This window comes from Macrotis lagotis, chromosome 1 (assembly GCF_037893015.1).
Source record: "Macrotis lagotis isolate mMagLag1 chromosome 1, bilby.v1.9.chrom.fasta, whole genome shotgun sequence".
NCBI classification, from domain to species: domain Eukaryota; kingdom Metazoa; phylum Chordata; class Mammalia; order Peramelemorphia; family Peramelidae; genus Macrotis; species Macrotis lagotis.
In genome coordinates, this window is record NC_133658.1 from 141,863,453 (window position 1) to 142,007,631 (window position 144,179).

At 36.2% G+C, this 144,179-nt stretch overlaps 1 protein-coding gene across 2 annotated transcripts; it reads left to right on the top strand.

The window, feature by feature from the left end:
• Window positions 1-9,403: 9,403 nt before the first annotated feature.
• IDO2 (indoleamine 2,3-dioxygenase 2) lies at window positions 9,404-89,419 on the top strand. 2 transcript variants are annotated; one of them, XM_074208988.1, is made up of 10 exons: window positions 9,404-9,652; window positions 24,081-24,176; window positions 29,497-29,616; window positions 32,666-32,784; window positions 42,214-42,228; window positions 43,249-43,348; window positions 53,195-53,312; window positions 63,486-63,537; window positions 70,240-70,388; window positions 76,751-84,268. In XM_074208988.1, exons 1-10 carry the CDS (start codon window positions 9,518-9,520, stop codon window positions 77,104-77,106), a joined length of 1,260 nt encoding a protein of 419 aa, XP_074065089.1. In that variant the 5' UTR covers window positions 9,404-9,517; the 3' UTR covers window positions 77,107-84,268. The 2 variants fall into 2 exon arrangements, with proteins under 2 accessions (XP_074065089.1, XP_074065090.1); XM_074208989.1 differs by having other exon boundaries at window positions 9,559-11,887; window positions 76,751-89,419.
• The last annotated feature ends 54,760 nt before the right edge of the window (window positions 89,420-144,179 follow it).

Below are 144,179 nucleotides of genomic sequence, written 5' to 3' on the forward strand. Positions count from 1 at the left end.
ATAATTAAAGAGAATGAACCTAAAGGATATAGGTTTGAGTCTTGTCCCTCAATTGAGGAATTCCAATATCACATCACTATGATTGTGATAAAAAGATCTGAAAAAAAGCAGGAGTGTCAATTTTAACTTAAGCATCTCATTACACTCTTACTGGCTTTAATTACAAGGTGCTAAGCACCTTGTTTAATGATGGCATCATAAAGTTGCAAGGACCTGAGGTAGTGTATCTTATTGCTTACAATTATTTGTAAAGTTCTCAGAGAGACTTCCAGAGCTTCCCAGTACTTAGAGATCTCCAAGATATTTTCAGTTAATTAGATCAGGATGCTTCACTTGACAAGGGGTTACATGTGGGGTGGGGGGGATAAAGTGAGAGAAGTAGAAGTGGGAGAGACATAGGACCTTGGTTCACTTAACAATGTGTGAAGTACCTTGAGTGGGAGATGGGGAAGTAAAGTAGGAAAGAAAACAGGCCAGGAGAGGCACAAATACTTCAAGAAATGATATGGCTTTGGTGGATACTTTGGTTTGTGAAGAGGACTGTGTACTTGAAAGATACTTGAAAAGGTGGTAAGGTAAAAATTGATTATAATTATAATTTGATGCAATTTAAGGCAATGCTGTTTATCAAACTATCAAGTAATCAGTCTGTGATGATATCTTGATAACAATAAGAGCTTGTCAAGCAATCAAGAACTGTTATTAATGATACCTGACTAATAATATTAGAGTACCAAGGGAAGGGGCACAAAGATTTATAATTTTAGGGGGGCGGAGCCAAGATGTCAGTGCAAAGGCAGCATTTCCTGGTAATTCTTTCCCCCAGAAACTCCAAAAAATAAGCAAAAGATGTCTCTAGCCAAAATTTAGAGAGGCAGAACCCACAGAAAGACTGAGTGACACATTTTCCCAGTCCAAGATAACTTAGAAGTTATGCAGGAAAGGTGTGTTTCACCAGGACTGGGGGTTGGAAAAAAAACCGGATGCAGTGCAATGCAGCCCAGTCTACCCCAGCCCAGAGATCACTGGCAACAACTTGAAGGGGCGGGGAGAGAACTCTGCTCTACCAGAATGAGTGTGGAGTGAGGAGCACCGGCCACAGAATCTGCAGCAAGAATCTGGAGAAAGCAGCCTGAACCTGGCCGAGATGATAAGGGAAGTCTGCAGAGATTTCTCTGCTCTCCCTGGGGTAGGATTCTGCTGTTTGCCTACACTCAGCTCCAGCTTCCAGTTTGGGCTTCCATACTAAGATAGCAGGATCCTCCTTATAGACACAGGGCAGAGGGAAGGACAGGGGCCATCTATATATCAAAACACAGGCAAGAGAGCATAAGACCTTGAAGGAATAAAGGTCCCAGTGGGGTGTCCCCCCCCAAAAAAAAACCCAAACCTTGGAAGTGCTGTAGAATATTTGTGGGCTGAGGAAATGAGTAAACAATAGAAAAAGAAGAATCTGATCATAGAGAATTACTTTAGTCCCATGGAAGTTCAAAACACATACTCAGATGATGACAAAATCGAAGCTTCCATATCCAAAAACCTCCAAGAGAAATAGAAAATGAGCCCGGACTATAGATGAGAGCAATTATGGGAGGAGGTGGAGGAAAAATTAGAAGGAGAAATGAGAGCAATTTAGAAAAATCATGAAAACCAAAACAAAAGCTTGGTGAAAGATATACAAAAAAATATTGAAGAAAATAATATGTTAAAAACCAGTTTAGGCCTAATGGAAAAAGAAAAACAAAAGGCAAATGAGGAGAAGAATACCTTAAAAAGCAGAATTGGCCAGCTGGAAAAGGAGATAAAAAAGATAAAAAAAGATAAAAAATAACTCCTTCAAATGCAGAATGGAACTAAAGGAAGCTGATGACTTTGCAACAAATCAGGAAGAAATAAAACTCTTCCAAAAAACCCCAAAATTAGAAGAAAATGTGAAAAATCTCATTGGAAAAACAATCGGCCTCGAAAACAGATCCAGAAGAAATAATTTTAAAATTATTGAAATCCACAATCAGGAGAAGAATCTAGAGATCATTTTTCAAGAAATAATACAGGGGCGGCTAGGTGGTGCAGTGTAGTACCTGAGTTCAAATGTGACCTCAGACATTTAATAATTACCTAGCTGTGTGGCCTTGGACAAACATTTAACCCCATTGCCTTACAAAAAAAATTACTAATACAGCAAAATTGCCCTGATATCCTAGAAGTAGAGGATAAAATAGAAATCATGAGAATTCAGGAGTCACCTCCTGAAAGAGATCCCCCCCAAAAAACTTCCAGGAATATTATAGTTAAATTCCCAAACTCCCAAATCAAAGAGAAAATTCTAAAAGGTGCCAGAAACAAACAATTCAACTCGAGGCTCCATAATCAGGATTACACAGGATCTGCCAGCATCTACATTAAGGGCTCATAGGGATTGGAATATGATATTCTGGAAGGCAAAAGATCTTAGTTTACAACTGAGAATCAACTATCAAGCAGAACTGAACATCCTCTTTCAGGGGGAAATATGGACTTTGAATGAAACAGGGGACTTTCAAACTTTCCTATTGAAACAACCAGAGCTGAACAGAAAGTTTGATCTCCAAGTACAGGATTCTGGTGAACCATAGAGAGAGTGGAAGAGAAGGACTAACTATGAGGAATTTAATGATAATGAACTGTTTGTATTGTTGCATGGGAAGAAGATATTGATAACTCATATGAACTTTCTCATTTATAATAGCTGTTAGAAGGAGCATATATAGACAGGACATAGGAAGGTGCAGAATATAATGATATGATATGGTAAAGGGATGGAGTCAATGGGTGGTAAAGTTCTGGGAGAAAGGAAAAGGAGATGAAGAAGAAGCTGAGAAATTTCACGTAAGAGTCAAGAAAAAGCTTTTTCAATGTAGTGGAAAAGGGGAAGGCAAAGGGGAATGAGTGAGCCTTCATTCTCATCAGAAATGGCTTGGAGAGAAAATAACATACACACTTAGGGATGAGAAATCTATCTTACCCTAGAGAAAAATGAGAAGAAAGGGATAAGATAAAGGGGAATAGGTGATAGGAGAGAGAGAAGATCGAGGGAGAGGGTACTCAGATTCAACACACTTTTGGACAGGGCCAGGATGAAAGGAGAGAGAGAATAGAATAAATGAGAGTGGGGAGGAGTAGAGTGGAGTAAAATACAGCTAGTAATAATAACTGAGAGAAAAATATTGAGGCAACTTCTCTGGTGGACTATGATAAAGAATGGAACTCACCCCAGAGACAGAGCCATTGAAATCTGAACACAAACTGAAGTACAATTTTTTTTCTCTTTCCTCTTGAGGTTTCTCATCTTCTTGGGGGGGGGGGGGGGGGGGGGTTATGTTTACTCTTTTAACACATTTAATTTACATCATTGTATAGCATGGAAACAATGTAGAGACTATCAGACAGCTTTCTGTTGGGGGGGAAGGGAGGAGGCAATTGTAAAATTCAAAACCTTACAAAAATGATAGGTACATATTACTATTGTATATAATTAGAAAAGAAAATGTTAAAAAAAGATTTATAATTTTATTGCTCAGGTGTTTTACTTTTGTCAAATCTAATTCCTTCCAAGGAGCAAGTACACAGTTGGAGGGGACTTTTTGGTAACAAGTTTTCCCCTATATTTTAATTCTTCATCAATTTATAGGTAGGAAAACATCTCAATAGGACATACGCTGAATGTCCTTCCTTAACAACCTTCACTCTGCAATGGGGTAAAACCAAAGACACCTCATAACTGCCTTTTCTCTGGTCAGTCTGAAAACAGGGCAGGCTCACGCCAGGGCTACTGCGAAACATCACATGGGATCAGCTTAGCTGACTCCCCACAAAACTCAACCTTTTTCCATTTTCCAGTAAAAGGTTAACACAGAAGGAGGGCTAGAAGTCCAAAAATTTTTCTGTTTCTAAAAATCTAGGTTCTAAAAAAAGGTTGTGCTTCTCACCTAAGGAACTCCATCCAATTTCCCAGTCTGGACAGTCTCCTAGCTGGCTCACTATAATGTAGCCACTGCCTACTTGAGTTCAGTTCTGCTTATGAGGAATCAGTATTCAGACTCAGGAAAACAAGGGTAGAAATAAAACAAAAATTTATTGAAAATTTTACAAGACATAGGAAGGGCTAGGGGAGAGAGAGAGAGAGAGAGAGAGAGAGAGAGAGAGAGAGAGAGAGAGAGAGAGAGAGAGAGAGAGAGATAAAAGAACAGCCAAGCAGTGTTGACTGGGCCACAGATCAGAAATGACTGGCAGCCCTGAGCTCTAGTCCAACCCAGGTTTTTATGCCTTACCTCTTATCCAGAGGGCAAGAGGTGAGCTCCCTTTCTCTTATTTGACCAGGAATTAGGTAGAGGGTAATGCCTAAGGAGATCAGGATACAAATTTTACAGTAAACAGTGAATCAATGGTACATCAAGAATGGGGGGGGGGGTTCTCCACCCAAGCAGTTTACAATTGTTTCTGTTACCATTATAATTCTCTACTTCCAGTCAATTTATATCTCCACCCAATTTCAACATTCACAATTCTCTTCATCTTACCCCTTACCTTAATTAGAAATGTTTTTATATTCTAGTGAAAAAAAAAAGGTACAAATCTAGTTAAAATGTTTCTCTCACTAGGTACTTGACTGGAAATATAACAAAATGTAATGTTTATTGAATTAAATTGAACTGAAAAAAAAGCTTAAAATTGATTATATTGAATTAGATTCTAAAAGGAGGGACAGAGTTGTAGGAGTATAGATTATTAGCCTGCTTAGTAGTTCTCAATTTTTCTATTAGTCATAGATCAATGTTTAAATGGGATGGGATTTCAGGGTTCACTTAATCCCTGATAAACTACCCAAAGGCCAAATTTAACCAATCAATGTCTTTTTTGCACATCCACTATCCCTAGGAGAGAAGTTCTAAAAATAATGCGACAACCCCAAAGCTTTTAGGTAGTCATGCAGAGAGGGTATATATGGGGGAGTGATACAGAGACATATGTCTTCACAGAACTTATACTGAGTATATACATCAGGGAGTATATACAGAGGGAGCATACAGTATACAGTATACAAAAAAATACAAGGCAATTTTGAAAGAGAGGGCATTAAGAGTTAGGGCAAACTGAGGAAGAGGAGCCCAGGAAAGGCATCATGTAGAAGACTGAGTTGAGTCTTAAAAAAACAAAGAATTTCAAGAAGTGAAGTTGAGAGCAATAGTGTAAAAAATATTGGACATCTAAAAGTCTAATCCTAGCTCTGACAATATCTACCTGGAGAATACTCTCTGGGCCTCAATTTACTAATGTATAAAATAAGGAAGGTAGTTTAGCTAATTATTAATGGCATTTCCATTTCTGCTGCTGAGAATGTAACCTCCCCACTATTACAAAAACAAAATATACTCTGGGAGTATATATAAGGAGATTACCTTAGAAGAATTAGGATGAGTAGTGACATGACTTATAGGTTCCTAGATCTACATAGAACTGGTAGGGGTCTTTTATAGATCTTCAACCCTAACCTGTCATTTTATAGAAGAAACAAATGAGACCCAAAGGGAATGAGTAACTCCCAAGGTTACACAGAGTTGTTGCTCAGTCAAGTTTGATTCTTTATGACCTGTATGGATTTTCTTAGCAAAGATAATGGAGTGTTTTGCCATTTCCTTCACCAGTTCAATTTGCAAATGAGGAATTGAGGTAAACAGAGTTAAGTGACTACTCCAGGGTCAGATTTGAACTTAGGAAGAGGAATCCTCTTGATACAGGAGAAAATGTAGGCAGTTAAAAGTTTCAGGGTTCTGGCAATCACGAAATAATTCATTTCAAAGACTGACTCTGACCCAGAAGAATTCATGGACAAAAGGATTTATTTAACTTGTTGGGGTTAGCAGGAGCTAAATGATAGTTAAGAGTAAAGGCAGTCAGAAGCTACTTATCCTCTAGGGGATCAGTATCAGTAACAATGTCCAAAAGATCTGTCTCCATGAAAGGATAAGTAGTGAGAAAAGTTATAGGAGGATGAGAGGCTACCTGGGGGATCACATTTCCTCGGGAACAGGTTAATTCCACAAAGGAAGATGAAAAACTCAAGTAAGTAGAGTATGAATTTTTAAAGAGGCATAGGTAGGTAATGGTTAGTATAGGGAATTATCCATAGGTAGACAATGGAAGGGTGGCTAGCTCAGAGAGTAGAAATGAAGTAATGAGAGATACTGAGTAACAGAGTTGCTAGCCAAAGATTACCATCCTAATACAATGCTGTCTGATAAGTTGTTATCTCTTCTGGGATTTAAATAAGGGTAAAACAAGGTTTCTGACTTACTAATCATTTATCTTTCTGAGTTTTTAATTAACATAGAGAGAGATACCCACTGCTCTTGACTTCTTACCTAATGGCAAAAGTGACTATGAGGTGAAGACTGAATATTGTTTAAAAGGAAATCAGTCATTTCACCAGGAATATAGTTTGAGAAATCCTAGGAGTCTTTCTGCCAAGTTGAGAGACATTGGAAATGAGGAAAAAAAATTGGGAGAGGGAAGAGTGAGACTCCAATGTGTCTAAAATTTCAGTCCATTGACTGTTGACTCCTATAAGGAAATAAAAGGTAAGACTGAACTTTGTTTAAGACTTGAAATACTGCATTGTCTTTAGGGGTACATATGGAGGGTGATTAATATTTCTCAACTGGAAAATCCTCACCAGGACACAATCCAGAGGTTCCTCATTCAGTTTAGATGTCCCTTTTGGGGCATGCCCTGGGTTCTAGTTCATGCTTGATCAGCATCCATAATGTGTTGAGAGTTCCAGAGCCACCCATATGTCTTCTAGCTTATCCCAAAGACCCCATGCTAAGTTGGGGTGTTTACCTATTAGGATCAGAATAGCTTTTTGGGACAATAAAGAATAAGAGAAAATGTTAAAGGTCTTGGTAGATGTTCCTCTTCTTTCTCTTCTTGAGAGAAGTCTGGGGGAAGCTCTGGGAAACTTTGCTGTTAATATACTCAATATTTATTCATTCTCTCCTATTCCTATTACTCAAAGATATACTTAATAGAAATTAATAATGGAAAGCTGTCTGAATTTGTAGTTAGAAGACCTAAGTCTGATGCAGGGAATTGTGGACATAGAAGATAGTATGATTAGAAACAAATTTTGTGGAAGTAAAAAAATTGTTTGTACAAAGTGACTCCATTCCAGGATGGGAGTAGCCTTGGCTTGCTCCTCTTCCCTCCAGTTTCCAGTTTCCAGATACCTGACCTTAGTCACTGATGGGTCAAGCTTACACTGGCATGACAGGAAATAACATATTGGACTTAGAGGTCATGTACCTTGGCCAGGAAGAACGAGTACATAGCTTGCCCATTGGAGAATCTCTGAGCCAGGTGCTATGCCACTCCTTAGTTCAAGCCACTCCAGATGGTGCTTTTAAGTCTGGAAGAGAAGCACTGGCTCTTCTCACTCTTCTTGACCCTACCTTCACCTTGAAAAGATCTCTCTCTCTCTCTCTCTCTCTCTCTCTCTCTCTCTCTCACACACACACACACACACACACACACACACACAAACACACACACACTTTCACTCAAACCTCATCTAACCTCTAGGAGAAAAGATTTTTAAATTGTACTTTTTGTAAGCCTTCTATAATAAATCCTGAGGAGTTTTAAATCCCAGGCATGTGAATTCATTGACTATTCAGGATCTCTCAGTCTTTAATTGGTGACCCCCAAATTCATCCACAGAAATTCCTACTTAACTCAACTGCTTCCTAGCTAGCTGACCCTATGTAGTAGAGGAATATCGGACAGAGAAATAAGTTCTTTAATTAATCTGTTCCCTTTGCCCTGACCATGTATCTTACATTAACACTGACCCCAATTCCATTGTCCAAGCTACTTTTAGTAAAGGACCTTGCCCTTCACTGGCAAGGACTCACAATAATTCCTGGTCCTCAGGTTGAGGACAAACCCCTATCAGCAAAACAATAGATGCCCTAGCCTGAAAGGATTTAAGTCTTTGAGCTACTGTCCTTCAACATCTTTGCTTTTTGAGCTACACTCCTCATCTACATATCCTCATTACCTCATCTCTACTGTCCCATCAATGTAAACCTAATTGCCTCATCTTCTTGCCCCTTTCAAAGCTCAGTCATTCCTCAGTTGCTATGCTTGTCTTCCTTTGGGAAGCAAGCTTGCTCTTGGGGAATTTGATGCTCCAGATAAACTCAGGCTTCTATACCCGCCTCTTTATATTATTTATTCTTTGATGACAGTGACCGCAGTAGCTCTTGCTGTTGCAGCTAGTAATCATTTTCCCTTAGCTTCTGCTAACCTTAGCAATACTTAAAATAAACCTTTTTTGACTCTAAGTTCTTCTGGGTCAGAGTCTATCTTTTAAGTGAATTCTTTCATGTTGGTTTGAATCCCTGAAACATTCAACTGGCCACTTTTACTGGCAAATACTTGGACAAATGATTTTCAGTGTCTCTGTTTCTTCTTCTGTGAAATGAGGGGGCAGGGCTACTTTCACCTCTTAGATCAAGGATCCTATGAATGACATTATTAGGGTTCAAATTTTCTAAATCACCACTGAGTCTAAAATGGTGATGCTTGATAGCCATAATCAGGTCCCTGGGAAGACCTGACACAGCATAAACTCTAGTGATATTTGACAATGAGAAAGAGGTCAGCAAGTGAATTTTCTAAGTAACACTGAGGTCATATTGTATAATGAAAAAGTGCTTTACTCAAAGTCCAGGGGCCTCTCTTCAAGTCCTTCTTCCCATAGTAGTTATGTTACCGCATGTGAGTCTCTTCTTTTTGGGACTCAAATTTTTTATCTGTAAAAATGGAAATAATAATATGAGAATGGAGGAAAGAACTTTGTAGACAGTCACATGCAATGGAAATGAGAACTGTGAATGAAGCTATCCTGATAGGGTTCCTTAGTCAAGATTCTCCAGGGTCATATGATCCTACATGTTGGAGGGACCTCAGAGATCATCAATGCCTTTTATTCTACAGAGGAGACAAATGAGGCCCAGAAAAAAGAGAAGAGATTTGACCAAGAGCCCACATATTTTAAGTGACTAAGTAGAAATTCCAACTCACACCTACAGATTCCAAATCCATGACTTACTCATAAATTACAGTAAGAGAAAATGCTTTAATACTTAGTGCTAGTTGAAGGGGGAAAAAAGAGTTTGTATTCTTTGCTTGTTGGTGAGGGGGTAGGTCTGGGTGTTATTTGTTTATTTTGAATGTGTGTGTGTGTGTGTGTGTGTGTGTGTGTGTGTGTGTGTGTGTGTATGTGTGTGTTTTATCAGTAACCTTGAATTGTTTACTTTACCAATGGGATCAGAGAGTCCAGAACCTGATCCCAGGACAATGTTCTCCCAAATTCTTGGGAAATGACTGCATTAGCCAAGCAAGGTTTTTTATTTACAACTGCGTTGGTCTAGGCACTTAAGGGAACAAAAGAAAGGTTTCATATTTTGGGGTTTCCATGGACAGATTTGATGTGACCAGGACAGTGGGAGACATGGAATCTCAGAGCATGAAGCTGAAAAAATCCCTGTCATTCAGTCTTGAAAGGTTTCATATTTCTGAAGATTACGGCTTTCTCTTTCCAGATCCCCTGGTAAGGATGCTTTCTTTTAACCACAATTCACTGTTCTATATCAGGGACCCTCCTTACCAATAACCCTGTGAAAGTGAGAGAATGCAAGTATTATGTTCATTGGGCAGATTAGTAAACTCTGGCAACTTATAGTGACTGTCCACTGTTACTCAGATAGGCAGTGTCAGAGATGAAATTTGAACCCTCATCTCTGAACTCTCAGTTCTACTACCAGGGGACTGTCCACCTGTGCTAGAAAATTATGGGTAAAAACTATGACTCAAGAGTCTTGAGTTAATGCCTTAGCTTAAATAAACTTTTCAAGTCTATCTTAAATAGGGTGCAGTTAGATTCACAGAATTTTCAACCAAGAAGGGAGAAGATAGTAAAACAGTTGAAAAAACTCTGGCTAAGCAAGTAAAGAATTCTGAATTCTAGTCTCAGTTGTTCATAATTCATTATTTTAACCATATTTTTCCTCTTTAACTATAGAAAGAATGGTTATCATTTTAGAGTATAAAGTATTTTTAATGTTAATTTTTGAGGATCCCAAATAATTTATTAAATGTACTATTACTATTCAGGAATGACAAAAAGCTATTATGAGTTCAGTAATGTTCTAAAATAATTTTTTATTTTGTTTTTCAATCCTATGAGCATACATTTTAAAGCCTTCATTAGAAAGATGTGTGGAATAATCTTTTTTTCAGGTGACAGAAGACATGGTTGCTTTATTGAAAGAAGTATGATGTAGTTGCTAAATGGCACCTCAGATACTTAAAAGCTATATGACTATGGACAAGCCATTAAAGTTGGAATGCCAGTTCCCTCAGAAGTAAAATGTAGATAATAAAAATTGGAGCATTTTCAGTCTCAAATGAGAGAATATGTAAAATACCTTGCAGACCTTAATAGAAATAGTTGCCATTTCTTTTTGGGTTTTTTTTGTACCACTTTTGGTGCTACAACGGCCACCATGACCAAAATGAGTCATGAATGAAATAACTCTTGAGCATATAAATTGATGGATCCCTTGCAGTAACTGCTTAATTTTATCAAGGATCCAGAATTCCAAAGAGAGAAATAGTGCTCTAGCGATACAGATTAGGTTAACATATCTGAGCTAAAAAATTAGTGGAGATGATAGCATGAAAAACAAAATGTGATTGTTAAGGAGAAAAATCTGTAGTAAATGGAGAACTCAAAATATTCTTTTGGTTTATCAAAGGACAATGAATTATTATTTTGCTTGTTCCCCTGAATGGAGATGTGAAAAAGTTTACTGAGGACAATATATGAACCTGTTTCTATTTTAACAAGGGTCACAGGTTATTTAGCTTTTGGTTCATACATCAAAAATCATGTGATTGAATATATGTTGACCATTTTCTCTACTCATGTTCATATTCACCTCTCCATACTCTGGTAGAGAGGGTATATAATTTACTGGAAAACCTCCTGGGTTCCCCAAACCAAAGAACCAAGGTTTTGTTGTTTACTAACTGTATGACTTTGAACAAGTCACTTAGCTTTTGTGGAACTCAAGTCACTTCACTTTTGTGGAACTCTCTTAAGTAAGGGGGTTATACTCAGGAGTTTCTAAATTGTGCTCTGTGAACTTAAAAAATGAATAACTGTATTTCAACATAATTGGTTTCCTTTGTAATCCTGTGTATTTTATTGTATGCATTTAAAAGCATGACTCTGAGACAGGCTTCATAAGCTTCACTAGCCTGACTGTCAGAGGGGATCATTATGAAGAAGAGAGAAGAAACCCCTTGACCAGATAATTTCTAAAATTCCTTTCAGTTCGTTTTCAGTCATTTCAGTCATGTCTAAGTCTTCCTGATCCTATTTGGGGTTTTCTTGGCAAAGGTAATGAAGTGGTTTGCCACTTTCTTCTCTAGTTAATTTTATAGAGGACACTGAGATAAACAGGCTATGTGTCCAAGGTCACATAGTTAATAAGTATTTGAGACTGGATTTGAACTCAGGGAAATGAGTCTTTCTGACTCAGACCTAGCATTCTCTTCACTATTTAGCTCTATATCATGTTTTAACTCTTTTTAAAAATTAATTAATTTTTGAATTTTACAATCCCCCCAAATCTCTCTATATCCTTAATATAAAATGATTTGTACAACTTATTGTATCTGAAAGATAAAAATCATCCCTTTGGAGCCAATCTTTTGGTGATGATCCTTGAGGGAAAGATACATGGACAAATACCATACAGAGGTCAACTGTTTTCTCTTGGTAAGTTATGTGATCTGTATTCATACTTTTGGAGGACCTATAGGGAAACAAAGAATTTTAAGTATAGTGGGTGAGTGATGCTGCTATTCCAAAATAACCTATTCCAGCTGATGTGAGAGAGATGTGGGAGGCATTTTGCCCCATATGAAGTCCCAGGTCCCACATTGGCTGAAATTCTTCTTTTTAAGATCATGTGAATTCAGAGTGAATTCAGAATTATCAGAAGGAGCATTCATTCTGAATTTGAGTTTGCTTCACTTTCTCAGCTGTGGATTTTGGGAAAATCTTTTGAACCCCTACTATACAATGGGTTCATTAATACTAACCCTATCTACTTGTAGAGATCAAATGAGGTAAAAATTTGTAAATACTACGTTCTATGTAAATTTAAGCATTATTAACATCAAAATGCTAGTCAAAGTATAAGGAAAAAAGGAAACAAGCATTTATTAGGCACCTATGGTGTACAGGACCTGTATTAAGCATTTCACAGTACTCTAATCTCTAATTTTATCCTCACAATAAATCTGGGAGGTTAGGTGCTATCATTATTTTTATTCAACAGCTGAGGAAACTGAGGCAAACAGAGCTTGTGACATACCATGAGACACATAACTGATAAGAGCCTGAGGTCAAATTTGAATTTAGCTCTTTCTCACTTAGTGTTCTACTCACTGTGCCAACCTAACTGGCTCTGCCATCCTTATCTAGCACTCCCAAATAAAAAATGCACACAGTACATCCTTTACTTTTAATTCTACATTAATAACAATAACAAATCAAATCCTGGTTTATAGCATTTGCTAATTTTAGAAATTTAAATACTTAAATGAAAATTAATAATGATATCACTGGTACTTGCTGCCTCCAGCAGGCTCCTGTTACTAACATGCCTCAGTTTTCCTATTTACAACATGAGGACAATAAACATAGACCCAATATCCTCATTCCTGTTTCTCCTTATTACTATAGAAACTCAATTGGATGAGGATGGAGGATGAGGAAGTTTTTTTTAATTTAAGCTTTTATATTCTCTAGGGCCTCACATTGCACATTCTTTATATAGGTGGTATTTTAACATTATTGAATGGACTCAAATACAACAAACTGTTAAGTGCCTACTGCCCAGCTAAGGGGCTAATGGATGGGATGAGCTAGATTTGCTTCAGGAAGATGTGAGTTCAAATTCTACTTCAGAGGTATATATATATATATATATTAGTTGTGTGGTCCCTGGGCAAGTCACCATTCTCTGTCTCTTAAGTAAGGATAATAATAGCACTTCTCTTCAGAGGTTATTATGAGAATAAAGTGATATGACATATTTTGAAAAACTTAGTTTTCTTTCAATACTGGTCATCAGCATGTACAAGACATGCTATGGGGGTAACAGAAAGAGACACAATACAAAGCTTGCTCTGTGGACAATCTAATATTGGGAGGTGGTAGAGGAGGGATAGGGTGAGGAGGGAACTTAGACTAGTTGATACTGAAAAAGGGGTGAATGGGACAAGAGCAAAGGAGAATTCCAACTTTGAATTATATGAGGGACCATTTTGATTCAAGGGAGTGAGGGGGAGGAGAAAGACAGAATCAATTTCATGAAGATGACGATTGAGTTTGGTCCTTTATCATCAAAGAAAGAAAATTCAACAGGTTGACTTTCCTTCCAAGAGAATGTAACTTCCTTAAGAGTGACAACCTTTTGTTTTTCATCTTTATTTCTTCAGTGCCTGGGACAATTTGGTGGCAGAATAGGTAGAATACAGTACTTGGAGTTCAATATGGTTTCAGACACTCATCAGCTATGTGATCCTAGGCAAGTCATATCACCCTGTTTATTTCAGTTCTTCATGTGTAAAATGAAAAAGAGAAGGAAATAGCAAACTATTAAAGTATCCTTGCCAAGAAAACTCCAGATGAGGTCACTAAAGAATCTGGTCATGGAATAACAAAATCCTCATTGTCCAACACAATGCCTGGTATATTGTATTTTAATAAATGCTTTTTTTAAAAAAAAATAAATGCTTCTTTGATGAGTATAGGGGAAACCTAGGCCAAGATGAAAATGAAACCAAGAAAGAACAAACCTAGGGGAGATTTTAGAGAAAACTGGATGGAACCATTTTCAAAGGGATCTTAATGTAATTGTTTGGCAATTCAAGGAGTGGCAATTATTAAATTTTAATTTCTCTTTCTCTTTCTGAATAGAGGAACTAAATTGAGGGAAGTGGTCATAGTTATCTTGTTTGCTTAAGAACTTTACTAACTAGGTCACATATTTTCTTTTGGCTTTTGGCAACACTTCTTAAGAAGACCATTTTATTTATTTACTTAAAAATTTAAAAATATTCAGGATAGTACAAAAATCTTAGATTAAAGTTTAAAACTTTTGGGATACCTCATATATAGAAATGATACTGATTCCAGCAGATAGAAATCAGATAAACAGACCACATGAGAAGTAGAATCCTGTTTCACTGCTTCTCCTCCCCTGTCGGCTAGAACAATAAGAAGCAATCTTTATTTAGCCCATCTGAGTAATTATGACTGACCCCTATTTATTTCCTTAGTTTATTTAAATGACATCTTCTGGGAATAGGCAAAAAGTAGAGAAAAGAAACTTAAGTTGTTGGCCAAAGATCAGGGCTACTCTGCTAAGTGTTTGCCTTAAAGGTCAGTGGGAAGTAGGAGATTTGGAATATTCCTTGGATTCTCTGTGAAGCAAGAATTTTTTTGGCTATATAACCACTTGCCCCCACTCCCCTCCAAAAGCTTTAGTGGATGAAATATTATTGATTTGACACAGACCTATCCCTTGGCATATAAGAATGTCTATCAACAGAAGTATTGAAAAGTTAATTGCCTACGTGATATTGTTTCTGGAACACTTGTGGAAAATCATGGATTTGCCTTTTAGTAAATATGAAACCTTGGCCAAATAACTTGATCTCTAGTTCTTAGTCTCTGATGAGGTAAGTGAATTATTGATCTCTAACTGACACTGACATTCTACTTATAATTTTGTAACAACCCCTTCACTAACCTATCACAATACATAAACTTTTACCTTTGGAGAATTGTCCCCATTTTTAGATACTGAAACTCTGAGAGTCCTCAGTGAAAGCAACAATAATAATTCTAATTTCCATTTCTCCAACAGTTTAAGTTTTACAAGCCAATTTTTTCACCATGATCCTCTGAGGTAGAGAGAAAAGGTATAACTGCCCATTTTATAGATGAGGAAATACATTCAGAAGAGAAATCACTTAGGGTTACACAGTTGTTCTAAAATGGAATTCATTATGTCTTTCAAGTCTTTCCCACTTCTAACTATAGAGGGTTTTTTCCCCATTCATTCAGACTAGCAACTTAGATGTCATTCCCAACTTCTCATTTTCCCTTATATAATGTGTTGCTAAGAACTGTCAATTCTACCTTCATAACACCTCTTGGATATGAACTCCTATCCTCTGATCTTGACATTTCTCAGCTGACTGCACACTTTGAGACCTCTCTGATTTCTCTATCATGCCCCAGGAAGCTCATTATTGGGACAACCCCACCATCCATGAACAATTCCATTAGCATCCTCATCAATCACTCTCTGTCCCTTGTTTTGATAGGTGGAATTATGACCTGTCAAATCTCCACTTAAGGAGGGAGTTCAACTTTGTTTTTCATCTGGTTTCACTATTTTGAGACTTTTTTACTTCATCATATACCACCTTACCTTGATCCCTTCTTTTTTATTACTGTCTTCCCCCCATTATAGTCTAAGTTCCTTGTGGGTATTGATTGTCTTCCTTTTTTGATATTTGAATGTCAAAATTTGAATACCTAGCTCAGTATTTGCCAAATTATAGATTCTTAATCAATGTTTATTAACTGTCTGCCAGGCTACCATCCTGGTGTAGACTCTCATCCAAGCTTGGATCATCTCTCCTCACTGAAGTCTATTCTCCATCTATTGGTTAAATTGATTTACAAAATGTTCAGGTTAGACCATATTACTCCTCATTCAACTCAAATTCCATTAACTTCCTATACATTGAGGATCAAATAAAAGACATCTATTCGGCATTCAAAGCCCTTCATACCCAGCTCCCTATCCCCCAAACTTTTCAGTCCTATTACATCTTGTTCCTCTGTCTCCACCTCATACTTTGCAATCCAGTGAAGTTAACTTCCCTATTGTATCTCACACAGACATTTAATCTCCCAATTCTGAGTGTTTTTTACTTGTGCTGGCTTACCCAGCTTCCTTCATGTCCCAGCTAAAATTCCACATTCTATTTTTTTTGCAAGGCAAATGGGGTTAAGTGGCTTGCCCAAGGCCACACAGCTAGGTAATTATTAAATGTCTGAGACCGGATTTGAACCCAGGTATTCCTGACTCCAAGCTGGTGCTTTACCCACTATGCCACCTAGCTGCCCCTAAAATTCCACATTTTGCAGGAAACTTTTCCCAATTCCTTTTAATTTTTTTTTACCTTTCTTCTGTTGATTATCTCTATTATGTTGATTAGATATTTGCATGTTCATTTTTCTACTAATTCTCTTAGAGAGCAGGAAGTGTCTTTTTTGCTTTTCTTTTCAGATCTTTCATAGTGCCTAATACATAGTAGGACCTTAATAAATACTTGTAGATTGACTGACTATTCATCTTAAAAACAAATAACTTGTAAAAATGGAAATGAGGCTAGTCTGAAATGAAATTCTGGACTATTGTCAAGAATCCAAATCAAGTTTATTGACTTACAGTTTGCAGTTTCTTTTTTATTTTGAACAATTTAGGTATTCATTTGTCCTTTTCCAGTTTTTTTTTTTGGAATCTTTCCCTTCTCCATGTTCTTCCAGAGATCAGTGAGAGTGATTTAACATTTACTTCCATCAGTTTTCTTTTCCTTTCCCAGGATTTGGGACTTAAATGTTCATAGTGACTTTAAAATGTTCATGGGCAAAATCCTTTCCCACCAAGTATCTACTGATCTTAAGTAGTAGAACCTTATCATAAATTTTCCCCCTGTTATTTTCACTTTGAAAATCATTTTTCTTATCAGAAAAAACAAATCAGAAATAATATCAGGGCAAAGCAATTTTGATTTCTTTCTATAGTCATTTATTCTGAGAAGCAGTCCTAACCCTTTTTTAACTTTCTTTTTCTCAGACTATAACTTAAGTATGCATATATAAATAAACCCACACTCATGTATGAGTGTGTGAGGAATGTAGGATGTTTTGTTTTCACAGAATGTACGAGGAAATTGGTAGTGGCTATTGGGCCAATTTGAAGGAATCTGAAAGTAATAGAAAATGGGAGACAAAGGAATTGATCTCAACCAATCACAGAATGGGGAGAGGTTTCCCAACTTGATCAGAGGTCTGTTGCAATTAATCCTGAGTTGACCTAGGGTTCCTGGCCTCTGCAAAAATACTTGCTTAATGAAGCCCATACATATTACTATGCTCTCCCATTGTGATGATTGAGGCTCATCATATTGATTAGCTTGTAACTCTGACAATGCAAACCAGTGATTGGCTTAGAGAAAGTCTTTTAAACTGTATATCAAACTGGACATTGTCACAATTTTCCTGCTAGGGAAAATGATCCTTTTCTGCAGAAAAGTTAATTAATGAAAAGCTATTTAAATCACTCCAGACTAAGTTTTTATAATTATGAGCCAATTATAATAGTAATGTGTAATAGTGTGGAAAAAAAGGAAAAAAGACAAACAAAAATGGTTCATAAGAAATCGATACTCAAGATAAGCAGGGAAATTGTAAAAGAATACTGAGCAGCAGGTGATATATTAATCTCATTGATGACACCCTTTATAAAACTTCTCTTGCATAATTTTTCTTTGTTGATATTGTAAACTTAGTCATACTTCTTATTTGATTCTTCTTTGACTTTTGTATAATAAAGAAAATAGGAAAGTTATCTTGAGATTGAGGAAAGGCAAATGCTGTCTCTATTCAGAAAGGACGATAAGAACAGAATTTAGTAGCTATAGACCAGTAAGCTTGACTTTGATTTCTAGTAGTTTACTAGAATTTTCTGGTTCTTTGGAATCTCTCCCTTCTCCATGTTTTTCCAGAGATCAATGATAGTGATTCAACATTGACTTTCATCACTTTTTTTCATTTCCCTGGATTTGGAACTTAAATGCTCATGGTGCTTTAAGATGCTCATGGGCAAAGTCCTTTGTGGGGTAAAGTTACTCTAAAAGAAATTCTCATACTGGGTTTGAGCAAAAGTAAGTCTTTATTTCTCTGTCTCTCTCTATCTCTCTTTCTCCCTCTCTCTTTCTCTCTCTCTCTCTCTCTCTCTCTCTCTCTCTCTCTCTCTCTCTCTCACACACACACACACACACACACACACACACACACACACACACACACACAAAGACAAATACTCTGTCTTTGTGTCTCTCTCTGTGTGTCTGTCTTCGGCTCCAAGATGGTGAAAGTCAGAGAGCCATGCTGAAGCAGAGCAAAGCAGGTTTATATAGATCCCAAATGCAGTTCCACCACCATAGCTCCTTTCCCCTTTATTCCATTGATTGGGTTTTTAGAGATAATCTATCAGTGTAAATCTACCCTAACAACAGATGTAAAGAAAGGAATGTAATATTTTCACATTATGTATCTTATCAGATGGTGTGGTAACCTAGAGGTCCTAATGACCTTCATAACTGTTTTGACTAAAAGTAGGATTCTCATGATCAGGGTCTCAGTTAGCAAAACAGTCTTATTGTAAAACAGGGTGCCTGGGTCCCATGGAATGCTAGGTTTTTCTCAACATAAACATTTTTTTAACCCTGAGAGGACTTCACCAGAAACTATCTTACTCAAGGTTATTCTATAATTTGATCATTTCTTTTCTTTATTTTTTTGGCAAGGCAATGGAATTAAGTAACTTGTCAAAGGTCACACAGCTAGGTAATTATGAAGTGTCTGAGGTCACATTTGAACTCAGGTCCTCCTGTCTCCAAGGCTAGTGTTCTATTCACTGCACCATCTAGATGCCCCTGATCATTCCTTTTTAATGGGTTAATGAAGCTAGTACATAGGAGAATGCTATGGATACTGTTTACTTAGATTTTAGCAAAGCTAAAATTCTTGTGGAGCAGTTGGAGAGATGGATTAGGTGATAATATAATTAGATAAATTCTGAAATTCTCAACTAAAATCCACAGATATCATTGGAAAAGGTTGAGCAATCACATCCATCTGTCAATCTCTCAAGATGTGAGGATATAGTTTAACTGGGAAGGTTGACTTGAGTTCATTAAGAACAGCAAAAGTTCTCTGTTCTTATTTCCTTACTTATGTTTAAATTTCCTGATATTCATTTTTGTTGTCATTTCCAATATAAAATTTATTTTTCTTGGTAAAGAAGCCAGAATGATAGTATGTTTCCTCTTTCATTAGATATCATCATTCTATCTGCCCCAAGCAGAATATCTGTCTATTCTTTTTCCTTTTTCCTGTAATTCTAATTTTAATATATTTTAAATTTTTGTTTATTTTGTTTTTAATTTATGAAATAAAGAAAATTTATGGAACAAAACAAAAAATAGTATAATAAAAATGATGATTGCACATGAAACTGCAAATCTATTATGGGCAACTTGCTATTCCTTTTAAGTGTATAATAAAGTTAACATACAAATTTTCCTTTCTTTTCTCCCCATACTCTAGAGTGATCTGATGCCTGTGATTAGATGCAAATAGTATACATGTAAAATTATTCTATGCATTCTTCATTTGCCAAGATATCTGTGCAGATATCTTCATGTGTCCTATATAGTTTATTTGGGTATTTATAATAGTCAAAATGACTTATTTTCTCAACATGATTCTTAAAACAATATTGATTTTACTGTATACGATATTCTCTTGTCTTTACTCATTTCACTTCATTATGTCATGCAAATCTTTCTTTGTTTTTCTAAGATCTTATCTAAGGGCTTATAATTTCACATTGCATAGTAGTATTTCATCACAAGCATATACCACAAATTGTTCAGTCATTCTTCAACTAATGGGCATCCCTTCAATTTCTAGTTCTTTCCCAATACAAAGAGAATTGTTTATAAACATTTTAGAACATATAGGTTCTTTTCCCTTTTCCCTAATCATCTTTGGATATTGACTTAACTGGGTTATAGGATATAAGCAACTAAATAAAATTTTGGGCATAATTGCAGATTCCTCTCCAAAATGGTTGGATGAGTTCAACAATTGCACCAACAATAAATTTAGTGTCCCAATTTTTCCTTATCATTTCCAACTTTCCCCTTCAATCATTTTAGCCAATCTGACAGGTATAAATTAACCTCAATTTTATTTTGACTTACAATTTTATAATAAATTATGATTTATAGAATTTTATATGATTATAAATTATTTTGACTTTTTCACTGGAAAATTACCTGTTCATGTCAATTTGTCAATTGGGGAATGACTCATATTCTTAGAAATTTGACAAAGTTCTTTAAATATTTGAGATACAAGACCTTTATTTGGGAAATTATCTATAAATTTACTCCCCCCCCCCTCCAATTTTCTGCTTTCCTTCTGATATTGGCTAAATATGTTTATTTTTACAAAACCTTTTAAATTTAATGAAATCAAAATGATCTATTTTCTGCCCAGCTTTGCTCTCTCTTACTTATTTACAAATTGTTCATCTATCCACAAGTCTGCTAAATAATATGTTCCATGTTTTTCTAATTTTATTGTAATCACTCTCCCTTTTTTGGTTATTTATCCTTATCTTGATAATTGGTGTAGAATATTAATCTATGTTCTTATGTCATAATGCTTTCCAGTTTTCCCAGAAATTTTTTTTGCCAAATCATGAATTCTTATCATTTATTTTCTCATTTCTTATAGTACAATAATATTCTTTCACATTCATATACCAACACATATTCAACCATTTCCTAACTGAAGAGCACCCTTTCCTTATTTCCTTATCTTTCCTTATTTATTTTTTGGTTTATAAACCTAACTGTGGCATAAGTGGATCAAGGGCAAAACAATGTTTAGTATTTTTTTTTGTATAATTTCAAATTGCTTTCCAGAATGGTTGGATTCATTCATGGGTTCACCTAACATGTTTTCCCTCAACCTTTCCAACATTTATCATTTTTCTTACATTGCCATTCTTTTTTTGGGGGGGGGTTATGGGTTTAATTGACTTGTCTAAGGTCACATAGCTAGTAAGTCTCAAGTGTCTGAGGCTGCAGTTGAACTCAGGTCCTCCTGACTCCAGGATTGCTCTATCCACTGAGCCACCTGGCTGCCCCTTTTACATGGTCATTTTTTCAATTTGATGGATCTCAGAATTACTCTAATTATTATTTCTCTAATTAGTAATGATTTGGAGCATTTAAAAAATGAATAGCTGTAATTAGCCTAGGTTTTTTTCCCCTTGATAATTGACTGTTCATATTCTTAGATCCTTTATCATTTGAAAAATGGTTCTATTCTTATATATTTGAATCAGATTCTCAAACATATATTGGAAATGACTTTTATCAGAGAAACTTACTGCAAAGATTTTTCTTGATGATATTTTTCTTTCTAATTCACTTTATTGGTTTTTTATATAATCATAATTAATATACTTATATTTGTGTTTTTCTTTACCTCTCACCTTTTCATGAGCATTTCTTCTATGTATAGATCTGATAGATATTTTTGTGTCTTTCTTTCTAATTTATTATGTGTCCTCTTATACCTAGGTCATAAAACCATGTGAAACTTATCTTAGTATTGGCATAAAGTGTGGGTCTAAATCCAATTTCTTCAATACTGTTGATTGAAGTTCTTAGCAATTCTTTTTCAAATACTGAGTGCTTATCCTAGTAACTAGGATCTTTATGCTTATTAAATACTAGGACAATAGGGCATCTGCTTCTATAGTTATTATAAATAGATTACAATACTGTAAATATTGCAAATCAGTTTCTTCCTGTCAAAATTTATTGGTATTATATAGAAATGTTCATGATTTGTACAATTGTATTTTATATCCTGAAAATGTGTTGAGGAGGCAGCCATATGGTTTAGTGGATACAGCACCAGGTCTGGAGTCAGAAAAACCTAAATTCAAATCTGACCTCAGGCACATCTTAGCTGGGTGACCTTGGGCAAATCACTTAACCTTATTTGCCTCAATTGACTTATTTGTAAAATGAGCTAGAGAAGGAAATAGCAAACTATTCCAGTATCTATGTCACAAAAAACCCAAAATGGGGACACAAAGAGTATGTTACAGGACTAAAAATGACTGAATAATAATAAAAACAATTTCCCTATAGTTATAGTTTCAATTAATTTTTAGTTGACTCTTTAGTCATATATATAGGTTCATTAAATATGACTTAGTTCAATATACTTGTTCCTTCAATTTCTTTTTCTTTCTTTCAATTTCTCTCAATTTCTTTATTTATTGCTATAGTCAGAATTTCTAGAACTCATTTCAAATAGAAATAGTTTATAAATTGTTTAGGTCTTGATTTTACTGAAAAATATTCTAGTTTGTTTCCAATATGTATTAAGGGTAACCTTTTTTTAAGACATACTTTTTATCGCTTTAATAAAAGGATAATTTATTTCTCTTTTTCTAGTGTTTTAAACATGAGTGGGTATTATTTTGTCAAAAGATTTTTTTCTTCATTTGTTGACATAATCATGATTTTTGACTTTATTATAAATATGGTTAAATTAATAATTTTTATCTTATCAAAAGTGAAGTTTTTAAAGCACAGGTCTAACCCCATTGCTCTCCTGATATGTATCTATATGCATGTATCTATAAAAACATGTATATATGCATGTCTGTATATGTATATGTATATGTATATGTATATGTATATATATATATATGTACATATATATATTCTCCATTAGCTTCCTTTAGCATCTAGAATATAAATTCCTTTGATTTTTAAATCTTGTGCTAGATTGCTTCCAAAATCATTGCATATTAAATTGCTTCATATACACTTCATCTTATACAAACTGATCTGTTCAGTTTGTATGATATTATTCAGCATTGATCATTCCCTCTTCTGTCTGTCAGGTATCATTCCTGGATGTCCTCCCTCTTTTCCTCTGCCTTGCAGAATCCCTAACTTCCTTGAGAGGTCACGTCAGGGCTACCTCCCACAAACGACCATTCTTGAGCCCCACCCTCTGCATAGCTGCTAACACACCCCTGGATCAATTGGTTTTACTTTGTATTATTTATATATACATTTCTTTCTCCCAATAGAATAAAGATACTATGAGGACTGGGATTATTTCCTTTTAGTCATGTTTTTAAAGTACCTGGTACAATGTCTGACTCTATACTAAATGCTTCCTGAATGAATCAATAAGTCATACACTGGGATCCAACTGATGAGCTGCTGTGAGTCTTCTAGCCCCCTTAATGCTGGAAAGATGCTAATGGACCAAATAGCTTCTGTTACTTTTTCCTCGATTTCCCTTTTTAACTAGGTTTTTAAAAAATATTTTTTTATGCTATTTCTCTGACAAAAAACCTTATTTGGTGGTGGATTATAACCTCATGTTCCCATTTCCTGTTCTTGAAGGGAGAGACTTAGGAGAATGTGGTATTCCATGACTGGAAGTCATTCAACATCACCAAAAGAACACTTACATTAAAAAAGAAAAAGATGGAACTCTATTTCAGGGAGACACTTGAGATCATATTCTTAAAAGCACTAAAATGTTCCAAGGGTAATGTAGACCACTTTTTGAAAAACAATTTGAGCAATAAAATTTGAAAAAACACACAGATTCAGAAGGGAATTAAAAAACAACCAGATAAAACTCGATAAGTTTCAAACTACTTCCTTAAAATTAATAGATGCATTTTAAACTTTTTTTACACTATGGAAGTTTATTGTTTTGTTGCTTGTTTTCTGCCTATGAATTTTTGTGGTTAGAAATTGTTGCAGTAATAATGATTTTTTTTAAAGTTGAGATCTAAGGGAAGGTTGCCAAATAGGAAGATAACTTCAAAATCTTTTGGTCTCTGTTTACTGGAAACAGTCTGTTTCCTAGTCTCTCAAAACTGAAGTCTTGAAGTAATTAGCTAACAGAACCTGGGTGTGTATTTCCCAGACTGGCCAATGTATTAAATTATTTACTTTTATTTTACACACAGAAGGAACTTCCCTATTACTACAAACCATGGATGGAAATAGCCAGCAATCTGCCTCTCATGATTGAGAGTCATCAGCTCCGAGTCAGAGTGGATATGGTAATTCATTCACTTTTGATCTTTCTATTTTTCTTTTCTTCTGTCTCTCCCTCTTTCTTTCTCCTTTACCCTTCTGTTGCTTATCCTTAGTTCTCTTTTTCCACCTCCTTACCCCATCTTTCACCTTCTTCTCACCTTCCTCCTTATTCTGCTTCTCTTTTTTTCTCTCTCTCTCTCTACTTCTGTATTCAGTCCTCAAATACCTCCCACTAGATTAATAGAGAATCTCCACAGTATGAGTGTGGGTGTGTATACTCCATGAGTTGGGGGGCAGTAGTCCAGTCACCTACTAGTTTTATTTTACTGTAGGCAAGAAAGGACCATCTGTCTCCAAATACCTCCTTTACCTTAAACTTCCATTCAACAAGCATTTATCAAGTACCTCCCTTATATAAGGCCTTGACCTAGGCACTGGAGGAAATATAAAGTTGAAAATAAGGTACCATATTATTTTTCTCAGAAAAAAGCATACAAAAACAAATTAGTGTGACACAAAATAGTATGTGGTAAAGTCAAAAAAATCTAGATAAAGTACTAGAAAAATTTGAGGAGGGAGAAACCTAGTGTGCTAGTAAATATTTAACAATCATCTCTCTGGGAGAGGAAAAATGGAGATTTATGACACACTTTATGTTTAATATGCATTATTAACATTTTCTTCATCATGATCGTAAGTATGTACAATCCACAAAACAATAAATAAATACCTTATTTGTAGCATTTTTCAAGTTTCAAGGTTTAAATGTTCACATTGAAAAATAAGCAATGGGGTGGCTAGGTGGTGCAGCGAATAAAGCACTGGCCCTGGAGTCAGAGTACCTGGGTTCAAATCCAGTCTCAGACACTTAATAATTACCTATGTGGCATTGGGCAAGCCACTTAACTCCATTTGCCTTGCAAAAACCTAGAAAAACCCCGAAAATGAGCAATCAACTCCAGAGTTTCTTTTTTCTTTTTTTTTATGTCTAAGGGAATGAGTGAAGGAAAGAAAATGAGTTTTTATATAACACATACTATGTGCTAAGTATGCTTTACAACTATTATTTTATTTGATCATTACAATAAATCTGCAAGACAATTGTTGTTTTTAAACTCACTTTACAATTGAGGAAAACGAGGCAGACAGAAATTGATTGGCTTGCCCTCACTATTAGTAAGTGTCTAAGACTAGGTTTAAACTGAAGAGGATGAGTCTTCCTTCCTCCTATTAAATGTTGAGTGTGTTTTGTGTGTCTATTCACTCTTTAACCTCCTCAAAGCTTCAAGTACATCACCTCTTGCTTTCTAGTTTCTCTAAGGAAGAGGGAAGACATTGAGGGCAATTAGTAGGAAAGGGGAAATTATACTATTTTTTGTTTATTTATTCTATATTATTACAATAATCTAGTTGTGAGAGTAATCATAACGCCCCCCCCCCCAAAAAAAAAGATGAGAAATCTCAAGAATAGTGAGAAAGGAAAAAAAATGTGTACTTTAGTCTGTGTCCAGATTCCAGTGAGTCTGTCTCTGGGATGAGTTGCCTTCCTGAAGATAGCCAAAGAAGTTTATTCAATATTTTTCCCATAGTGGCTCTCACTAGCTGTATTTCCCTCCACTCTGTTCCTCCCCACTCTCACCTATTCCATTTTCTCTCTCCTTTCATCCTGGCCCTGTTCAGAAGTATGTCATATCTGACTACCCTCTCCCATGATCTTCCCTCTCTTTTATAACCTACTCACCCCTTTCCCCCCCACCCCCATTCCCCCCTCTCATTTTTCTCTGGGGTAAGATAGATTTTTATACTACATTAAGTGTGTGTGTTATTTCCTCTCTGAGCCATTTCTGATGAGAATGAAGGCTCACTCATTCTCCCTTGCCTTCCCCTGTTCCACTACATTGAAAAAAACTTTTTCTTGAATCTCATGTGAAATATCTTAGCCCCTTCTTCCTCCTCTCCTTTCTTTTCCTCCCAGTACTTTCCTATCACCCATTGACTCCATTTTTACTATATTATACCATTATATTCATCTCCTTTCTGTGCCTTGTCTATATATGCTCTTTCTAACTGCTCTTACAAATGAGAATTTTCATACGAGTTATCAGTATCTTCTTCCCATGCAGTAATACAAGCAGTTAAACATCATTAAGTTCCTCATAATTAGTCCTTCTTGTCCATCACCTCTATGATTCAACTGAGTCCTGGACTTGGAGATCAAACTTTCTATTCATCTCTGGTTGTTTCAATAGGAAAGTTTGAAAGTCTCCTGTTTCATTGAAAGTCAATTTTTCCCCTGAAAAAGGATGTTGCATAGTTGATTCTCGGTTGTAAACCAAGATCTTTTGCCTTCTGGAATATCATATTCCAAGCCCTAAGAGCCCTTAATGTAGACACTTCCAGATCCCGTGTAAACCTAACTATAGAACCATGGTAGTTGAATTGTTTGTTTTTGTCAGCTCTTGGTATTTTCTCTTTGACTTGGGAGTTTGGGAGTTTTGTCTATAATATTCCTGGGAGTGTTTCTTTTTGGGATCTCTTTCAGGAGGTGATCAGTGAATTTCCTCAATTTCTATTTTACCCTGTGCTTCTAGGATCTCAGGGCAATTTTGCTGCATTATTTCTTGAAAAATGAAGTCTAGGTTCTTTTCCTGGTGTGACTTTCTGGTAGCCCAATAATTTTTAAATTATCTCTTCTGATTCTGTTTTCGAGGTCAGTTGTTTTTCCAATAAGATATTTCACATTTTCTTCTATTTTTTTGGTATAGTTTTATTTCTTCCTGAGTTCTGGCAAAGTCATTTGCTTCCTTTAGTTCCATTCTGCATTTGAAGGAGTTATTTTCTTCAGAAAAGATTTTTTAATCTCCCTTTCCAGCTAGCCAATTCTGCTTTTTAAGGCATTCTTCTCCTCATTTGCCTTCTGTGTGGCTTTTTCCATTTGGCCTAAACTGTTTTTTTCATTTGTTTGTTTGTTTTTTGCAAGGCAATGGAGTTAAAGTGATTTACACAAGATCACACAGCTAGGTAAGTATTAAGTGTCTGATGCTGGATTTGAACTCAGTACCTCATGACTCCTGGGCTGGTGCTCTATCCACTGCACCACCTAGCTGCCCCCTTAAACTGGCTTTTAAAATGTTATTTTCTTCAGGATCCAAGTTGATGACTTGGTTTTCATGATTTCTCTCCATCACTCTCATTTCTCTTCCCAATTTTCCCTCTATCTCCCTTGATTGCTTTTCAAAGTTGTCTTTGAGCTCATCCATAACCTGAGCCCATTTTCTATTTCTATTGGAGGTTTTTGGATATTGGGGCTTCGATTTTGTCATCAACTGAATCTTCCATGGAACCAAAGGAATTTTATATGGTCAGATTCTTCTTTTTATGATGTGCTCATGTCCTCAGCCTATGACTGATTTATTGTACTTCCAAGGATTTGGAGGATTTTGGGGACACCTCACAGGGATCTTAATTCTTCTAAGGTCCTATGAGAGGCTTCAAGCCCTCCCCTCTGCCCTGGACCTGTAAGGGTGGTCCCTGCTTGACTATAGTGGTGTTGTGGGGGCCCACAGTGCAACCTGGATCTGAGTGTGGGCAAACAGCTGAGTCCTGTCCCAGGGAGAACAGAGAAACCTCTGTAGTCTCCCCCAAACCCCATACCTCCTATGGGGTGAGAACTCTGTATTTGCTGGGTGGCTCTGCTGACTTCCACTGCAGGTTCTCACCACAGGCCTATTCTGAGGCTGGCATTCTACTTCATACTCACCCTGGTGCAGCAGAGTTCTCTCACCACCCCTTATGGCTGTTCCCAATGATCCCTGGGCCAAGAGTTCTGGAAATCACCCCCTCTGTCATGGACCCAGGTGCCCAGCTGTGCTGTGCTGCAGCTGCACTTGCAGTGGCCTTTTCCAACTTCTGGTCCTGGTGAAACAGACTTTTCCTGTGGAACTTCTAAGTTGTCTTGGACTGGGAAATTGTATCACTCAGTCTTTCTGTGGGTTCTACCCCTCTAGATTTTGGCTAGAATTATAATTTGACGGCTTTTGGAGTTTTTTGGAGAAAAAGTTTCCAGGAATTCCTGCCTTCATGCTGCCATCTTGGCACCATCCCTCCAGCATATTACTAGGGTCATTTTCACTTGGGGGAATTCTACCTCAGACACCAGCTGAGGTGTGGGAACAGTAACAAATACCTTCTCCAAGTCTTACTTTTCTAATCTATTAAAATTTAGGTGCTAGATTTAATGGACATCAAGGTTCCATATGGCTTTAAAAATGATGCTATGATGATATGAATCATGGATCCCTTCATGGAGGATTTAAAAGGAATTAAATCATTTCAATAAGGGTGAAGTGTTTCTATACAGGAGAAATCTATGAAATGCAGAGATAGGAGAGATAGTATTGATAGGGAAGATAGTAATATAGTGTGTATATCTATGTCTGTGTGTATGTGTTTGTGTCTGTGTCTGTGTTTGCAGTACACATCTGTGCATTTGCATGCACTGTGTGGGTGGGTGTATGTGTGTGTGTGTGTGTGTGTGTTTAATGAGGTAGAAAAAAGTCTAGAATGGGGGGCAACTAAGTGGTGCAGTGGATAGAGCACCAACACTGGAGTCGGGAGGACCTGTGTTCAAATCTGGCCTCAGACACGTAATACTTTCTTAGATGTGTGACCTTGGGCAAGTCACTTAACCCCATTTTCTTACAAAAACAAGAAGAAATTGTTTTGAAAAGATAAGATGTAGTTAGATTCTGGAATATTAGGTTAAAGAGTTTGAATTTTTTTTTCTAGAGGTAACAGGGTTTCTTCAAAAGATTTTATGTAGAGGAATCAGAAGGTCAGATATATACCTCAGCTATATTAGTTTTGCAGTTGTTTGGAGGATGTATTAGTATAGGCAGAGGTTGCCAATTAAGAGGCTATTAAAATAACCCAGTTGCTCAATGTTAAAAGAGCCTGATCAAAGATGGTAGCTAAGTGAGGATCGAAGAGAGGATAGATGCTAAGATACTGTAGAGGTAAAATAAAGAGCCCTTTATAACAAATTGGAGAAGAAGGCAAAGAAGCAGGAAGATTCAGGATTGTTCCAGAGTTAGGGATGAATCAGAGTGGGAGACAGAGTAGATGAACACAATATTTTCTAGATTCTCAACAGCAAGTCAGAATTATTTTTTCTTCTCCTTTCCTGTCCCACATCCCTCTCTTCCTCTACTCTTTCCCCTCTCACCCTCTTCCTACTCTGCTTCTACCAACACCGCTCCACTCTCATCCTCTTCCCTGCTTAATTCTTTTACTCCCTTTCCATTTCCTGATCCTTCCCTCAACTCAATAATTTCTCTTGGACAGATGCCCCTACTAAGCTGTCACCTCCTGAAAGGTCACCGAGAACAATGCTTGGCCCACCTACTGCTTAGCTTTATTACTATGGGATATGTCTGGCAGGAAGGAGAGAAGAACATTGCAAAGGTAAGGGGTATGAAGATTGGACTCTCTTCTTGGGCCTTAAATTCAAATTCCATGCCACTGTTATTTTCTTTCTATTTCCCATGGTGATGCTAGCATCACCCAAAGGATTCTCATTCTCTCTCTCTCTCTCTCTCTCTCTCTCTCTCTCTCTCTCTCTCTCTGTGTGTGTCTCTGTCTCCCTGTCACTCTGTCTCTATCTCTGTCTGTCTGTCTCTGTCTCTATGTCTGTCTTTTTCTTTCTCTCTGTCTCTCTTTGTCTGTCTCTGTCTGTCTCTCTCTGCGTCTCTGTCTCTGTCTCTGTGTCTCTCTGTCTTTGTCTCTCTGTCTCTCTGTCTGTCTCTCTTTCTCTGTCTCTCTCTGTCTATCCTTCTCTGATTCTCTCTGTCTCTGTCTGTCTCTCTGTCTCTGTCTATCTATCTATCTGCCTCTCTGTCTGTCTGTTTCTTTGTCTCTGTTTCTCTGTCTCTGTCTTTGTCTGTCTCTGTCTCTCTGTCAGTCTGTTTTTCTCTGTCTTTGTCTTTCTCTGTCTCTCTCTGTCTCTGTCTGTCTCTCTCTTGTCTCTATCTCTTGTCACTATCTGTCTCTGTCTATCTCTCTGTCTGTCTTTCTCTGTCTCTCTCTGTCTCTGTCTCTTTCTTTCTGTCTGTCTCTGTCTCCCTCTCTCTCTCTCCCTTCCTCCCTCTCTCTCTCTGCCTCTATCTACCTCTGTCTCTCTCTGTCTCTCTCAATCGGTCTCTCTCTGTCTCTATGTCTCTCTTCCTCTTTCTCTCTCTCTTTCTCTTTCTGTCTGTTGTCTCTCTGACTCTTTCTCTCTCCCAAGAGATTAAATGACTTGATCAAGGTCACATGGTTAGTAACTTATTAGAATTCAGGTCTTGTGGAGCTTGGTCTAGTGGTCTTATAATACAATAACACAGCACACAAAGTCAATAATAATAATAATAATAATAAATAATAATAATAGAAATAAACTAGCACTGATAATGCATTAAGGTTTGCAAATCACTTTGCAAGTATTATATCATTTTAATCTTCACTCTCTCCCTGGAAGGTAAGTACAATACTATTATCTTCATTTTTATAGTTGAGGAAACTGAAACAGAAGTTAAATGACTTGCCCAGGGTTATAAAAGAAGTAAGTATCTGAGATGAGATATGAACTCTGTCTTCCTCACTCCAGGTTTACCTCTTTCTTCCTTGTGGTACCTAGCTTCACACCTACCCATACTATTCTCCCAGTTAGTCAATACACTTTTCAGTTATTTCTGTTTTCAATCTATCTTTCATCTGACTTCAAAAATAATCTTCCAAAGGACACATCTGACTTGCTTAGAAATATTCATGGTTCTCTCCGTATTGCTTCTAGTATAACATGTAAATTCTTCAGCCTGATAATTTAGTGCTTCCAAAATCTGATTTAAACCCACCTTTTTAGCCTGATTTTCTATCACTTCCTTTTTTAAATTTTTTTTGTTTTAGTCAGATTAGATAAGACAAACTCAACATTCCATCTCTCATCTTCATGCTTTTATATGTTATTCCCCATAAACTTGAAATACTCCCATTCCTCCTTATATTATTTTAATTTTACTTTAAACCTTAGTTCAGGGACCAGCTCCTTCATAAAGACTTTAATTCTCTTTATTGTTAATGCCATTCTCCTCCTCAAATTACCTTGTATTTAGTATCTATCTATATATTATATATCCTCCAGTAAAATATGCATTCTAAGGATAGAATAATTTTTGTCTTTATATCATAATGCCTAGCATATTACCTTACATAAAACATGTACTTAATACTTTTTTTTTAAAAAATCAAATTGAAATGGGAATAAGGGCCAAGAATTCTTTCTCTGACAGAAGCAGTGAGGGACATGTTAGAAGTAAACATGGTTGTCTTCCACAGATTGATTTCAAACACATTGTGGCCCATGTTACCCATGTTTAAAACCCTATCAATATCCCTGGTAATTCCTATCCTTTGGCAAGCAGTGACCAAGTCTATTCTATACCCTTCATATTTTCTATGCTATACTCTTCAACTTGAGTAGAGACCTGAATACCACATAACTGGGCTAGTATCTTTCAGTCCCTTCTGTTCCCCATTCTTTCACTGGTAAGGATTTCCTTATTCCTGGATTCAATCACAGTGTTTCTCTTTTCAAAATCTTTCTCTGGTTCCCATTTATCCCATTATCACAGGATAAAATACAACTTCCTTTTCCAAGCATTCAAAGTTTTCCACAGACTGTTGAACTTACAGTCACTTCTCCCTTTCAACATCCCATCATATGATGACACATTGAGTAGATTGGAGAAATTGGAGTTAGAAACACAGAAATTCAAATCCTGCTTCAAATACTGGGCAGCTAGGTGACACAGTGGATAAGGCACCTGGAGTCAGGCCCTGGAGTCAGGAGTACCTGAGTTCAAAACTGGCCTCAGACACCTAGATGTGTGGCCTTGGGCAAGAAACTTAACCCTTCAGCATATCACTAAAGGATCACCCCCCTATTCTTAAGCATTCCCAATAAAGGTAAACCCTCTCAAACTATTACCTTGTGTGTGTAAAGTGCTCTGCCAGGAGGTAGGATGGATGCAGACTTTAGATAAGACATAACCTGTTCTTAGGTGGTGATCACATTGCAATGGGAGTGGCAGAGGGAAAAGAGATGGATTGGAGGTGGGAAAGGATAAAGGTAAAATGAAGTTAAAACAATAGTCCAAGGTGATGATTAATTAGGGACTGAACTAGTGTGGTGGGAGAGAGAGAGAGAGAGAGAGAGAGAGAGAGAGAGAGAGAGAGAGAGAGAGAGAGAGAGAGAGAGAGAGAATTCCTATTAGGAAATGTTTCTATGTATCTAGTTGAAATAGTTTCCTTTCAAATTCTTTCTGCCTCTTTTCCCAATTATGTCATCTAGGACCTAAAGGGATAGATTTGATTATAATCTAAGCTGCCCAAGCTGCCACTGGGGAGCCCTATGATAAGTACAAGGTCCCACAGGGTTTTCTAGATCGTACATCTGCCTATGTCTTGTGTCTTACAGGTTCTGCCAAGAAACTTGGCTCTTCCCTTTGTGGAAGTCTCTCAGACCTTGGGTCTTCCCCCTATCCTGGTACACTCAGATTTTGTCCTGATGAACTGGAAGAAAAAAGATCCAGATGGGTAAATCTGGTAGCAAACCCCTTGGATGGAAAGAAATGATGGGAATTTGCATATTTAAAACATTGCAGAACATTGAACAACTCAGAAAAGAAGGATGTCTGGTGATGTGGATGTGTGCGTGTGAGAGAGAGAGGGAAAGAGAGCTCTAGTATAAATAAAAGAGAAAAATGATTATGAGTATTCAGGTACTCAATGTATTAAGAGATATGTGATTTTGCAGGTGGAAGATCTTCATGTTCTTTGTTCTTTATCATTCTGCCATAAAGTACTATCCTGGGTGGGTTGTAATAAGTTTAGTTCAGCTCCCCACCCCAGAATCCTAGTTTCTAGATAATTTCTTGACCCAGATGTATGGGCAAGACTTCCTGAGAACCCCTCAGTAACTACCTTTGTTCATGGGATATTTGATTTTTGCAGGGACAAGTCCAGAAGCAATCCCTCATTCCTTGTGCTGAGTCTGGAAAATAGGTTCATAGATTAACTGGTTCCTCTCTCCATCTTTTCTCCCACTTGCATTCTGTTCCCCTTTTCCTTGTGACCCAGAGTTGTCATTTGTTCAGACCTGGATCCCTCCACAATCCATATTCCCTTTGCTTTCTTCTTCCTTCTTATTCTCTGGAATCTCACACTAAGTTCCCTTCCATGGGAATCTTTTCATCTCATTCTCAGAAGATTTCCATCTTCTGGTATGCATAGAAACCAGATATTTTCTAGAGTACAATATTTCCACCCTAGTGTAGGTTGTTCCTGATGCATAGCACTAGTCTAGAAAGGACTCAGTCTACTACTTATTCCCTAATGTCCACATGACCTATTTGTGTCCAAACTGTAGTAGAGCATTCTGAGCTTGTGTTGGTCAATCAGCCACAGTCAGATATACTGGAACCTGTCTATAATATAGTGATGTCATTTTGGTCCATTTCAAGATGAAGGACAAGCTCAATTTCCTAATTCTGCCTCTTGACCTTCCTGCTACTTCCATTAAACAAAATATTTGTAACGTGCTTAGCATAGTGTCCAGCATATAGAAAGTACTCAATTAATGCCTTTCCCCTTTCCAGTCCCTTTCCCCAGAGTTACTCTGTAGCTTCTCCATTGGATTTCTTCCATTTCTCTATGCTACCCTTGGTCCTTTTTTTTAGGTCTTTTCTCTTTTTCCATGGAGTTCTATATCTGACTCACAGGTTTTCTCTCCACTCCTACCCTTACCTTTATGTTTGTAGGCTTCAATATTCATATCCATTTCGATAATCTGTTTTCCAAGTTTATCTAAATTCAACCCCAAAGTACTATATTCTCTCTCTCCCTTTGCTACTTACAGATTGGCTATACCTTAAATCTCAATGGGAAATCAAGCAAGCAACGAAGACAGCCAACCCTTTTCCTCTATCTTTCTATATACCAGGCAAAAACTGAGACCAGGGAAAGATCTTAGCTTAAAAAAGTCAAGTTGTCCTCATTGCCGCTAGGGCTATCTCCAGTCATTACCTTGTCACTGAATTCTGATGATTTTGGAGGAAAGAGTGAGGCTTTATACCTTTCCAAAGCTCTCTCACTAAGATCCAATTCACTTACAAGTCAGGATATTATCCTTTTCATATCATTGGTCCTCTTTGAGAATGAAGGATAAACAACATTAACAATTTGCCAGGCAAATTATGACAGATCTTGGGCTTACAGAGACAAAAGTGGAAACAAAACCCCCTTTCTTTAGTGCATATAATGAGTCTCATAAGAAGATTCCATGTTTCCATTTGGCCAGATTTAATCATATTTTACATAATCACAGCTTCAAATGATACAAATTCAAATACATGGGACTACTTCCTGTGATTCATTGCTTACATTAATCATGATAGCATAGTGTATATATCAGACTATGAAAAGTGAGATGCAAACCACATATAATTGGAAAGACCCCAAGCAGAAGGAAATATATGAGTTCAGTTTTGAAGGAAACCATGCCTTCTGGGAAGTGAGAAGGGAGATTGTTTGTAAACAAACCCCCTCCATGGGATGGTGTTCTCAGAGTCCCCTCTGATTTCAATCCTATCCTTTAATTACTCTCTGTTTAACTACTATTATTTTTTGTCCATACTGTGACCTCTAATATCTCCATCCCTCTCTCTTCTCCCAGCTGAGTACCTTCTTCTGGTCTCTCTTAAATAATGACCCTTTTGTTTTCTGGTTAAATGGTACACTGCACACCTTTTATGCATTTGATCCCTAATTTGATCCCTAACCCTATGGACAATTCTTCTTGCCCCTGGGGATAACCCTGCCTGTTAAGGCAAAATGGGATTAGAGAGATGGTTTATAGTCAGGAAGATCTGTGTTCAAATTCTCTTTCTGATATATTCTGACTGTGATTCTGGTCAATGCATTTTACTTCTCAGGACCTCACTCAGCTTTCTAAGAGTGCAAAATAAAAATAATGCATATGATAAGCTACATCAGCAAAGGCAGTTTCCTCATTAGGAGTTCCTTAAATAAATGAAATAACAATTTGAGTCCTAAAAAAATATGTCCATTCATATTATTCTCAGCAATTGGGGGCATTAGTGGAGTTGATGATTTCTCTCTAGATTCTCAAAAAAAGGTGATATTTAGTCTGAGAATGATTTATTTAAGTCAGTGGAATTTTTGCCCAAGAGAATTGTGATGTTCTTTTAGAGAATTTATACATTCCTGTAGATTTTAAATTCATAACTTAGTGGTGTTAGGTCAAGGCTTAGCTAGGTGCTTTTTACATATGTGCAAGTTGAAGCTAATATAGCTCAAGCTTTGATCACCACCTTGTGGCTTTCACAAATATGGCACCCTTCAGCAACTTTCAATAGGTACCTAGTGGGTGCAGTGGATGCAGCATCAGGTCTGGAGTCAAGATCTGAGTTCAAATGTGACCTCAGACACATTCTAAATATGTGATCCTGGACAAGTCGTCTCATTCCTATTTGCCTTAGTTTCATATCTGTAAAACTGTGACACACTGGAGAAGGAAGTAGCAACCCCCTTCAGTATCCTTGCCAAGAAAATCCCATGGATAAGTCCATGAGGTTGTGAAGTATCAGACTTGACTGAATGAATGAATAAGCAACTTTCAAACAACTCCTCTAATATAACCAATATTGTCTTTTTTGACCTCAATAGATTTCCTTCTTTTGTTGTTGATTTCTTTTTAAAAATTGTTATTTTTTTCAATTACATATAAAGTTAATTTTTAACATTCATTTTTGGAAAGTTTTCTCCCTCCCATGTTCCCCCTCCTCCCTTCCTAGGATAAGAAATAATCTGATATAGGTTATATACGTTCACAATCATATTATGCGTATTTTCATATTGGTTATTCTGTGAAAGAAGAATTGGAACAAGAGAAAAAAATGAGAAAATTTTTTTTAAAAAAGTAAAAATAAAATGCTTTGATCTGTATTCAAATTCCATCATGCTTTGGATGTGGATGACCTTTTCCATTACAAATATTTTAGAATTGTCTTTGATCACTGTATTGCTGAGAAGAGCTAAGTCTATCATAGTGGATCATTATATGATATTGCTGTTATTATGTACAAGCTTGGTTCTGAACACTTCACTAGGCATCACTAAATGCTAGTCTCTCTAGGTTTTTCTAAAATCTATTTGCTCAAAATTTCTTATAGAAAATAATATCTCATACTTCATATACCATAACTTGATCAGCTAATACTCAATTAATGGGCCTCCTCTATATTTCCAATTCTTCACCAACACCAAGAGCTGCTATGAATATTTTTCTACATGTGGAACCCTACAATTTGCTTTTCCTTTCTTTACTTTTTTCTTTTCATATATTTTCTTTTTAAATTTATTTTATATTTTACAATAATCTTGCTATAAGAGTAAACATACCCCCCCCAAAAAAGATGAGAAACCTCAAGAATAGTGAGAAAGAAAAAAATGTACTCCAGTCTGTGTTCAGATTCCAATGGCTCTGTTTCTGGGATGAGTGGCCTACTTTGTATATATAAAGTCCACCAAAGAAGATGCTTTGATATTTTTTCCACAGTTGCTATTACTAGCTGTATTTTACTCTACTGTATTCCTCCCCACTCTCATTTATTATATCCTCTCTCTCCTTTCACCCCGTCCTTGTTCAAAAGTGCATTGTATCTGAGTACCCTCTCCCACAATCTTCCCTCTCTTCTATCATCTACTCCCCCTTCCCTCCCCCCTATTCCCCCTTATCCCATCCCTTTCCTCTCATTTTTCTCTAGGGTACGATAGATTTCTATACCCTATTGTGTATGTTATTTCCTCTCTGAGACATTTCTGATGAGAATGAAGGCTCAATCATTCCTCCTCATCTTCCTCCATTCTACTCCATTGGAAAAGCTTTTTCTTGACTCTCATATGAAATATCTTAACTCCTTCTTCCTCTCCTTTCTTTTTATCCCAGTACTTTCCTTTTTCATCCATTGACTCCATCTTTTAATTATACCATTATATTCAATTCCTTCTTGTGTCATATATATGTAATATTTTCCTTCTAAATGCTCTTGTAAATTAAAAAGCTCATATGAGTTATCAATATCTTCATTAAATTTCATTAAGTTACTCATAATTAGGCCTGCTTACTGCTTATCCATCCCCCTATGGTTCCCTGAGTCCTGTATTTGGAGATCAAACTTTCTGTTCAGCTCTGGTTGTTTCGATAGGAAAGTTTGAGAGTCCTCTGTTTCATTGAAAGTCTATCTTTTCCCCTGAAAGAGGTTGTTCAGTTTTACTGGGTAGTTGATTTTTGGCTGTAAACCGAGATCTTTTGCCTTCCAGCATATCATATTCCAAGCCCTTTGAGCCCTTAATGTAGATACTGCTAGATCTTGTGTAATCCTGACAATAGAGCCACAGTACTGAATTGTTTGTTTCTGGCAGCTTTTAGTATTTTCTCTTTGACCTGGAAGTTTTGGAATTTGGCTATAATATTCCTGGAAAATTTCTTTTGGGATCTTTTTCAGGAGGTGATCAGTGAATTCCCTCAATTTCTATTTTACCCTCTGCTTCTAGGATCTCAGGAAAATTTTGCTGTATTATTTCTTGAAAAATGAAGTCTAGGCTCTTTTTCTGATCATGACTTTCAGGTAGCTCAATCATTTTTAAATTATCTCTTTTGGATCTGTTTTCAAGGTCAGTTGTTTTTCCAACGAGATATTTCACATTTTCTTCTAATTTTTTTTGATAGAGTTTATTTCTTCCTGATTTCTTGCAAAGTAATTGGCTTCCTTTAGTTCCATTCTACAATTGAAGGAGTTATTTTCTTCATAGTGCTTTTTTATCTCCTTTTGCAGCTGGCCAATTCTGCTTTGTAAGGCATTCTTCTCCTCATTTGCCTTTTGTGTTTCTTTTGTCATTTGGCCTAAACTGGTTTTTAATTTATCATTCTTTTTCAGTATTTTTTTTATATTTCTTTTACCAAGCTGCTGTTTTGATTTTCATGATTTATCTCCATTGCTCTCATTTCTCCTCCCAATTTTTCCTCTAACTCATTTAATTGTTTTTCAAAGTCTTTTTGAGTTCATCCATAGCTTGAGCCCATTTTCTATTTCTCTTGGAGGATTTGGATCCAGAAGCTTTGATTTTGTTATCTTCTGAATCTTCCATGGGACCAAAGGAATTTTTTATGGTCAGATTCTTCTTTTTCTGTTGATTGCTCATTTCCTCAGCCTAAGACTGATTTACAACATTTCCAAGGCTTTGGGGGTTTTTAGGGACAACCCAGGGGAACATTAATTCCTCTAAGGTCTTATGAGGGGCTCTGAGTCCAAACTACTACCTGGATTTGAGTGTGGGGAAACAGTTGAGCCCCAGAGAGAGCAGAGAGACCTCTGCAGTCTCCCCTGACCCCCTAACCATCTGTGGGCTGCACTCTGGAGGTACAGGCTGCCTTCCTTGATTCCTGCTGCAGGTTCTCACTGCAGGTCTGCTCTGAGGACAGCACTTGCCCTGCACTCACTCTGGTGTGGCAGAGTTATCTCACCAACCCTTCAAGCTGTTCTCAGTGATCCTTGGGCCAGGAGGTATGGAAACTTCCCCCTCTGCCACAGACCCAGGAGTTCCCACAGATCTAGGCACTAGGCCTGGCAGCACTGTGCTGCAGCTGTCCTCATGGCAGCTTTTTCCAGCCCCTGGTCCCAGTGAAACAGCCCTTTCCTACAAAACTTCTAAGTTGTCTTGGACTGGGAAATTGTATCACTCAATCTTTCTGTGGGTTCTGCCCCTCTAAATTTTGGCTAGAGTCATAATTTGATGGCTTTTGGAGTTTTGGGGGGGAATGAATTTCTGGGAATTACTGCCTTTATGCTGCCATCTTGGCTCCACCTGCCCCTATAAATTTCATATATGCACCAAATATTATAATAAATTTAGGATTTTCTTCTTTCTTCTTCTTCTTCTTCTTCCTCTCTCTCTCTCTCTCTCTCTCTCTCTCTCTCTCTCTGCTTCCTGCTCAGTATCTCTATCTGGTATTTCACTGGCATCCTAAACTCAAAATATCCAAATTGGAATTGAAAATCTTTCCCTCTAAACTTCTCTATTTCTTGTCCAAATTTCCCTATTTCCAGTGAAGACACTACTAAATGAAGACACTACTAACTAACTTCTATTGCCAGGTCTTGTTGATTCTGCCTCCATAATAGTCATGCCTTTTTCTTCCTCTTTGCTCCAAACATAAGATCAACACTCTTAGTCAAATCTACTCCCATTCAAATTCACATTTGGATTAATGTAATACACTTCTAATTTGTCTGCATGTTTGAGTCTTTTCCTTTCATCAATTCATCCTCCATAAAGCATCCAAAACAAATCCTCTTAACTCTTAGATTCCTCTGCTCAAAAGTTTTTTTAATAGCTTCCTACTGCCTACTTCCTAAAGCACAAACTCTTCTTTATATTCTAGATTTTCTACAATCTGCATCCATCCTACCTTTTCAACCTATTTTCTTCCCTTGTCTTTAATTTTTATTCCAGGCGTACTGAACTAGTAGCTGATTTAGAGTTCAATTTGATACTATATTCACCTATGAAACACACTTGGTTCCAAAGTGTTGCTTACACTACAAGGGCTTATTTCAGTCACTTCTGGACACCATATTAATGCTAGCCACCAGGTGGCAATCAAGGCTTGAGCTATGTTCTCTCAATTCAAACAATTTGCAAAAAAAAAGCAACTCTGTCTAAAATTTGTCTCCAGAATCCTTCATTTGAAGTCTAGGGGAATGCATTAATTCTATTTTTAAAAACCTCCAAATTGGCTTTAAGTCAAGGATATTTATTAATCTTCAGCTTATCTCACTTTGTATACATTTTGGTGATAATCAATTGCATCTCATGGATCCTGCCTATAAAACGTTTCAGCAGGTTGGCTTTGGAAAGTGCCTTGAGTTTCCTCCCAGACACCTGGCTCCATGTCTCTTCCTGAAAAAAAGGCATATGCTATTATTTCTTGCCTTCATATTCAATACTTGAATACATACACTGATAGTACTCACTTTCTAAGTCCTCATCTACTCTGCCTCAGGTACGGTGAACATACCCTTGATCTTGCATCATCTGAAAATGTTTCACTTTCATGTTCACAAACTCTAATATAACTTTTTCTTATCATAAGATTTTATAATTCCATTTTCATGACTTATAACACATAGCCCTATTCTGCATATTCATTATAATTTCCATTCTCTCTAACCTGCTCTACTCTTAAATTCTTCCTTAAGGCATCACTTATGCATTGGCTGCATTTTCTTCCCTTCCTTATCTTCACTCCTCAAAGGTTCACACTATCCTCAACTCCTTTGCCCCTAGTCTTATCATTGACTGGTTAAACCTCACACCTGGATTATCTCTACAATCTTCCTCCTATTCATATGCTATTGTTTGGAGTTGGAAGAAATCACAACATGTTGTTGATTAGGTCCAATACCAATTAACTTCAACAAACCAGTCTTTCTTTCAAGCCCCAATAGATTTACTATTCCACTATATGCAACAGCATCTATTCATGCCACCCCAAGTCTCCTATGATAGCGTTTTCCTCAATCATTTCCCCTCATATCTGTGTGGGATAAAAATCCACTTCAAAAAATATAAAGACTCGGGACAACTAAATGGTACAGTTGGGCCAGCTAGGTGGCACAGTGGATAAAGCACTGACCTTGGAGTCAGGAGTACCTGAGTTCAAATCAGGCCTCAGACACTTAATAATTACCTAGCTGTGTGGCCTTGGGCAAGCCACTTAACCCCACTTCCTTGCAAATACAAAGAAAGTTTATTTTGGCTTTTCTAGAGAAAAGGGCATACACCAAGTCTCACAAAGGTAGTGAAGATCAAGGAACTGCCCAGAGGTGGTAGTCAAGCAAGATTATATGGCCTAGCTCGATTCGCCCCTCCCCAGCCCCCTCTCTTCCTACCTGATTGGTTAAGGTTTTCAGAGTTAAAATCTTTACATGAAAAATCTACCCAGTAACAAAGAGAAGAATAAAATGTTTTCATAGAATATTACCTCACCAACCAGATGATGAGGGTATCAGAAGAAAATTTCTAATGACCTATTGTTATCTATCTAAATGAATTAATGTTTGAATATGCAAGGTCTTCTTAGTACTCATCATCAAATAAAGAGAAGGCTGTCTACCGTTCTCCCAGTCTATGATCAAATAGGTGGATAACTAAAAATTCAAGGTCTCTTTTCTGGAAGTATTTCACTATTTCCCTCCTTAACAAAATCAGGAGGGTGTCTGACTGAGAATGCAAGGCCTCTCTCCCTCTTTTCTTCTAAGAATAGTCTAAGAGTAACAGTCTGTCTTTGTTTTAATGATTTTTAACCCTGAGAGGACTTCACTAGGAATATTAACTCTTAAGAGGGAATATTCCACTCATATCTTTCACAGAAAATAATTGAGATAGGTGATTTGTCATAAGCTCTCTCTTCTTTCTTCCTCCTTATTGCACTGAGATATATTACTCTATCTTTTCCTATGTTGCTCATCCTTTATTTTTGACAAGGACCAATGACACCAAGGGGTGATGACTTGCATGTGAATTTGATTTAAATGAGGCAGAGTTGAAGATGAAAAAGTGACCTTTCTCCTAGACAATACTAACCTCTGTATGTGTGCATACCTCCACTATGATCCTCTGCTTTCCTTTATTTTTGTCTGTCTTTATCTCAATTTTTTTTGGCAGCTTGTCTCTCTCTGTCTCTGTCTCCTTACTCATTTTCTGCAGAGGCATCCCCCCCCCAACTCTCTGAGTCTAGGCAAAATCAAAGCATTGTAAATGTATGTATGTGTGGGGGGTATATTTGATTACTGCATGCAGTAGGTGCTTAATACATGTCTCTTAAATTGAATTTCTCATATTTTCTTTTATCTTTTTGTTCAATATCTGAAACTTGAACAGACCATTGGAAATCAGGTAATTACCATATTTTGCATTTTTATTTGTATGTCCTACTTAATATTTAATGAAGCACTTTCTCATCCATTATATTCTTTGATCTTCACAATGACCTCAAAGAGTTTTAAGGCTAGGTGTTATTATTCCTATTTTACAGATGAGGGAACAGAGACAGAGGCACAACTTTTAGCAATAATGATATGATAGTCATGATATATTTTAGCCTAACATTTGGGTCTGGATTTCCCAATTTAGCAAGGACCCTCACAGGTTTGAAAGTGACCAGAATGATAAAGGACTTCGAGTCTTTGCCAAATAAATTCTGATTGAAAAAATGGACATGCTTAGCCTGGTGAAGAAAAATAGACTTGATTAGAAGTAAATGGTATCTCTCCTTAAATATTTGATGGGATAGCTATGGAATAATAATTAGATTGACTTTGGTGATCTCAGCAAGCAAGACTAGAAATAATAGTCAGAAATTATTAAAAAACTCAACAAATCTAGGAAAAACTTTCCACCAGAACTAAAGTAGAATATACTCTTTTAGGAGGTACAGATCTCAGTGACCATATGTTAAGCATTTTATCATTGAGATACTTTTTAGAGGCAATTAAGTGGTATAGTGAAGAAATCGCAGAACCTGGAGTCAAAAAGATGTGAGTTCAAATTTGTCCATAGCTCTGGGACCTTGAACACAGACCTCTGTCTGCCACAGTTTCCTCACCTGCAAAATGAGGGTGCAATAACATTGTTTGAGTATCAAATTAGATAATATTTGTAAATTGCATCACAAAACTTAAAGAGGTAAATAAATGTTAGAATTATTTGCATTAGAAATAGAAGAATAATTAGGAATTCTTTCCTAATAGGATAAATAGCTATTATGATTGTTGGTAAACAACTTAGGTGGTCATTTTCCTATTCAAAAGTTTGAGATTCTGTGCTTCTGGATAGTCTTGAGAAGCAGCAGAAATAGATTTAGAGGAAGAAGATGAAGGTGCATTAATTTTAAAGCATTTTTTTTTTTATCTTTAGGAATCTGGATACCATTGTCTCATTTCCAGGAGGTGAGAGCCTGAAGGGCTTTATTCTGGTGACTCTTTTGGTAGAGAAGGCAGCAGCACCTGGGATTAAGGTATTTCCTCATTCAGAACCTTAATCCATCTGTAGATGTCAACCTGGCAGTTACTTTTAGTCCTAATCACCAACATCCATAGTTTGCCTTTCCAATATTCTTTGCCATTTCCAGCAGTTAATTATGTCCTCTCAGAGAACCAAGAGTCAACTCCCTTGTGATTTTGCCTTCCATTTAACTAAAGCACTTAGACTTACATAATGTTAAAGTTGGAAAGCACCTTAGGGCACAGTGTTTTACAGAATATTATGGCTAAATGGGACCTTGCAATATAGGATGTTAGAAGAGAAAACGTGAAATAATAGAGTTAGAATGGCTCTTTGAAATTAAGCTAGCTTTAAGTTTACAGGGGGAAGAAATCTAGAGTCTGGAGAGCTCACGTTTCTAACAGCATAGCTCTAGAGGCCTCCAATTCCCCTCATGTTAAAAATGAGAAAATTGAGACTGGGGGGTAGTGGTGACATGATTTACACCAGGTCACTTAGTAAATGTCAGAGGTAGGGTCACAGAATAAATTAATGATGTTTGGAACTAAACAGCATAGTTCAATGAAAACTGAACTGGACTTGATTGGAGGTTAGGGGTTCAAACCCAGGCTTCAAAACTAAATATCTGTGTGCTTTTGATAATAAACATAAAGTTTCTATGCCCTAGTTTTCTGATTTACAAAAAAGAGATCTACAAAATCTACCTGTAAGGTCTCTTCTATTACTAAATATATTCCTCAAGAGCCTATGATTCTTAGACTATTGTTTTGGTTTACAGTTACAAACTCACTTCCCCAACTCCAGGTAAATGCCACTAATTACTTTGTTTGTTTTAGCCAGGAGGGAGGCAGATGAAAATATATCTTAATGTTTCTTGCTTGACTTTATTTTTAAGAATAATGATTTACCTCCCCCCCCCCATCAACCCTGTTGTACATTGCTTTCAATGACAATCTCTCTTTTGGGAGGGAAGGCACGGTCCAGAGGTTTGCTGGAGCCAGCCCAAGATGATTATCAAATTTCATAAGCCAGAAAATACTATAAACTGAAGTTTGATTTATTGTTTTCTTGACTTTGTATATTTAAGAAAGTGATGGATAAAATGTTAATAATGAAGAATAAATTTAAAACTATGTCATGGATTTTCAGAAAGCTGGCTGTTAAACTTTTTCCAACTCATCCCTGTTAAACTGATCTCTTCAACTAGATTTTAAGTTCTTTGAGGGCAAAAGCTATGTTTTATACTTGTTTGCATTCTCCATATTTCCAAGATAATGCTTTCTAGGTATCAGTCACTCAAAAAACTTTTGTCATTTCAGAAGTAATAATTGGTTTTAGTTTAACATGAATAGGGATAAGGGGCATGTGATTGTGGGGTAGAAAAATGACCACTAGGTTTGATTTAAGATGTTTTGAATGTAAGCCCTATTTACTATTTCTGGTATTTGGAGTAATCATTCAATTTCTTGTTTACTTTCAACAAGGAATTTATCATATTGATTAAATGATCTCTAAGTTTCCTTCCATCTCTAAAAACTGCTTCTCTCTTTCCTTTATCCCATGCTCTACTGTATTTTCCCACTTTTCTCTATTGCCAAAGTCTCTTTACCCATAAACTCCCAAAATGACTTGGTGTAATATGACAATCACTCCTGTTTAAATAGAATTTTAGGGGTTGACAATGGCTCTTGTGAGATAGGAAGAACTTGTAATTTTCACCCCTTTAAAGATGAGAAAACAGAGTAATGATGCAAAGGTTTATCCTACCATCTAGTGGTCAATTTGGGAACAGATTCCGAGTCTTCTGACCATTGAAAGCTTGTCTAAATTTTTTTTAGAGTTTGAATTTAATGAAGCCTTTCCTGATACCCATGACTGTTAGTGTTGTCCTCTAATATATCTATTTGTCATTTTTTATTTGTATGAACTTAATTATATTTATGTATGTAGTTTCCCCCATTAGAACATAAACTCCTTCAGGGATTACTTCACTTCAGTCTTTGTATCCTCAGCATCTAATCTCAAATCAGGGGTTTAAACAGTGCTTGTCTATTGATTGACCTAACTATTCAGACTGTGCATGTTCTTCTTGGACAGGGACATAATTATTTGTGACAATAGTCACCATCCATGCACTTATTTTGAAGTATTTTATAGTATTTGTTTAGGTGCTACTAGCTTGAGAGTTTCATGAGGGTAGGGTCGACACCTTATTTAATCTTTGTATCCTCCTAGACACAAGGGGATTTGATTGTAGGAGGTATTTAATAGATGTTTATTCAAGGTGAATGAGAGTGGGACAGAGCCAAGTTGAAAGGAAGCAATAGAGGTGAATTCCAATTACAGAACTCCTTTAAAAAGATCTAGAAAATGCACTAGGACAGAATTCTGGGGGGGAGGAGTCTAGAAAAAGTCACAGCTAAGTGGTGCAGTAGATAGTGCTGGCCCTGGAGTCAGGAGAACCTGAGTTCAAATCTGCCTCAGACACTAATTACCTAATTGTGTGACCCTGGGCAAGTCACTTAATCCCATTGCCTTGCCAGAAAGAAAGAAAGAAAGAAAGAAAGAAAGAAAGAAAGAAAGGAAGAAAGGAAGAAAGAAAGGAAGAAAGAAAGAAAGAAATCTTTGAAACGATCTCTTTGAAACGAAGGACAAAATAGAAATAGAAGGGATTGATTATTCACCTTTTGAAAGAAACCCCCAAATGAAAACATCATAGTCAAAATCCAGAGCTCCCAAATCAAAGAAGAAAAATACTAGAAACCGAAAGAAAAAATACAAGTACTGAGGAACCACTGTAGAATCACATATGATTTGATAGTCATCACTGTAAAGGAGCAGAGAACTTGAAAAATGATATTGTAGAAGGCAAAGGATATGAACTTACAGCTAAGACCTTGCCCAGCAAAACTGAGTATTATGCTATAGGGGATGAAATGGACCTTTAATGAAACAGAGGACATCCAAACATTTCTGATGAAAAGACTGCTCTTCATAGAAACTTTCAAACTCAAGCTCAGAAGTGAAGAAAATCATTAAAGGGTAAATATGAATGAAGAATGACAATTGATTAAACAAGAATGAAACTCTAACGTTCAAATATATATGATGATACACATGTGCCCCCTGAGCTATCTCATCATCAGAGGTCATAGAGAGGGTCCAATGTGCAAGACCTTGGAGTGGTTCTATTATGTCTTAATGATTTAAGAAAATAATAGAAAGAAAGAAAAAAAGTTTACACTGGGTGAGGCAAAGGAGAAGAGAAAGGAAGGTTAGGGGAAATGATCTCACATAATTAGAATACACAAGTGGATGCCTATCTCAAAATGAGTTGAGGTGGAAGAGCTGACATTTGAACCTCATTCGCAGCTAAACCAAGGAAATAAGAATATACATACAAAGAGTTGGGAACACATACTTTTCATTCAATAGGAAAATAGGGAGGAAAGGGGATAAGAGAGAAGAGAGAATTAGAAAGGAGACATACTTAAGAGACATAGTAGCCTAAGCAAAAATACTCCAAGAATTTACAAAAAACTATTTATAGCTCTTTTAAGGTGGAAATGAATGAGAATCTGGAGTAACCAACAATTAAGAACTCTTTTTAAGCTTTGGTATATGAAAATGTTGAAATATTATTGTATTGTAAACAATGATGGATTGATAACTTGAGAGAAAATTTGGAAGATTTATATGAACTGATACAGAATGAAGTGAATAAAATCGGGAGACCAATTTTAATAATGACAACAATTTGGTAAAGGCAAACAACTTTGAAAAAATTACAGTCTTATCTATATAATGACCAACCAAGATTCCAAAGGACCAATGATAAATCATGCTGTTAGAGGCAGTCAGAGTATGGAATGAGACATATATGTATATCAAAAGAGATACAATCACACATATAATATGTTAAGAAATAATGTATGCATATACATGCACACATATATTTATGCACACATACATATGACATAGGACATGGTCAATGTGTAAATCTATTTCTCAAGTTGAGAGATGGGTTTCAGGGAAGAGGGTGAGAATGAAAATTTTACTAATATAAAAAATATAATATTAAAAAAGTTGAATGACAGAGATAGGTTATTCCCTCTAATTCAACTCAACAGGTATATATTGAATACCTACTTTTCACCATGACAAATTCTGTCATGGATATAAAGTTTAAGTCCTTAGAAAGCTTACCAGAATGGCATGGAGGTATAAAGAATGAAGTGGGCATCATAAGACTGAGGTCTGTCTCTCATTCATTAGGAAATCATCTTTGGGCAGAGGAAACTATCACTCATTATGATCAACTGCTCTGAACTTTGTAGTCTTACAGACTTACTCCCCTTCTTGAAGGGGACCAAGATGATATCACCATGCTAGAATCAAGCTGTGATATATTCAGCTATGGCTGACCAGACCACTATGATCAGTATACTCTATCACAGTTTGGACACTATTAGGCCATGTGAATATTTGGAATGGATTCTCTAAATTTGTGTATCATGTCTTTCTTTGAGCTACTACAATTCTGTTTTGCTCATAGAGCACCTTCTCTGATGAGGGCATGCTGTGTTGAGTGATCCTGTGCTAAGGTCTCCCATGTTGCAAAATCAATTCCAAAATTCTTAAGAGACCTTGAGATTGTCATTATATTGCTTTTTTGGTCACCATGTGAGTGCTTCCCCTGTGTGAGTTGTCCATAACATAATCTTTTGGCATGCATATGTTTGTCTTTCAAACAATGTAACCAGCCCATTGGAGTTTCACTCTCTCTGGTACAATTTAAATGGTTAACAGTTTAGTTTAAGAAAGGACCTCAGTGTTGAGTATCTTCTCCTGCCAGGTGGTCTTCAGAATCTTCCTAGACAATTCAAATGGAAATGATTTAGTTTTGTGCCATGGGGCAGGTATGCTTTCTAGGTTTCACAGGCATACAACAGTAGGCCTGTGACAATGGCTCTGTAGACCTTTAGTTTGGTAGCCAGATTAATATCTCTTTTTTCTCACACTTTCCTTTGGAACTTCTCAAACACTGAGCTAGCTCTGGTTATTCATGTGCCAACTTCATTGGCAATGGATAGATCCCTGGAATGAATACAGCCAAGTTAAGTGAACTTATCCACAGTATTTTCAAAGCTTCCCCATTTGGAGTCCCCAGTGGGTCCACATATGGATGGTGTGGAGCTGGCTGATGAACTACCTCTGTTTTTTTGGTGTTAATTGTCAGACCAAAATTAGCACAGGTAGCGAAGAATCGATTCAAACTTTGTTGCATCTCGACTTCAGAAGTTGCATTGAGTACACAATCATGTCAGCAAAAAGTCATGCACCAACACTTGGCTCCATTTTAATCTTGACTTGTAGCCTTTTCAAGTTAAAGGATTTATCATCAGTGTGGAAGCTGACCTTGATGCTGTGTTTGTCCTCATTGAAGGAATTTGACAACTTGAGTGAAAATATCATACTAAAAGCATGGGAACAAGTACACAAGCTTGTTTCACTCCATTGGTGCCTGAGCAAGTATAAGGGCATCATCCATTTTCCAGAACTCAGGAAAACATGCTATCTTGAAATTTATGCACTATACTGATAGCTTTCTCCAGGCAACCAAACTTTTAGATAATTTTCAATAAAACCTCATGACTGGTAGTATCAAAGGCTTTGGTAAGATCTACAAACATTGTGTACAGAATATTGATCTACTCCTGGCATTTCTTCTGGAATTATTGGCCAGCAAATACCATATGAACATTCCTTGACACTTTTTGAATCCATACTGGTTCTCATGTAGATGATCATCTTCCAGGTAAAGGATCAATGTATTAAGGAGGACTCTAGCAAGAATCTTGCCATCAGTGACTAAGAGAGAAACCCCCACATAACTGTCACAGGAAAACAGTTCTCTTAACTTTTTTATAGAATAATAAATGCCCTCTCTCTCCACCTTCTTAGCCACGTGAAAGGAACCTAATGACATTGAAGACTTCTTCACTTGGATATTCAGCTGGTTAGGGATTCATTTCAACTTGAGGCTAATGTCACTGATTTCACCATTGATTGATAATGGCCTGCTGAGAACACTATAGAAGTGGCTCCATCTGCATTGGGTCTTTGGCCCATAAATAGCCATCAGGATATTATAAAAGTGCTTTGGATGGTTATTATCAGCATAAAATGAATTTCATCTGCCTTCTTATTGAGCAAGAATTTTGCACCTTTGTACTTTATTTTTGATGGAATTAAATGTTACCTTCATAGAGATGGATGAACTGTCCTGATGGTAAACCCTGTGGAGTTCTCATTACTCATTTGCAGCATTTTCATTTAGTATTTTCTCATCATTTTCATCAAATCAAATCTTGATGTTTTGGGTTTTTTCCCAAGGGAATGGGATTAAGTGACTTGCTCAAGGTCACACAGCTAAGCAAGTATTAAGTGTCTGAAGCCAGATTTGAAGGTCCTCCTGACTCCAGAGTCAGTGTATTATCCACTGCATCACCTCACTGTCCCCAAGTCTTAATGTTTTCAAGTGTTCTGATTCAGATGAACAAATGCAATTCTGTAAACCAAATCTCTGAAAACTGACCATTCCTTTTCTGCTCCACTGTTATCATCTGTGTTTTGGTTCATCTTTCCCTTTAAGTTAGCAACAAACTGTTCCCACTAAGAGAAGAATCCTAATCTGTTGACATTAATTATACTGATAGTTATTTTGACTTGGAGCTGCCACTTTTGTTGACTGTGAATATTTCACTTGGAGAGGATAAGTCCATGATCAGTCCAGCACTCTGCACCACACATTGCCTTCATCACTTTCACATCCCATCTGTCTCTTTTCCTTACAATCACATAGTCCAGTAAAGAAATATTTGCTGTGAGGGTGCATACACAAAGTTTTATTGCATTTAGGTATATGAAATTTAGTGCTGTTGTTGATGAGAAGGTTAAGAGATATACAAGTCTTCAGGAGTTGCTGTTGCCATTTCCAACTTTATTCCTCTGAAGGACTCCTAGTCTGCACCTATCTAGCCTTGAAGTCACCCAGAATTATAAACTCTTTTTTTGGCACATTGATGACAAGCATCTCCAGGCCTTCATAAAATTTCCTTTGATCTCATCAGGGTTCATCATGTTAGGAGCATAGGCACTGATGATAGTGCCATAGCATTTTCCTTCAAGTGGCAATCATTGACATGAGCCTGTCCAATTCATTCCTTTTGGAATGAGTTTGTTGAATAGATTAATTATGATTGTAAAACCTATACCAGCTTGCCTTCACTATGGCCACTTAAAAAATGTGAATTTAGTTCTGACTTCAGTAAACTGTCCTTTATTTGTCAACCTTACTTCACTCCATGCTTCTATTCATATGTGATATCTGCTGAGGCATTTTAAAGTTGAATGATTGACCCAGGATCACACAGCCCAACAATAATTTATATGCAGGAAGTAGGGTTTGAACCTTTCTCTTCCTTTTTTCTGAGGCCATTCTTCTTTTTCTTTATCACAACATGTTATTTCTCTGGATATGATATTATCCTTAAAATAATTGAAAGATACTATTATATGGAGGAGTGATTAGACTTAGGGTGCCTGACACCAGGAGATTGAAAGAAGAGAAAAGAAAGAAAGGTGCAGAGAGAAAAATTTCATCTTTTTGTAGGGAGAAGATGTCTTCACAATTAGAATTACCAAAAAGTAAAGTAGGTTCAGAAGATTCCCTTTTCCTGGAGAAAGACTGGATGGTCACTTATTGATGACATTATAAAGAGAGCAATATTCAGGTCTGGATTAAACTAGATAGACATGAGACCCTATTCAGATCTGATTCTCTCAATCTATGACTGTAAAGACTTTGTAATAAACAATAGAAGAGACATCCCTCTTCCAAGATACCCTGAAATAAATAAAACAAAGTACAAGAAGGGTAAGAATAGTAGTCAGTGGCATATTAGAAAAACCTCTGGACTTAAAAGTAAAATAATTTTCATCCTCCCTCTGCAACCCTAAATAAATTGTGATCCTTCTTTGAATCTATGTTTTCATTTTTGTAAAATTTGGGAGATTGGATTAAGTAAATATTCCTGAGAACCCCTTTTAGCCCTAAGTTTATGATGATGGAAAAAGGTTGAATGTATTTAAATGGTATTTAAATGGTATTTAAATGTTTTATTATATAGGTCACTCATTTATTTCTTCCCATATCAGACTTGTACAAATACAAAAATTGCTAAAATTTCATTCTAATTAGTTTTTTTATCCTAACTAAAGCCTCCTTAGACAGAGGTTGGCACTGAAAACAGAATTTAAAGTCATTCTTCTTTGACTTTTCCCCCCCTTTCATAAAAATTTGTATCTATTAAGTATGTCCACTTTCCATGATCTCTCTCTCTGATCCTTATCAGAGCAGCTACAGACTTTAGGGCACCTTAGGACTCTACTCTGTGCTCAGAAATTCATACAAACACACATATGCATACATTCTAGTTGGCACAATGGATAGAATGCCAAGCCTAGCCATCTGGCCTCAGACCTGGGCAAGTGACTTAACCTTGTTTGCCTCTGTTGCCTCATTTGTAAAATGAACCAGAGAAAGAAATGACAAACCACTCCAATATCTTTGCCAAGAATACCACAAAAGTCATCAAGAACATTCAGATATAAATGAAAGTGAATCAACAATTAATCCTTACCTAGAGTTTCCTTTAGGGTCTCAGAATCAAATTCAAATATGATTTTTATCTAGACCTTCATAAATGGGGGTAAAAGAGTATATGGTACTCCTATCAAAGTTCATGATAATGAAGTATACTAGATAAGAACAACTTTTATATCATCCCCAAAGAACTTGCAAAAAGCATAGAAAAGGGGCAGCTAGGTGGCGCAGTGGATAGAGCATCGGCCCTGGAGTCAGGAATACCTGAGTTCAAATCTGGCTTCAGACACTTAATAATTACCTAGCTTTGTGTCCTTAGGCAAGCCACTTAACCCCATTGCCTTGCAAAAACCTAAAAAAAAAAGTAGCATATAAATTATTCATAATCACTTAGACACTTTCTTTTTTTCCCCCTTCTTTCTGTATTAGTTCCTTGCTGCTCTTCTTGGAATGAAGTCACATGCACGTTCCTCTTCTTTCCATTAAACTGATGCTGCTCAAGAATTACAAAATCCATTAAAGTAATTTTGATGGGAGAGTACACTAACCACTGGGTGAATGACAAGAGGCCCCCTCTTGTAAGAGATGTCATTTGAGTTGAGCAAAGGCATCTCATATTCCATTTACTAAATGGCAGAGGCATATTGCATTGCAGTTTTCTAATTCATATATCCTTGGAGGAGGACCCTGAAAGCAACCAGAAGATGGTATTATGAGCACAGAGAACTTCACAGCAAAGTTCAAAGTGGCAGGGTTTTTTGGGGTTTGTTTGTCTTTTAATGCTAGACAGGATTACTGGTCTTAGCTATGGAAAGGCAGAGGGCATAACTGTTAATACTGAGAGAGAATGGTGCCAGAGAGGGGAACCTCATGTCTGAGGGATTGACAATTTCAAAACTTCAGCCTTTCAACTGAAAGACAAAGAGGTTCTTAAAAATCTAGAAAGTTCTAGATTTGAGACTGGAATCTTTTGATTGAAATCCATGTTGCCAGGTTGGCCCCTCAGAAATATCCTCAACCTAGAGGGGATATCAGTAGGTTTACAGGGATCCCTTGAGGCAGGTACAGGATAGATTTTAGCATTTAATCAGGATTCAAGACAGAAAATCAGATGGAAGGGGTGCTATTGGGGGTCCCAGCAACCCTATCCCAAACCTTAAGATGTGTTCTTTATCACCATTTGTCTCTCAGGCACTGACTCAAGCCATTAATGCAGTCATCCAGTCCAGTGATGATGATCTACTTCAGGCCTTGAAGCAACTGAGAACCTCCATGATTGAGATGACCAAAGCCTTGAGACAGATGCATGGTATGTGCGTGCTCAGTTTTGAGATCATTTAAGATCCCAGCTTTTGTTTGGTTAAAAAAAATTACTTGAAAAAACATGATTGATAATGGAGTCAGGTCTCAAAAAATAGTGAAGTAAGTGAAATATGGTCTTGGCTTATGAGTCTTTCTCTTCCACTTGGTCCTCATAATGAATGTATCTGTCCTGGTCTTGTTTCCAAAACCTTTACTCATATCATATAAACAACCACTGTTTCTAAAACATTTCAAGGTCTAGAAATATTTTTCTTATAAAAATCCTATGATATGGGTCATATAAGCATTATTATTACTATTTTAAATATAAGGAAACTGAATCTCAGAGAAATTAAATGACTTGCATAAGGTTACTTAATCAGCCAAGTGTCAGTGACAGGATTTGAACCATGATCTCCTGATTTTGGAACCAATTAATTTATACTATACTACTTAACATCCTTTGGTTGTCATAATCATAATAAGTAAGATGAGAATGGAGAAAAAAGTGTCATTCCTTCCCCTGGGGTATTTATATATTAGTAGAAGACATTTAAACCTTCAAGATACTCTGTGTTAGAGAATAGAATACTATTATAATGATTTCAGGTATCTTGACAGGCACTGAGGATGGTGTGATATCTTCTTAGTCACAATTGGGATCTGTTTACTGATAAGGTTAGGATTGGAAGGGAAGCAAACCCTGGTAGTACACTTTTAATTTACTGTTTAAAAAACCCAAAACTTGTGTGTTGATAGTAGAAGAGAAGAAACGGATTAGATGTTAGAAAAGAGATGAGGTTTTTTTTTTTCCCTCAAAAGAAGTCTTCCAAAATAATGTTTCTCATAGGGTCTAAGAACTTCTGGGAAAAGATTATGTGAAGGAAGGAAGATGATTTTTTTCATTTTTTTCATGTTTTCATTTTTCAAAGTTGGATTTTTCTTTTCTTCTTCTATTTCTGACCCAATTATAGAAATTTGACATTTTATCTTGAATAATTAGCCAATAAATAATTGAGAGAAACTAATCTGTTTTACAATCCTCATTTCACTTTGCTTCCTTCCACTTGGTCTTGCAGTTTTATGATACTTTTTTGACATCAATAAAAATTCACTTTTGAATATTCAGCAGGTATTTAATAAAATTTGCCCATTGATTGATTTACATTTTGACAGCACTTGAAATGTTTTGCTCCCTATAACTCTCAAGGGTAGAAAGTATCAATTTTATTATTTACATTTCATATAAAAAGACAGTGAGGTTCAGAAAGAAAGAAATGTCTTGTCCAAGGTCATATAGAAGAACACACAGGTATTCTGACTCAAAGTCTAGGGCTCAGTCCATTGATGAGACTATAGTTAGGTGAATATGTGACTGAAAAATACTGTTGTCCAAAGAATGTTCATCACCTTGAGTAATTCCTTTTGCTTAGAGTTCCCTCCCTTCTGCATTAAAAATTCCAAAATGTCAATAATTAGCTCTTCCTTGTTCATCAGAAGTTTGTTGAATGACATTATTTTCTCCACTGTCTGAACTATGAAGTTGTCAAGAATTTCTCAGAGGTTATACTTTTAGTTTGAAAGTATCTGCTTTTATTAAAATGATACTCCTAGTTCCTAATAAAGCAGGTACTTAAAAATGTCCATAGAACTGAATTAAATTTGATGCTTAATTTATTGCTGTTGTTAATGTTGTTTAATTCAAATTAAATTTTGTCATTAAAAAAATCTAAATAGGGGGGTGGCTAGGTGGCGCAGTGGATAAAGCACAGGCCCTGGATGGAGTCAGGAGTACCTGGGTTCAAATCCAGTCTCAAACACTTAATAATTACCTAGCTCTGTGGCCTTGGGCAAGCCACTTAACCCCATTGCCTAGCAAAAATCTAAAAAAAAAAAAAGTCTAAAGAGGCACAACTTGGTGGCATAGTGGATAGAGCACCTGGATTCAGGTGGACTTGAGTTCAAATTGGGCCTCAGACTCATGATTCTTACCAGCTGTGTGACCCTGGGCAAGTCACTTAATCCCATTGCCTCACAAAAACAAACAAAAAGCTCTAAATAATCGTTATGCTGTTTAGAAAAAGTGCATTTTATCTCTTTGTCAGAATTATGGTCTATATATTAGTGAAGCATAATCCATAACTTGCATATGAATGAGGAACAAAACTCTCATAATTTTATCACTTTTGCTTCTATCTCCTTTTATTCTCACTGTTCAGTTGTGCTAGCCTCAGGCTTGTGGATTTCCAGATGGGTATATATCCAACTGTCATGAAGTCTTTCCTTCTTTCTATTAGCTCTGTTTCTTTTGAACATGATATATTCCTCTCTATTGCCTTCTTTCAGTTATGAATCCCATCATATCAAGTCAGTTACATCTGTGAGATGGCATTTGTCACCTTATATTAATATTTCAATGCAACATTATTTGTTATCTGTATTCAAAGCCTCAGACTGTTCCTGAACTCTTAAGTTATTTATACATATAAATTATTGGACACTTCTAGCTTGCTAGCTATATTACTTGTATTGGTCTCTGTATCATCAGGTTTCAATGTTTTCTGAGATTTTTTTCTCCTGATTTCAAATTTTAATGTAATCCTTCCTGATGAGTGTGCTAAATTTTCTGATAAATATTTTCTTTCTAGGTTAACTTCATTACTTGTCAAGAGCCTATCTCTTTTATTGTAAGCAATGTTACAGAAAAGCAAATTTGAAATGTAGAGCTATAAAGAAGGTCGCATTATGAAACTATAACTTATAGAATGCTTTGTCATAGCAACTGTGGGAGTTAAGTGCATATGTCATTATAATTTGACACATGAGAAAAGAGCTTCCGCTAACTTTTTCATAGTACACTATTAATATAGTGAATGATGGAGCCAAGATTTGAATCCAGGTCTTCTGATTCCAAGTTTAGAACACCTTCCAATTTGCCATTTGTTTAAAGGCAATTAAGGTTAAGTGACTTGCCAAAGGTCACACAATTAGTAAGAATCTGAGGTCCAATTTGAACTCAGGTCCTTTTAATCCTAGAACTGGTACTCTATTCACTGTGTGCCACCTGGCTACCACATTGCTCTCCTTTCTTTATCTACACAGACATACAGACATTGGAGAGGATTCCATTTTTTTCCTCTTGTGGAGACACTTGGATATCTTAAAGTAATGTTCTTAGATGAAAATCCAAGTAATTTAGTCTGGACCAGTTCTTGTTAGCATCCTGTTAGCTTGATCAGTTCAGACAAGTTTTCTTCCACCCTTTTACACCCTTTCTTCATGCTTCCCATAGAGAGTGACAGACCTGTGGACTTCTGCCACCTGAAGAGGTCCTAATTCTCCTAAGAAGAATTCTTTCATTATAAGACTCCAACTCAGAAACCAAATAATACAATGATTCATTTGAGGAGAGGTACACCAGACCATCTAGGGTCAGAGAATGAGACCATAAAGTTTGTATAAGATACTTTGACTACAGAATAACACTGACATTCTTTCAGTTATGAAAGAATTAGGTCATAGGTATAGATATGGGGAGGGGATCACTATGTGTAATAAGGTTGCTCTAGAATTTTTTTTAGAGTAATTTTTTATGTATTTAATTTATTTTTTAAAATTTATTTTCCAGGTACATGCAAAGATAGTTTTCAATATTTTTCCTTTTATAAACTTTTGAGTTCCACATTTTCCATCACCTTCCCTTCCCTCTCCCCTTCCCATGGCAGCAAATAATTTGATATAGATTGTATATGTACAATCATGGTTAACCTAAGACCATATTAGTCATGTTGTAAAAGAGGAAGTAGAACTAAGGGGGGAAATATGAGAAAGAAAAAAAAAACATAAAAGAAGTTTTAAAAAGTGAACATAGTATACTTTGCTCTGCATTCAGAATCCATAGTTTCTTCTCTGAGTGTGGATGGCATTTTCCTTAACAAGTATCTCAGGACTGTCCTTGATCACTGAACTGCTGAAAGAAGTTGCTTCTATCATAGTTGATTATTACATAATATTGCTGTTAATGTGTACAATGTACTGGTTCTATAGTCATTATTTAAGAATATTTGAAGGGCTTTGGGGGAGAGCTTAGGTGAATCCCTGCCTTTTCTCCATCATCTTGGCTCTACCTCTTCATAGAATTACATTTTTAATGAAAAATAACATTGATTTGTTAAAGAAAAAAATAAGTATTTCTATGACTTTTTGAGAGGTAGTCTATTTGCTCACTGGGTCTGAAGCCAGAAAGGGTTCAAATCCCACATCAAACACTTATTAGCTATGTGACCTTGGGCAAGTTGTTTAGCCCTATTTGCTATAAATTTAGAAGGAGGCAAACCACTCCAGTATTCTTGCAAAGAAAACCCAACAAGGGTCATGAAGAATCAGACATGACTGAAAAATGACTAAATCACTACCACAACAAAATATCTTTCCCTGTGCTCTAGGTTTTTTTTTATTATTAATGGACATTCTTCACAAAGCAAGTTGTAATTCTTTCCTATGTTGACATTGGACTAGAGAGTAATTGGACTTTTTGACTCATCAGAGTCTTCTTTAAGTGGCAGTTATAGTATTCTGGAAAATGCCCTATTATTCCAAGAATTAGCTCCAAACTTGGTTCTTCTCCATCTTACTCCATTGGTTAGTCATTTAAAGTCTTTGAGAGAGTATTAAGTGTTAAACCTGGAATTAAGAGACATCTGGGTTCAAATTCTTCACTTAACAATATGTGTGTGACCTTTGGAAAGTCCCTTACTAACTCTGTCTTATTCTCATCATAGATAACAAAAGGATAATAATGATAATTGCAATATAAGTTAGTGAGGCTACTAAGAGGAACATAAGAGATAATGTATGAAAAGCAATTTGCAAACTTTAAAATGTAGTGCAAATGTCAGTTATTATTATTCACCTATAAAATGGTGATAATATTATTTGCAAAGGGCAAACATGAGGAATGAGTTTCTCTTAGGAAGAACAGGTTTTATGAACTATAAAGTATTATATAAATATAGACCATTATTGCTTTCTTAAAACATCTCTGCAATGCAAAAACCCTAGCTTTTAGTTTTACCTGACTCCTGCAAGCTTCTTTTAATGCATTGAGTTAATCACTTGTAGATCTGTTTGATGTCACAGAAAATTTGATAATTATTCTTTTCTACAAACAATTCACTCATTTTTACACTGACATAAAACAATCCTCCTTGTATTCACTCCAGCTGTTAACATAGAAGGGAAAATCAGAATATTTGGTTGCTCTCTAGTCCCACTCCATGAAAAGGGTAAATTATATGTCATAGGTGATAAGTGCTATAGGAGACTGGAGAAGAGAGAGCAATGAAGAATGAGGGTTGGCTTCCTGAAGGAAATAGAATTTTGGCTGGACTTTGAGGATGAGTGAGATTTGAATAAACAAGACAAAAGAGTATTTGAGCTTCTACAATGCCCCTTCCTTCATTCACCAACACATCTGATCATGATTGCCATGACAGATTGATCAGTTCCATGTTCATTCATCAAACCGTAGTGCTTGCCTCTTCTAACTGTTAATGTTCTCGCTAACCTTTGATTAAGCTCAAGATCCAGAGATCAGTTTCAGGAGATGATTTCACTGAACTACCTTTGTCCTGGGCTTTATTGCTGACACATATTGTCCAAGAACCTTCTGAATCTTTTTAAAGATTTTGTCTGTTTTCTTTTATCGCAAAGCATGGCAAACAACATGAATAAAGCCACAGAGATAGAGTTTAACATGGCCATGTGGTGTGTGTATCTGTGTGTGTGTGTTAGAGAGATAGACAGAAAGATGACAGATAAGCCTCTTGAGAACAAAAGGTTAATGAAATGAAGCAGTGGGCAATGAGTGTTTATGAAATGTTAAAGGAGATTACAAAAGACTTGAAAATGAGGCAGAGATTTTGAGTATGATATAATATGAAGGATGCAGAGAAAAGAGAACGAACTGGGCCTCAGTTGTCTCATCTGAAGAATGAAGAGGTTGAACTGCATAGCTGCAGAAGTCTCTTCCATCAGAATGCCTATGATTCTGTGACTTAGCAAGTTTCTGACATGAAGAATGATGTTATGATATTACTTTTTAAGGAAAATTAGACTGTAGTACAACATAGGAATCTTTGGATTAAGCAGAGATTAGGCTCATGGAGGGCAACTGTAATCCCAATCATTTAGATAGGCAGCAAGGTGGCAGAGTGGAAAGAGTACTAGGTCTGGAGTCAAGAAGACATGAGGTCAAATCTAACCTCAGATGCTTCCTAGCTGGGTGATCCTGGGCAAGTCACTTAACCTCTTTTCCCTTCAGTTTCCTCAAATGTAAATTAAGGATAGTAAGAACCCCTACCTCCCAAAATTGTTGTTATGATAGAATGAATTAGTATTTCTAAAAAAGTGCTTAGTACAGTTTCTGGAACCACATAAATGCTAGATATTACTATCTTAATTGTAGATGTGAAAGGAATCTTAGAAATAAGCCAAATCCACTAACTCTGCCTCCTCCCCTTCATTTTATAGAGGAAGAATCTGAGGACTAGAGAAACAGTCTTGACTAAAATCATATTGTACCCCACTCTTCAAACCCAAATCTAATACTTTTTGTACTATATTATATTGACTATGGGTACACATAGCTTGGTAATGCTGAAAATTTCAAAGGATTGAATAAGAGAGCCAGTATGAATGAAAATTGGTGACTCTTAGATGTAAGGTAAGTAAGGGAGAGAGAATTGGGAGAGAGGAATTCCAGGGTTTCTAGCTAAAATACCTTGATGAATGGCAGTATTAATAACAGAACTTGGGAAGCTAGAAGAGACTTCTGGTTTGATCTAATAAAAACAATGATTTGTAGTTTTAATCATACTGACTTGTGAAAGACCAAGGGATCAGAGGAAATTGGACTGGAACTCAGGTGGCAGAAAGATTTGGGTGTCATAAAGCTGGGAGAAGAACAAAGTCCTCCAAAACTTTATCCATTAATGGTAATAATAAAGATTATAGAACTTTCCAGACCATGAATATCATGAACCAAAACACTGAAGTTTGGGGTGGGCTTGTGGGTGTAGAGTTTGGCCCAAAGCAGGTATTGTCTGAGTTCTACTTTGATTAAAGGAAACTCCCACGACAAGGCAAATATTTAAATAATAATAATCTTTACAAAGCAAATTTCCTCAGGCTTTCCAGACATCAAATAATTCTTGCAACATAACATTTTGATGAGCTGAGTGTAAATTAATAAAAAACAGATGAATTAAATTTCTCTGGAAATCTACACTGGTTTAAAATTTGATGGAAAATCTGCTTGCCCTTGCATTCTGAGCTTTCTTGAACCCTAAAACAAAGTTTGAGGACATTGAGATGGACACCCCAACTGTTCCTGGGATCTCCTGTCACAGAAGATTCCTTAATTTCTGGGGTCACTTCTCCATTCCAGGGGTGAACCATGCAGAAATGAAGAGGGCTAAATCAATTGTACCCTGTACAGGCTAACCTAACTAGCTTATAAGAAAGTTCCCTCTTTCTCCACACCCTCAGCTCTTAAACTCTCTCTCAGAAGTTCCAGGATCCAGCATCAATTCAAAACATATTTTCTTTCTTCACCAAGAGAGTTGGTTCTCCAAAGAGGCAGAAAAATGAGCTTCTACAAGGATTTGAGGCTTGCAAAATGGTCTTTTCTTCTGACCTCCAATAACTCAATATATCTTCTTCACCAACTTGTCTGAAATTTCCCCTATTGTCAGTCTTTTGGTTTAAGGCAGTAAGGAATATGCAGATTTTTAATTAATTTAAAGAAAAACTCAAAAAAAAAATCAGTGCATTCCAAAGTATTCTGTGTTTGTTGCCTTAAGAGTTAGTAAGTTCCTCATCACTGGAGATTTTCAAGGATAAATAAGATGACCACTTCCAGAAAGAATCTGTTCAGTTACTTGATGAACTAGATGTTTTATGAGCTCTCTTTTAATGTGGACATTTTGTGATTTTTGTTTCTGTTTGAAGTGTGACTATAATCTTTTCAGAGGAATAACTGATTAGGCCATTGACCATTTACATTGTATCTCAAATTAGTCTAATAATATAATAGCTAGAATAGCAGCTAGTTTTATATGATGCTTTGAAGTTTGCAGAGTGCTATACAATGTATCACTTGATCCTCAGAAATGAGGATTTTTATTATCCTCATTTTATAGATGAAATAGAATCTAGCAGATTAAGCTCTCTGTTACCCAGGAGGGCGGATGGAGATCTATGGGAAAGGGACATCAGGCTGGTAAAGTTCAGTGACAGAAAAGTAGTAGAGAAAGACCTGAAATAGTTCCTGCCAGGAAGTAAAAGGTCAGCGATAGATATCATTCTGGGACTGAAGTCCTGAGACCTGGATTCAGATCTCACTTCTAATTTGCCTGTGAGTCTGACATCTCTAAAGATCTATAGAATGATGCTTGATTATATTTGCACTTCTCACCTTATAGGATTATTGTAAGGGAAGATTTCCAAAACTTGCAAGTATTATTTTAAAATATATTATTCTACAACCAGGAGGCAGAATTGTATATTAGGTACCCAAATTGTGTGAGGTCCTGAAGGAGGCATAAGGAGAGTGATAGAATGTCCTAAAAAGAAAAAAAATGTCTTTCCAATTTTGACTAGACCCAGTCCTGTTCACCCATACTTGTTCTATTGAATTGAATTAATTCATTGGAGTTTAAGACAAATGATAGCAAGCACAACTTCATACCATAGATAATAATTTCATAGAAGCTCCAGGAGTTGGTACTTCTTGGGAAACAGGATTCAAAAGAGTTTTGGTCAAATTTATGAATGACAGAATCATAAATGTAAATGAATCATACCTTTGTCTTTTAAGAATGACATCAGAGAGAACAACCAGGTCGTCCTAAAGTCATATCCCTTTGGGGCTTCTTTTGGCACAGAATATTTAGTAATAATTCAAGAGGAGTCCACTCACCTCCAAGGGGTTTGTGAATAGATTTCAAGGTGCCCTTGAACTTGGATGAGAAATATATTTCTACTAAACTTTGCTTTCCTTTATAATCCTATGTATCTCCTTTTACACAATCAAAATCGTTATTCTGAGAAGGGTCTTCAGCACACTACCAAAAGGGTTCATGGCCTTAAAGTTTAAGAACCCTTGAGTTAGATGGACCATGAACTATAGTGACTATTCCTGTGTTGTTATGTGAACTGGGAAGTCTCAGTACTCATGCCTTCTCTTTCCTAGAGATAATACCTCTGGTATTTGTAGGACTGTCACTTGAACAAAGGATTGACTTTAACTTAGTCTTAGGAACAATGGACAAGAGTTTCAAGGAGATGTTAAGCCAAAGAAAAAAACAAAACTCCTAAAATTACACTTGGGCACAAGTGAATGTACTATTTTGGGAGATAGTGAGTTCCCTAATATTGGGCATCTTCAAGTAGATGTTGGATTATCATGTTGGGCATATTATGGAAAAGATAAATTATTTGCGTGGTTATTAGACCAGATAGCATCTGAAGGTCTTTTCCAACTCTGGGGTTGATTCTATGATACCAAAATTCAAACTATTACTAACTTTGGGCTTTCTAGCTTAAGAATTTAGGGTGATAGCATCATGCATTTATAACCAAAAGTGACTTTAAAGGTAAGGTAATTACCTAATTTTTATAAATTAGGAAGCAGGTACAGAGAAATGAAATGATTTTCTCAAATATTTTGACATTAAATCTGATAAAGCTAGCCTTCTTTCTACCTTATGGGGTCCCCCTTCCTTTAAATTCTATTCTTTCCTCTGTACCCACTGCCAATCTGGCTTCATAAACATATCCTTGAGCAAAATTCGGCATAAGAGGACCTTGATCTGTTGGGAATTTTCTTTTCAATTAATTTTTTTAAATGACAGAGTTGGGAAACACAACAAATAGAGCAGGGTAGCATATGGAATAGCTTAAGATTCCTGCAAACACGACGGAGGACAACTGCAGGAGAGAACATTCCATCCCTCTCTCTGGACTGCTTTAATTCCAGGTCATTTTACAGATCAGATGGAAGAAGTGCCCCAGAGAGCATATTGTTGCTGCACATGTAACCAATTGTCTTCTTCTTCTTTTTCTTCTCTCTTTCTTTTTTTGGCCTGTAGAAAAGTTCACATTTTGATTGTTCCCCTAGATTATGTAGATCCAGCCATATTTTATGCAGTCATCCGGATCTTTCTGTCTGGGTAAGTACAATTCAATTGCTTTCCTTGTCTGAGGCCACATGAACACTTTCCTAATTGGCGTGGGGAGGAGAGGAGAAGAGAATCGCAGTGTACCTGTTTGAGTATAGGTCAAGGCTGAAGGATCAGGGAATTCCCTAAGGTGAGAGGCAACATTTGATTTTCTTTTGCTTGTGGTCCAAGGCCTGTGTGATCACTGGGATGTCTGATATATGGGAGACTCTTTCTGGATTCTCATGACAGACCTTTCTATGAATTCTGATATATTTTGGAGTCCTGCAAAAGTGAGAACAAGAAGCTCACATGCTTAAGTTCTATTAATTCTTACCTTACTCCTTTCCCCAGTATCTTACCTATCCAATGGGGCAGGTAAGAAGATGTAAATAAGACCTCACCCCAGCATCCATATCTACTCACTTCGAAATTCTAACAATTATAAATTTCCTCCCCTTAAAATGCAGATAATCCTAAATTGTCCACAACATATGACTTAATTTAAACATGTAACTCATCTAACAGTTAGCACTAACATTTATCCAAGAGCTCTTCCTCTGAAGGTCCAGAATTTTTGGTCAGTAGTAGAAGGCAAAGAGAGATTATTCTGGCACTGAAGGAGAGGGAAGCCCTGGATTGTTATGTGGCATTTGGGGAACTCTGGGAAGTCAGTGGATAGCAGCCCCAGGAGAGAAGGAAAAGGGAAATGTAAGAAAAGAACACTGGCAGAAGAAAACTATTTTTTTAACAGATTTATTCCTTTCAAATTGTATACCATTGCCTCTCCCCCAAACTCTAAGTTAAGATTTTTTGAGGCTTCATTATTTTGTTTACATACCTTTTATGGAAAGAAGCCCAAGCTGAAGGCTAACCCTAGACTCCAATTATTAAGCAGGCTCCAGGTTCACACTCCAATCCACTTTCCACATTTCTGCCAAATTAATAATATTCATAATGTGGCCACTATGTCCCTCTCCTCTTCAAGAAGTTTCAATGACTCCCTTTAACCCCTGGTATGAAATATAAAAATCTTCATTTCATATTTAAAGTACTCCAAAATCCATCTTCAACCTAATTTTCCAGACTTATTACAAAGAGTGAAGGATGTGCTGGAGTCAGCTCATACTGGCCCCCTAGAGCTGATTGTTACATTTTCATTTTGAGCATTTACACCTCAGAACCTGGCAAACACTGTACATCAAGGCTTAGTTTATTACTTTGTTAATTGTTCTGATTTACTGAAATGACAAGGAAAATATTAATCATTTGGATTAAACTTAAAAATCTAGCTTACTGTACATTAATTTTTTTCCCGAAAGTTAGTTGTTAAACATTTATAAGCACACTGCTGTATATAGAGTGTACATACACTATAACTTCCAGCTACTGTGGCCCACTTATTTCTCTCCACAGATAGCATTGCACATTCCAACTTTGTACTGACCATCTGAATGATTTCCCTCCTCACCCATATCTCTTGAAATTTCTGTTTCACCTCAAGAACTATCTCCTATAGAAAACTTTCCTGATCCCCTAAGTATTGTTTTCTTTATTATAGTAAATTAGTATATTTAATAGTTAATTATCTGTCTACATGTCCTTTGGTCCCAAAAGAGGTCAAGTTCCTCAAAGGCAAGAACCTTTCTCTTAAGGTCCTTCAATGCTGGCTGTATTGGACCTTATTGACTTGATTAATTGAGTTGAATTGAATTGCTTCATGAAGATGTGGTGTAGAATGAGTAAGGAAGACCAAAAGGGCTTCCATAGTGAACTCATGCCAGGTAGAACCATATAGGGAATTAATATTCCTGAATTAAGCCCTGGCTTTCTATTGATGGCCTCCACAACCCTGACCAAGATAGGTTTCCTTCTCATACTTCACTCTTCTTCAACCTCTTTGTAATGCAATAAAAAAAACTTCATCTTTGTAATAGGAAGCAAAATTTCTACTTTTTTCTTCCTTCATTTGTGACATTTTGTCTGTGATAAATCAGATTAGTAAAATAATACTTCCCCAGTTGGGTCTCAGAACCTCCATTGTCAAAAACTTCATTGTCAAAAACCCCTACAAACTACTACTACTACTACTACTACTACTACTACTACTGCTACTACTATTAAACTTGCATAGCTTTCTGAGGTCTCATAAATAAATAACCATTAAAGAGTTATCATAATCTTTACCTCAATTAAAACAATTTAAACTGTTATACAGTGTATCAAACTGAATAGAAAGCCAGTTTCATGGTCATAGTGCAAGCCCCCCCCCAATCCCACCAGAGTTACACACTCTCCTAGTGTGCAACTCTGGGCAAGTTATTTAATTTCTTACCACCACAGGCAACTCTCTAAAAACTATAAACTCTAAAAACTAAATTACAGAGGAAGACCCCAGACTAGTTCCTCTCTATGCTAATAAAATCACAGGCTCACCCCCCAAAATGAGTGATACCTTGTGCTCAGTTATGGGGATACCAAGGTGAAGAATAATATAGTCCTTGCCCTCTAGAGGGACAAACATTTGCTGTTTTTCAAGTACTTATTTTCTTTAATTCAATGACCAATTATTTAAACAAGGGCCTACATCTTGCAAGATCTTGAAGTGTGAATGATTAGAAGATAATGGGAAGGATTCAAAGCTGAAAACCAACCCCATTCTTATATACAGGTTGGAGGGCAAATAGGATCCATCCATAAATAACTAGAATACAATGGTTTCTTGGAGAATTACAAAGGAGAGAGAGCCAAATGAAGAACTATGTATGAGATACTAGGAGTAGAGGAAAATGTCAGGAAGACTTTGAGAAAGTGATAATATTTGATGAGGCTTCAAAGAAAGAATTTCAGAAGGAAAATATAGGGGAAAGGGAAGTCATATTTCATAGATTCCATCTATCCAGTTATCAACAAGTATTTATTAATTGACTATCAAGTACCAAGGCAGCTGGGTGAAATAGTGGATAGAGCACTAAGTTCCAATCTGGCCTCAGACATTTGCTAAGTAAATGTCATTTATCCTTGTTTGCCTCAGTTTCTTCATTTGTAAAATGAGTTGGTGAAAGAAATGGCAAACCACTTCAGTATATTTACCAAGAAAACATTAAATGAAGTCATAGAGAGATATGACTGAGATAACTGAACAACAACAACCCTATGTAGCTGTCATTTATCTCTAGAGATAAAAATATAAAAAATGAAACAATACCTAATTTTAAGGAACAAGCATTAGAAAGGGGGGAATGTGTATGTGTGTGTGTGTGTGTGTGTGTGTGTGTGTGTGTGTTTGCATGCATGTGCGCACATGTGCATTACAACGTAAAGCACTGGAAAGTGAGAACAGTCTCATTTTCCATGTTCACTCATTTCCCCCCATCCAATGAATATTCTTTGAATTGAATTGAAAAGGATAACCATTAATGCTGATATTTTGATAATATTAAAAACCAAGAATATTTTTACCTTCAATTGCAAAATTTCTTCTTACTGTTCTATTCCTGATCTTATCTATACTTGGGATTCTTTTAAAATTTTATTTTTAAGAATTGAAAGTTTTTTTTTACAAAATGAAGCTTCTCCCTTCCAGTTTCCACTCACATTAACCTTCTTGGGGAGGTCACTGACCAAACATGGCATTTCAATCTTTAATCTCTTAAAATTTATCTGCTTCTTAGGCTTACTATAAATAGGCTTGAATAAAGGCTAAAAATAATTGTTTGATAAGGCAACTATTTCCCTCTAAGATCTCCCGAAAACAGCTGCTTGGTCTTTGGAAGGATTCACACACTTTTTGTTCTTGAGTTTCCCTTTTACTAGAATCTTCTCATGATAGCTGAAGAAACCATGTTTTGAAGAAAATATCCTCCCTTAGCTGCTCATGTCTCAAATTTTGGTTTTCATTCTAGGAAAATGAATGCTGTTTCTGCCAGTGCCACCAGAATATGCACCACACCCAAGACATCTATTTTGTATACTTAAGAGATGGATGATCTTGGTGTGATTTAACATCTATAAGTTAAATGGTTAGGTTTGATGACTTCTGAAGGCTTCTTCCAACTCTAAGGATAGGAGTTCAAATTCCACCTTCTGCAGGTGATCTTTCTGAGCACTTGCTCCACCCCACCCACATATCCTGTGACTACTTTTCATTAACACTTGATTGAGTTGGTCCATACATAATTATTTGCACATTGTACCTTCAATTGAAATATTGAAATGTCAGCTTCTTGAGGGCATCCTTTAATAATCATAATAGCTAATATCTACAAAGAGCTTTAAGATCTGCAAAGTACTTTACAATTAGTAAAATTAGTATTATTTCATTCTATCCTCCATCTTCACCTGAGGAAATTGAGGTAGACAGAAATTACATTGCTAGTATCTGAGACTGAATTTGGACTCAGGTTTTCCTGACTCCAGACCTAGTACTCTACCCAATGCACCACCAGACTTTTCTTTGTACCTTAAAGATTAGCAGTATCTGATATATAGTAAGTGCTTAATAAATACTTGTTGATTACTGATACATCTTTCAAAATATTTTCATGGTCAAAGTAGTTCATATCTCTAGACCTTCAAGGTTTACAAAATGCTTTCCAAACAATAGCCCTGAGATAATGGGGCAAGACATTGTCATATTACAAATGAAGAAACTGAGGTTCAGGGAATTAGAAGCTATAAGAGCCAGGATTTGTACATAACCATTTGTCTCTGTTCTTCCACTTAACAAGCCTATTGTTACTTGTTCTAAACTTGATCATTTCTTTTAAAAGAAGGAAGAACGTCTGCATATAGTCCTAGGCATGTAGGGACTCAATGATTGCTTACTGACTTAGAATAGATGATGTTATTATGGGGATTCCTTCTCTATATGGTTGGACTAAATGGTCACTGAATTGCCTTTCAATCTTTTATTTCTATATTTTATTATTGATGGCTCTGTGAATATTCAATTGGGTAGAAAGTTAGTATTTGAGCCCAGGTCCAAATTCATACTCATCATTATATTATTAGATAGACATTGTAAAAGGAATGTATTTTCATTTCAAGTTAATGGAAAATCAATATCATGGGATGTCAAGTAGTTGAGAGATCAATTAGCTCGATCCTTTCAATTTTTAAAGGAGGTAACTGAGTCCTTGGGAAGGAAAGTGACTTGTTTTAAGTCATATAAAATAGTTAAGAGTAGGGGCGGCTAGGTGGTGTAGTGGATAAAGCACTGGCCCTGGAGTCAGGAGTACCTGGGTTCAAATCCGGTCTCAGACACTTAATAATTACTTAGCTGTGTGGCCTTGGGCAAGCCACTTAACCTTGTTTGCCTTACAAAAAAACAAAAAAAAAGATAGTTAAGAGTAGAGTCAGAAATGGAAACTAGGTTCACTGACTCTTTGATGTATAAACATTTCTAGAAGAGAAAAGCTAGTCTGTGAATTCTGGGGGGTCACCACCTTGCAGTTTGCCACTTCCCAATTCCCCCATTCTTGATTATATGAGACATATCATACTTTTCACTCAATGTTTCATTCCTGCTTATTGGATGAAATAGCAACTCATCCTGCCATTAAAACTTTTCACAACATGATTGCCACCTACCTTAACAGTCTTATAGCTTAATATTCTCCTTTTAAAATGCCTTTTCTGTGATTTTGTGATCCAGTCAAACTATTCTTGCCACTGTTCTACTGTACTGGACATTTTCCCTCACAAAGGTAACTGAATCTTTTCACAGGTAGGTTATTCCCTCCCCTTTTTTGAAATGTAACTGCTTATCCTCCTAGACTTCTTCCAAGTACAATTCAGGTATGATCTTCTGTATGAAGTCTATCTGGAACCCTCTAATTGTTGATGTACTCTCTCTCTCTTTCACACGCACACACACACACACACACACACTCTTCCATCTCATCTCTCTTTTTTTCCTCTCTCCTCCCTCACCCCTCCCTTTTCCTTCCCTTCACTCCTCCCCATCATTAGTCCCCTCTCTTTTTCTTTCCTTCTCTCTCCCTCTTCTTTGTTCTCTATCTATCCCTTCCATTTCCCACCTCCTCTTCTTCCTTCTTATTCTTTTCTTTCTCCTCCCTCTCTCTTATTTCTCCTTTTCTCCTCTCTTTCTCTCCTACCTTCTTTTCCTCCTCTTCTCTCCTTCCCTCCCTCTTGCCCTCTCATCCTTTCTTTCTTATCTCTCTCTTTCATTTTCCCTTCAAATTATTCTCTATTACTCTTTAGATACTCTATACAGGATGTCCCAAAGTCTTAGTGCATTTTTAAGTTATCAAAGCTTAAAAGGAGATATCTTGGACATCCTTAATAGCATGAATGTTGGAACCACCTCATTAATTAATACATTCCTTGAGAGCAAGGACTTTTTAGTTGCTCTTTAAATAGTCCTTGCACATGATACAATGCCTTTGTACATTTTGCTTTTGGGGACCTTATTCATGTAAGGTAAACAATGTAGAAACTTCTGTGGCCTTGATGATGAAGACTGGGATTTGACTAGGGCACTAAGGGCTTATATGATTTTCTCCTGACACATCTAGTATATGTCATCCAGGATCCAAATCCACATCTTCCTATTTATGAAGACTAATTAGTTATCTGTTTTAATTCAATGTCTCTCATTCTGCATATGCTAGGAACTTTTGATATATTCATATAATACAATTATATGGAATTAATGAGGAAAAATAAATTCTGTCTTATTTTCTTTTTCAGCTGGAAGGATAACCCAGTAATGCCAGAGGGACTGATCTATGAAGGAGTCTCAGAAGAACCATTGAAATATTCTGGAGGAAGTGCAGCTCAGAGCACAATATTTCATGCATTTGATGAGTTATTAGGTATTTTTCACAGCAAGGAAAGCAGTAAGTCCTCTACTTTTGATTTGATTATAATTTTTATAAATTTCAATGGACATTTTTACCAAAGACTCCTTACCCGATTGGCCAGTACTTTAGGGAGCCAGATTCCATGAATGTGGGATGTACCTGTGGTCAGTACAGCTCATAAGCTTAGTGCTGATCATATTCTCTGGAGCATAATAGCTGCCTATTAAACAGTTTTTGACTGGATGATTGCCAAATTCTTACCACTGTAAATAATACCTGAGAGGATAAGTCAAAATATCATTTTTAGTTTACCTAGCTAGACCCATCTCCAGATGGCCTTTTCACATTCTCCATCTCCGATCTTATTTAGACTTTCCAAATTGGCACAGCCTTCTAGAGTTTCAACTTTACTGGCATTGTTTTTGGGAATCCATGGTCACTGCCATGTCACGAGAAGATTTGGAAAGAAGGCAAATGTATTTCCAGTTGATAAAGCTGTGGGCGAGTTAAATGTCACAAAATCCACATTCTCCTGAGTCAGCTGAGGAGGAAGTACAGCCTTCAGAAGATCTTTGCACCAACCCAATTCTATTCTTATCTTGGCAGACCTCTAGCTCCTGTTACAAGGAAACCCCAAGGCAACAGTTTGTTTTCAGCTGTTCTCTGTGACTCAATTTGAAGTTCCTATGTAGCTATTTCCTCATTCTAAATTAGAGAGAAACAATGTGATAACTGGGTAAGGAAATTGCTTTGATACATCTGGAACCAATGGATCTGAGAACCTCTAGTAATTCCCTGTCCCACATCAAACTCTATCAGTCATCAATGTGAAATGGAGGCTCGAGAAACCAATTATCTTGGATTACATTAAGAGCATCTACATAGGGGCAGCTATGTGGAGCAGTGGATAAAGCATGGGCCCTGGAGTCAGGAATACCTGGGTTCAAATCCAGACTCAGTCACTTAATAATTACCTAGATGTGTTGTCTTGGGCAAGTCACTTAACCCCATTGCCTTGCAAAAAAAAAAAAAAGAGTACAGTAATGTAAATGAAAGCTTTGTTTGCCTCTCCCCTGGTCAGATCCTAACTGGAATGTTCTGTTCAGATCTGAGAGTCAAATTTGGGGAGGAATGCTGGCAAACTGGAATGTATCCAGAGAAGGGCCACTAGAGAGGGGGCAAATCATATCATATCCTCAGGATCTGTTGAAGGAGGACCTGAGTACAGGGAGGAGATTTAAGACAGTGAGGTGGTATAATGGATCAAGTGCTGGACTTGGAGTCAATAAGACCTAAGGTTAAGTTCTCTGTCAGAAATTTACTAGTTAGATGGTATTGGGAAAATCACTTCATCTCTGTTTATCTCATATATAGGATGAAGATAATAATAGAACTTAACTCATAAGTTTATGGGACAGTGAGGGGTGTGGTGGAAAGAGTACAGGGCTTGGAGTCAAGAAGACTCATCCAACTGAGTTTAAATCTGATCTCAGACACTTCCTAGCTGTGAGACCCTGGGCAAGTTACTTAACTGCATTTACCTCAGTTCTTCATCTGTAAAGTGAGCTGGAGAAAGAAATGGCAAACCACTCCATTATCTTTGCCAACAAACTCCCAAAGGAGCTGGACACAACTGAAATGATTAAACAACAACACCATAGGGTTATTACAAGGGTCAAATGAGATAACATTTGTAAAACACTCTATAAATGCTAGCTATTGTTATCTGGTGGCAAATGATAGTGCTTTGTGGAAGAAGAATACACTTGTTCTTTGGGCTATTGGAATAAGGAGCAAAGGGTACACATTTCAGAAAGCAAGATTTCACTTGGTTGCAGGGAAACTTTTGAACAGTTGAAGCTTTCCAAAAGTGAGATGAGCTGATTTGGGAAATGGTGGCTTTCCCATCAATGAAGTTCTGCAAGCAGAAGCTGAACTTGTTGAGGTCATTGTAGGGGGTTTCTATTCTGGGATGGGCTAAACTAGAAGGATCCCAAGTTCCCTTCGAAGATAGAAGATCTGCAATTTCTTTACTGGTTTGAGAGGAAATGCTTATTCCTTATTCTGACTGGGGACACTATGCAAAGTAAAGGCCATTTGGACCAAGAGATAGGGATCCAGGCTTGAAGCCAGAACCACAGAGTCCAGTCCCAACCCTGAACTCTGATCCTTCCCAGCTGTGAGAAAAAACTTTTAGTCTTTCTCTGTGGAATTAGACCTGGCTCCTTGCAGTATCTTAGTCCTGATCTATAGTTTTCTACTAATAGATATGCATGTGATGTGTTCAGAAGACATCTGCAGGAAGTGTCTTTGAGTAGCACCACATTGGGATTTGATTTTTAGTTTTTCCTTGGGATAGCATAGAATTATAGAGTAGGAAGGAAATTCAGAAATCATTTATTCCAACCCCTTTTGGAAGCATAAAAACCTTATATGACATCCCTAATAAAGTCACCCAATCTCTATATCTTAATTTTCAGTCATATTATTTTCCTCTCTCCATCTTTTTCCTTACCCACTGAGAACACAAGAAATTTATACACATTATTTGGGGGTTTAAAAGCATTTCCACACTAGCCATTCTCTGGGAAAAAAAAAGAAAGAAAAAAATCTGTACTCTGAGAGCATCAGTTCTCTCTCTGGAGGTAAATAATGTTTTATAGCATAAGTCCTTTGGTGCTGTGGTGTATCACTGTACTGATCAGATTTACTAGGTCTTTTACAGTTGATTTTCCTTATATATTGCTGTTACTGTGTATATTATTCTCATCATCCTGCTCAATTCATTTTGCATCATTTCATTCAAAAAACTTCCTAGTTTTTTGAATCATCTCCATCATTTTATATCATTGTTTATTTTTTTACCAGTTAAATGTTTTCAACATTCATTTTTGTAAAATTTGCTCTATCCCTTCTTTCCTTCCCTCTTCCCCAAGATAGTGAGCAATCTGAAATAGGATATATATATATGTATATATATATATATTATATTATATATATAAAATCAAATTAAACATGTTTCTATATTAGTCATGCTGTGAAAGAAGAATCAGAACAAAAGGGAAAACCCTTCATGATTTCTTTTAAAAAATTATTTATTTTTTCCAATCTCATGTAAATATAGTTTTCTACATTCTTTTGCAAACTTTTGAGTTCTGCATTTTTTCTGCCATCTCCCTTTCCTCCCCTCTCTCCATGGTAGCTAACAATCTGATTTGAGTTGCCCATGTAGAATAGTGTTTAATATTTCAATTTCAGTCATGTTGTGAAAGAGAAATTAGAACTAAGGGGAAAAATCATGAGAAATACAGACAAAACATAAAAGAAATTTCAAAAAGTAAACTCATACTTTGCTCTGTATTCAGACATCATAGTTTTTTTTCTCTGGATGTGGATGACATTTTCCTTCACAGATCTCTCAGGATTGTGTTAGATCACTGAACTGCTGAGAGGAGTTGCATCCATCATAGTTGATCATCACACATGTTGCTGTTAATATATATGATGTTCTCTTGCTCTTCTGCTTACTTCACTCAGTAATGGTTCATATAAGTCTTTCAATGCTATTCTAAAGTCTTCTTAGAGAACCATAGTACTCTATACCATAACATGTTCAGCTTTTCCCAATTGATGGATATCCCCTCAGTTTCCAATTCTTTGCCACCACAAAAAAGAGCTGCAATTAATATTTTGATACATACAGATTCTTTCCCTTTTTCTTTGATCTCTTTGGGTTAAAGATCTAGTAGCAATATTATTGAATCAAACGGCATGCAAAGTTTTATAGCCCTTTGAGCACAGTTCCAAATGTTCTTCAGAATTAGTTCATCAATAGTGCATTAGCATAACTTTTTCACATATCCTCCAGCATTTGGCATTTTCCTTTGTTGCCATTTTAGTCACTCTGATAGATGTGAGGTTAATGTCTCAGGGTTGTTTTAATTTGCATTTCTCTAATTATTAGTGATTTAGATATATATAATTATTTTTAGTTTGGATGTTTTTCTCTGAAAATTTATATCAGCTGACCATTCATCAATTGGAAAATGATTCCTATTTATATAATTTTGGTTCCGTGCTCTTGAGAAATGAAAGCTTTATTAGAGAAACCTGCTGTAAAATTTCTCTAGTTTCCTTTTGGCTGTTGAGTCATTTTAGGTGTATCCAACTCTTTGTAACCCAATGTGGATCTGAAAAGATGTTGGGGTGATTTGCATTTCCTTCTCCAGCTCACTTTACAGATGAAGAACTGAAGCAGACAGGATGAAGTGACTTGCCCAGGGTCACACAGCTAGTTTAGTGTCTGAGGTCAGATCTAAACTCAGGAAAATGAGTCTTCTTGAAATCCAGACCTAGTACTCTATTCACTATGATGCTACCTAGATGCCTTTAGTAGGCACTTACTAAATATTGACTGACTGAAACTAATCACTAGGAATACAAGTACAAAAAATGCAGCAATTCCTATTTGCAAGAAACTTATATTCTAAGACTCTAGAAGAACGACTATAGATTTTCTTGTTCACCTCCCTTCATATTTACAGTCTAGGGAGCTAGGAACCTAGAAAGGTTAAGTCTCACAGGAGCACACAGTATGCAAATAGCAGAATTAGAATTTGAATTCAGGTTCTCTTATTTCAAAACCATTATTCTTTATAGTGCATAACATTGACTTTGAGAATATTAATATTGCCTGATAGAAATATAAATATCAAAAATATCAGTTATAATCCTGGAAATCTTTTCTAAAAGGTAAAAAATACTTCATCTAAAGGATCAAGAGAGACAGAGAGAGAGAGAGAGAGAGAGAGAGAGAGAGAGAACACTTGAATGCAAATTCTAGATCTATCCCTGACCAACTAGGGTGTCACGCTGACCTCTGGATCAGGGAACCTTAATATTTTTTGTCATGGATCTCTTTGGGAGTAAAGTCTAAAACCTTTCTCAGAATGATGTTTTTAAATGCAAAAAATACATAGGATTATAAAAGAAATAAATTGCATTGAAAATAAAGAAAATATTAAAAGAAAAAATAAAAGCAAGCTTACAGATACCAGGTTAAGAACCACTACTAGATTAATATTTTACATCTTATTATCACCAAGAAGGATTATTAGAAATCTGTAATAATAACAAATGCCAACACTTTCCTCTATGAGAAAGTTATCCCTCTAGCCCTCTGTTTGCAGATAACATGACTACACTAAGATCTATTGAAGTCTAAAGTTGAAATATTACATAGCCTAAAGACTGAGAGGGAGGTAGAAGGCATGGAGGATGAAACTAGATAGGAAGAGATTCAGTTGGATTTTTGGATTCCACATGTTGCTATAAAAGCATTGATTGATTGATTGATTAGTTGGGATCTTTTTTCTTATATGTACAAAGATGGTTTGGAGGGAGAATGGCAAATTGTTGGGACAGAGTACACAGTTTGGAATAAGGAGGAAAGAAGTGGTATAGTTAAAAAAATAAGGCTGGAAAGACACAGTGACTTCAGGTCATGGAGAGACTTAAATGCTAAGCTAGGGAGTTAAAATTTTATTTGAAAGCAATAAGAAGCTATGGAAGATTTGGAGTAGAGGAGTGACATCTATAAATATTTCAACTTGGTACTTTTCAGAGATGGTCAGAATATCTGTGCAGTTGCCATAGTGAGTCCATCTCTACTCCACATATCAAAACATTCCAGTAGAGTAGATCAAATGATTATGAATCAGATGAATAACATTTAAATATGTATATATATGTACATATGGACTACAAACTCCCTTATAATCATCCTATAAAGTAGTTGAAGGAAGTACCATCATCCCTATTTTAGGTATAAAAAGACTAAGAAGTAATAAGCAGTAAGAACTAAGAAGTAGTAACTAAAGTAAGAATTAAGTGACAGAACTAGCATATAATAGAGCCAAGCCTGGAAAGCAGGTTCTATAACTCCAAGTCCAATGCTCTTTCTACCATGATACATAAAAGACACTGTGGGACAATGGAATGAACCATGGATTTGGAATTAAAAGACCTGGATTCAAATCCTGTTTCTACTACCTTTGTGACAATGGGCAAGTCACTTTCTGGGCTTCCCTTTCCTCATCTGCCAAGTATGAAATATAGACTTAATAAATTCTTAGATCATGTTCAGCTCAAAAATCCATGATCAATCAATCAGAAAGCAATTATTGAGCACTATTTGGTATACAAAAACAAACATTAAATAGTCCCTACCCATGAGGAACTTGTATTCTACAGGGAGAGAGTAATATGTAAATAATATATAAAAGGTATTTGGTGGTAGGGGGAAGCTTCTCCAGCTCCACTGTGAGGTCTGGAAGGAGGTAGGTCTTTCTTCTCTTTTGGCTTGGCTCATATTATGTTGTTCCTTTGGTCTCTCTCAGCTACCTTTTTGCACAGGATGCGGGAATACATGCCTCCTTCCCACAGAGCCTTCATAGAGGAAATCCACTCTGCCCCTTCCCTGAAAGAATATATCTTGTCATCTGGGAGCTACCCGCTGCATGAGGTCTATAACCAGTGCGTGATGACCCTGGCAGAACTGAGGAGCCAACACATCAGCATTGTGGCCAAGTACCTGCTCATAGGGGCAGCCAAGGCCAAAGATGGGGGTCTGGGCCACCTCCCAGGACCACCTCAGGCACTGGCAGAGACAGGGACAGGTGGAACAGCTGTCTTTAGTTTTCTGAAAAGTGTCAGAAACACAACGCTGGGAGGAACCATTGACCAAAGTGATTGAGTTTGACTCAATTTTTGTTAGTTCAAAGGAAAGGGTGAAGAAGGATCTTCTTTCCTCCTTTCCAGTGTTTTTCCAGCTCCTACACTTCCCTTATACCCTCTGCTCAAGTGGTTTGTCAGAAATCCCATGTGTATGTTCAATTCAGATCCTGTGTTTTTGTTCTCCTTTGTGAAGAGCTCTTCCTTATCAGAGAAAAGGATTAGCATTGCCCTTTGACCAAGATATTGCTCTTTCTGGGGAGCACTTAATTAACAAATGATTTTGAACACATTCCCATTTATAAGCATATAAATGGACCATATCTGCTTTGTGCTGTCTGCAAGTTAAATCTGCCATCAGTTTAGAACTCCAAAAACCAAATAAAATGCTGTGGGATCTCTTTGTTGACTATTTCATTACAAGAAACAAATCAATATTCATTCAACAAACATTCAATGCCATTACAGCAGTCATTTTAAAATCCTAAAATATAAGTTCCAAGGGCTCTCAGTCTTGTCTTTATTTTCCCAATGCACATCACAAGGCCTTTTACAAAGCAGTTGCTTAATAAAAGATTGCTGAACTTTGAATTATTTGAACTTTGTCTATTTTCCAGTAGCTAGCTAGCACAGTAATATCCACACAATGGGTGCACAGTGAAAGTTTTTGAATGAATGAATGAATGAATGCTGTGCATGGTGCATGATATCAGTTACTAGAGAGGATGCAAAATTCTCAAGACAATTCCTGACCTCATAGAGCTGACAGTCTAGTGGAAAAACAAAGAGAACAGCAGACAGATATATAGTATTTGAAAATTTGGAAAGCCATTTATGTATACCCCATTTGGGTTTTACACCAACCATGAAAAGGTAGATATCACATATAATATTATTCCTGTTTTAAAGATGAAGAAACTCAGGATTCAATAGACCACATCTTGCTCAAAGTTAATGTTAGTGTCACAGTTAGTGAGTAATACTTGAGCCCAAGTCACTCCTGACTCTAAATTTAGTCCTCTCTATGCTATGCCATGCTGATATGTACACAAGTCACCATAATAATGTGTCGATTGCACCAGGAAGATATTCAGTTTGATTATTATTATTATTATTATTATTATTATTTGTACTAGAACTATCCTGCATCATCCAGCAGCTAGAAACATTAGTATCTAGGTTGCAAGAATAATTAGGAAAAATAATCAGTAACCAGATAGTAGACTGATGTGAGCTAATTTATTCCACTTGTATTGCTATCTCTTTTGGTGACTTCCTCAATAAAAGTCTTGTGCCAGTTTCTGAGACATTCTACCTCCTCATCAGAGGACAGTAGAGTATTTTTCTCTATCTCTCTCCCAGTCTTACTCCTTTTTATTGGGAATACAATTAATGTCTTTGACCCAAGTATGTTTGGTAGTGTTTTCCATGGCAGTTAAAGATACTACTTACAGTTCTGTTGATAATTCAATTATTACCACCATGTTATAGATGGGGAACCTGAGACAGAATGAATCATCTGAAATCATGCCACTATGGTACATCTGGAATTGAATCTGGTCTTCTCCTCTAAGCTTCTCTCCATTATGTCATGGTTATCAGCTAAGTGCCATAGTGGATAGAGCACTAGCCTTGGAGTCAGGAGGACTTGAGTTCAAATCTGGCCTCAGGAACTTAATAATTGTCTAGTTGTGTGACCTTGGGTAAGTCACTTAAACCCATTGCCTTAAATAAATAAAAAAAAAGAATTCATAGGAGGAAGGGTTCACTTTAGGTTGTATGCAGAGTAGGGAATTTGAGAAGATTTCCTGAACAATGTCATATTTGACAAAATGGCAAGTGCAGAGATAGAATATTAAAGAACTGAGTGCTCCAGTTTGGATGGGTGTAGTGAAGATAAAACCATAAATAGAGGTGGAGGGGAGCACTAAATAATAGCCTGAAGAATTAGAACATCATTCACTAGACTCTAGGCAAGAAAGAAGCATTGATGGTCTTTGAGCAGGGACATGTCAACTTCTGGGTTGTACTTTAAGGAAGGTTATCTGGCAACTTTGTGAAGGATGGGCTAGAGGGACTAGACACTAGAATCAGACTAATTAAGAGGTTGTTTCAATAACTGTTTAGTTGTGTGTTGCTGTGTGGGGAGAGAGCAATATATAATGAACTTTAAAGGGTAGGTTGAGTTGGGTTGTGAAGGACTTTTAGCATTAAACAAAGGAAAGCATATTTTTTTTAGAGGCAAGAGGAAGCCACTAATGATTTACTGAGAAGGGGAGGAACATGTTCAGATCTGCGCTTAAGGAAAATCACTTTGGTAGCAGTGGAAAGGATGGACTGAATTAGAAAGAGACTTGAAGCAAGGATACCATTTAGAAGGATCTGGCAATAATCCAGGTGAGAGGTGGTCAGAGCCTGAAGTAAGGTAGAAATTGTTTGAGTATTCAAATGCATAAAATGTGAAAGGTGTGGAATGAAAAACAAAGATTTGACAAGCTGTTTAGCTCATTTGGAATAATGGAGAGTGAAAAGTTGAGGAAAATATCAATATTCTTAATTTGGGAGATAGAAAGGATGGAACTTCAGGAAAGGAGTGGACTTGTCTCTGGAATATCCTACTTGAATGGCCTCTTAGGCAGTTGGTGATGGACTGAAACTCAGGAATGATATTGGAACTAGGTATAGGTATACAAATGAGTGAATCATCTATAAAGAGGTTATCATTAAACTCTTGATTGTTGAAGAGGCGCAAAACAGAGAGTAGATGAGGAAAATGTAGAGGATCCATGAGAGAATCTTGAGCAATACGCATGTTTGGGGAAATGATCTGCAAGAGTGGAGAACCAAGCAAGAACAGTTTCATGAAAGTTGGAAGGGGAGAATATTCAAGAGGGGGAGGAGAGCTGGAGAAAAAATGATGATGTGATTTGGCAATTAAGACATCACTGGCAACTTTGGAGAGAGTAGTTTTGCCACAGTGATGTGATCAGAAAGTAGGCTACAAAGGATTGAAGAGTGAATGAGAAAAGAGGAAAAGGAGATAAGTGAGTGTAGATAGAAGTTTCTAGGATTTTGTTTTTGAGGAGAGATATATGATTATAGCTTTAAGGTCCAAAGATTGGGGAAGCTTAGGCATAATTTAAGGTGGCAGGGAAGGAACTAGTATATAATACTTGTACTACAAGGTAGCTGTGAATCTGTAAAACTTGAAGTGTTATACAAATATGAAATATTACTTTTTCTACTATCTTGAATCCATTATTTTACAAAGTTGTGAGTTATTTGTTTTTGAGGATACCTTTGGCAGAGATAGTTTCAGGAGTTACAGTTCAATGTCCAAGAAGGAGTTACTATAGGGGGAACCAAGATTTTAGGAGAGTGATCAAAATTTCTTTTAGGATATAAAATGGTCTGTTGATTTAGGACTTTTCTGTGTGAGGAAATTGTAACATAGCCAGTACATAATTTGTTTTATCAGTCTTTCTCTAAAATAAGTTAGTATTTAAAAAATGAACTGAATTAACTGAATATTGGTTTGGAAAAACATAGAGATCTTCCCAATTTGAGCCCAGAAACATTACTGAGACACTATGAAATATGAGATATGTATCCTGAATGAATGAAGCAGTCATTCTTTATCTATTTATTATGTATTTATTAGCACTTACTAGTATAAGAAGTACTATGTGGAATGATGGGAATATAAATAGATATGTAAAAGAATCCCTGTCTCAAAGAGCTCACATTCAAATAGGGGAGACAACACAGGGAAGGTTTTAGCTGCAACTCAGATGGGAAGGCCCCATGTAACTTAGGATAAAGCAGATGTTAATGCTTCTTTAATGTCACTTCAACTGATACAATGATATCAGTTTCTGATGCTGAAACAATTTGATGGTGTTAAAGCTTTTGTGGCAAAGCTTTCTTTTCTGGGTCTTGAGTAAATGACGCCAGCAGAAGTAGTTGCTGGACTGGGTCTTTAAAAGGATTGCTTCCCAAAGATGAATCCTGGGCTAGAAGCATTGCTATTCCCAAAGCTTTTAGGTTCAAAGGACTAAAGGGGGATGGTGGCCAAGGTGGTGGTGGTGGTTTTATTTGTCTGGTACACGTTGTCTCATCCTTAGGGTGTCTTATTGCTTTTGCTAGACTGGCTTGCCTACCTTGAGTGTGAGCTGATTCTGGTCCAGATTCTGCCATTTACAAGACCACCTAGTCCTCAATTGGTCAAAGGAGATTTGGACTAGATGCTTCTCAGACATTCTGTGTTTTCTGTTTTAAGATCACTTTTAACTCCAATTCAATTCAATTGAATTCTATAAACATATTTAAAATATTTGATGTGTAGGGTGAGGATACAATGACAAAAATCAAACCCATCTTTGCCCTGGAGGTTTTCTTACTTCTCTTTGCCTTATGTTCTTTCGGTTTGGATGTTCTGTGTTCTAAAGTTCTTTTTTTGCTGACATTCTAAACACCATGTTCTAATGTCCCCTCAAGCTCAGATCTTCATGGGTCTAAGGTCCTAGACCTTAGATTTCTGGGTGCTAAGGACCCTTCTAGCTCCAATATTCTGTGTTCTATACCAGTTCTAAAGTTCTACTATTCTTTGAATCTTCTTTCTGCTTCCCACAAACTGAACTTGTCTTTCATGAAGCATTTCCTCCATTGAATGTTATCTTGCACAGATGTCCTATTGACATTACTTTCAGAAAAAGTCTATTGTTTTACTTCTATGTTCATTTAACAGTAAAGTTAATAAAGAAGTCCTATGTCATTGCTTTCTGAACTGCAGCTGGTAGTCAATGCCTGCAATTTAGCATCTGCTTCTCTGTAACATTAACAAACTTAGTCCTTGGATATAAACACCATCAAAAATGAAAATGATATTTTCTGACTAAGCAATTCCAAGTGAGCACACAAATCCATGTGTTGACACACTTGAAACAGGAGTGCAGGCCTCAGGCTATGGCTGATCTTACTTGTGAAAAATTGCCCTGGGGTGGCTAGGTGGTGTTCAAATCTGGTCTCAGACACTTAATAATTACCTAGCCACTTAACCCTGTTTGCCTTGCACAAACCTAACCACCCCCCCAAAAAAAGAAAAATTGCCCATACATAGACCACTGATTCCTAGGAAGGGAGTCTCATTTGAGGTTTTACATTCCTTGGTAAGTTAGACACACATCTACCTCTCCTGCTTTGCTGAGGGAAGGAGGGATGAGGCTTGGTTGGATGGAAAACTCAGGCTTCCATTGTCAAAAAGTAGGTTAATTCAAATCAAGAGAAGTAATAGTTTTGTTCTCCTCTCCTTTGGTTGGAACACATTTACAATGCTGTTAGTTCTGGGCACCACATTTTAGGGAGGATAATATGAATTGAGATCATCCAGAAGAAAGAGGCCAAGGTTGGGAAAGGGTTTTGACATCATGGCATATGAAGAATTTTTACAATTACATTTAACATGGAGAATAGAAAATGTAGGATTAAGGGAACTATTTTTAAAAACATTTGAAGGAACCTAATGTAGGTGAGTCAGATTTGGCCGGAAAGAGAAATACTAACATGACTGCCCTGTTGATGTTTCATATGTATTCTCCTTGTGACCTTTCACCACCTCTTTCTGGTGAACCTGAACAGTATCTTTTTCCTTAGCTTCTTAACCAATCAGGTGTTCTTCCACATGCTTCAAAGATTCTGTCCACAGATTCTGTCCTTGCTCAGAGCAAGGTGTGTAAGTTGTAGGACAGCAGATGCTCATTCAATGGAAAGAAAAAATAAATTTCCTAATAACAAGAACCATTCCCAAATGAAATGGGAAACTTTGGTAGGTAGTGAACTCCCATCATTAGAGGTGGGTAACCATTTTCCCCAGCCTAACTCCTGCTCAAATAAGGGATGAACTCCATCTTTTGCGAGGCCCCTTCAAGTTCAGATTCTATAACTTGCAAATCCAGTGAACCACCAGATGGCAGCAGTGGTCTACATTCCTTCCACGTAATAAAGCATGCTCCGCAATATCCATTTTTGCCAGATCAGTTTTTAGAAACAGATTCACAAAGCAAAGATATGTATGGAAGGTTTTATTAGTTATGGAAAGCTTCTTTGTTTCTAGTGTTATGGGGCTGGAGAGCAACTAGAATGGTTAGCTACTTCACTTTCCTGACCATTTAGACAGACCCAACCTGCAAAGGTTTGAGAAAGATGAGAATTCTAGCTCACATTAATAACCATTGATATTTTGGGAGTTTTTTGAGTCATTTTTTCAGTTATGACTGACTGTTTGTGATCCCATTTGGTATTTTCGTGCAAAGATGCTGGAGTGGTTTGTCATTTCCTTCTCCAGCTCATTTTACAGATGAGGAAACTGAGGCAAAAAGGGTTAAGTGACAATTGTCTGAAGCCAAGTTTGAACTGAGGAAGATGAGTCATGCTGACTTCAGGTTTAGCACTCTATCATTTGTGTTATCTACCTGACCTAATAACTGATAGAGCTTCACAATTCACAAGACTCCCTCCCCCATCCCATCCCCACCCCCCATATTATAGCCTTTGATTCTCCCAAGAATTCTATGAGGTAGATAGTATAGCAAAGATATTTTTATCCCTCTTTTATAGCTTAGAAAATACACTCAGATTTTTAACCAGCTCACCAAACTAAGAAACACAAAGGTAGGACAAGAATCCAGGTATCCTGAATTTAAATTCAGAGTTAGTCCTTCTGTACACAGTAATCTCTTCTTTTTTTTTTTTTAAAAAATAAACGAGATTCTTCAGTTTAATTTTCTCATTTTTCTCAGAATGATGATGCTTTCTGAAATGGGAAAACTGAGCCTCAAGGACATTTGTAAGTAACTTGTCCAAAGTGGGCAAAGGAATCTTTGTCATGAACAGAGCTTCATTTTGGCTGCTTGGCCACTCAAGGCTTGGGTTTGTTGGCATACACTAATTTTTTCTTCCCCATGTGATAGAAGACTACTTTAATCTTTCCCCTGTCTCTACTAGGCATCTAGGTGGCTTAGTGGATGGATTACAAGACCTGGACTCAGGGAGAACTGACTTCAAATCTCAGCTCATAAGATAATGTTTGTTCATTTTTGAAGAAGACCATGACATTAGAGAAGTGATGCCATGACAAAGTACATGAATTAGATTTGAGCCGGGGTGGGGTTGGGCAGGGAGGCTGTGCTAAGTCACCTCCAGAGTCATCCGGGTCCAGTGGACAGATACGATTCAGGATGTCTGGAGATGGCCCTGAATGAGAGACTTATATACTTATTGGGTAAGCCTGGGTATTACTTATCTGTCTCAGTTTTATCATTGGTAAAATGATGATGCTAATAACACTTATCTATCTTTCAGTGTTTTGGGGAGAATAAAATGAGATAATATTTGTAAAGTGATTTGCAAATCCTAAAAGTACTATGTAAATACTGCTACAATTCTCTCCAAATCCTTGGCCTATTCATCTTACCTGCTATTATAACTTAAGGAATCTTGTACCTTTCTATTTAAACCTTTGCTGCATCCTTAGGATTTCTGGGCATTTTCACCTACACTGTAGATGAATGTCTCTACCAGTTGGAATTAGAATTCCATGAGAACAAGGGCCATCACCTTTACTTTATTTGTGTCCACAGTGCTTGGCATACATCAAGCATTTACAAAAACTTTTTCATTCATTAAATTTATTCCCTAAATTAATTTTCACTTTTGGGGTGGGTAAAGTAAGTCAAATTGGGAAAAAGTTGCAAAATTTCAGTTACTGTGGGAAGGATGAAATAAATAGAAGCCCAGCAAACAAAGAGACAGTCTAATAAAAGACTAGTTTTTTCAGACAACTAAGTTGCATTTTTTTCTTAAAGGAATAGACAGATAGCCTGAAATGAAGAATCTCTCTCCCTGATGCCCCCTTTTCATTATGTAAGCTCTGGATCAAGCATCAATCAACAAACATTTATCAAACATTGACTCTTTGTCCCATACTCTTTACTACTGTTACTATTACTACTAGTGTTGCTGCTACTGATATGAAGACTTCTATTACTGTTGTTGCTACTCCCATTATCATTACTACTTTGTTGCTGATCAGTTTTTTCATTAATATTTAATTCTTCTTGGCTCCATTTGGAGTTTTCTTGGCAGATATTGGAGTAGTTTGCCATTTCCTTCTCTAGTTCATTTTATAGATGAGGAAACTGAGGCAGTCACATACCCTGTAACTGTCTGAAAACAGATTTGAATTTAGGTTTTCCTGACTCCAGGTTCTGCATTCTATCCCCTGCACAATCTAACTGTCCACACTATTATTACTACTACTACCACCACCAAGTACTTTATTCATATCTTTCCATCTACCTTGACAACATCCCCAGAGTCTTATCCTTTCTCTTGCATTGGGAATAGGAAAGAAATTTAAGAAAAGATAAGATATAAACAACTAGGTAAAAACAAGGTAATTGTAGATAATCAAATTCCAAATGGGAAGGCACCAGAATTAAAGTGAATTGGGAAAGACTTCCTGTAAAAGGTGGGGTTTTAGCTGGGACTTGAAGGAAGCCAGAGAAGCCTGGAGGCGGAGATGAATAGGGATAAAGGTTTTCATTTGAAGGCTTCCAGTAATGAAATTTCAGATTTGAGATGAGGAGGTGGGTCACAGAGCAGAGACAGAATTTGGAGGCAGTAAGCACATTCAAACTCAATATGACCAGGCTTTTCATTAGTGTACAATTTGCCTCTGGTTACACTACTATTATGGATATTATATATACCCAAAGATTTTTAGTGTAGTTTTAAGCTTTAATCACTTAACTCTATTAAGCCTTTGAGATCATAATTTCCTTATAATCATACCTTGTCATGGGAAAGACTCTTGGACCTTGAGGTGAGAGTTCTTATATTCTGGTCTCCTCTACTTAGCACAATGTATATTCTTCCCACTCCAATCTCTGGTGATAGCCCAAAATGTTTTTGTTCTCATCTTCCAAGACTGTCTGATCCAAGGCATTTTCTTCACTGAAACCCTATTCCACTTTTTCTGTTTCCTGAAGTAGAGTTGCATTTATGATGAAAGAAATATGTCATTCCCACAGGAGTATCAATTTATTAAATTATGAGGGGGATATATAAGTTTAGGTAATTGGAGACAGGGCAAGGTGGTTGAAGGACAAAGAAACAAACCATTTTGATTACTCTTTGTAATAATAAGAAATAAGAATCCTTAAGCAGTTTGGACCAAAGCAGATTGAAAAGGGGCAGGGAGGTACTGTCAAATCCAAACATATGTTCTGAAAATGTAAACATATAATCAAATAGCCAAATATCTATGATTTTGAGAGGCAACAAGATGGTAGACCAAGAACCCTGGGACCAGAGCTCCAAAATCAGTTTATTTGTTTTGGGCCTTTCTTGACTATCAGCTAAAAAACTAGTTTTTTGTTGACCAAGAAAAATGTCATTTAGTACCGAACTTGGAGTCCACTGAAGACTCCTGATTTTTTCCAGATAACTGACCAGGATCCCCTCCCCCCAATATTGTTTATGCTTTTACTACTGAGAGTATTTGAAGTTGACTTTTTTAAGCCAAGGGGATGATTTTCATTCTTTTCAATTCTTAGTTTTTTAGATTAGCCCAATGTTCTAATTTCATCCATCCTGACTGTTTTCCAAGTTGAGATTTATCCAGGAGTATAAATGTTTGGGAGAGCCAATTGTTAAATTTTCATTGTGTTCATTTATACTTCAGAAGTTAACCAATACTACAAATCAAGGCTTAATTTATTGTTTCATTATTCTTCATTTTCAGTGATGAAGATTTACATTTACTTTATAAATGATATTTAAACTACTGTTTAGATAGAAAACTACTGTATTTATCCTGTCTAACTTGATGTCAGCTTTACAGTGATAAGCATGTGAGTGGTGCATTCATCCATATCGATGTTAGAATATTTAAATAGCACAAAACTAATCATGGATCGTTAAGGCATTCCACTAAAGAACTTCTTCCAAACTTCTTCCAGTGTCTACTCTTTGATCCTAATGATTCAGTTAATTTCAAATCCACCAATTTGCCTTGTCTAATCCCCATCTCTTTTTCTCTTTTCCATAAAATAGTAGGAGGACCTGGGTAAAATACTATGTTAGGACCTAAGAAAACTAAAAACAACCAGCATCCCCATGATCTGGTTCCTGGCAACTCACTCTCTGGTAGAATTTGAATTTATTAGTGAGAAATACCTATAAAGGTATACACTTTCTCTATTATGGATTATTTTAAGGAATTACTTGGGGGCATTGAGAAATTAAATGATTTGGTCAATATCATGCCACATGGCTGACATGGGACATGCCTGCAGTTCTAACTATGTACAATGTCACCTTGTCTGTACTTCCTGTTACTCTACTAGTCTCAATACTTATTTGAAGCAAGGTCTTATGACTAATTCCATTGCTTTTGAATGTATATTTGAAGGCTAGATTTGCTATTCATTAAGTTAGAACTTTGGGCAAGTAACTTCCTTTTTGTTTTTTAGACCTCAATATCTAATCTATAAAATGAATGGATTGGTCTCTAAGATTTAGATCTATATCCTATGATCCTCTTTCAAAGGGAAACTGGTTCCCAGGGTACAATCTGCTACTCATTTGGGCGATGACTAACTGCTTCTATATTAGCTAAATGAAAGATCACATAAAATCTTCTTATAGGGAAAGTTCACCTAGAACTGGAAAATAATTCACAAAAATCAGTTGTATCCTGCAAATTGAATTTTGTGAGTTTGAAAATTATTGTATTTGAATGCTTGTCCCAGACTTCCAAAAATGAAAGCATTTTCACACACTGATGTGTGTTTGTTTTCAGGGAAAAGGTAGTTTATAAATAAAAAAGGTTTTTCTCTACTTATCTCATTGAAGTCCTTATTCAAGGGACATTCCATTAGTCTTATTTCAATGTCTTCCTGTGGCATGGAAGTAACCCTAGGTTTCAAAGGCTTGTTGTAGCAGAGATAATTGATCAGTTGTTGCTAGAAACAAATCTTTAAAATTATGAGACAGATAAAAATGGAAAAAGGATTATTGAATTGATAAACGAGGCTACAAAATTATATATGTTTATGTATATAAATACAAATGCAATAAATAGCCTTATTTTCCTCACCTGATATACATACACAAACATGCACATATGGTTGATTGGTTCTTATCCTTCATTATGGAAGAAGACCAAAATGACATCACTATGTTAAATACAAGTTACAGTGTGTCCCACTGTGACTGATTAGACCAACATGAGCTCAGAATGTGTCCACAGGTTGGACGCAAATAGTCCTTGTGAACACTTGAGATGGATTCTCTCAACTTATGCATCTTACATTTCCTTTGAGTTGCTTCCATTCTGCCTTGCTTGTAGAGCACAGGACCTTCTCTGATGTACAGCATGCCATGCAGGATGGTCCTATGCCAGTGTCACCCGTACTGCGCAATCAATTCCAAAGTTCTGGAGACTTTTAAATTGCCCTTATATCACTTTTCCTGGACCCTCCCTTGAGCACTTGCCTTGTGAGTTCTCCATAAAATAGTCTTTTTGGTAGTTGAATAATATGACAAATCCAACAGTCATGCTTTCTCTAGTAACATTTGAGTGCTTGGAAGCTTAGCTCAAGAAAGGAACACACAGAAATATGTATAGATGAATATTATATGACTCTCACGACAACCCTGTGAATTGGTAACAAGAGCAATAGATTAAGAAAATAGAAAGGCATAATTGTAGACAGAGGTTAAAAGTATCATATTTTATAGATGATATGATGGCTTACCTAGAAAATCCCATAAAATCAGGAAAGAAACTGTTAACATAATTAATAGCTTCAACAAAGAGGCAGGATACAGAGTTATTTTATAAAGCTTAACAGTATTTCTATATAACAACAATTTAATCACTGATGTAATATTAAATGGAAAGTCTCATTCAAAACAGAATAAATGAAATATTTAGGAATCACTATTTTCAAGTATATTCTAGACCAATTAGATATATTTATAAAAGACTTTTTAAAGAGATAAATAATATATTAAACAATTGGAGGGGGTATTGCCCATTTTTGGACTATAACAATATAACTTAAATTTTGATACAGCAGTTTACAGAAAGAGCACTATACCAATCTTACTTCTAGTATTTTATAGATACTACATGTCCATATGCTAGTCATGAAATAATGAAATTTTGAAAAATAAAAGATTCAAAATCTCAAGGGAAAATGTTGAAAAAATTAGGATTCTAGTGAGTTTATTAGTTTTTTTAATAGATCAGCCCCCGTAAAAATTTTTGGACAACTTTCAAGAATTTATGAAAAAAATGTTCACTAACTTTTACATTTCTTCTTTATTTATGTGTATTTCATTTTATGCACTTAAAAATAATATTCTAAGAAGGAATCTGAAGGTTTTAGCAGACTGTCAAAGGAATCCTTAATACTCAAAATATGGAAAACTTGGACTAGAAAAGTTAGTTTGAAAAATAAGTAATTTAATTCAATAAACTAGTCTCTAATAAAGCTTAAAACATAAATTATTTGAGGAAGCATTCCTTAATTAACCAGAACTCTAGGAAACTGCCAGTAGTAACATTATTTAGGGAACTATCTTATACTTTATACTGCAATAAAGTAAAATGAATAGATGGCCTACATTTTAAATGTCAAAACATTACCAAAAAAATTTAAGTAAAATCAGATCAAGTGCTTTTATAGCAATGGCAATGGGGCAGTTCTGATAAGAGAGGCAATCACAAAAAAATACAACATATAATATCTATTACATAGCATTGGAGAACTTTTGATTAAACAAAGTCAATGGAATTGAATTAAGAAGGGAAACTGTTGACTGGAAAATATTCTTTCTATCAAATTTCTCTTATAAGAGAATGAGAGTCAAACTTTATAGAGAAGTCTCACAAATACAGAGGACTAATGGGTTTTCCCCCAATGGATAAGTGATCAAAAGATATGAAAAATCAGTTCACAAAAGAAAAATTTCAAACTATTGATGTATGAAAGATTCTTCTAAATCACAATAATAAGAAAAATATACATCAAAACAACTCTAAGGCTTACCTCATACTGAGTAAATTGTTACAAATGACAACAAATGAAAAAGTTCAATGTTGGAGTGGCTACAGAAAGACAGGTACACTAATATATCAGTAAGATAGCTGATGTTTGTCCTTTGTTCTCTATGACAAGCACATGACTTGGATTTGAGTGAGGGTTGTGTGCTGTTAACAAGTATCTGAGACCGAAGTTGATCTTGTGACTCCAAAGCCTGTACTCTATCGACTGTACCATCTAGCAACCTCTATTAGGATAGTGAGGAGTTGGTTTAACCATTTGTGTGTGTGTGTGTTTTTTTTTTAGATTTTTTGCAAGGCAATGGGATTAAGTGGCTTGCCCAAGGCCACACAGCTAGGTAATGATTAAGTGTCTGAGGTCAAATTTGAACTCAGATACTCCTGACTCCAAGGCCTGTGCTTTATCCACTGTGCCACCTAGCTGCCCCTGGTTTAACCATCCTTGAAAACAATTTGAACTAATGCTAAGAAATTATTTGTGCCCATTGATCCATTGCTAAGGGTATATTTCCCAACAGGGTAAATGACAAAAAGAAAGGAGGCTTACATATCTAAATAGTCACAGCAGGACTTTTTGTGGTATCAGAGATGGTAAAGGGGGAATCTAGGTGGCAAAGTGGATGGAACACCAATCCTGGAGTCAGGAGGACTTGAGTTTAAATTTGACCTCAGGCACTTAATCATTACCTTAGCTGTGTGTGACCTTGGGTAAGTCACTTAACCCCATTGCCTGGCACCAAGAAAAAAGGTTTATGCAGAGATAGTAAATTGGATGCCTATTTATCAGGAAATGGTCAAATAGTGATACATAAAAATAATGTGATATTGTAGTATAGGAAAGGATGAATATAGGGTTTTTACAAAAGTGGGAAGACTTAAGTGAACTATTTCAGAGCCAAATAAACAGAATAAAAATACAAAGACTATAGTAATGTAAAACAAAACTCTAAACTGAATACTGTATAGTAATAATGACCAAATGAAAAAAGTAAAAACAACAAAAAACACCCCTCCCTTTCTTTGCAGAGGTTGGGGGCAGGGGTTGTATATGGGTGAAGAGCATTGCATAAACTGTTAGATTTGGTGGTTGTATTGATTATTTTTTACAAAATCTCATTTTTCCTCCTCTTTTATAAGGGATGGCTCTAGGGAAGGGGAATGTATTAAGAAATTAAGGTTAAATCAATAAGTTATAAAAATTTAAATAAATTAAGACAAATAACATGAGCATAATAACAGCATAGGTAAATGATATAATTTGCATTAAATACCTCATGGATCTTAAAACATTATGTAAAGGTTAGTTATATAATAATAACCCTAAGAATTAAGTACTACTGGAATTATCACCATCTTTTTACCCTTGGAATAATTCAGAGCCCCCTCCATAAAATCAATATTAGTCAAAACAGTGTAGCACTTAGCAAAGATCATGTCTACCTGGTCCTGGGCAGGATTTTTTGTTTTTTTTCTTTGTTTGTTTTTGTTTATTTGCATTTGTTTTTGAAATCCTAACTTAACCCTAATAGAGTTTATGCTCATTAATCAAATTTGATTATGAGGTACCCCAGAGAACACTCTTCTTTTTTCTTCCTGATATTCTTGTCCTTTTTTTAACCTTCCTTGAAAGAATTCTCACTACCTTTCTTCTCCCAACAAACTATTTTGGGTGATAACTTTTTCTATTTTTAATGTTAGCTTTTTGAGACTGGATGATTTATAAGAGCAAGAATTTAGAGCTGCAAAGAGCTTTAGGGATCACTTAGCTCAGTGGTTCTTAAAGGAAGGTCTAGAGATTCCTGTGGGTTCCCAAGACCTTTTCAAGGGGAAGGGAAGAGAACAGGTATTTATTTATTAGATACCTACTACAAGTCAGATACTAAGTCCTTTAAAAATATGACCTCATTTAATCCTCACAACAACTCTTAAAGTTAGGTGTTGTTTTTATATAGCTGGTAAAACTGAGATAGACAGAAGTTGCAACCTATCTAGAATTAACAGTTATTAATTGTTTGAGGCTGTACTTGAACTCAAGACTTCCTGATTCACAGTCTACTATCTGTCCAATGCAACAACCAACACCTCAAAATATTTGTTTATTAAACTACTTTTCCCTTTTCCAGATACATATCTGTTTGAGAATGAATTTTCTTCATATACTTCAACCAAAAGAATGTATTGAAACAGACTGAGTGCAGAAGCAGATAAAAGAATTCAGCTGTCGTTTTACTAAGTCAAATATTAGAGTTGTAAAAATATGTAAAATAATGCCACTTTTCTCACTAAATAGTTTTTGTTTTTGGAGATATATTTTTTATAAAAAATATGTTAGGTTACATGTGGTAGTTTATTATCTTTAGGGGTTTTTTTAGGTTTTTGCAAGGCAAATGGGGTTAAGTGGCTTGCCCAAGGCCACACAGCTAGGTAATTATTAAGTGTCTGAGACCAGATTTGAACCCAGGTATTCCTGATTCCAGGGCTGGTGCTTTATCCACTGCGCCACCTAGCTGCCCCCAGTTTATTATCTTTAAATGAATATGAATAGTATTAAATATTTTAATTTCTAACATGGAAAATTTCAATAGAAAAGCTACTAGGTTGCATAGTGGATAGAGCCTGGGGCCTGGAGTCAGGAAGACTTGAGTTCAAAAATGGTCTCAGATTAATAGTAACTGTGTGACACTGGGCAAGTCACTCAATCCTATTTAGTCCAATTATGTCACTTTATTTTGTCTTGTTTTGTTTTGTTTTTTAGGTTTTTTCCAGGCAAATAGGGTTAAGTGGCTTGCCCAAGGCCACACAGCTAGGTAATTATTAAATGTCTGAGACCGGATTTGAACTCAGGTACTCCTGACTCCAAGGCCAGTGCTTTATCCACTACACCACCTAGCTGCCCCAATTATGTCACTTTATAAAGTAAGTAAAAGTGAGACTCTGGTGTGGGAAGTGACGTAGCCAAGGCCATGTAATAAGATAATTAACAGTTAGGATTCAGTCCAAGACTACTTAGACTCAGACCAGTGCTCCAGCCAACTCAAGTATGAAGAATTCTGCAAAGTTTATAAAGAGGGTGGTTTTCAGTGGTTTAGAATTTACTTAGGTGAGTAAGTTATAGGTGTGAACAAAGCTATTTCTTTTATGGGGTGTAAAACAAATGATACAACCTGATGTTGTTCTCTTCCCTAGGGATATTTGCAAATACCAAAGTTAAAATGAACAAAAAGAGTCTATTAGACTCTCAGATTCATGTTACTTAAATTTTGCATTTCCTACAATTCTAAGTACAGGCATTTAACTGTATGTTGAATTGATTAAAAGAAACTTTCCCCAACATGGGTCAACAGTGTACATAGTAGGAATAGCAGAATTCAAAGGAGAGGTTGTTCCACATAGGGCATCATATATTCTGATTGGTAGGATAAGGTACAGATGCTATTTGCTCTTAGAATGAGAGAATCTTAGAGCTGGATGGGATCTTTGGGGGGCGGTGTGTTTCTGTGCAAAAAAGACTGGATCTAATGTTGGAGGACCTGATTTCAAATTCTGTATACTTATTTGAATAGTATTACTTCTAAGTATTATAAGATTTTATAAATGGGAAAGGATCCTACTAGGCAGTGTGGTGGTAGGGAGACACTGTAGCACAGGTCTGGGGATTTTTAGAGACAGAGAACTCAAGTTCTAATGTAATTTCCACTACCATAGTCAAATCATTTAATCTCATTAAATCTCAATTTGGGCAGCAAGGTGGATAGAATTCAAAGCCTATAATCAGGAAGACCTGAGTTCAGTGAAGATTCTTACTAACTGTGATCATGAGCAAGGCAATTGTCCCTGTTTGCCTTAGTTTCCTTATCTGTAAAGATGGATTCTAATATTCTAATTCCTTTCCAAGAAAATTCCAAATGAGATCATGAAGAGTCAGACATGACCAAAATGATTGAACAAGAAAAATCTCAATTTCTCCAAACTGAATGGAGTCAGATTATGTGATCTCTATTATCTCTATTATTCCTTCTAGCTTTGCATTTATGAGCCTATCAGATTTAAAATGTGCTGTTCTACAGAACAAATATAAGATCCTAAGAATCATTATTGTTGTCTAGTCAACTAGAATACTGTATTCTTTGTGAGTCTTTTTTTTTTTTTTGCAAAACTAGTTGAGTAGTTTCTAGTTTCTTTAAACTCAAACAGAATTAAGTGACTTGCCGATTCACACTGCTAGTATGTGTGAGGTTGGATTTGAACTCAGATCCTCTGGACTCTAGACTTGGCATTCTATCCACTGGGTCACCTAGCTGTCCCTAAGAGATAAGATTAAAGATTTAGTACGGAAAGATTTAGTACTGAAAGTTGTCCTATCTTCCATCCACAGCGTTGGTTTATTACCTACATTAACTGCATCAATACCACCCTCAGGGAACCCTAACAGAAAAGGCAAGAGCAAATTGTGTTGACCATAAATCGAATCTTTTTTTTTTTTAATGGAGATGATGGATAGATTTTATGGGTTGGCTTATGAAAAGTACCTCAGTACTTCATTCATCTAGTCTAGTTCCTCAAAGTGATTTGTCCATAAAACTAGTAAGTGCCATATTTGGGATTTGAATCCAGATCTCTAAGCTTTAAGTAAAATGCTTTCTCTGCCAAAAAAATCACATCTATTTCCATGCAGATAGTCCCTCACTGCTTTAAAAAAAAATCTTGGGTTTCTTTTGGAGCTTAAGACACTTGGATTTAAAGTCTGCTTCAGACATTTACTAGTCATATGACTTTGAATAAACTTTTTGAACCTTAGTTTCCAAAATCTACAAAGTGGGGATAACAATAGAACCTATCTCACAGCACTATTACAAGGATCAAATACACATAAACACACACACAGTGCTTTGCAAACTTTAAATCGTTATATTATTATGGCCACCTAAATTTGTTACATGCTTAACACCTTTTTGAACCATTTTTCATGTACATCTTCCTAATCCTGGAAACAATAGATCATCTGTCAAAAACCTGAACCTGGGGCAATTTCCCTGAGGCACCTTTATCTCAAGAAGGGTGTTGGCTGGTGGATTTTTTCCAAAAGTGACTCAGCTACCAATCATTAGTGCGTCAAGCAATCTAGTCTCTAAACTTTGATTCACCCTTAGTAAATAGTTCTATTCAATCTAAGAATCCTGTAATCTGCAAGCTGGAAGTAACATTGAAGGCAATAAATAATTTGAGACCAAAAAAAGAAAGTGGTCCTATCTCCCACCTACAGTTGGTTTACTGCTTACATTAACTGCATCAATACCACCCTCAGAGAACCCTACAGAAAAGGTAAGAGCAAGAGGAAGAGGAAACAGAGAGAGATAATTTGATTTTCTAAACTGTACTCCCTAAACTCAGTGGAGAAATTGTGTTGACCATAAATCTAATCTTTTTTTATGGAGATGATGGATAGATTTTATGGGTTGGCTTATGAAAAATCCTCTCCTGGTTATTCACACAACTACGATGGGTGGAGAAGCCCCGAGTTGATATGGTTTGGTGTACATTTATGGTTCCTTACCCAGAGAATCAGATTGAGTTTCAGAGTCCAGGCCAAGAGATTAGCCACGCACCTGAATTGCTCACACTTTCCCAAAGGCTAGGGAAGGGTTTTTTCAGGTAATTGCCTTCTTCTGTGATGGCTGTGATATAATAAAAGCAGCTGTGATGTAGCAGAAGATGTGATCAAAGTCCCCCACCAGTGTCTTCCACATGAAAGATGGTTCTAATTCACCAATAATAAAAAAAATATTAAATCAGTTCTGCAATTTTACCTCTCACATCTAGCAAACTGAAAATGTTCTGCTCCAGCATTTTTTCATACTGTGGTCTAGTCCTGTGATTTTATCAGTGTGGTGGACTTCTAGTGTGAAAATTCCCTGTATCAATACAGCTCAATAATTTATTTTTTTAGGTAGAACTTTTTAAAAATAAATTTTATTGCTATCTTCTTCATATAATTTAGATTTTCTCTCCTTATTCTTTCCTTTATCCCCCCTTTGGAGAGTCACCACTTAAAACAAAGAATTTTCCATTTTTAGAAGAGGAAGAGAATGGTTTCACTAAATCATGGGAAAACTCATATGAGCAGATACAAAATGAAGTGAGAAGAATCCGGAGATCATTATACACAGTAACCACAATATTTTGGTAATTATCAACTGTGAAAGACTTACCAACTCTGACCAATATAATGATCCATGGCAAACCTAAAGGACTCATACTGAAAAAAAATATTATTTACCTGCAGAGAGATGATGAACTCTGGGTGCAGAATGAAGCATGTTCTTTTCATTTTATTTTTCTTGTTTTTTCCCCTGCAAACATATGAAAATGTGAAATATGCTTTACATGGTTTCATAACAGTGATGTGCAGTGGGGTCCATGACTGGGGATACAGAAAGTATCAGTCAGGATTTGCCTTGTATGTGCCTAATAGGAGTAGCATAAGCACATCTTTATTGTACATGCTCAAACCAATTTATGAGGGATTGTGCAGTCTGAAGGAGGCACAGCTTTGCCTCCTCTGCCTCCCTTCACTATAGGTCCCTGCTTCATATGTATACTGGGTATTATATTTTTTTGCCTTTTTTGATGGGTGGGGGAGGGGGATAAAGGTTGGAAGAGAATTTGGAGTTGAAAAATTTTGATACCCTTCCCCCCAAAAAAGAAAGCAAATGAAAAAAGAAAAAGAGGAAGAGAAAAATTTAATTAGCAAAACTGATTAAAGCATCAAAAAATGATGACATATGTAATGTTCTTAACTCATGGACTTTCCATTTCTGCAAAAAATTGGAGTGAGGTATCTCTCATTTTTTTCCTTTAGAGCTCTTGTTTTTTGTTGTTTAATTTTGCAATATTTTATTTTTTGTTTTGTGACTTTTCCTCTTATATTTACAGTCTTGCAGTCATTAAGTATATTGTTTTTCTGACTCTGCTTCTGCTACTTTGCTTCAGTTTGCTTCTCTTTCCATACCATTCTGTTTTTATCATGTTTGTTGTTTTCCATGGCACAATAACATTTGGTTACATTCTTGTCATTGCCTTTTGCTTAGTCATTCTCCAATCAATAGGCATCTAATTTATTTAGTTCTTTGCTACCATAAAACAAACAAACAAACAAATACTTCAGTATTCATCCTTATTGATAACTTTAAGGAGCTGAGTGGGATCAATAAGTGGTCAAATGCCTTGACTCTCATCACCCAGCCAAGAGTGTGACTAAGGAAGGACTTGAGCCTTGTTCTACCTTACTCCAAGGACAGTCTTCTACTTACTGTGTGCTATGCTGTTTAATTGTGACTGTGAATTTGATTTATTATCATTAATACTATCTCTTATTACTTTCCTTCACATATTCTTGTGCTCATTCAGATTGACTGTTTTTTTCTTATCTCTACTTATTTTTAGTCACACTTTTATGTATACTTACCAAAATTCTTTCTATCCTTTAAGATGGCTCAAATTCTACTTCCTCTAGGAAATTTTCCTTTATCCCCAGATTTGTAAGTTATTATGCCTCATTTGAAGTTACTGGATCTTGCTTACATCTCATTGTCTAACTTGTATTTGCAATAGGAATGACTAATGCAAGGAAAGTATTGTCTTTCTCAGGATGTCTGATCCTAGACTTGAGATGCTTATTGTGTCAAAAAAGATTCTCTTTTTGATGAGACCATATGTTCACAGTAAAGTGATTAATGAAAATGATTTCAGGGAATATTAAGGCTGGTGGAGGTCTCTTCTGGGTTTCATGATCATGTAGAGTCCTAAGCTTCATCCAAGATTACAATGATGATTTCTGGACTTAGGGATTTCTAGACTTCAAACATTTACTAGTTGTGTGACTCTCTGCAAGCTACGTAACCTCAATTGCCTCCAAAAGTATCAAGAATCAGAAATAATTAAATTCAGTAATCTAGATTTTGATCAACCAAAGAAAATTGGGGGAAATATTCCTTGTTCAGTAATAACTTTGGGGAAAATAGTTTTAGAACAACACCCTATCCTATATAGTACAATAAGTTTCAAATGAATACAGGGCTAAATATAAGAACTCATATGCTTCTTTTAAATTTAAGGAAATGGAAGGTGCTTTTTACAAGGCTAGAGGGAGAATTCTTAAGCAGAAAGGGGAGAGAAGAAATGATAAAAAAAATTTAAAATTATAATTACCAATTTCTACCTTGAAGAAGAGAGGAGACGCACCTTTTCCCCCTTTTTGGAGAGGTGCAAGTTTGATTGTGGAATGTTGAATACAGTGTCAAAAATTGCAGTTATATTGGTTGGTTTGAATATAATAGTCCTGGAAGGCTTGGACTGACTGCCTTTTGAGGGGCTAAGTTTCTGAAGACTCCAAAAATTATATTTCTTCCTAAATTTAGAAGAGAGGAAGCTAATGTGAGATCAGAAGGAGGTGGAGTTTTCTCTTATATTGCAGTTTAAAATTTTTAAAAATTTCACTTGAGAAAAGAAAGAAAGCATGGAGAGCAGGGAGGAGGCAGTGAGTGTGACATTCTATCTTCCTAGTTACATAGAACAACGGCATGGTGGTGGCAACATCATTGGTAATGTTGGAAGTACCCTCCTCAAATCCACATCTCTAAGGAGACTAGAAAGGTGAAAGCTAAAGGGGAAAGGCATGAGACTGATATGGGGAAAGTCTTTGAAAAATTGACAGTTCTCATCCCATTCTATCACCTTATTTCAACCAGGTGCAACTCAATGCCCTTTTTATTCTGTTAAAAAAAATTGCATCTGACTGACCTAATCTCATTTCTTATATACAGTTATGGTTAATCATACTCCTTGCATTTCCTGACTGACCTAATCTTATTTCTTATATACAGTTGTGGTTAATCATACTCCTTGCATCCTTGTGTTCATGGTGTGAAGATGTAGAATAGATCTAGGAGTCCTGCTGGGAAGAGTGACATTTCCTGGCATGATTTTTGAGATCTGAACCTCTTTGCCCATTGACTGGGAGTTTTCTCTCTCTAACCTCATGAATAATTATGAGCCATTCTTATATTTCCTATATATTCTTTAAATGGAAGAAATTTTTATGAATTTAAGCCTTTAAATCTGTCTCATCAGAATATGAGCCTAAAGTAAGGATACCTATTTTACAGTTATATAATCCAAGTGAATACAGATTATAGAAAGTTTGGGCTGCCAGCAATAGACTAGGCTAGGCTGGCATGAATTAGAGGATAGTCATAACTAATCTTTTTTTTTTTAGGTTTTTGCAAGGCAAACAGGGTTAAGTGGCTTGCCCAAGGCCACACAGCTAGGTAATCATTAAGTGTCTGAGACCGGATTTGAACCCAGGTCCTCCTGACTCCAGGGCCGGTGCTTTATCCACTATGCCACCTAGCTGCCCTATAGGTCACCTAGCCGCCCACAACTACTCTTTATACTCTTCTTTGTCTCTGAAGATTTAATCAACTATTCCTTATAACTGCAATTATATTTATATACAATCTATGATTCCTATACTGCTTTATGGAGTTCATATTAAGTAAAATGTTAAAGAATGCAATCACAATTAGCAAAGCACTTTTGAGGAGAGACAGGGTGAAAAGATAAAGAGATTAGGGGTAGTTGGGTGGTACAGTGGATAGAGGTATCAGCTCTGGCGTCAGGAGGACCTGAGTTCAAATCCGACCTCAGACACTTAAGGATTACCTGTGTGACCCTGGGCAAGTCATTTAATTCCATTGCCTTACCAAAAAAAATAGAATAGAATAACTGAGTCAAATTTATAAAAATAAGAATCATTCCCCAAGTGATGAATGCTCAAGAAATATGATGAGTTTTCAGATGAGGTTATCAATGTTTTATATATATATATATATATATATATAAATTTTATATTTATATAAATATATATTTTATATATATTTACTGTATTTTTATATATAATATATATTTATTATATATTTTATATATAATATATAAATATATAATATAATATAAATGTATTATATAATAATATATGTTATATATTATGTATAATATAATAATATATAAATTATATGTAATATAATAATATATAATGAATATATCATATAATAATATAATATAAAATATATTATATATATATATAAATTTTCTCTATTGATTGCATTAAAAAAAATTCTGAGGTACTATCTAATCTCTATTAGAGTGGCTAATAGGACAGTAAAGGAAAATGACAAATGTTGAAGGGGCTGCATTGTTGGTGGAATTGTGAACTGATTTTAACCATTCGGTAGAGCAGTTTGGAGCCAAGTCCAAAGGGTTATAAACCATGCATGCCCTTTAACCTATCATATGTGCCCAAAAGTAATCAGGGTCTTATATTAATCTTTAGCTTCAAAAGATGCATTAGGGCTTATTTTCAAGGGATGTCTTTTTTTCATATACAACGACCTACATTTATTCATTTATTCATGTACAAAAAAATCTACATTTATTCAAATACAGTCATGTCATCTTCTTCAAGAACGTTGTCATAACTCTCCAAATCTCGAATTACAGTCTGAATTTCTTGCAACTCCATTTCCTGTAGAACCATTGACCTCCATCTCTCATGTCCAGCAATAGAGCTCTCCTCAAGTGAACACTTTTTTTTTTTTTTTTTTTTTTTTTTTTTTTAGTTTTTGCAAGGCAATGGGGTTAAGTAGCTTGCCCAAGGCCACAGGCTAGGTAATTATTAAGTGTCTGAGGCCAGATTTGAACTCAGGTACTCCTGACTCCTGCACCACCTAGCTGCCCCAAATGAACACTTCTTGTCCTTGCAGGCAGCTCATGGTGCATTGGCAATCCAGCCACCAGTGATTTTATTCCATGAATTCTTCACCCAAGTCATCACCTCTTGCAGACCACTCTTCTCAACGTTTTCACTTATTTATCTTTATTATATTTTCAATATAGTCAATGATTTCCCTGTGATATTTGCACATGGAAAGTCATTGAATGACTTGCTTATTATAACATCAAGAGTCTGGAGATAAGCAGTCATTCCTGTTGGAATTATTATTTGTTCTATCTTTCTCTCTGCAGGGATGTTCTTCAGGTCTTTAGCTAGTTAAGTGTTGGCTGAGTCCCAGACTAGCAGACTCTATGGCCACCTTGAAAACTGGGGCAGCCTTAAATCGACCCACTTCCTTTTAACTGTTTGTGTTCATCAGGCTTTTTTTTTGGGGGGGGGTTCAAGAACATAAATACCTGAAACATATTCAGTCTTATCTTTCTTACCCTTAGTGATGATTAGAGTTGGGACTTGCTTTTCATTCATACTTTATCAAGTGCTTCTGTACTCTGATTGGTCATTTGGAAATAAGTTACGAGTTCATCTGTTTACATATGCATTTACCATTTGTCCAAAGATGCCTACTTGGGTATTTACAAATACTTAATTTTAATTTATATTAGAATTTATTTTAAGTGTTAATTTTAATAATATTATTTATTTATATTCAATTATATATTAATATTATGTCATAATTCAACATGTCTGTTGTGTGTTGCAATGGATATAAAATAAATGCATCTGTCTGACTGATAATATTAATGGGGGCTTTTTGGGGGGGTGTAGGGCTTATATTATGAGCATCTGAAAAAAATCTTGCTAGGTTTTATTTTGGGGGAAATACAGTAGCAATGCTACTACTGGCTCTGTATCCCAAAAGAGATGAAAAACAAAGGGAAAAGGACCTCCGTGTACAAGGATATTTGTGGTACTTCTTTTTTTGGTGGTAAAGTATTGGGAATTCAGGAGATGCCCATTAATTGGCATCAAATTGTGGTGAGATTATGTGATTATGATCATGATTGTGATTATGATTATGCTATCCTGCTAGAAGAAATGAAGAGCAAGATGATCTCAGAAAAACCTAAAAAGACTCACACAAGCAGATTCAAAATGAAATGTACTGTGTACAAAATAACAGAAATATTATTGAATAATCGACTGCGAATGACTTAGCTTTTCTCAGAATTATGATGATCCCAAACAACTCTGAAGGACATATGATGAAACATGCTATTTGTTCCAAGAAAAAGAAATGGTGTTTGAATTGAGATTGAAAAATACTTTTTTTACTTTATTTAACTTGAAATTTTTTATTTATATTTTCTTTCATTATATGACTATTAAGGAAATGTTTTGCTTCACTACACATGCAAATGTATTTTGAATTGCTTGCCTTCAAAGGCGTGTGGATGAGAAGGGAGGAAGGAAGAGAATTTGGAAGTAAGAGTTTTAAAAATGAATATTAAAAATAGTTTTTACCTGTAACAGGAATAAATAACAAATAATAAATAAAATTTAAAAAATGAAAAAAAGAAAAAAAAAGAATGCAATCATAATTGCCCAGAGTACTTAGTTGGGAAAATTTCAAACATTTAAACAGAGATTTGGCTTTCTGCCTTAATTTAAACTCATGTTTATCTTTAGCTTTTCTATGGGCTCTTTATGATGGAAGTAAAATTCAAGATATCAAAAACATGTGGGTAAAGAAGAAGCCAAGAATGTTATAGTATCCATTAAGAAACAGGTTCTGGAAAGGGAAGTTGGGAAAAGAGAAGACATTTATTTGAACTTTCCATCATCCTTAAAGAGGATGATAAAACTAGTAACTTTAGTCTAAATTTTTTGTTCCAATATGCCTTTGGGACTTATGGTCATCCTCAGTTTTTTCCTCCTCTGTCTCACCTCAGTTCTTCAATTGTGACTCAATACTGCCTTATAGGCCAGAAAAAGAGATAGTCTTAAATTGCTTCTCAAAACTGAAGAGAAAATTTTTTTCCAATAATCCCTCAAACCCCTGGTAGATATTATTGTTTTTTTCCTTTGTTATAAGAGAAGACTGGGATAAGGATGATGTCCAATGAGAAACAAGGGACAATTCTGAAAGTAACTGTATTAATATAAAAACAAAATATAATATAAAACTTTAGGGATGGTGGTGCAGTGGTCAGCACATATTGATAAGTGAACTCAGGTTGTCTGTTGAAAGTAAAAGCAATGTAAAAAATCCCTCTTTCCAGAGGGACTCCAGAAGTACAGTTTGATAAAACTGTGGTAAAGATGGGCAAATATGTACAGAGTGCCCTTAAGAAGAGAATTCAGTTTTAGTTTTGCAGAAGCTAACATTCACTGACTCAATATTAACAAAGAGATGGTTTGAGGGATGACAATTTCTCTTGGACTTAAATCACAACTTTTAACAGATTGACCTTTTCTGACTCAATAGCATTGAGTTTTCTAGGTAGTGCAATGGATAGATTGGATTGTGAACCAGGAAGATTCTTCTTCCTCAATTCAAATCTAACCTGAAACACTTATTAACTGTGTGACCTTGGGTAAGTCACTTAGCCCTGTTTGCCTCAATTTCCTCACCTGTAATATGAATTACCAAGAAAACTCTAAATGGGGTCATTGAAGAGTCAAATATGTCTAGAGAAGAACAATAGAAAGTCCTATCCATACCATTTAACATAAAATTAACAATTATACTATATTTTACTTAGAATATTTGCAGGACATAGATCTCATGCAACAACTGATTCTATATTCACTGAGTGAGAATTGTTCATGTTTAGATCATGACATTGTAAATTTGGAGTTCCTTGAAGAAAATTATAGCTTTAATTGAGATAGTTAGCACTAAGACCCTGATGTCTTCAGATCTAGCAAACATTTCTGGTGTTTTGGTATTGAATGGGAATGAATTCAAATATGAGTTGAAATGATAGTATATGGATATTCATTGTGATTCAATACCTTAATTTTTTCCTATACAGAAAATTACAGAATAGTGATGACAAGAATGCAAAAGGAAGCACCAAACCATGTACCCTGGGGTGAAACTAAGGGAGTTTAACTTCAGATATTGTTGATAAAGCTCTGGTGGAATAATCTATGAAAGAGACTTGGCATTAAGGCCTGCTTGAGTGGGATCAGAGTTGTGCCCAAGATGTGCCCCAGAAAAATTCCCTTCAATGATTACTCATTTTTTAAGGAATAGCCTAAGAATATGATTCTCTTGGAGATATAGGACCTGAGAAAACAAATGAAATATCTTAACAATTCATAGTTTATATGTCCCATGGAAATTAATGGTTTGAAAGAAGAGTGGGAGGTATAGAATGTACTTGTTGAATATTATGTAGTGATGGGTCAGCTCTATAGGCTCTCCAACCAAGTGCATGAACAACAGTCACCTTATCTACTTGGCTTTATCTGTGTGGACAAAACTCTTTTGAGTAATTGTAGATCTCATATAGGATACTATATAATGTTCTGGAGCATCAATGTATCATCTTGCAATAGGAGCAGATATAAGACTGCAAGGGTTATATATAAACAACTTTCATTCTGACTTGGTATACAACATCCCCCTCATAATTGTAGCAAATATTTCTGGTGTGCATAGATTTCTCTGTATTATGTCTTATTTGATATTTCTAATCAGATGGTTTTGAAAGAAGTCAACTTTGTTGTTATACCTCTTGAAGTATCATCTATAATCTTAAACATTCATGAAAAAGGCTTTTAAGTGTCCTGTACATAGTAAATGATACTCGATAAATATTTGTTCAATGGAAAAAAGGGCAATATAATAAAATTATATTTCATTTTCTTCCACCTAGAGTATTTTGGGAAACAAACTTCTCCAAATAGCTTATAGCTTTAATAGGGCAAGATCTCTCTGCAAGAAGAATGTGAAGATTGGAAACAGGTGTGGACAATGGCTTTTCATGGTTCACCAACTCATTTTATTTCTCAGATGCCTGTGCCTAGAAAACTCACCTTCAAGTAAAGAAATGGTGCTTATAGTGTCAGATCTAATTGTATGCCTTTGTTCAAACACTTGGGTAGCAGACTAGAAATCAGTGCCGGACTATTGCATTGACAAGTATTTTTTTGTTCATAGGGCAGAAATCATTGACTTTTTTAAAAATGCCAAATCAAATTTATTCTTCTTCTATTGCTCTAATGTTCCAAGTTGTAAACTATCCTTGAATATGGCCCTGACATATTCAGATCCAGCATTTAGGAAATCATCCTAAAATCAAATATTTTGGAAAGAAATTCATACAGACATATATATGTATATGTATTTATTTTGAAAAATAAAACTACGAATGTTTTATGTGCTTTGCAATGTCTTAGGATTCACATATATATTGTTCTAATCTAAAATTATAACAATAGTTCAAATGTATATGGCACTTTAAGGTTTTCAAAGTACCTTATTCATAATAATTCTGTTCATTAGATAGTTCAAGTATTTTTAAACCTATTGTATACTCAAGGAAAGCAGAACTCTGAGAAGCATAGTAATATACTCATAGCTAGCAAGTGTCTGAGATGGAACTCAATCCCAAGTCTCAGAAATACAGGTCCAGTACCTTTTCACTATATCTCACTTATTTTCTAAATATAATCTTTTAAATTTATACTCAATCTTGTTATTCTATGAGGATAGATGATCTCCTGGTCACCTCTATTTTTGTCTCATATAGACATTTTTGGAATCTATCTATTGGAAGAGGTTAGGATCATACGATTACAGACCATGGGGTCCAATCCTCTCGATTTATGGAGAGGGAGGTAGCTGAGATCAAGAGAGATTAAATAAGGTGTCACTGAGGTATATAGAAACAGACCCAGATTTTGAACTAAGTTTTCTATAACTGGAAAACTTTCTATTGCACTAAATCCTTCAGATATTGGTTGTATGACCTTAAACAAATCATTTAAACTCCTCATCTGAAAAATAGAAATAACAATGACCCCTTCCTCATGTGGTTGTTAGCATAAAATGAGATATTTGTAAAATGCTTTGCAAATTTAAAGAGTTTTAGAGATACTAGCTACTATTTTTATTCCAAACTGGCTGCTTTCACAAATAAGAATTCCCCATTATCTTCAAATGGGTTCATAGAGTGTTAGAGTTCAAAGGGAGCTTGACATTAGTCCTTTATTCTTGGTTTTTTTTTTTTTTTTTTTTTTTTAGTTTTTGCAAGGCAAATGGGGTTAAGTGGCTTGCCCAAGGCCACACAGCTAGCTAATTATTAAGTGTCTGAGACTGGATTTGAACCCAGGTACTCCTGACTCCAAGGCCGGTGCTTTATCCACTACGCCACCTAGCTGCCCCCCTACACCACCTAGCCGCCCCCATTAGTCCTTTATTCTTAAAGAAGACCATGACATCAGGAAGGTAATTAATGCCATGATATGCATGTGAATTGGATTTGAGTGAGTGTGGGGGCTGTGCTAAGTCACCAGGTTCCCTTTCTCTTCTAGAGCCAACTGGGTCCAGCAGCCAGATATGGATCAGGATGACTGGAGATGGCCCTGGGTGTGAGGCAATCAGGGTTAAGTGCCCTGTATGCCCAAGGTCATACAGCTAAGAAATATTAAAATCAGGCCCTCCTGACTCTAGGAAGGAAGCATATAATCCCTTTTAATGAAATCTATTTTTGCTTTTGCTTTGTCTAATATCAAGATTTCTACCCCTAATTTTTTTTTGCTTCCTCTGAAGCTTAATATATTTTGCTCAAGTCTTTTACCTTTACCCTGTATATATCTCTCTGCTTCAAATGTATTTCTTGAAAACAACACACTATAGGATCCTGGTGTTTAATCCATTCTGCTCTCTGCTTCTGTTTTATGGGACAGTTCATCCCATTCACATTTACAAATAAGATTATCTAAATTTCCCTCATGTTTTCTTCCCCCACTTATACTTTTCTCTTTCCTTTCCCCTTATCCCTTCTCAGCAATATTTTGCTCCCTTTCTTCTTAAATGTTTTTTATTTTAACTTTAACTTTACTTTTACTTTCACCTTCTCTTTTATCAGTCCCTTTTTATCCTTTCTTTCCCTTACCCCTACTTCCCTATAGAATAAGATATATTTTTTTAGACCCAATTGGGAATGTATGTTATTCTGTCTTTGGATCAAATCTATTGAAAGTAGGATTTATTCATCTTCACACCCTCCCTTCTTTCCCTTTATTATAATAGGTCTCTGTGCTTCTTCATGTGGTATTATTTATCCTTTTATGCCTAGACTTCTAATATAATCCTTTACATGTCTTTATTGTTTTAACTCTGTCTTGTTCACACAAATCCTCTGTTGAAATATACTCCTTTTATCTCTCCTGGTAGAAGTACAATTCTCAAGGGTTTGGTTGATTTACAAGCAGCTGCTTCACAGTCACTTCATTTCCACAGCCTTTGTCCAAGTATACTTCTCTCTTCTGTCCTATTAGAAATACACTTCTTAAGAGTCATAAGTAACACCCAATCATAATTAATTTATAACACACTTTATTTTCAAGTAACCTCTATATGTGTGAACCAAAGTATCATATAAATCAAAATCACCTCATGAACAATTTATATCTCCCCTCTAAACATGCTCCCTCTAATTGCCGCTAAAGTATCAAGTAAAGCAAAATCACCTCATGATCGTATTTATGTCCAGTTCCTCTATGTACATTCTCTCCTTCTATCCCTATAGTAATATAACCCCTGTTAAATAAAGTATCAAGTAAAGCAAGATCACTTTATGATTTATTTATTTATTTATTTGCAGGCCCTCTAGGCACAATCCTTCAAGCTACATTCAACCCCCATTAGCTAAAGTATTGACTAAAGGGGTCATCACTTTTATGGTCATCTTATGACTATATCTTCTCTCTAAGTATATATCTTTTAAACATCCTACGAGAAATACAATTCTCAAGAGTTATAGTATTATGTTCCCAAGTAGGGATGTAAACAGTTTAATGTAATTGAGTATCGTTTTTCCCCCTTTCCATTTACCTTTTTATATATCTCTTGAATCTTATATTTGAAGATTGAATTTTCTGTATAGTTCTCGTCTCTTTAAGTAAAAAATTTTGAAAGTCTTCTATTTCATTGAAAATCCATCTTTTCCCCTGAAAGAAAATGTTGAATTTTGCAGAGTAGCTGCTTCTTGGTTGTAATCCAAGGTTCTTTGCTCTCTGGAATATCATGTCCAGCTCCTCTGATCCTTTTATATTGTTTTTATATTTATATGTGGTTCCTTGGTAGTTTGGACTGTTTGCAGTGTATTCTTCTTTGGATGAGAATTCTGAAATTTGGCTACAATATTCCTTGGTGTTTTTATTTTGAGATCTCTTTCTGGAGATGATCAATGAACCCTTTCAAGGGTGATTTTGACTTCTTGTTTTAGGATATTAGGACAATTTTCCATGATAATTTCCTGAAAGATATTTCCCAGGTTCTTTTTTTTTGATTGAAGCTTTCAGATAGACCAATAATTCATAAATTCTCTCTCTTGGATCTATTTTGCAGATTGTTTTTTCTAAAAAGTACTTTTTTACATTTTCTCCTATTTTTTCAGTCTTTTGGTTTTGTTTGATGGAATTTTGGTGTTTCATAGAGTCATTAGTTTTCATTTGTTCGATTCTAATCTTTAAAGTATTATTTTCTTCAGTTTGCTTTTGTGTTTATTTTTCCAGCTGGCTAATTCTACTTTTAAATGAGTCATTTTCATTTTCTGATTGATTAATTTTCTTTTTTGATGAATGCATTCATTTTTAGTTGGTCATTTTTACTTTTACAAAATTGATTTCTTTGGTCAATTTTTCATAATTCTCCTGCATGAATCATTTCTTTTCTGCATAATTTTTCCTCTCTTCTTTGGTTTATAAAATCCTTTGAGAGTTCTTCCAAGAAATTTTGGATTTGAGGTCAATTCATAAACTCCTTTTGAGACTTGACACGTAGGCAATTTTTTCACTGCTTTCTTTTGAGATGGTTGTTTTAGCGAGTATGGTTAGCACTCTTTTTGTTTTTTGCTCATTTTGCTAGTTGTTCTCTGCTTCTGAGGTTCGGGGAATACAGTCCCAAGCTTTTTGTGCTGGGGCTGGGATCTGGCCTTTGGCTTATTGCCTGTCAAGGTGTTGTCTATGTAGCTCAGGCATTACCTAAGCTAAGGTTTGTTTCCAGGGCTCGACTTTGTCTTCTGATCCGGGTTTGGGACCCTCACTGCTGACCTATTGCTTCCCTGTCTTGATGAGATAGGACCTGAACTGTGCTTTTGCTAAGATCCTCCCATTAACTTCATGGTTCTTCCACTTACACTGGGCTATATTTTTCCTTTACTCAGAAGTGTCAGACCTTTACTGAAGATCCTCCATGATTTCTTGAGTTGAGAATTTGTTTTATTCTTTTTTTTGGTGGAATCTGTAACTTTAAGTTTTGTGAAGAGGCTTCATTTAAAGTTGTTTTGGAAAAATTGTGGGAGTTTCCTAGGTTCATGCTGCCACCTTGGCTTCACCCTGAGCTTATAAATCAGTCACCATACCCCTCCTTTACCTTATAAAGAGGAAATAGAGATCCAGAGATGTTAAGGGTCCAGAATCACACAGATAATTAAGCTCAGAAGTAGTGGTTGAACTAAGTTTCTCTCAATCTAGACCCAGTGCTTTCTCTATCACATCATTCTTTTTGTGATGATTCTTTTCATTCTACCACTAACACCTGCTGCTTCTTCATTAGCTGTGAAACTTTGGGTAAGTCACTCAACACCATTTCCCTTCATCCAGGGCCATCTCCAGTTATCTTGATTCATATCTAGCCACTGGACTCAGATGGCTCTGAAGAAGAAAGTGAGGCTGGTGACTTAGTACAACCCAACCCCCACTTCATCAAATGCAATTCACATGGTTGTTATGGCATTACCTCTCTGATGTCCTGGTCCTCTTCAAGAAAAATGATAAACATCAACATCATCACCTCTTATAGATAATGACCAACAAAGAAATTGTTAGATTCTTAGATACTGGCTTGTTCTTACCTAGAGCATCCATTAGATTGTTTTTTTTAATTTTTTGAGAAAAATGTTATCCCTTGGGCCAACTAGGTGGTAGAATGGGTAGAGCACTGGGCCTGAGCCAGGAAGAACTGACACCTTCTAGGTATATGACCCTGGTCAAATCAGTTAACTCCTATTTGCCTCAGTTCCTCCAAACTGGAGATGGAAATGACAAACCAATCTAGTATCTTTGCCAGGAAACTAAAATAGGATCATACAGAGTCCATAGGATCACACAAAGGTCAGACACAACTGAACAACTGAACAACAATAATACTTCCTAACATTGAGAACAATACTCCTAATATTCCACTTGCTAAATACAATTTTCCTAGTATCACAGTATCATGTGTTTGTGTTATTAAATATACACAAGTATAGGCTGATAGGTAGTTCAGTGAATAAAAAGCTATACCTAGACTCAGGAAGACCTTAATTCATATTCAGCCTCAGACATTTCCTTGCTATGTTATACTGGGCAAGTCTCTTAACTTTTATTTGGCCCCATTTCCTTCTCTCTAAAATGGGTTAAAGATAACAGTGAGCTCTCAGGGTTGTTGTGAAGATCAATTGAGTTAATAATTGTTAAAGTACTTAGCACATAGTAAGTACTATATAAACATTAGTTATTATTATTATTTTATATATATATATATATATATATATATATATATATATGATATGGACCGTAGTATAAGAGGCATGTGTTTTTCAGAGATGGCAAGGTATAGCATGATATAATGGATAGAATTACTAGGTTCGGGGTCAGGAAGACATGAGTTCACATCCTCCTCAGATACATGCTGGCTGTCTGACTGGAGGAGTCATTTAAAGTCTAAATACCTCAGATAGCTACCTGGGACTTAACTACTATGTCACTGGTTACAAAACCCCATTGGTAGAAGGAGCTTATACACCAGGAATTTCCTTGTGTATCTGCATAATCATATGTTTCATTATTTTAAAAAAAGTGTTGTAGGGCAGCTACATGACACAATAGATAGAGTGCTGGCCCTGAAGTCAAGAAGACTCATCTTCCTGAATCCAAAATTGGCCTCAGAGACTTCTGAGCTGTTTGCCTCAGTTTCCTCATCTGTCAAAAAAACTGGAGAAGGATATGGCAAGCTATTCTAGTATGTTTGCCAAGAAAAATCCAAATGGGGTCATGAAGAGTTGGACACAACTGAATAACAACAGCATCAACAACAAAAAAAAACAAGTTACAGATCTAAATTTAGATTAAAGATATAAAATCAGGAATGTTGATCCACTGATCCAAACTAAATATCCTGCAGAAACTCACTTCACAAACTGCTGTGGGCTAGGGAGACCAACGATCTAGATAGAGCATTAGTGCTTGGTGCATTGCAGTCTTAACAGTAAATGACATTTCCACCTTTCTACATATATGAGTTGTCTCTTCAGTTACTGCATTATCTTTTTCAATGAGATGTTTTCTATTTGTTCAGATTTCTAAAGATACAATAACATGTATTTTACTTTGTTCTGGGGCATTTATTTTGATATGAACTTCAGAACTAAATCTATGATAATTTGCTTTCAGTATATATTTGATATATAATTCCTCGATACTTGAGTACATATAGTTTTCAAGGGGTTTTCCTTTTCCTAAATAGAAGCTTAAGGAAGAAGGAATAGCCATTAAGCTTCTGACAGTCTGATTGTATGTGGATTGAATTCTCTTCTCTGTCCCCTGAAATGTTTCTTAGAGTAGACCTGTTTCATTACCTTACCCTGCAAGTTTCTCCATCTAAAAAAATCTTATCCATACACCTAAGTTAACCTCAAATGTTTTTGTTTAGGAGACTATATCATACCTGACAGATAATGGACTCCATAGAAAGCATACTAAATTTATCCAAGCCCTTCTTTAAATATATTTTTCTTTGCTTCACATTTGCTCATTTAAACAGCTAGCTATGTGGTCAGTAGGATGTTATGGGATGTGAGAGAAATGAAAGAGTGATGAGTCCCAAATTCTGCCCTGGGGGAAACATCCATCTCAAGGAGGAAAGACATAGTTTTGAGGCTTATCTGTTGATCAACAAGACAAGGAAATACAAAGTGAATCAGAGAGGATCCTAAATGTTTAGAAATGGGAGATGTCCCTATCAGGCAATGTGATATAACAAACTGAATTCTTGTGTGTGACTTGTATGACCTTGGACATGCCATATAAGCACTCTAGACCTCAGTTTCTCATTCTTTAAAATGAAAAATCTGAATTAGATAATTTAGAGACAATGGGGTGATAATCCCATGAAGTGAAGTGATTGATTGCTTCCTGTACATGACCTTCCTTTCTGGCTCTAAATTGATTTTTCAGATGTTCCAGTCTGTACTGGGCAGTGAGGGCTTCCTGAAAGATCTGGGAGAACTTTGAGCTGGTCCTGAGGGATGGGGAAGAAGGGACTTGGATTATTCCCAAGGCAAAGTCAGAAGAGAACATTCCATTTTTTGTTATGGAAATTCTAAAATTTTCTCTTGAAAAAGACTTGGAACAGAAAGAGAATGTGTAAAGATTTAAGGATATTTTTTCCCCTCTCTGGGTGCACAGCATCCTCTATGCTTTTCAGAGGTCTCAAAATCAAAGCAAAAATACTCTTTGCTATATATTTCAAAAAACTAATAATTAGAAAAACCTGTGCAAATCAACAATGCTAGGTCTCTTTCATATGGAATCTTGCATTGCTCCCTATTGCCTCTAGGCAAAACACAAAATTTTTATTCTGACATTTAAAACCTTCTGCAATGTAGCCAGCTCTCACCTCCCTACCTTTCCAATTCCATTTTCCATTACTTCTTTCCGTGTGCCTTCTGTTCTAGTCAAACTGAGTGGCTTTATTTGTCAGTCATGTCACTCATATTTCTCCTCAGTGGTGACTTTGCATAGATGGCCTCAAGTCTGGAGTATAATTCCTACTCATATTCCCCTGAAAAATTTCCAATTTCCTTCAAAGCATAACCAGTCTGCTGCAGCTTCCTGAACATCCTTCAATAATGCTCTAATTCTATCTTCAGTAAAAGACCATTCCCTCTCCACCCACTTCCATCCCCACCCTCATCCCCGCCCCTTGATAGTGCCTTCTCTCTTAGATTCCTTTCTGTTTACATTTGTAGGCAAGCTATATTGTGGTCCTATTAGAATGTGAGTTTTAAGGACTGATTTGATATTTTTGCCTTTCTTTTCATCATCAACTCTTTGTATCACTGTGCCTGCCCCATAATGGGTCTAATGAATGCTTATTCCTCAACCCCTTCCCAATATTTACTCTAATCCACATTTATATGGGACCTTCTACACAGCATCTCTATAAAGGTATTATTAACTTCATTTAACAGACAGGGAAACTGAGGTTTAGGGAAATTAGATGAGTAGCCAAAAATCAAATAACTATCAAAAAGCAGAACTGAGGCTAAAAACATAAAAGTCCTGACTAATTCCCACTATCCAAAAATAGCCTCCCTGATTCAGAGGAAGGCACTCTTCATTATAGAGTTCCTAGAAAAGGGAACTTTTTAATATGTTGCAATAATTTTTTTATTTCAATGGCAAAGAAAGTTCCCAAAGGTGGCAGCAAAGAGAGGCATTCCTTACAGTTTTTCTACAGTGAACAGATATGTTTCGACTGTCAGTCCTCCCAGGGACGAAATAACTTCATTTGGAATTAATGGTGAAATGTAAATAGCTCTGGCAAAGGATTTACTAAACTCTGGCTTTCAAAGTCCAATTTGGCTCAATTGTGAGTAAGAATAGGCCAATAACAGGTAGATTATCATTTGCACTGACTGCAGCCTCAGCTTCTGTGAAGATCAGTGAGGGGACATTTGCATATCTGTATAAAAGTATCTCATGGACAGTTAGCACATGAAAATATAAAAATTGATGAATAATAACTAATTTTACAGTATATTCTCTGTATGGAATCTTATATTAGTAGACAAGTTATCTAGAAACTTTCCGTGTGTGTGTGTGTGTGTGTGTGTGTGTGTGTGTGTGTATGTAAAGGTCAAATAACTTTAGCTCATGATTACATAATTAGGAAGTGATTAAGAAGTGTCAGGTATTCTTGGGGCAGTTGGGTAGAACACTGAGCATGGAATTTTCAATGAATTCAGATGTGTGATCCTGGGCAAGCACTTAACCCTATTTGACTCAGTTTCCTCATCTATAAAATGAGGAGAGGAATATGGTAAATGGCTCCAGTTTCTTTGCCAAGAAAACCCCAAATGCAGTCACAAAGTTGATCAACAGATCAACAACAGGTATTCTTGAGTCTAAGCCCAGCACACTGTCAACTAATACTCTCCTGATTAATGGATCATTAATTAAATGGTATAGGAGACAGGGTTATGATCCTGCAGTCAAGAGAAATGAATTTTGAGTTTTGCCTCCAATACTTATTAGCTGGGTGATCATGGAAAGAGTTCCATTGAGATAATTGTTCTTCAAGCCTCTATCTCATCTTCCAACTTCAACTACAACCTTTGATAAGATGTAAGAAGGCCAACTACCTCATGAATGATAGAAAGTAATTTATAGCCTGCTTTCATGAACTGACTGTTGTCACCCTTCTCCCTCATACTCACCTCTTGCATTTGACTGGGAATAAGAACATGATAACGTCACTATTGGTGATCAGGAGGCCACAATTGTTATCAACAATTTGTTCATGACAAAGCAGTTTCCTTTGGCACAAATTGTCCCCAAACCAGAAATTACCAGCTGGTTACATAATTACACACCCAGATTCAGCTGGGTCTTTTTCCTCTGGGTAGATCCATTACCCTCAGGATGGGCTGATTGCTGCCCCCTCCCCAGGCACCCTTCTACTGGTCATAGATTCCCCCTCAAACAACTGAAGGGGCTTTATCTGATCAAAGTTCATTTATATTTGCAGTGAGGGGAGAGAGGGAGATGAATTGATCAGAATATGTTTGACCTACTGATGTATGAGGAAGGGTTTGTACTCTGCAATACCTTAAAAAGTTATGGAGTTTTCTGAACAAAACTGATAGAATGAGAAGGTAGTTTGGTCACTGACTGGCAAGGATTTCATGCTTTCTGAGGAGGCAATCGAAGCAGGAGACAGTTCTTAGAGAGGTGATCATCGACAGCAGAGAAGAGTCAATTATGGAAAAAAAGAACCATTTCACCCTCCTAACTCAGTTGCCACAGAATCTACACCCATCAGGGATCAGGAGCAAGGGATGAGGCAGAAAAGAAATGAAAATTATAAGTTTTGAGAGTAACAAATGAACCAGTTCTAGCTGTGGGCAGTTGACAATCTAATTCTTCCTTACTGACTTTCTTCTCTTCTCTCAGTGGTCACACCTCTCCAAACTTTCTTAAAGGATTTTCCTTTTAAGGGCCACAAAGGTCATGGTTGATCCTTTAAGTTAATTGTCCCTCTAAAAATTCCAATTAAAAATGTTAATTATATACTTGAGAATAATCAATAAACATGAATAGAAAAAAGTTTATTCAAAATAGTATAAATCTATTATATATATAACTTAAAATATACATTAATTTTAATGTAGTAATATTTCTCTGTGTCCCCTCTGAATATATTTGAACCCTCTGTTCCTTGTTCTGGGTTCTAAATGGTTCATTAATACTCTTTTATATTTTTCCCCTATCATTAGTATCACTCCCTCCCCATGTCCCCTTACCACCACCTACTCCTCTCAAAAATAAAATATTTCCTTTGAAATAAATAAGCATAGTCAAGGAAATGAAATTTATATTATATTGATCTTGTCTAAAATTGTTTATTTTAATCTTCTCCATAGTCTATCACCTTTCCACCAAGAGGTAGAAGATATGCTTCTTTATTAGTCTTCGTAAGTTATTAATCATTACATTGATCAGTGTTCTTAAATCTTTCAATAATGCTTTTCTTTCTTTGACAATATTGTGATCATTATATGAGGAGTTATCCTGGTTCTGTTCATTTCACTCTGTATCATTTGTTCATACAAGTTACCCCAAGATTCTTTGATTCCATCCCCATGATCATTTCTTGCAAAGCAGTGGAATTCCTTTATATTCACATAATCTAATCTATTCAATCATTTCATAATTGACTGTGTTTCCAGTTCTTTAATAAAATTAAGTGCTGCCATTAATATTTTTTGTACAAATAGATCTTTTCCCTCTTTTAAAAAATCTCTTTGATCATAGATTTCTAGTAGATCAATAGAGTACACTGGGTATATTTTGAATTTAGTTTCCAAGTGCTTTCAGAATCATTGGACCAGTCCACAGTTTTTACCAACATACCATTAATATGCCTATCCTCCCACAGTCCCTCCCGTTGTCATTTTCTGGGATTTTTGTTTGTTTGTTTTGTTTTTGTCATTTTTGCCAATCTGATGGGTGATAGGTGGAAACTTAGGAGTTTAATTTGTTTTCTTTTATTATAGTGACAGAATATTTTTAATATGGTTATTTATAGTTTAGTTTGCCTCCTTTGATAATACTTGTACCATTTATCTATTAAAGAATGGGTCTTGTTTTTGTATATCTGTATAAAGTTATTTATCTTGGAGAATAGTGATAATAACAATAGTTACAATTTTGCAGTTTTAAAATTTAGTAAAGAACTTCAAAAATGGTATTTTATTTTATCTTCAAAACAACCTTGGGAGTGAGGTGCTATTTTTATCCCTATTTTAAAGATGAATAAACTAAGCAGACAGAGATTGTAACTTATTGAGGATCACAAACTAGTGTCTGAGACCAGACCAAATTTGAACTCGTCTTCTTATTCTGGGCTTGACACACTTTTATGTGATTCAATTGGTTTAGTTTATCTTCTGTGATCATCCCTACCCCCAATTTCATTAAGAATTCTTCTTTTATGGGGTGGCTAGGTGGTATAGTGGATAAAGCACCGGCCTTGGAGTCAGGAGTACCTGGGTTCAAATCCAGTCTCAGACACTTAATAATTACCTAGCTGTGTGGCCTTGGGCAAGCCACCTAACCCCATTTGCCTTGCAAAAACCTAAAAAAAATAATTCTTTATCCATAGCAGTGAATGATTTCTCCTGGTTTCCTTTGGTTTTTTGAGGATCTGACCTCTTCTATCTGGGTCATAAATCCATTTGGAACTGATTATGATACATGGTGTGAGTTGTTGCTTTAAGTCTAAATTCTACCAGATTGTTTTCCAATTTTCCTGGCAGTTTTTGTCAGAAATGAATCATTACTTAACCCAGTAGTTTGTGTCCTTGAGTTTATTGGACATTATGCAACTGTTTTGAATTACTTCTGGATCTTGTGTACTTAATATGTTCCATTGATCTTTTATATTTTTATTCAGTACCAAATTGCTTAGATGATTGCTATTCCATAGTATAGTTTGAGAATTGCCAGTCCTCCTTTTCCTGCCTTCCTTCCTGTCATTTTCTTTTCTTAATTTTCCAAGGGATTCTTGACCTTTTGTTCACCCAGATGTATTTTGTCACAATTTTGTCTGATTCTAAAAAATAATCCCCAGGTAGCTTGATTGGTATGACAATGAATTGGTGAAAAAATTAAGGTAATATTGTAATTTTCATGTTAATAGCATGACTTAAAAATGAGAAATTCATTTTTCTTCATATATTTGCCAGTCAGTCACAGGCATTTATTAAGTTCTTATTGTATGACTTAGATTATGCTAAGCAACTGGGGATACAAAGAAAAGCAAGAAATATTCCTCAAGGACAATACATTCTAAAAGTGGAGGGGAGACACCATGAAAATACTGTAGCTAAGTACATGCACGATATAGACAGAGTGAATTGAAAGTAATCTCAGAGGTGAAGGGAATAGTAGCTAGGGAAAACTGGAAAGGTTTTTGCAGAAAGTAAGACACACTGAAATTTGAAGAAGATGCAGGAAGATGAGAGGTGAAAGTGAAGAGAGAAAACTTTCCAGACAGGAAGGACAGTGGTGAAAAGGGGACAAAGATGGGAGATGACGAGTCAAGTACAAAGAATCAAAGTACGATGTATTGCTAGATTGCAAGAATAAAGTAAAAAACAACTGGAAAGGAAGAAAGGAGCCGTGTTGTGAAAAAAATTTAAATGGTAAACAAGAGGGCTTTATGTTGATCCTGGAAATATTAGAGAACCACTGGTGTCTGCTGAGTTATAGATGCTGAGTAATAGGACAAAGTGATCTTTAGGAACATTAGCTTGATGGTGGAGTAGAGGATGTTCAATGAGGAGAGGCTTGAAGCAGAGGTCAATTAGAAGGCAAATACACTAATTCAGTTGAGAGAAGGTGAATATCCATACAAAAAAAGGTTCAGAGGATGGGTACCCAATAGCAGATATGAGGGACAGATGCCCTATTCAAGAAATGGTAACACATTTCCCTAGTTCCCAGGTTTGTTTTACTTTTGTCTGTAGTTTATTTTTGATAACTATAGGCATCCTTTCTGTTTCTGTCAATTATGTACCTTTTTATGGGAATGTGCTTAGGGGCAATTTCAATGAGGTTTTTGAATGGATTCACTGCTTGACCCCTCTTCATACCTGTTCTCCAAAAAACCAACCTTTCCTAAGTTCTTTACTTATGCCTGAATTTATTACACAAACAAGTGTTAACAGTCTCCAGATTTTCTTATATAAAAAGGGACAAGAGGGAGTACAATGGTAGCAATTAAATGACTGAGAGCAAATGTAAGGCATAGTGCATTTGGATAAGGAACAGTCAGTGACTTGCACTATTAGTTGCAATCAGTTTTCTTTGAACTCTGCTCTCTCCCAGAAGGAAAGAAAATCATTCACTTGCTTAACAGAGATAGGAGCATTGGGTCAACTCCTCTTTAATAGGTAAGCAAGGGAAAATGAAAAATTTCCTATGGATATTCTGTAGCCTTATCAACATACACCATTGACCATTGTTGTCTTGGTCAGTCCCTGGAGAACATGGAGCTTTTATTCCAGAGGTCATGTGTTCTGCCCTTTTCTTTGCATGAAGAATAAACATTAGAATATTTATTCCTTCTACTTCTGTCTTTTCACTCTCAAAAGTCTTCTAAAAATTTTCAGAAATCCAAGTTCAACACTTCACCCAATGATGAATTTTACAATAGTGCTGATTTGAGTATCTCATCTCCATAGAGGCATTCCCAAAAGAAGTACTACACTAACCTCTCTATATTTGGCACTACTCATGGACCACAGATTCCTATCTCCTACTGTTGCCAATCTTGGATTAAAAGTCTTGCTCTCCAGAACCAGAAAAACACTGTACACCCTAACAGCAACAGGGGATTGATGTTCAGCCTTGAAGGACTTGCTCATTCCATCAGTGCAACAATTGGGAACAATTTTGGGCTGTCTGCAAAGGAGAGTACCATCTGTATCCAGATAAGGAGCTGTGGAGTTTGAACAAAGTACAAGGACTATTCCCTTTAATATGGAAAAAAAAATAGATATCTTATTGTCTGATCTTGTTACCTCTGAGAATTCTGTTCTCTTTATGGATATGATTTCTCTCTCATCACACCCAAATTGGATCAAGGTAAAACATGGAAACAAAGTAAAGACTGACGGAGTGCTATCTGTGGGGTGGGGGTGGGGGAGGGAAGCAAGATTGGGGGAAAATTGTAAAACTCAAATAATATCTTTAATAAAAAAAGAAAAAAAAGACAAAAAAGTCTTGCTCTCCTACTCCTAAATTCTCATTCCTAAACACATGAGACATACCCTGCCCTCTGATTCTATTTTCCCTTCAAGATTACCTCAGAGGTGATTGAATTCAGAACTCTTGTTTTCCAGATAAGTACTCTGTATGATATGTCCGAGGTTATCCAGGTAGGAAGCATCAGAGAGAGACTTTAGAACCAGGTCCTTTGACTTGCTTCCTTTCCACTGCACCACACTGATTGATCTGTGCAATCTGGAGCTTAGACTATACTGTTAATAAACAACCCTTTACTATTTATCTCTTCCCTAAATTTAATACGTGCTTGGCATATATTACATGCTTAATAAATGCTTATTTTTTGACTAATTGATTTTGGCACTCACTAAACTTTCTCTGCAGGATACCTCTTTCCTCCCACCCTCTCCAGTCTTGGCTGGTCCTTCACTCACACCTGCCAATACACAGGATGAAGAAGAGCAATGAATATACTCTTGTTTCCCACTGTCATTTCCAGACCCTTCCTCTGCTAAGTGTTTTTATCATTTCATTTCGTCACTTAGCAGTCCTTCTCAAATTGAGATTTACACATTGTTCCTCTCTCCTTTTTTCACAATGGATATCATTCGGTTCCTGGTTCACAGTCCTCCTCTTACCATAGTAGCTGCCCTTACCTTAGTTATTTCAATATTCATGTCCTTTGAACACCCTGGACTCCCATTTCATTAACCTCTTTAACTCCCTTGACCTCCAGCTCCACTTTGCTTCAGTCCCCCAGGTGATTGGTCATATCTCACACTATACCTTGAAAGGATCCAATTCTAAGATCTTGAACTGAGAATTTCTTCCTGCTCTTATAGTATCCTTTATTCCCATCTCTCCCATGGTTTATTCTTCTATAAACTTTTCTTTGTCTGCTGCATGGTATGTTGATTCCTCCCTGTTCTCCTAGGCTACCCCATTGCTCTTCTCCTATCTTCTTCTCATCACAATCTCTCTCATTTGCCCCCCCCCCCATCATTCACTCCCACCATCTCCCTGCTTTGTTTAGGTCCTATATATTACTTTTTCTGCACTATCATAATAACTTCCCAAATAATCTGTCTGCCTCTAGTTTCTCTGTATCCAGTCTCTATTCCATAGTGCTGTTGAAATGACTTTCCTATTTCATTGGTTTGGCTACATTGTATCCTGTTTTAAAAAAATACAAAATTCTTAATGTGACATTTCAAGTCTTCCACATTACTCCAAACCTATCTTTTCAGTCTAATTGTATACAACCGACCTTGACATACTCTATGTTCCAGTCAAGCTGTTTCCTGACCTTGACATATCTTCTCCTGCTTCCGTGTATTCATTTAGGGTTTCCCCCATGTCTGGAATGTACTCCCCTCTCATCTGTCTCGCAGAACCCTTCTGAGATTTGTGGTCCTGGGGGCTCCTTCCTATAAGTGTCTCTGACTCCGGGCTCTCATGGACCCAGATTTATTTTCAGAGAAGGGACTAAGAAGGCTTCTCTGTTTTATATCATTGTTCTTCACCCTTAAAACTCTAAAACAAAGCTTAGCTTTTATTAATCAGGTTTATAGTCTCCCTTAAAATGAGTATAACAGAGTCCTTATAATTAAGATAGCCAAAGCATTAGCTATAGGACAGCAGTTTATTTCTTACACTGAGAAAACTGCTGAATGAATGAAAAAGAATTTATTAAACAATTATTCTGTGTCAAAGTCTGTGCTGAAAACTGGGACTACAAAGAGAAAAATTTGAATCTTTGCTCTTCAGTATACTTAAGGAATGCTCTAATTGGAGGAGACAATATATTAAATCAAGCTGTTTCCTGACCTCAACCTGTTTAAGATTCAAAAAGACTCAGATGATTCTCAGATATGCAAAAGTAAATCCAGAACATACAAAACAATAATTCATCACACTCATGATACTCTTCGAAAAAGCAGAATTGACTGAGCAAATGACTGAACAGATATTTTATATTCACTTGAGAGAAGCAAAGCCTGAGCAATTCCCATAGTTCAGTTCTTCCAGCAAGCCAGGAAAGGTTCTTCTGTCTTACTAGTTCTGGATGATCCTAGGTAATCACCTTTTCTCTTGCCTGAGCATTCCCTTAAATATTAGACTTTCTGAACTCTAAAAGTTACCTCCAGAGAAGGAAATTTATTTATTCATTTATAAATATCGCTGGTTACTGGTTTGTGCTCAAGAAAGAAAAGAGAGAGAACAGAAGGCAAATGCACACTGTTCAGCACATATTCCTACTCTCCTCATTTTCTCTTATAGTCTATAGAGTGTGTGACTCTTCTGGGATGAGTCAACAATCTTCTTCAACCTAATCTTCTCCCCCTAATGTTCATACCCTTCTGCAATGGGCCAATGCACACTTGGGAATGACCCAAATATAACAAATCAGTGAGTTCTTCCATTATGCTTGATACATTTCTCTTCTAGGAATCAGCTTAATTGCCCCCTCCTCTATGGAGACATTTCTTATTTCCCCAAATAGAGATATTCTTTCTACCTTTAAACTTCTGGAAATGTTGCTAGAATTGCATTTTATCATGGTAGGTATTCCTATGATTGTGTCCCTCTTATTCCTTCAGTAAGACATAGTGATGAATTCAGGGACTAAATCATTAGAAAAAAATCTTGATGTAACTAATGCTTTAATATGTGTTTCTCAATAAATGTCTGGTGAATTGAATTTCACCAATATTGTACACTGGTTCAGAGGATATTCAGCCAATCAGAGAAGATATTAATTAATTGGTTGTTATAACATCTCTATTTAACCATCTCAAACACTGTCCAGTCCATCATCTCCACTTTGTCCCTGAGGGAACACTTTCTCTACTAACTCTTCCTTCCTTGATTTCAGCTTCCCTTTTTAGCTCCTTTTACTAGAATGGAAGTTCCTTGAGGGTAAGTACTCATTTCCTCTTTGCTTTTATTTATTCCCAGCACTTAGCCCAGTGTCCAATCCATAGGAAACATTCAATAAATTCTCTCTCTCTCCCCCTCCCTCCTCCTCCTCCTCCTCCTCCTCCTCCTCCTCCTCCTCCTCCTCCTTCTTTCTTCTCTCTTTCTGTGAATCTATCTTTGTGTCTGTGGCTGTGGCTATCTATCTGTCTGTCTGTCTTTCTTACTGGTTTGATTCTGTCTGAAATCATGGTTAATCAGTGATTAATTGTGAGATACTTGAGAAATGCCTCACTTTATATCTGTGGCACAAATAATCCCTATCCTGTGTCAGGCATTTTTATATTTATTAAGGTTCATTTTATATTGTTTTCCTTATTTGTAATTGCTCCTACATCCCTACTCAGAGACAGGTTGGATTGACCTTTGGCATTCCTTTCAGCCCTGATATAACATACAGATTAAATGATATCTTCCTGGATAGTCAATGGATAGTAGAAGTGAGAAAGTTCAAGAAATTAGCAATGAACACCAAGTTAAATACATCTCTGTCTCTGTCTTGGAACAAAGACACCACTACTTCTAAGTTACCAGAGCAAAATATGGTTGATAGAATTTCTCCAAAGCTGATTTAAATGGGAAGATGATAAAAATGAGTGATTATAGTTATTATGATATTATTGCTCTATAAAATTTATGATGAGCTCACAATGTGCTGTAGATACTTTGGTAAATAGACACAATGTCTGTCCTCTCAAGGACTGTACATTCTTAGTATTAAGTGAAGAACTCTTATTCTGGAGGATATTTCATCCAAACTGTGTGTCTGTAGTGATATAGATACACCGATATTTCCATTTGGAAATGATGGAAAGCTTTTCATAACTGAAGTTTATACTGAAGATCAAAAAGTTTGATGATTCTGTACCATATAGCAAGTCATTTCATATCTTTGAGTCATTATTACCATCTGTAAAATGGGTATGATTAAGGGAAGGACTTTGCCAACCCTAAAGTACTATTGAAATGTTAGTATTTTGGATCCCTGCCTTTCAAGAGGTTCCCATGTGCTAGGGAGATGAACATTTATTCAGTTAATATTTATCCAATCCCTTCTATGGCAGAAAAATGGAAAACATTGAAAGTATTCATAGGTAGCTAAATTGTACAATGGATAGTGGTAGACTGGGAGTCAGGGGAACACCCAAGTTCAAATTCTGCCTCAGACACTTAGTTACCTGTGTGACCTTCAGCAAGTATCTTAGCCTCAATTTTCTTATTTGTAAAATGGAGATAATAATGCTACCTATCTCACAGAGTTTCTGTAGGATTAAATGAGATAATGTTATAAAGTATTTTGCAAACCTTAAAGTACTCTTTATAAATGTTAGCCATTATTATCATATTCTTTCTCCCTAAATTTCTGTTAGATTGTATATTGGGGCAGAAAGAGAAAAGAAAGTTTATGCATAGGTTCTGTCAAGTAGGACCCCTGCACTGCCCCTTCCCCCATACACACACACACACACACACACACACACACACACACACACACGCACACACACATGCACACACACACACACAAACACACAAAGAGAGAGAGAGAGAGAGAGAGAGAGAGAGAGAGAGAGAGAAGGTAAAAGATTAAAGAGGCTGAGTCTGATGTGGTGAAATTCTTCTATGGCCTGGGATGCCCTTTAGACAATGGAGAAAAGCCCCAAGGCTGGTGTCTGTCTTCAACTATTGTACTCATTGTGGGTAAACTGGTTTTAGAAACCTGCTATGGTACAAGTGACAGAAGGTTTTTCACTTCCCTTTGGCACCAAAATGTATGCATTGTGTTTTTTTTTTCTTTCTCTCTCCCTCTCCGCCCCTCTCCAGAGGAATGTCTCAAACTAAATGTGCATGTCTGGAAGTTAATGTTCAATTGCGTTGTGGGTTCTGTCTGCCTCTCCCCAGGAGGGCACCCAGCTGGGGTGGTTGGCAACTTCTAGTCTCTGCTCAGGGATGTTGGTTAAGTGTTCCAGCCAGTTTTGATAAACAAAAGGTGGGTAGGAGTGACAGAAAGGTCAAAACTGGTTAACATTTGTGCCACCTGCCAATGTTACAGAGGTCAGTATCAGCTGCTGTGGACATACCACACGTGATAGGCGATTTAGCCCAAAATGCTGAGTTGACAACTTTTCAAATAAGGCAGAGCTGAAAGAGTGTCCTCTGCCATCACCTCATGTGCCCCTAATTGAGAAGAGACTCGGCCTCCTGAGAAGGTTGAGCTCAAAGGGACCCTAGGACACAGAACAAACAGACCTTTAAACAGCATAAAATGATAGCTATTATTCTTTCTTTTTTATTTTTATATAATATTGAACTAGGTAGCTTACTGGTGAAGAGAATAGAATTTTAGCTTTGAAGTCAAGAAGACTCAAGTTCAAAACTATCCTTGGATGACTACTACTATGTGACCCTTCGGCAAGTTATTTCACCTCTGCTTGTCATAGTTTTCTTATTTCTCATAGTAATAGCATCTAACCTCCTAGGATTGCTGCAAGGATCAAATCATAATGTGTTTGCTCTTTGAAAAGTACCATATAAGTAGTATTTAAAGTATAATATAAATGTTTGGTATTTATTATTAATATTATTGTGATCATTTAGAAGGAACTTTGAGGCTGCAAATGTTACACATCTTAAAACAGAAGTTGGCATCTAAGAGCTTGAAGTGACTTTAGAGAATATAATACAATGACTTCATTTTTCAGAATAGGAAACTGAGGCCTAGAGGAAAATGGTTTTCACCTAGCTTCATTTTCCCTTAATCTTCACTTTTTACTCATAGAGTAGCATGACTTTGACCCTTTACAATGGGCACCCAAAACCTAGTTATGTCCTTTTTTCACACATTTGCCTTCCTTTCCCCTGCTCTTGCCCCTGAGATCTCTTCCTCATTGTCATCATTTCCTTAGCCCCTTCTCTGATCTCATCTGAACCTTTTCTGTTCTTGATTTCTTAATGAAATTTCCTTATGCTTATCCAAAATCACCTTCTTCTTTTATCAATTCTAAGAGATGACCTTGTCTCTTGCCCATGATCTAACCCAGAGAGCCAAAACCTGAAAAATCATGCCAGATTTTTTTTTTGCAAGGCATTGGGGTTAGGTGGCTTGCCCAAGGCCACACAGCTAGGTAATTATTAAGTGTCTGAGGCCGGATTTGAACTCCAGGACTGGTGCCCTATCCACTGCACCACCTAGCCGCCCTATGAAAAATCATAGAATTGAGGACTCATGGACCTTGAGAAAAAAAATCTTAAGACATCATCTGTTTCTGTACATTGCTTTTCCCTTCCCATGCCTGCATTAAAAAAAAATCCTTTCATCAAGAAAGGTATTATTATACCTCTAATAGATGGAACAACTAAGATCTTAAAATGTAAAGTAATTTGCCCATCACATTGCTAGTAAATGGTGAAGAAAAAAGTTCTCTTTTATTGTCAAGGCATCATCAAATCTAAGAATTGGAAGTGACCCTAAAGGCAATGTAGTCAATTACTCAATTAAACAATCGTAATACATAGGTTCAAAGACAAAAACTAAACAGTTCCTGCTCTCAATGAGGAGCTTAAATTGTATTAAATTGTATATATAGAGAGAACATGTAGGTATATATGAATAACTTGGTTGTATATACTATCCACTCATGTGGGCAATATAGCCCATGGCACCTACTGTCACCTGTACTCCCTTTCTCTTTGTGTGGGCTGCCTCACTCACCTCTTCCTACATTCACATTGGTAGGTCTGGGTATTTTCTTCCTTAGAATGGAGGAGAAGGGTCATCCTCAACCATGGCTATTCTATTATATTCAACTTCTCTGCTATGGAGCTGTTCATGGGTATTTTACTATAATCAACTTCTCACATATGGTGCTAGTCTGATTATAGGGAAGATAGATTCTTATTATTTGCCACTATTCTTTCAGACCCTCTATTAGTAAGTTTTCCATTTACACAAAATCCATCAATTACAGTTTGTTGTTGATGAAAATTTAAAATATTTACTAAATATGACAAGAAAAATAATAATCCCAACATTTACTTAGCAAAATAAAAAAGGATCAACATATCACAGTTTGTTTATAGATCTGGGTCACCCTATTCTTCCATTACATGCAATATCTGTGTGGAGTAGGAGAAGACAGGCAGATAGAGAAAACTAGAAGGGAGGTATATGACAGGAGAAACTCATTAATCTGGGACAACTCACAGCTCTAGACTATAAGTCTTGATATCCTTAGACTCTTCAAGAACCATCTATCTATACCACACAAAGTTTCTTCTCTGCTAGAAGTTACCTTGTGGTCATCACTATTTTTCTGCTGACCAAAGTTTTTCTTCTTCTTTTGATCAAATAAAGCAGTGACAAAGAACTTTTAACTCAAAGTCACCTTTAATAGAGAACTCTGAAATTGTTATAATCTTTTAGCTATATTCATGTGAAGGATAGTCCTCTATCTGGTTCTCAACATTTTATCTGAAACTGTGCTCCTTTATAATTAATTTTTGTTAGGTTTCTTGTATAAATATTCCTTTTTTTGTTTCTTTTAGCAGTCAATCTGTTCACTTATTTTGCATAAATAAGTACAAAATACAAACAAAATAAGTGCAAGGAAATTTGAGGAAGGAAGGTTTTTAGCAGTTCCAAGGATGAGGAATGGCTTCATGTAGTCCAACCATACCTGAACAAGAAACCCTTCTACAACATCTTAAATAAGGGAGTGTCTAGCTTCTACAGAAAACCTTTAGTAAGGGGGAAAACACCACTTCCTGAGGCAACCCACTCTACTTTTGGATAAGGAGTATTTTCTTAATTCACGTCATGGGGTCTGGACAAATTATGTCCTTGACTATGGCAGAACGGATTGCTTAGATAGTTGTCTTTGAAAAAAATCAAAAAAAGAATGAAAAAGATGCTATGTAACTGGAGAAAGGCAAATGCCTCGAGTTTTAACACACACACACACACACAAACACACACACAGAGTAGAATATTCAACTTCAAGTATTCAAGGTCAATGATCTTGACTTTGATTCCTATGCAAATTCCACCATATATTATTAAAATATAGCTAGATTTGGGCACTTCCCAGGACATTGTTCAGCAAGCACCCAGCCATCTGACTAGGAAATGCATTTCACATGAAGCAGTAACCATAGTTTAACAAGTTCTTTGACAGTAATGTAGGGAATTTCATCATGGTGAAGAGATGTAGAAGGACCATAATATCACAGAACTAGAAGTGGAATGAACTTTAAAGGTCCTCTGGTCTAAGCCTTTTATTTTACTGATGAGAGAAATCTGAGATCTAACATGATTAAAATTTTTCTTTTTTAAAAAATTATTATCTTTTATTTCTATAAAATGACTATTAAGATAGCTTTCAATATTAGTTTTTCTAAATTATTGAGTTCCATATTTTTCTCCTTCCCTACCTCCTCCCCAAGGCAGCAAGCATCTAATATAGGTTCTACAAGCATGATCATGTTAAACACACTTTCATATAGTTAAAAATTTTCAAAGATCGCACAGGTAGTAAGCATCAGAGACCTGCTTTGAACCTAGAATCCCTCACATCAAAGTCTTGCCTCTTTCTACTGTATCCCATTTTTTTTCAAGAAAGGAACAGTGACTGAACCTCATAAGAGAGATCATAGTAGCTCCTGAGTCATGGCTTACACTAGAGGGAGATACCCAAATGGACTAAGCAAACAGATTGTTGACCAAGTAAGGGAGACAAGCTGGAAAAAGTTGTCCTATGTTATACAGAAATTATGAGACCTTTAGTCAGGGGACCAGAAATTATGAACAATGAGTAGGAGGAGATATCATCTAATTCCTGAGTCACACATTTTACAGCATGGTTCCATTTAGGAGTGTCCTATGTTGTAGATTCTGCTTGTTTTCCTTTGTACAGGTAGACCTTAAATGGAGAAAGTTTCCTTCCTTCCTTTCCTGAACTGGACTGGGGAAAAGGACAGTAGGAGCATACTCATTTATAGAATAGGTGCTGACTGTTTCTCTTTCAATTACTCCCTCCCCCCAATACACATACCTCATACTATGCTATCATTTGTGAAAATTTTTGAAGTTTAATTTGACTTTAGAAGCTCCCTTTCTCTGAGAGAGGGTACAATGAGAAAGGTGGTTTATCTACAGAAGCTTTTTCTCACAGAATGGAACCCAAACTCATGAGGTGATAGTATTATGTAGTACATGAGACACCAAAGGAAGGGTAGGCATACATTTGGAAAGGCAAATACTCCATCTATTGCTACCTGTGTGATCTTAGGCAAGTCATTTAACCCCAGTTTTCTCATCTGAAAAATGAGAGGATTGAATTAGATGAAGGAAAAAGGAGAGGCAAAGGAAAGACTGGGAAGAGAAGGAAGGAAAGAGGAGGGAAGGAAGAGGAAATAAAGGAAAAAAAGGAGAGCAGGAGGAAAAGAATAGAGAAGGAAGGGAAGAAGGAAGGAAGGAGGGAGAGAAGGGAGAAATAAGGCACCCATCCCCTCCATGTTTTATTTTGGATTTGGAGACAAGGGTTGAGCTTTTCAGAATTAATTTTAACAAACTTTGAACACAATGATTTGAGGTTGTAGAGTGAGAGACAGGAAATTATGATGCAAAAAAGTTGGAAAGATATAATTTCTGTGTAATTAGATTTTTATTAATCATGCTAGTAATAATTAATAAAAGAGATGACACTCTTGAATGCCAAAGACTCCTCATGGAACCTATTCAACATTTATACCCTTGGAAGAGTGGGTATTCCTGAGGGTGGAAATCAACTTTGATTGGTTAACAAGTAATGAGAGAATGGATATTATAATGAAAGGTTGATTATCCTAATGAGGGTCCAGGTGATATGACTGATCCCTAAGTCTTGATCAAAGAGACTTTTCTATATCCATATCACCTTGACTAAGATAATCAAAACAAAGGGGAAAATCCACTTATTTCCAGACTTGTCTGAATAAGAAACAATGGATCAGAAACCATCAATTCATCTAAAACTAAAATTTTGAACAGATAGGAGTGTTCCCTTTCATTATCAGCCCATCACTTTAAAGCCTTCCTGAATAACCTATAGGGATTGATTTCTGAATGGGGACTTAGAAAAGGGAAAAATCCTTGATCCAATTCAATAATTGATTATTAATATAAGAAAGAAATAATCATTTCTCTCGGAATGAATGGGAAAAGAGACTAACCTCTATCAGATATTTATTCGCTTTCTGGAAATGAAAGCTGAATTTGATTCATTCAGAAGACTTGATCTACTGTTCAAGGTGTGTTTAGACTTTGTGGGACCATGGTGATCCTGATCAGCCTCTGTGGGAAGACAAAATAAATCATGTAAGTATAAGAAGGACATGACACAGGTAAATCCTGTTCTAACCAAAAAATGTCTTAACCCTGGTTGATGACTTGCTTATTTCAAATGACGTTCAATATCACCAGATACCCAGACAATACACCCAAAGAATTTGCAGTTCTCATAAGAAGATCAGAACCCGCATTTTTGGAGGAGTAAGCCAACCTACCCATGTCACAGGACAAAGAATACTCCCTTATAAGGAAGAAGCAGACAGCTACTTCCTCACTCCTATTTTTTCAGGGACAAAGGATTCAAATCCAAAGCTTCCAATACAGAAGCAAAGTCAGTCTTGATCCCTATTAGTCATTATAGGGAATTAAACCCTACGGCAAGTATGCTCCAGTGTCTCTGGCAAGAACAAAAGCCACTCAATAACACCCTGACTCCCCTCCTCCAACATACATGGGCACTTAGCTACTGGACAGAACCTGAGGAAGGGGAAAAACCCTTTCAGCTAACCAGTTACTAACACTGAGTTTGCTTTGATCCTGTGAATCCTCAATTCTCAGGGTCTTTTGTTTTAGTGGCACCAGCTCTGTGCAGAGTAATCACATCATTTCCTCACAGCTGTATATTCTTTTGTTCTTGCTGTTTTTGGGAGGAGGCAAAGGAACGGGAATTGGAAATGTTATTTCATCCACATGGACAACTAATGTGATCATAGATTTAGAGCTAGAAGAGACCATAAAGTCCATCAACCCCCCCCCTTATTTTACATATCAGGAAACCAAAGGACAGAGGTAAAGTGACTTGCTCAGGGTCACTTAGCTTGTAAGGGTCTGTGTAGAATTTAAACTCAGATCTTCTTAACTCTAAATTCAGAACTATATTTCATGCTGCCATTCTAAGGGAAAAATTCCAGGGGTATGCTGTAGCTAGCCATACTGGCTTTCAAGAACTGATTGTTAAATTTTGAGTGTTGGCAAATGGTAGAAATCATGGTTTGATTTGTTGTCCAGTCTTAATAAAGTGATAGTGGAAAATGTTAATATGCTATTAAATTTAAAAGTGTGTTGTGTTATCCATACTTTTGTCTCTCCAGAGTCTGTTATTAAACATTTACTACCACACCCCTAAGAAATTCCTCAGATGCACATTGACACTCATTAAATATTTATAATTTTAGAGAGTTGTCTGGGGCTCTGAATAATTACTAGATCAAATTACCAGTATGTGTGATTTGAACCCAAATCTTTCTGACTTCAAGACTGATAATCTATCTTCTAACCCATACTTCTCTTCGTGAACTTATATTACTGTATTCAGTTAATTATCTTCCTAGAGGTCTAGATGATTAATTCATTAATCATCCATAGGCTTCATGATTTCATTATTGTTTATTCTTCCAGCTATACCTTTTCTTCAGTTTAAGAGATGTGTCTTTATGAAAAAAAAAACCACCATTCACTCCATGGAAGGATCCTCAACCAGCTGAGTTGGACAGCTCCATTCTATCTGAAGCCTGTCCATCATTTGACTGCCAGTGGCCTAAGTTTTACCAGCCTAGGTTTCCAGAGTCCAGGGTCACCTCTATACTCTGCTGGGGCATTAGAAAAGGACTTTTTTTTTAAAGAAAGATTTTATTTCTTTTGTTTTACAATTTTCCCCCATTCCTGCTTCCCTCCCTCATCCCCCACAGAAGTCATTCTGTTAGTCTTTACATTGGTTTCATGTTATATATTGATCTCAGTTGAATGTGATGACAGAGAAATCATATCCTTAAGTAAGAAAAATAAAGGATGAGATAGTAAAATTACATAATAAGATAATGTTTTTTTTTCTTATTTGAAGGTAATAGTCTTTAGTCTTTGTTCAAAGTCCATAATTCTTTCTCTAGATACAGATGATACTATCCATTGCAGATACACCAAAATTGTCCCTGATTGTTGCACTGATGGAATGAGCAAGTCTATCAGGGTTGATCATCACCCCCATGTTGCTGTTAGGGTGTACAGTGTTTTTCTGTTTCTGCTTATCTTGCTCAGCATCAATTCATGCAAATCCTTCCAGGCTTCCCTGAATTCCCATCTCTCCTGGTGTCTAATAGAACAATAGTGTTCCATGACATAAATATATATATATATATATATATATATATATATATGTATGTGTGTGTGTGTGTGTGTGTGTGTGTGTATAATATACATATATATTATATATACATATATCACACTTTGCTAAGCCATTCCCCAATTGAAGGACATTCACTTAATTTCCAATTTTTTTGCCACCACAAACAGGGCTGCTAGAAATATTTCTGTACAAGTGATGTTTTTACCCTTTTTCATAATCTCTTCAGGGTATAGACCCAGTGGTGGTATTGCTGAATCAAAGGGAATGCATAGGGGCGGCTAGGTGGCGTAGTGGATAAAGCACCGGCCTTGGAGTCAGGAGCACCTGGGTTCAAATCCGGTCTCAGACACTTAATAATTATCTAGCTGTGTGGCCTTGGGCAAGCCACTTAACCCCATTTACCTTGCAAAGAAAAAAAACCTAAAAAAAAAGGTATGCACATTTTTGTTGCTCTTTGGGAATAATCCCAAATTACTCTCCCAGAAAAGGACTTTAACAAAAGAGAACACATTTCTCCTTATCACACAAAAGATGGACTCAAATGAGTCTCACTCCAAAAGGAGTATCTCTATTAATCATAGCTTACAATATTGGTAAAGATAGTGATAATAACAATTAGTATTTTTATGGCCTTTAAGCTTTACAAAGCACCAAGATATATTTTCTCATTTGATATTTACAGAGTCACTGGCAGGCAGATGATAGTATTCTCTTCATTTAATGATGAGGAAACCAAGTATGAAAAAGGTTAAGTGACATGCCTAGGGTGACACAATAGCTAGGATTTGAACTCATGTCATTACGACTAAAATTCCAATGTTCTTACTTCTTTTACATCTAATATTTGTAACACTGAAAGTAAAGCAGAGATAATCTTGAAGTCCCCTTCTGACTTTGATTTTGATGATTCTAAAGTTTTATTCTTTCTTCCTTATGTCTACTGCCCTAGAAGATGGAGTTTTTCTCCCAAATCCTTCACTGTGAAGCAAAGTCATTTTGTTTGGTTTCCTAGCCAAGTTTTTATTTGTAAGATTTAGTTTATTTGCTCTGACAGAGCTGAATATGCACCAGTGGCCCTTCCTCCCTGGTGAACTAAATCTTGGCTGGAATCTTGCCTTTGTGAAACAACTTCCATTAGGGAGATGGTTTTGAGGAGAAAGCTCTGGAAGAAGCAGGATTTAAGGTCTTTGGTATGTAGGCCCATGTTTCACCCACTGTGTGAAGCACATTATGAGTGGCAACCTTGAAAAACCAAGGAAAAAACCTTGAGGTTTTCTGGAGCTTGGAAAGAAGGGGAAAAAGGCCCAAAGAGAAAAGGATTACTACAAGGAAAATAATTGTGGGAGAAGATGATCCTTCAAATGGCAGATTCAATGTAGCCTCTTGATTTTTGAATTTGACTTCCTTTCTAAACCTGGAATCAGAGCTCTTACCTAGAGATAAGAAAGGAATGATAAAAAAACCATTATATTTCTTACTATTTTTTTCCTTCTTTCTGATACATAGGTAAAAGAGCTGACTTTGATGACTATATTTGCTGTGATATGTAACATAGTTTAGAACCAGAAGAGAACTAAGTCACCTAGAATTCTTTCCTCTAATGGGAAAACTAAGACCTAGAGCCATCCTGGAAAATGAAGTCAAGTGGGTCTGAGGAGGCACTGCTAACAAGACAAATGGAGGTGTCAGAAATACAACTGAACTAAAAGATGATGCTGTTAACATGCCATACACAATATATAAGCAAATTTGGAAAACTCAATAGTGGTCACTGGATTGGAAAAGATCAAATTATTTCCTAATCCTAAAGAAGGGCAGGGCCATGCAAACTATAGAACAATTTTGCTCATTTCATATGCCAACAAGGTTAAACTTAAGCTTCTGCAAGATAAATTTCAGCAATATGTGAGCTCAGGATGCTTTTTGAAGAAGATATCAAATTGCTAACATTTGCTGGATTATGAAGAAGGCAAAGGGGATCTAGAAAAATATCTACTTCTGCTTCATTGAGTGTATCACAACAAATTGTGACAAATCCTCAAAGAGATGGGAGTACCAGCTCATTTTACTTGTCTCCTGAAGAACCTGGATGTGGGTTGAGAAGCAACAGTTAGAACCCAACATGGAACAACTGATTGGTTGTTCCATGGAATTGGATTAAAAAGGAAGTGAACTGGAAAAAATGAATAAGACAAAGTTGTATATTGTCACCTTATTTATTTAACTTATAGTCAAGTATATCATGTTAAATGCCAGGTTGGCAAATCAGAAACTGGAACTAAAGTTGTCAGGAGAAATATCAACAATCTTAGATATGCAGGTGATACCATTCTTTTGGCAGAAAATATAGAATTAAGAAATCTCTTGATAGAGTGAAGGAGAGCATCAAAGTTGGTTTGAAGCTTAACATTAAAAAAAACCCAAAGCTAAGATCATGGCATTTGGCCCCATTATTTTCTGGCAAACAGAGGGAGAAAAAAATCAATGTCATATTTTATATTCTTGAACTCACAGATCACTGCAATCATCAACTGCTGTTATAAAAGTAAAACACTTGCTCCTAGAAAGGAAAGCTATGATAGATCTGGGCAGTATACTAAAAAGAAGTGACATCCACTTCTCAAGAAAAGTCCATATAGTCAAAACTATGGTTTTTCCATTAGCTATGTATGACTGGGAGATTTGGACTATAAGGAAGCTGAGTTCCACAGAATTAATGCTTTTAAATTTAGGTGTTGGAGACTTTTTGGACAGCAAGGATCTTAACTTAAAGAATTTAATTGACTATTTGTTAAAAGAATATACATAATGAGATGGAGAAAGGACAATTTCTTATTCTTTTTTCCATCTTCTTTCTGATGCATAGGGAAAGGAGGTTACCTTGATAACTATATTTACTGTGACATGTAAACACACTTTTAGAAAGAGAAGAAAAGTAGGTGGTCACCTCATATGAGAAAACTAAGACCTGGAGCCATACATCCTGAAAGTGAAGTCAAGTGGGTCTGAAAAAGCACTGCTAACAATAAAATCCCATAATGAGAAGATAGAACCCATTGCAAAAGACTCTGATACCATGAAAGATTAAATGGGATGGCAAGTATGAGATGAATAGATAGTGCCAGAGAAGCAATGAACATGAACTTGGACAGACTTTGAGAGATAGTAGAGGACAGAAGAACCTGACATGGTATGGTCCATGGTATTGGTTATGTATGATTGAACAATAGAACAACAAGAAGACAGAGAGACAAAATGAATTGTTTGAGTTCATATCTATAGAAACTGTAAGAGGCAGCTAGGTGGCACAGTGAATAGAGCACTGGCCTTGGAGACAGGAAGATGGGAGTTTGAATCCAGTCTCAGATACTGACTAGCTGTATGACCTTAGGCAAGTCACTTAACCCTGTCGGCCTCACATTCTGGGTCAAATCCTGATCCATATCTAACCACTGGACCCAGACAGCTCTGGAGGAGAAAGTGAGGCTGGTGACTTAATACAGCACCCCCTCACTCAAATAGAATTCACATGCTTGGCATGGCATCACCTTTCTAATGTCATGGTCTTCTTCAAGAATGAAGAACAAAACATTAGTTAATCAGAACCAGGATTCAAACCCACCACTCCTGACTATAGATCAAGGATTCTTTACATAACCCCAAGTGGCTTGCCACTAATTAGCTGTGACCTTGGGCAAATATCTTCTCAGTTCTCCCACCTGCTTACCCTGTCAAATGAATCCTGGTTTCTTTACTCTCTAGTATCATATATCTCTGACCATCACATCCAGGATAAACTCCTGAGTGTTTTGGAAGCTTCTCACAAAGTGATTGTGTGCCGGATTATTTGCTAACCCTCCTTTTCAGGTGCTCCCTGGATGGAGAGCTTTTATTTTGGGGGGTAGCAAAACATTATAGTATGGGAATATTCATTGAACTTGTCTTATCATGAGTTATGGATGGAGACAGGTGCTTACTTTGAAGTCTAAAGGCAGGAGTAGTTTGTTGCCTGGAGTTGTATCTTAGTATCTAACTGGTCCTCCCAGGTTTCTCTTCTGTCTGCCTTGGCTGACCTCTGCTACCCTTGCCCCCTTGTTTAGACTTCCACAAAGATACATTTCCATTTCAAGCTATCCCAGCTGCTGTGGAAACTATTCCCACCATTTGCAGCAACTTTCTCATCATGGGGATGTTCCCATTTGCATTCCTTGGGGTAAACAGGCAGGTCCCTAAAGTCCCATTTCCCCAACCCCCTCAGTATTTCCTCTGGCTTCTTTTCCCTCATTTGTTATGCTCATGAATCTTTGAAACAGAACAGTGCTGCAAACATTGAGATTCTAGATGCTTCCTAATTCCAACAGCTTCTGTCAGAGTTGGCTGATTTCCTAGAACTAGGTCTGAAATAGGAGCCAACTCTTCAGTCCTTTGTCAACCAAAGAGGGATCAATTAACCAATTCCCTGCAGCAACAGGTTTCTTTGGGTGGGCTTTGTACTATTATTGGGACTATTAATTTTCACTTGATTCAGGTAATTAAAGCCCTCTGTAGCATTTTTCCTCTGGGTTTCCAAAGCATTCCCTGGTCAGTTTTCCTACAGGACTTCAGAGGTTTCTAGAAGCATACAAAAAAAAAATCCTTGGGCTTTTTATTATCTTCTTTTCTTATCCAAATGATCTCTGCTCTCAGCCAAAATAATATCATTGTTTCTTTCTGCAGTTTTTTTTTTCTCTGTATAGATATTGTCACCTTTCATCTTCATTTTTCTTGGCTGGTTCTAACCAGGATTTACAAAAACAAAAATAAAATAAAAATATTTTTGGTACAATCCAGCTTTGCTAAACTTTTGTAGCTCGAGGCCCGAAACCCATGCAATTAGTACAGGCCCACTTATAGAAATAACTCCAAATCAATGAATCTCTGGCTATCTTCATTCTAATCAGGAGTACAGCTTCCTCTTTGGTCTGTTTGTCTGCTCTATGTAAGCTTCCATCCTGCCAAAATAGACCTTCTAAAATGTCTGGATATTTACCCACTTGCCACCGTTCCATAGGCACTTATCTCTTATAGCTGACTTCCTTTATATTTAAGTCACTTTCCTTGCATTTAAGGAATGAGCTTTTTCTTACCTTTATAGTCCCATGTTAATATGGACTAATAGATTTCACCAATAGGAGGACTCATTCCAATTAAACAATCCATTCATTTATCAATAAGTGACTGGTTAGTACCTGTTTTGTGACAAGAAGGAAACAGTTCCTGTCTCTCAGTGTTTAAAACCACAAATTACATCTGTCTACTCATTCTGTGGAGTTTCTGTGGGCTATCTTTTACTCTCACTTCATTTCTGTTTTGATCACATATTTCTTTGATGACTTTTTATTTTTACTGCTTCACAATTTCTTGTGTGTGATGTAGCTGTTTGGACCCATAAGCTGCCTCTTGAGTGCCTTTGGGGGATTCTCTACTTTAATTCTTTGGTGACTCCAGGACTCATAGACATGCAAGTGTCCGGGAAATGCTTGGGGTCATTAAAAGAACTTTGCAATTTGCATCCTATTGTCATATTAAGTCACAATATGCTAAGTGGTAGACATGTAATCAAGAAGACTGGAATTCAGATTCTGTCTCAAGCCCTTACTAGCTGTAGGATCCTGGGCAAGACATTTAAACTATGCTTACCTTAGTTTCTTCATCTGTAAAATAGGGACATACCTCACTGAATTATTGTGAGGACCAAATGATATAATAGAGATAATGTGCTTTTCAGGTCTAAAGCATCATGCAAATTATTATCATTATTATTATAAATTCTAGCAAAATTGGACAACTTGCTTCTAAAACCATAATTTATTCTTTCCCACACAACTGTAACTTTATACATATACTTATGCCTCAAATGATCTTTTATCATTTCTTGAATTCCTACTCATCCTCTCAGATTTTGAGAACTCTCCTTGTACATTCTTGATGCCTATTTCTGGATGAATGCATGAATGAATGAAAAAATATTCTGCCTTCTTAATAACATACTGAGAACTGAGTTTTCCAGGTCTTGTCTCTAGGGCATTTGTTCAAGTTTCAGGGTATCTTCAATCATCTTCTATTTCTTGCTATTTTTCTATCACTCATCCTTTAGTTCTTTCTCTTTGGCTTATCAATATACCTAAACCTCACCAATCTTTAAAAAAACAAAACAAAAAATAAGAAAAAATACTATTAGTTGATCCTACTACTCCCCTGAAGTGTTTATCTTCTGTTTTTCTTCCTTTTCACACTCCAATTTCTCCAAAAAAAAAAACAACCCAATCTACATATGTTGTCTAAAATTTCTTATATCCTCTAACTTTCCAACTTTTTTTCTGTCTGGCTTCTTATCCTATTACTCTACTGAACCTGCTGTGTGCAAGGTCATTGATCTCTTAATTCCAAAGTCTGATGACCTCTTCTTGGCTTCTCTGCAGAATTTAGCAGTGTGGATTTATCTCCTATTTATGTATAATTTCTTCTCCTGGATTTTCATGATATTGATTCCTCCTCCTCCTCCTCCTCCTCCTCCTCCTCCTCCTCCTCTTCCTCCTCCTCCTTCTTCTTCTTCTTCTTCTCTCTCTCTCTCTCTCTCTCTCTCTCTGTCTCTGTCTCTCTCTCTCTCATTCTCTCCCTCCCTTCTCTCTCTTTTCTAGCTAAATTTTTCTCAATATTTTTTGCTTGATTATAATCAATAAACCAATAAACATCCATTGTGTATTATTTGGTGGGCACTGTGATAGACCGTGGGGATTAAAGACAGAAATGGAAGTTCTTGCCCTTAATGAACTTATGTTTTATAAGGGAGACATGTATACCCACATATTGACAGAATAAATGCAAGATAAAGATATTTTAAGGAGAGAAGAAGGAAGAAATAAGCATTTTAGGAATCAAGGCAGTTACGTAATACAGTGGATAGAGTATTACACTCAGAGTCAGGAAAACTCATTTTCATGAGTTGAAATTTGACCTCAGACATTTACAAGCTGTGTGACCCTGAGAAAGTCACTTAACCCAGTTTCCCTCAGTTTCTTCATCCAGGATATTTTCCAAAAAAGCATCAAATGTGGCCACAAAATGTCAGACACACCTAAAAAACAATTGAACAATAATCCTTTGCCTGATACTATACTAAGTGCTGTGTGAATATACTTCATTTGCTCCGCTAACAGTTGTGATGGAGTGGATGAGTGCTAAAGAATAGAATTTGTTGGATAGATATTAAAGAGGGATGAGCGATGGCCTATGACCAATGCAGAGTAGATGATGAAAACCATGTAGGAAGAACAAATAGTAAGAAGGTCAGTTTGAAAAGTCCTAAATTTTCAAGAATCATTTTCACAGGTGTAACAAATATAAGTTCAAGCCTCAATTTCACAGGTGTAACTAATATAGGGTAAGAATTACTAGAAAGCAATTTATTGAAATAGGAAATACTGAAGATCTTTAGTAGTTGATAAGTTCAAAATGAATTAATGTGCCATTTGGTATTCTTAGGGCACAATATCCCTAGGTGGTATAGTGAGTGGATAGAGCACCCAAGCCTGGAGTTAGGAAGACTCATCTCCTAGAGTTCAAATCTGATATTTTCTTATTATGTGATCCTGGAAAAGTCATGTAATCCCGTTTACCTCAGTTTCCTCATCAAGTGTAAAATGAACTGGAGAAAGAAATGACAAACTACCTCAGTATCTTTGTCAAGAAAACCCCAAAATGAATCTCAAAGAATCAGACTTGAACAGATCAACAACAGTCTTAGTGGGAAGGTACTAGTGGGTGCGTAAGGCAGGGAGGGATAGGAAAGGACTCTTGCAGAAGGTAGGATTTGAACTGAGTCCTGAAGGAAATCAAAGATGGTAGTAAGATAAATGAAGAGGGAGAATATTCCAGGAATGGAGGACGGTCAGTGAAATTTTGAAAGTGAGAAGGAGCATTATTTGAAGAATTCCAAGAAGAGTGTTTATGGATCCTGATGTCTGTGGAAAGCTATAAACTATAGGATGACAGGAAAAAGGGGAAAGAGTACATTTTGAGAAAGCATTTAAATGTCAAACTTGGGATTTTATGTTTACCTTTTTTTTTTGTTAATAGGGAATCTCTGAAATCTAATGATTGGTTTGGTGGAGGATGGAGTTGATATGGTCAGATTGACCTTAAGTTTATTTAAGAATGGACTGAGGGGTGGCTAAGTGGTGTAGTGGATAAAAGCACCAGCCTTGGAGTCAGGAGTACCTGGGTTCAAATCTGGTCTCAGACACTTATAAATACCTAGCTGTGTGGCCTTAGGCAAGCCACTTAACCCTATCTGCCTTGCAAAAACCTAAAAAAAAGAGTGGACTGACATAGGGAGAGAGACTTGAGGCAGGGACATTAACCAGAAGGCTATTGCAATAGTGTAAGAGTGAGGTAATGAAAAGACTGGAATAGGACATATCATGCTTCAGTTAAAGTAACAAAAACAAAAAAACAAAAAACTAGGGTAGCAATCCTGATTTCAGGCAAAGCAATAGCAAAAATAGATCTAATTAAAAGAGATAAGGAAAAAAAAAGTAGATCTTGCTAAAAAGTACCATAGATTGTGAAGTAATATCAATGCTAAACATACATGCATCAAGTGGTATAGCAATCAGATTCTTAGAGAAGTTAAATGAGTAACAGGAAGACATAGACAGCAAAACAATACTAATAGGGGAACTCAACCTCCTCTTGGAATTAGATAAATCTAATGACAATTAAGAAAGAAGTTAAGGAAATGACTAGAATTTTAGAAAAGTTAGATATGATAGATCTTTGGAGACAAGTGATTGAGGATAGAAAGGAATATACCTTTTTCTCAATGGTTCATGATAACTACACAAAAATTGACCATGTATTAGGACATAAAAAATAAAAAAATAAATGTATTAAAGAGCCATGGAAAGATGCAATAAGTATTAATTTGAAACTAAATAATCAAATTTGAAAGAATGATTGAGTCAAACATCAATTCATAGTAACAATAATTTCATCTAATGAGACAACATACCAAAACTTATAGGATGAAGTCAAAGCAGTTCTTAGGGAAATTTTTGTATCTCTACATACTTAAATGAATAAAATAGAGAAAGAGAAGATCAATGAATTGGGCATTAAACTAAAGAAGCTAGAGAAGAAATAAATTAACACTACTCCAATTAAATAACAAATTAGAGATTCTGAAAATCTAAGAAGATACTAATACAATTGAAACCAAGCAAATTATTGAACTAATAAATGAAACTGAATTGGTTTTATGAAAAAAAAACAATTAAATAGACAAACCTTTCATCAATTTATTTTAAAAAACAAGCCAAATTACCAAAGTCAAAAATTAAAAGGATGAATTCACTACCAATGAAGAGGAAATTAAGTAAATCAGAGTTGGTTTGCCCAACTGTATGCCAATAAATATGACAAACTAAGAGAAATTGACGAATATTTACAAAAATATAAATTGCTCATATTAATGGATGAGGAAGTAAGATTCATAAATAACCCCATTTTAGAAAAAGAAATTGAACAAACCATCAATGTATTCCCCAAGAAAAAAAATCTACAGGGTCAGATGGATTCACAAGTGAATTCTACCAAATAATTTACAGATAAATTAATTTAAAGACCAAATTAATTACATTTCTATATAAACTACTCCAAATATGGTGCTGCTACCTAAACTAGGAGGAGCCAAAACAGATAACAAAAATTATAGACCAATTTTTCTAGTGTCTATTTTCTTTTTTGGCAAGGCAATGGATTTAAGTGATTTGCCCAAGGTCACACAGTTAGGTAATTATTAAGTATCTGAGATTGGATTTGAACTCAGGTTCTTCTGACTCCAGGGTCAGTACTCTATCCACTAGGCCACCTAGCTTCCCCTGCTGGTGTTTATTAAGGCAAAAATTTTAAATAAAATATTAGTAAAGAGATTACAGCAATTTATCACCAATTTGTGCCAAATGGGATTTATACCAGCAATACAAGTTATTTCAATATTTAAAAAAAACACAACTAGCATAACAGAATATAAAATTAACAAAATTAACAGAAGTCATATGATTATCTCAAGAGATACTGCAAAATCTTTTCACAAAATACAACATCCAATCCTATTAAAAATATTAGAAAGGAATGAATAGAATTTTACTTAAAGTGATAAGCAATATCTATCTAAAACCATCAGCAAGCATTGTATACAATGGTGGTAAGCTAGAAACATTTCCAGAACATGAAATAAGGATGCCCATTATCACCACTATTGTTCAATATTATACTAGAAATTTTAACTTTAGCAATAAGAGAAGAAACAGAAATTAAAGGAAGTAGGATAGACAATGAAGAAACAAAACTCACTCTTTGCGGATGATGCCATGATATATGAAGAGAATCCTAGAAAATCAACCAAAAATCTACTTGAAATAATTAACTTTAGCAAACTTACAGGATATAAAATGAACCTACATAAATCATTACTATTTCTATATATTATCAACAAAGTCCAGCAGCAAAGGATAGAAAGGGAAATTCCATTTAAAGCAACTATAGACATCATGAAATACTTGAAAGACAAATTCAGGAACTATATTGACACAATTACAAAAGACTTTTCAAACAAAGAAAGTCAGATCTATACTATTAGACAACTTTCATTTGTTCATTGGTAGTCTGAGCTAATATAATAAAAATGACAAGTCTACCTAAATTAATCTACTTATTCATACCATTCAAACTATGAAAAAAAAATATTTTATAGTAGGAAAAATAGTAACAAAATTCATCTGGAGAAACAAAAGGTGAATAATAGCAAGGAAATTAATGGAAAAATGCAAAGGAAGGTGGCATAGCCATATTAGATCCAAAACTATATTATAAAGCTGCAGTCAGTACTTGCTAAGAAATATGGAAAGATTACATACAAAAGAAACAGCAGTAAATGACTATTGTAATCTATTGTTTGATAAATCAAAAAACTAGCTAATAGCTATTTGACAAAAATTGCTGAGAAAACTAGAAAGTTGTATGATATAAACTAGGCATAGACCACTATGTTATACCCTAAACTAATAGAAAGTTGAAATGGATATATTACTTAGACATAAACAATGATACCATAAGCCAATTTGGAGAACAAGGAATAGTTTATTTTTCAGATCTATGGAGAAGGGAAGAATTTATGACCAAACAAGAACTAGAGAACAGTACAAAATGCAAAATGGTGAATTTTGGTTACATTAAATTAAAAAAGTTTTTGCATGAACAACGCAATGCAACCATGATTCAAAAGAATGTAGGGAACTAAGAAACAATATTTACAGCCAGTGTCTGATAAAAGTATAATTTCTAAATTGTAAAGAGAAATGAGTTAAAATTATAAGAAACTAAGTCATTACTCAATTGGTAAATGGTCAAATGCTATGAAAGGATGTTCTCAGAGGAAAAAATTTAAGCTATCTATAGTCACATGAAAAAATGCTCTAAATCACTATTGATTAGAGAAATTAAAATTAAACCAATTCTAATTCACATCTATCAGATTGGCTAATATGACAGAAAAGGGATCAATGTTGGAGGGAATGTGGAAAAACTGGGACACTAATGCACTATTGTTGAAGTTGTGAACTGATCTAACAGTTCTGAAGAGCGATTTAGAACTATGCCCAAAGAATTTAAAAAATTGTGCCTACCTTTCAGCATTTCAGAGAACTAGGACAACTGGCTTTGGACAATGTTACCCCAATCCAGAGGAAGAAAAACAAAACAACCTTTCAGAATCTGATGAGCACTTTATAAACATTATCTCTTATGTATTTCTTTCCATTAATCCTAATTCCTCATACCAAAAATGACTAATCTGTAAACATGTTTGTCAAAAATATGTGTGCACAATGTTAATGTGACTGTTCACCGCTGAGGGG

What these genes read in the sequence shown, in the direction of transcription:
- IDO2 (XM_074208988.1), top strand. Translation starts at nt 9,518, where the DNA reads ATGGACAGATTTGATGTGACCAGGACAGTGGGAGACATGGAATCTCAG. An exon ending in CAGCAGCACCTGGGATTAAG is followed by an intron (nt 43,349 to 53,194) that starts GTATTTCCTCAT and finishes TTTGTCTCTCAG; the next exon opens with GCACTGACTCAAGCCATTAA. An exon ending in ATCCGGATCTTTCTGTCTGG is followed by an intron (nt 63,538 to 70,239) that starts GTAAGTACAATT and finishes TTTCTTTTTCAG; the next exon opens with CTGGAAGGATAACCCAGTAA.